At 33.7% G+C, this 144,179-nt stretch overlaps 38 non-coding genes across 38 annotated transcripts; all 38 read left to right on the top strand.

The window, feature by feature from the left end:
* The first annotated feature begins 7,285 nt into the window (after window positions 1-7,285).
* Window positions 7,286-7,368, top strand: TRNAL-CAG (transfer RNA leucine (anticodon CAG)). Its single transcript has one exon. It is a non-coding gene; the product is annotated as a tRNA-Leu (tRNA).
* A 1,829-nt stretch (window positions 7,369-9,197) lies between these two features.
* TRNAL-CAG (transfer RNA leucine (anticodon CAG)) lies at window positions 9,198-9,280 on the top strand. Its single transcript has one exon. It is a non-coding gene; the product is annotated as a tRNA-Leu (tRNA).
* Window positions 9,281-10,210: 930 nt separating this feature from the next.
* Window positions 10,211-10,293, top strand: TRNAL-CAG (transfer RNA leucine (anticodon CAG)). The gene has a single exon. It is a non-coding gene; the product is annotated as a tRNA-Leu (tRNA).
* A 4,751-nt stretch (window positions 10,294-15,044) lies between these two features.
* TRNAL-CAG (transfer RNA leucine (anticodon CAG)) lies at window positions 15,045-15,127 on the top strand. The gene has a single exon. It is a non-coding gene; the product is annotated as a tRNA-Leu (tRNA).
* Window positions 15,128-17,965: 2,838 nt separating this feature from the next.
* Window positions 17,966-18,048, top strand: TRNAL-CAG (transfer RNA leucine (anticodon CAG)). The gene has a single exon. It is a non-coding gene; the product is annotated as a tRNA-Leu (tRNA).
* A 2,829-nt stretch (window positions 18,049-20,877) lies between these two features.
* Window positions 20,878-20,960, top strand: TRNAL-CAG (transfer RNA leucine (anticodon CAG)). Its single transcript has one exon. It is a non-coding gene; the product is annotated as a tRNA-Leu (tRNA).
* A 1,936-nt stretch (window positions 20,961-22,896) lies between these two features.
* On the top strand, window positions 22,897-22,979 carry TRNAL-CAG (transfer RNA leucine (anticodon CAG)). The gene has a single exon. It is a non-coding gene; the product is annotated as a tRNA-Leu (tRNA).
* A 930-nt stretch (window positions 22,980-23,909) lies between these two features.
* TRNAL-CAG (transfer RNA leucine (anticodon CAG)) lies at window positions 23,910-23,992 on the top strand. The gene has a single exon. It is a non-coding gene; the product is annotated as a tRNA-Leu (tRNA).
* A 4,751-nt stretch (window positions 23,993-28,743) lies between these two features.
* TRNAL-CAG (transfer RNA leucine (anticodon CAG)) lies at window positions 28,744-28,826 on the top strand. The gene has a single exon. It is a non-coding gene; the product is annotated as a tRNA-Leu (tRNA).
* A 2,838-nt stretch (window positions 28,827-31,664) lies between these two features.
* On the top strand, window positions 31,665-31,747 carry TRNAL-CAG (transfer RNA leucine (anticodon CAG)). Its single transcript has one exon. It is a non-coding gene; the product is annotated as a tRNA-Leu (tRNA).
* A 2,829-nt stretch (window positions 31,748-34,576) lies between these two features.
* On the top strand, window positions 34,577-34,659 carry TRNAL-CAG (transfer RNA leucine (anticodon CAG)). The gene has a single exon. It is a non-coding gene; the product is annotated as a tRNA-Leu (tRNA).
* Window positions 34,660-37,488: 2,829 nt separating this feature from the next.
* TRNAL-CAG (transfer RNA leucine (anticodon CAG)) lies at window positions 37,489-37,571 on the top strand. Its single transcript has one exon. It is a non-coding gene; the product is annotated as a tRNA-Leu (tRNA).
* Window positions 37,572-40,400: 2,829 nt separating this feature from the next.
* TRNAL-CAG (transfer RNA leucine (anticodon CAG)) lies at window positions 40,401-40,483 on the top strand. Its single transcript has one exon. It is a non-coding gene; the product is annotated as a tRNA-Leu (tRNA).
* Window positions 40,484-44,323: 3,840 nt separating this feature from the next.
* TRNAL-CAG (transfer RNA leucine (anticodon CAG)) lies at window positions 44,324-44,406 on the top strand. The gene has a single exon. It is a non-coding gene; the product is annotated as a tRNA-Leu (tRNA).
* Window positions 44,407-46,337: 1,931 nt separating this feature from the next.
* Window positions 46,338-46,420, top strand: TRNAV-CAC (transfer RNA valine (anticodon CAC)). The gene has a single exon. It is a non-coding gene; the product is annotated as a tRNA-Val (tRNA).
* A 1,831-nt stretch (window positions 46,421-48,251) lies between these two features.
* TRNAL-CAG (transfer RNA leucine (anticodon CAG)) lies at window positions 48,252-48,334 on the top strand. The gene has a single exon. It is a non-coding gene; the product is annotated as a tRNA-Leu (tRNA).
* A 3,853-nt stretch (window positions 48,335-52,187) lies between these two features.
* On the top strand, window positions 52,188-52,270 carry TRNAL-CAG (transfer RNA leucine (anticodon CAG)). The gene has a single exon. It is a non-coding gene; the product is annotated as a tRNA-Leu (tRNA).
* Window positions 52,271-55,214: 2,944 nt separating this feature from the next.
* Window positions 55,215-55,297, top strand: TRNAL-CAG (transfer RNA leucine (anticodon CAG)). Its single transcript has one exon. It is a non-coding gene; the product is annotated as a tRNA-Leu (tRNA).
* Window positions 55,298-59,151: 3,854 nt separating this feature from the next.
* Window positions 59,152-59,234, top strand: TRNAL-CAG (transfer RNA leucine (anticodon CAG)). Its single transcript has one exon. It is a non-coding gene; the product is annotated as a tRNA-Leu (tRNA).
* A 2,806-nt stretch (window positions 59,235-62,040) lies between these two features.
* On the top strand, window positions 62,041-62,123 carry TRNAL-CAG (transfer RNA leucine (anticodon CAG)). Its single transcript has one exon. It is a non-coding gene; the product is annotated as a tRNA-Leu (tRNA).
* A 4,948-nt stretch (window positions 62,124-67,071) lies between these two features.
* On the top strand, window positions 67,072-67,154 carry TRNAL-CAG (transfer RNA leucine (anticodon CAG)). The gene has a single exon. It is a non-coding gene; the product is annotated as a tRNA-Leu (tRNA).
* A 929-nt stretch (window positions 67,155-68,083) lies between these two features.
* TRNAL-CAG (transfer RNA leucine (anticodon CAG)) lies at window positions 68,084-68,166 on the top strand. Its single transcript has one exon. It is a non-coding gene; the product is annotated as a tRNA-Leu (tRNA).
* A 1,943-nt stretch (window positions 68,167-70,109) lies between these two features.
* Window positions 70,110-70,192, top strand: TRNAL-CAG (transfer RNA leucine (anticodon CAG)). Its single transcript has one exon. It is a non-coding gene; the product is annotated as a tRNA-Leu (tRNA).
* Window positions 70,193-71,121: 929 nt separating this feature from the next.
* TRNAL-CAG (transfer RNA leucine (anticodon CAG)) lies at window positions 71,122-71,204 on the top strand. Its single transcript has one exon. It is a non-coding gene; the product is annotated as a tRNA-Leu (tRNA).
* Window positions 71,205-73,146: 1,942 nt separating this feature from the next.
* TRNAL-CAG (transfer RNA leucine (anticodon CAG)) lies at window positions 73,147-73,229 on the top strand. The gene has a single exon. It is a non-coding gene; the product is annotated as a tRNA-Leu (tRNA).
* Window positions 73,230-74,158: 929 nt separating this feature from the next.
* TRNAL-CAG (transfer RNA leucine (anticodon CAG)) lies at window positions 74,159-74,241 on the top strand. The gene has a single exon. It is a non-coding gene; the product is annotated as a tRNA-Leu (tRNA).
* Window positions 74,242-86,813: 12,572 nt separating this feature from the next.
* Window positions 86,814-86,896, top strand: TRNAL-CAG (transfer RNA leucine (anticodon CAG)). Its single transcript has one exon. It is a non-coding gene; the product is annotated as a tRNA-Leu (tRNA).
* Window positions 86,897-87,826: 930 nt separating this feature from the next.
* TRNAL-CAG (transfer RNA leucine (anticodon CAG)) lies at window positions 87,827-87,909 on the top strand. Its single transcript has one exon. It is a non-coding gene; the product is annotated as a tRNA-Leu (tRNA).
* A 928-nt stretch (window positions 87,910-88,837) lies between these two features.
* On the top strand, window positions 88,838-88,920 carry TRNAL-CAG (transfer RNA leucine (anticodon CAG)). Its single transcript has one exon. It is a non-coding gene; the product is annotated as a tRNA-Leu (tRNA).
* Window positions 88,921-90,744: 1,824 nt separating this feature from the next.
* TRNAL-CAA (transfer RNA leucine (anticodon CAA)) lies at window positions 90,745-90,827 on the top strand. Its single transcript has one exon. It is a non-coding gene; the product is annotated as a tRNA-Leu (tRNA).
* Window positions 90,828-111,595: 20,768 nt separating this feature from the next.
* TRNAL-CAG (transfer RNA leucine (anticodon CAG)) lies at window positions 111,596-111,678 on the top strand. The gene has a single exon. It is a non-coding gene; the product is annotated as a tRNA-Leu (tRNA).
* Window positions 111,679-116,517: 4,839 nt separating this feature from the next.
* TRNAL-CAG (transfer RNA leucine (anticodon CAG)) lies at window positions 116,518-116,600 on the top strand. The gene has a single exon. It is a non-coding gene; the product is annotated as a tRNA-Leu (tRNA).
* A 3,827-nt stretch (window positions 116,601-120,427) lies between these two features.
* Window positions 120,428-120,510, top strand: TRNAL-CAG (transfer RNA leucine (anticodon CAG)). The gene has a single exon. It is a non-coding gene; the product is annotated as a tRNA-Leu (tRNA).
* Window positions 120,511-124,336: 3,826 nt separating this feature from the next.
* TRNAL-CAG (transfer RNA leucine (anticodon CAG)) lies at window positions 124,337-124,419 on the top strand. The gene has a single exon. It is a non-coding gene; the product is annotated as a tRNA-Leu (tRNA).
* Window positions 124,420-130,259: 5,840 nt separating this feature from the next.
* Window positions 130,260-130,342, top strand: TRNAL-CAG (transfer RNA leucine (anticodon CAG)). The gene has a single exon. It is a non-coding gene; the product is annotated as a tRNA-Leu (tRNA).
* A 920-nt stretch (window positions 130,343-131,262) lies between these two features.
* TRNAL-CAG (transfer RNA leucine (anticodon CAG)) lies at window positions 131,263-131,345 on the top strand. The gene has a single exon. It is a non-coding gene; the product is annotated as a tRNA-Leu (tRNA).
* Window positions 131,346-135,295: 3,950 nt separating this feature from the next.
* Window positions 135,296-135,378, top strand: TRNAL-CAG (transfer RNA leucine (anticodon CAG)). The gene has a single exon. It is a non-coding gene; the product is annotated as a tRNA-Leu (tRNA).
* Window positions 135,379-141,195: 5,817 nt separating this feature from the next.
* TRNAL-CAG (transfer RNA leucine (anticodon CAG)) lies at window positions 141,196-141,278 on the top strand. Its single transcript has one exon. It is a non-coding gene; the product is annotated as a tRNA-Leu (tRNA).
* Window positions 141,279-144,179: the final 2,901 nt, after the last annotated feature.

The following is a 144,179-nucleotide window of genomic DNA, read 5'->3' as shown; positions in this document are numbered from 1 at the left end:
AGTAATGATTTTCTTTCAATGCAGCTCTCAATCAATCAATACAAAATTCAGGCATTAATTGTAGAGCATGTGAAGATGTTATTTGTGTCAAGCATTTTCTCAAATATTTGGAAAATCCTAAACTATAGGTAATTCCGTGTTAATGTTATTTTTACAATAACTTTTTGATTTATCCAACTTTAAGCATCTTTGAAAAATAATTGAAAAAGCAATTTATTACTAATATTTGAATCAATAGTTTCAACAGCAGCATGGACATTGCTCCTTTGAAAAAGTAATTTTGGTTAATTAGTTTTATCCAATTTTTAAGAAACTCAGTTTTTTATGTGTCAGAATGGCCGAGCGGTCTAAGGTGCTGCGTTCAGGTCGCAGTCTCCTCTGGAGGCGAGGGTTCAAATCCCACTTCTGACAGTGTTCTTCCTTTTCTTCTTTGTTCTACAATGTCTCTTCCTTGTTGCTTGTGAAGAGAAATACTTAAGATATTCACTGCAAATCTGTTTCACAAAAAACTTTGAAGAATAATCAACCTTCCATTATTTCTGCTTTATACCAATCAAAGAAAATGTTGCATTCTTCCCTAAAAATATGGACTTAAATACTACTCCAGACATCAATATTATATGAATTTTTTTCTTTGGTCAACATTTTTTCATATACTGAGTTTGCAAAATAAAATATCAACCAACTTCTGAATCAGGGCTCCATATCTCAGGAGTAAGAACACTGCTCTTTTAAGCCAGTGGTCATGAACACAAACCCTACTTGTACACTCCTTCATAGCATCCAGTCAAGCCCATAAGCCAAAATCATTAGCCAGTTCTTGGAAAGTTCATAAATGTCTTTTCTATGGTGAGTGAAAATCCACAAGACAACAAATTCTAGACACTTGGAATCCAATCCTGAATAAAGCAAAAAAATAATTACCGCATTTTTCCTTGGCATTCTATGAATTAGTAAAATAGATACTGCACTTCCCCTTTTCAATGTATTTTGGAAACTGCCACATTTGGAGTAATGATTTTCTTTCAATGCAGCTCTCAATCAATCAATACAAAATTCAGGCATTAATTGTAGAGCATGTGAAGATGTTATTTGTGTCAAGCATTTTCTCAAATATTTGGAAAATCCTAAACTATAGGTAATTCCGTGTTAATGTTATTTTTACAATATCTTTTTGATTTATCCAACTTTAAGCATCTTTGAAAAATAATTGAAAAAGCAATTTATTACTAATATTTGAATCAATAGTTTCAACAGCAGCATGGACATTGCTCCTTTGAAAAAGTAATTTTGGTTAATTAGTTTTATCCAATTTTTAAGAAACTCAGTTTTTTATGTGTCAGAATGGCCGAGCGGTCTAAGGTGCTGCGTTCAGGTCGCAGTCTCCTCTGGAGGCGAGGATTCAAATCCCACTTCTGACAGTGTTCTTCCTTTTCTTCTTTGTTCTACAATGTCTCTTCCTTGTTGCTTGTGAAGAGAAATACTTAAGATATTCACTGCAAATCTGTTTCACAAAAAACTTTGAAGAATAATCAACCTTCCATTATTTCTGCTTTATACCAATCAAAGAAAATGTTGCATTCTTCACTAAAAATATGGACTTAAATACTACTTCAGACATCAATATTATATGAATTTTTTTCTTTGGTCAACATTTTTTCATATACTGAGTTTGCAAAATAAAATATCCCCCAACTTCTGAATCAGGGCTCCATATCTCAGGAGTAAGAACACTGCTCTTTTAAGCCAGTGGTCATGAACACAAACCCTACTTGTACACTCCTTCATAGCATCCAGTCAAGCCCATAAGCCAAAATCATTAGCCAGTTCTTGGAAAGTTCATAAATGTCTTTTCTATGGTGAGTGAAAATCCACAAGACAACAAATTCTAGACACTTGGATTCCAATCCTGAATAGAGCAAAAAAAAATAATCACCGCATTTTTCCTTGGCATTCTATGAATTAGAAAAATAGATACTGCACTTCCCCTTTTCAATGTTTTTTGGAAACTGCCACATTTGGAGTAATGATTTTCTTTCAATGCAGCTCTCAATCAATCAATACAAAATTCAGGCATTAATTGTAGATCATGTGAAGATGTTATTTGTGTCAAGCATTTTCTCAAATATTTGGAAAATCCTAAACTATAGGTAATTCCGTGTTAATGTTATTTTTACAATATCTTTTTGATTTATCCAACTTTAAGCATCTTTGAAAACTAATTGAAAAAGCAATTTACTACTAATATTTGAATCAATAGTTTCAACAGCAGCATGGACAATTCACCTTTGAAAAAGTAATTTTGGTTAATTAGTTTTATCCAATTTTTATGAAACTCAGTTTTTTATGTGTAAAGATGGCTGAGCGGTCTAAGGCACTGCGTTCAGGTCGCAGTCTCCTCTGGAGGCGTGGGTTCAAATCCCGCTTCTGACAGTGTTCTTCCTTTTCTTCTTTGTTCTACAATGTCTCTTCCTTGTTGCTTGTGAAGAGAAATACTTAAGATATTCACTGCAAATCTGTTTCACAAACCACTTTGAAGAATAATCAACCTTCCATTATTTCTGCTTTATACCAATCAAAGAAAATGTTGCATTCTTCCCTAAAAATATGGACTTAAATACTACTTCAGACATCAATATTATATGTATTTTTTTCTTTGGTCAACATTTTTCATATACTGAGTTTGCAAAATAAAATATCCCCCAACGTCTGAATCAGGGCTCCATATCTCAGGAGTAAGAACACTGCTCTTTTAAGCCAGTGGTCATGAACACAAACCCTACTTGTACACTCCTTCATAGCATCCATTCAAGCCCATAAGCCAAAATCATTAGCCAGTTCTTGGAAAGTTCATAAATGTCTTTTCTATGGTGAGTGAAAATCCACAAGACAACAAATTCTAGACACTTGGAATCCAATCCTGAATAGAGCAAAAAAAATAATTACCGCATTTTTCCTTGGCATTCTATGAATTAGAAAAATAGATACTGCACATCCCCATTTCAATGTATTTTGGAAACTGCCAGATTTGGAGTAATGATTTTCTTTCAATGCAGCTCTCAATCAATCAATCAATACAAAATTCAGGCATTAATTGTAGATCATGTGAAGATGTTATTTGTGTCAAGCATTTTCTCAAATATTTGGAAAATCCTAAACTATAGGTAAATTCCGTGTTAATGTTATTTTTACAATATCTTTTTGATTTATCCAACTTTAAGCATCTTTGAAAAATAATTGAAAAAGTAATTTATTACTAATCGGGGTGGCCGAGCGGTCAAAGGTGCTGCATTCAGGTCGCAGTCTCCTCTGGAGGCATGGGTTCAAATCCCTCTTCTGACAGTGTTCTTCTTTGTTCTACAATGTCTCTTCCTTGTTGCTTGTGAAGAGAAATACTTAAGATATTCACTGCAAATCTGTTTCACAAAAAACTTTGAAGAATAATCAACCTTCCATTATTTCTGCTTTATACCAATCAAAGAAAATGTTGCATTCGTCCCTAAAAATATGGACTTAAATACTGCTTCAGACATCAATATTATATGTATTTTTTTCTTTGGTCAACATTTTTTCATATACTGAGTTTGCAAAATAAAATATCCCCCAACTTCTGAATCAGGGCTCCATATCTCAGGAGTAAGAACACTGCTCTTTTAAGCCAGTGGTCATGAACACAAACCCTACTTGTACACTCCTTCATAGCATCCAGTCAAGCCCATAAGCCAAAATCATTAGCCAGTTCTTGGAAAGTTCATAAATGTCTTTTCTATGGTGAGTGACAATCCACAAGACAACAAATTCTAGACACTTGGAATCCAATCCTGAATAGAGCAAAAAATAATAATTACCGCATTTTTCCTTGGCATTCTATGAATTAGAAAAATAGATACTGCACATCCCCTTTTCAATGTATTTTGGAAACTGCCACATTTGGAGTAATGATTTTCTTTCAATGCAGCTCTCAATCAATCAATACAAAATTCAGGCATTAATTGTAGATCATGTGAAGATGTTATTTGTGTCAAGCATTTTCTCAAATATTTGGAAAATCCTAAACTATAGGTAATTCCGTGTTAATGTTATTTTTACAATATCTTTTTGATTTATCCAACTTTAAGCATCTTTGAAAAATAATTGAAAAAGCAATTTATTACTAATATTTGAATCAATAGTTTCAACAGCAGCATGGACATTACTCCTTTGAAAAAGTAATTTTGGTTAATTAGTTTTATCCAATTTTTAAGAAACTCAGTTTTTTATTTGTCAGAATGGCCGAGCGGTCTAAGGTGCTGCGTTCAGGTCGCAGTCTCCTCTGGAGGCGAGGGTTCAAATCCCACTTCTGATAGTGTTCTTCCTTTTCTTCTTTGTTCTACAATGTCTCTTCCTTGTTGCTTGTGAAGAGAAATACTTAAGATATTCACTGCAAATCTGTTTCACAAAAAACTTTGAAGAATAATCAACCTTCCATTATTTCTGCTTTATACCAATCAAAGAAAATGTTGCATTCTTCCCTAAAAATATGGACTTAAATACTACTTCAGACATCAATATTATATGAATTTTTTTCTTTGGTCAACATTTTTTCATATACTGAGTTTGCAAAATAAAATATCCCCCAACTTCTGAATCAGGGCTCCATATCTCAGGAGTAAGAACACTGCTCTTTTAAGCCAGTGGTCAGGAACACAAACCCTACTTGTACACTCCTTCATAGCATCCAGTCAAGCCCATAAGCCAAAATCATTAGCCAGTTCTTGGAAAGTTCATAAATGTCTTTTCTATGGTGAGTGAAAATCCACAAGACAACAAATTCTAGACACTTGGATTCCAATCCTGAATAGAGCAAAAAAAAATAATTACCGCATTTTTCCTTGGCATTCTATGAATTAGAAAAATAGATACTGCACTTCCCCTTTTCAATGTTTTTTGGAAACTGCCACATTTGGAGTAATGATTTTCTTTCAATGCAGCTCTCAATCAATCAATACAAAATTCAGGCATTAATTGTAGATCATGTGAAGATGTTATTTGTGTCAAGCATTTTCTCAAATATTTGGAAAATCCTAAACTATAGGTAATTCCGTGTTAATGTTATTTTTACAATATCTTTTTGATTTATCCAACTTTAAGCATCTTTGAAAACTAATTGAAAAAGCAATTTACTACTAATATTTGAATCAATAGTTTCAACAGCAGCATGGACAATTCACCTTTGAAAAAGTAATTTTGGTTAATTAGTTTTATCCAATTTTTATGAAACTCAGTTTTTTATGTGTAGGGATGGTTGAGCGGTCTAAGGCACTGCGTTCAGGTCGCAGTCTCCTCTGGAGGCGTGGGTTCAAATCCCACTTCTGACAGTGTTCTTCTTTGTTCTACAATGTCTCTTTCTTGTTGCTTGTGAAGAGAAATACTTAAGATATTCACTGCAAATCTGTTTCACAAACCGCTTTGAAGAATAATCAACCTTCCATTATTTCTGCTTTATACCAATCAAAGAAAATGTTGCATTCTTCCCTAAAAATATGGACTTAAATACTACTTCAGACATCAATATTATATGTATTTTTTTCTTTGGTCAACATTTTTTCATATACTGAGTTTGCAAAATAAAATATCCCCCAACTTCTGAATAAGGGCTCCATATCTCAGGAGTAAGAACACTGCTCTTTTAAGCCAGTGGTCATGAACACAAACCCTACTTGTACACTCCTTCATAGCATCCAATCAAGCCCGTAAGCCAAAATCATTAGCCAATTCTTGGAAAGTTCATAAATGTCTTTTCTATGGTGAGTGAAAATCCACAAGACAACAAATTCTAGACACTTGGAATCCAATCCTGAATAAAGCAAAAAAATAATTACCGCATTTTTCCTTGGCATTCTATGAATTAGAAAAATAGATACTGCACATCCCCTTTTCAATGTATTTTGGAAACTGCCACATTTGGAGTAATGATTTTCTTTCAATGCAGCTCTCAATCAATCAATACAAAATTCAGGCATTAATTGTAGAGCATGTGAAGATGTTATTTGTGTCAAGCATTTTCTCAAATATTTGGAAAATCCTAAACTATAGGTAATTCCGTGTTAATGTTATTTTGACAATATCTTTTTGATTTGTCCAACTTTAAGCATCTTTGAAAAATAATTGAAAAAGCAATTTATTACTAATATTTGAATCAATAGTTTCAACAGCAGCATGGACATTACACCTTTGAAAAAGTAATTTTGGTTAATTAGTTTTATCCAATTTTTAAGAAACTTATTTTTCTATGTGTCAGGATGGCCGAGCGGTCTAAGGTGCTGCGTTCAGGTCGCAGACTCCTCTGGAGGCGAGGGTTCAAATCCCACTTCTGACAGTGTTCTTCCTTTTCTTCTTTGTTCTACAATGTCTCTTCCTTGTTGCTTGTGAAGAGAAATACTTAAGATATTCACTGCAAATCTGTTTCACAAACCACTTTGAAGAATAATCAACCTTCCATTATTTCTGCTTTATACCAATCAAAGAAAATGTTGCATTCTTCCCTAAAAATATGGACTTAAATACTACTTCAGACATCAATATTATATGTATTTTTTTCTTTGGTCAACATTTTTTCATATACTGAGTTTGCAAAATAAAATATCCCCCAACTTCTGAATCAGGGCTCCATATCTCAGGAGTAAGAACACTGCTCTTTTAAGCCAGTGGTCATGAACACAAACCCTACTTGTACACTCCTTCATAGCATCCAATCAAGCCCGTAAGCCAAAATCATTAGCCAATTCTTGGAAAGTTCATAAATGTCTTTTCTATGGTGAGTGAAAATCCACAAGACAACAAATTCTAGACACTTGGAATCCAATCCTGAATAAAGCAAAAAAATAATTACCGCATTTTTCCTTGGCATTCTATGAATTAGAAAAATAGATACTGCACATCCCCTTTTCAATGTATTTTGGAAACTGCCACATTTGGAGTAATGATTTTCTTTCAATGCAGCTCTCAATCAATCAATACAAAATTCAGGCATTAATTGTAGATCATGTGAAGATGTTATTTGTGTCAAGCATTTTCTCAAATATTTGGAAAATCCTACACTATAGGTAATTCCGTGTTAATGTTATTTTTACAATATCTTTTTGATTTATCCAACTTTAAGCATCTTTGAAAACTAATTGAAAAAGCAATTTACTACTAATATTTGAATCAATAGTTTCAACAGCAGCATGGACATTGCACCTTTGAAAAAGTAATTTTGGTTAATTAGTTTTATCCAATTTTTATGAAACTCAGTTTTTTATGTGTCAGGATGGCTGAGCGGTCTAAGGCACTGCGTTCAGGTCGCAGTCTCCTCTGGAGGCGTGGGTTCAAATCCCACTTCTGACAGTGTTCTTCCTTTTCTTCTTTGTTCTACAATGTCTCTTCCTTGTTGCTTGTGAAGAGAAATACTTAAGATATTCACTGCAAATCTGTTTCACAAACCACTTTGAAGAATAATCAACCTTCCATTATTTCTGCTTTATACCAATCAAAGAAAATGTTGCATTCTTCCCTAAAAATATGGACTTAAATACTACTTCAGACATCAATATTATATGTATTTTTTTCTTTGGTCAACATTTTTCATATACTGAGTTTGCAAAATAAAATATCCCCCAACGTCTGAATCAGGGCTCCATATCTCAGGAGTAAGAACACTGCTCTTTTAAGCCAGTGGTCATGAACACAAACCCTACTTGTACACTCCTTCATAGCATCCAGTCAAGCCCATAAGCCAAAATCATTAGCCAGTTCTTGGAAAGTTCATAAATGTCTTTTCTATGGTGAGTGAAAATCCACAAGACAACAAATTCTAGACACTTGGAATCCAATCCTGAATAGAGCAAAAAAAATAATTACCGCATTTTTCCTTGGCATTCTATGAATTAGAAAAATAGATACTGCACATCCCCATTTCAATGTATTTTGGAAACTGCCAGATTTGGAGTAATGATTTTCTTTCAATGCAGCTCTCAATCAATCAATCAATACAAAATTCAGGCATTAATTGTAGATCATGTGAAGATGTTATTTGTGTCAAGCATTTTCTCAAATATTTGGAAAATCCTAAACTATAGGTAAATTCCGTGTTAATGTTATTTTTACAATATCTTTTTGATTTATCCAACTTTAAGCATCTTTGAAAAATAATTGAAAAAGTAATTTATTACTAATCGGGGTGGCCGAGCGGTCAAAGGTGCTGCGTTCAGGTCGCAGTCTCCTCTGGAGGCATGGGTTCAAATCCCTCTTCTGACAGTGTTCTTCTTTGTTCTACAATGTCTCTTCCTTGTTGCTTGTGAAGAGAAATACTTAAGATATTCACTGCAAATCTGTTTCACAAAAAACTTTGAAGAATAATCAACCTTCCATTATTTCTGCTTTATGCCAATCAAAGAAAATGTTGCATTCGTCCCTAAAAATATGGACTTAAATACTGCTTCAGACATCAATATTATATGTATTTTTTTCTTTGGTCAACATTTTTTCATATACTGAGTTTGCAAAATAAAATATCCCCCAACTTCTGAATCAGGGCTCCATATCTCAGGAGTAAGAACACTGCTCTTTTAAGCCAGTGGTCATGAACACAAACCTACTTGTACACTCCTTCATAGCATCCAGTCAAGCCCATAAGCCAAAATCATTAGCCAGTTCTTGGAAAGTTCATAAATGTCTTTTCTATGGTGAGTGACAATCCACAAGACAACAAATTCTAGACACTTTGAATCCAATCCTGAATAGAGCAAAAAATAATAATTACCGCATTCTTCCTTGGCATTCTATGAATTAGAAAAATAGATACTGCACATCCCCTTTTCAATGTATTTTGGAAACTGCCACATTTGGAGTAATGATTTTCTTTCAATGCAGCTCTCAATCAATCAATACAAAATTCAGGCATTAATTGTAGATCATGTGAAGATGTTATTTGTGTCAAGCATTTTCTCAAATATTTGGAAAATCCTAAACTATAGGTAATTCCGTGTTAATGTTATTTTTACAATATCTTTTTGATTTATCCAACTTTAAGCATCTTTGAAAACTAATTGAAAAAGCAATTTACTACTAATATTTGAATCAATAGTTTCAACAGCAGCATGGACATTGCACCTTTGAAAAAGTAATTTTGGTTAATTAGTTTTATCCAATTTTTATGAAACTCAGTTTTTTCATGTGTCAGGATGGCTGAGCGGTCCAAGGCACTGCGTTCAGATCGCAGTCTCCTCTGGAGGCGTGGGTTCAAATCCCACTTCTGACAGTGTTCTTCCTTTTCTTCTTTGTTCTACAATGTCTCTTCCTTGTTGCTTGTGAAGAGAAATACTTAAGATATTCACTGCAAATCTGTTTCACAAACCACTTTGAAGAATAATCAACCTTCCATTATTTCTGCTTTATACCAATCAAAGAAAATGTTGCATTCTTCCCTAAAAATATGGACTTAAATACTACTTCAGACATCAATATTATATGTATTTTTTTCTTTGGTCAACATTTTTTCATATACTGAGTTTGCAAAATAAAATATCCCCCAACTTCTGAATCAGGGCTCCATATCTCAGGAGTAAGAACACTGCTCTTTTAAGCCAGTGGTCATGAACACAAACCCTACGTGTACACTCCTTCATAGCATCCAATCAAGCCCGTAATCCAAAATCATTAGCCAGTTCTTGGAAAGTTCATAAATGTCTTTTCTATGGTGAGTGAAAATCCACAAGATAACAAATTCTAGACACTTGGAATCCAATCCTGAATAGAGCAAAAAATAATAATTACCGCATTTTTCCTTGGCATTCTATGAATTAGAAAAATAGATACTGCACATCCCCTTTTCAATGTATTTTGGAAACTGCCACATTTGGAGTAATGATTTTCTTTCAATGCAGCTCTCAATCAATCACTACAAAATTCAGGCATTAATTGTAGATCATGTGAAGATGTTATTTGTGTCAAGCATTTTCTCAAATATTTGGAAAATCCTAAACTATAGGTAATTCCGTGTTAATGTTATTTTTACAATATCTTTTTGATTTATCCAACTTTAAGCATCTTTGAAAACTAATTGAAAAAGCAATTTACTACTAATATTTGAATCAATAGTTTCAACAGCAGCATGGACATTGCACCTTTGAAAAAGTAATTTTGGTTAATTAGTTTTATCCAATTTTTTTGAAACTCAGTTTTTTCATGTGTCAGGATGGCTGAGCGGTCCAAGGCACTGCGTTCAGGTCGCAGTCTCCTCTGGAGGCGTGGGTTCAAATCCCACTTCTGACAGTGTTCTTCCTTTTCTTCTTTGTTCTACAATGTCTCTTCCTTGTTGCTTGTGAAGAGAAATACTTAAGATATTCACTGCAAATCTGTTTCACAAACCACTTTGAAGAATAATCAACCTTCCATTATTTCTGCTTTATACCAATCAAAGAAAATGTTGCATTCTTCCCTAAAAATATGGACTTAAATACTACTTCAGACATCAATATTATATGTATTTTTTTCTTTGGTCAACATTTTTTCATATACTGAGTTTGCAAAATAAAATATCCCCCAACTTCTGAATCAGGGCTCCATATCTCAGGAGTAAGAACACTGCTCTTTTAAGCCAGTGGTCATGAACACAAACCCTATGTGTACACTCCTTCATAGCATCCAATCAAGCCCGTAAGCCAAAATCATTAGCCAGTTCTTGGAAAGTTCATAAATGTCTTTTCTATGGTGAGTGAAAATCCACAAGATAACAAATTCTAGACACTTGGAATCCAATCCTGAATAAAGCGAAAAAAAATAATTACCGCATTTTTCCTTGGCATTCTATGAATTAGAAAAATAGATACTGCACATCCCCTTTTCAATGTATTTTGGAAACTGCCACATTTGGAGTAATGATTTTCTTTCAATGCAGCTCTCAATCAATCAATACAAAATTCAGGCATTAATTGTAGAGCATGTGAAGATGTTATTTGTGTCAAGCATTTTCTCAAATATTTGGAAAATCCTAAACTATAGGTAATTCCGTGTTAATGTTATTTTTACAATATCTTTTTGATTTATCCAACTTTAAGCATCTTTGAAAACTAATTGAAAAAGCAATTTACTACTAATATTTGAATCAATAGTTTCAACAGCAGCATGGACATTGCACCTTTGAAAAAGTAATTTTGGTTAATTAGTTTTATCCAATTTTTATGAAACTCAATTTTTTATGTGACAGGATGGCTGAGCGGTCCAAGGCACTGCGTTCAGGTCGCAGTCTCCTCTGGAGGCATGGGTTCAAATCCAACTTCTGACAGTGTTCTTCCTTTTCTTCTTTGTTCTACAATGTCTCTTCCTTGTTGCTTGTGAAGAGAAATACTTAAGATATTCACTGCAAATCTGTTTCACAAACCACTTTGAAGAATAATCAACCTTCCATTATTTCTGCTTTATACCAATCAAAGAAAATGTTGCATTCTTCCCTAAAAATATGGACTTAAATACTACTTCAGACATCAATATTATATGTATTTTTTTCTTTGGTCAACATTTTTTCATATACTGAGTTTGCAAAATAAAATATCCCCCAACGTCTGAATCAGGGCTCCATATCTCAGGAGTAAGAACACTGCTCTTTTAAGCCAGTGGTCATGAACACAAACCCTACTTGTACACTCCTTCATAGCATCCAGTCAAGCCCATAAGCCAAAATCATTAGCCAGTTCTTGGAAAGTTCATAAATGTCTTTTCTATGGTGAGTGAAAATCCACAAGACAACAAATTCTAGACACTTGGAATCCAATCCTGAATAGAGCAAAAAAAATAATTACCGCATTTTTCCTTGGCATTCTATGAATTAGAAAAATAGATACTGCACATCCCCATTTCAATGTATTTTGGAAACTGCCACATTTGGAGTAATGATTTTCTTTCAATGCAGCTCTCAATCAATCAATACAAAATTCAGGCATTAATTGTAGATCATGTGAAGATGTTATTTTTGTCAAGCATTTTCTCAAATATTTGGAAAATCCTAAACTATAGGTAAATTCCGTGTTAATGTTATTTTTACAATATCTTTTTGATTTATCCAACTTTAAGCATCTTTGAAAAATAATTGAAAAAGTAATTTATTACTAATCGGGGTGGCCGAGCGGTCTAAGGTGCTGCGTTCAAGTCGCAGTCTCCTCTGGAGGCGTGGGTTCAAATCCTTCTTCTGACAGTGTTCTTCTTTGTTCTACAATGTCTCTTCCTTGTTGCTTGTGAAGAGAAATACTTAAGATATTCACTGCAAATCTGTTTCACAAAAAACTTTGAAGAATAATCAACCTTCCATTATTTCTGCTTTATACCAATCAAAGAAAATGTTGCATTCTTCCCTAAAAATATGGACTTAAATACTACTTCAAACATCAATATTATATGAATTTTTTTCTTTGGTCAACATTTTTTCATATACTGAGTTTGCAAAATAAAATATCCCCCAACTTCTGAATCAGGGCTCCATATCTCAGGAGTAAGAACACTGCTCTTTTAAGCCAGTGGTCATGAACACAAACCCTACTTGTACACTCCTTCATAGCATCCAGTCAAGCCCATAAGCCAAAATCATTAGCCAGTTCTTGGAAAGTTCATAAATGTCTTTTCTATGGTGAGTGAAAATCCACAAGACAACAAATTCTAGACACTTGGAATCCAATCCTGAATAGAGCAAAAAAAAATAATTACCGCATTTTTCCTTGGCATTCTATGAATTAGAAAAATAGATACTGCACTTCCCCTTTTCAATGTATTTTGGAAACTGCCACATTTGGAGTAATGATTTTCTTTCAATGCAGCTCTCAATCAATCAATACAAAATTCAGGCATTAATTGTAGATCATGTGAAGATGTTATTTGTGTCAAGCATTTTCTCAAATATTTGGAAAATCCTACACTATAGGTAATTCCGTGTTAATGTTATTTTTACAATATCTTTTTGATTTATCCAACTTTAAGCATCTTTGAAAACTAATTGAAAAAGCAATTTACTACTAATATTTGAATCAATAGTTTCAACAGCAGCATGGACATTGCACCTTTGAAAAAGTAATTTTGGTTAATTAGTTTTATCCAATTTTTATGAAACTCAGTTTTTTATGTGTCAGGATGGCTGAGCGGTCTAAGGCACTGCGTTCAGGTCGCAGTCTCCTCTGGAGGCATGGGTTCAAATCCCACTTCTGACAGTGTTCTTCCTTTTCTTCTTTGTTCTACAATGTCTCTTCCTTGTTGCTTGTGAAGAGAAATACTTAAGATATTCACTGCAAATCTGTTTCACAAACCACTTTGAAGAATAATCAACCTTCCATTATTTCTGCTTTATACCAATCAAAGAAAATGTTGCATTCTTCCCTAAAAATATGGACTTAAATACTACTTCAGACATCAATATTATATGTATTTTTTTCTTTGGTCAACATTTTTCATATACTGAGTTTGCAAAATAAAATATCCCCCAACGTCTGAATCAGGGCTCCATATCTCAGGAGTAAGAACACTGCTCTTTTAAGCCAGTGGTCATGAACACAAACCCTACTTGTACACTCCTTCATAGCATCCAGTCAAGCCCATAAGCCAAAATCATTAGCCAGTTCTTGGAAAGTTCATAAATGTCTTTTCTATGGTGAGTGAAAATCCACAAGACAACAAATTCTAGACACTTGGAATCCAATCCTGAATAGAGCAAAAAAAATAATTACCGCATTTTTCCTTGGCATTCCATGAATTAGAAAAATAGATACTGCACATCCCCATTTCAATGTATTTTGGAAACTGCCAGATTTGGAGTAATGATTTTCTTTCAATGCAGCTCTCAATCAATCAATCAATACAAAATTCAGGCATTAATTGTAGATCATGTGAAGATGTTATTTGTGTCAAGCATTTTCTCAAATATTTGGAAAATCCTAAACTATAGGTAAATTCCGTGTTAATGTTATTTTTACAATATCTTTTTGATTTATCCAACTTTAAGCATCTTTGAAAAATAATTGAAAAAGTAATTTATTACTAATCGGGGTGGCCGAGCGGTCTAAGGTGCTGCGTTCAGGTCGCAGTCTCCTCTGGAGGCATGGGTTCAAATCCCTCTTCTGACAGTGTTCTTCTTTGTTCTACAATGTCTCTTCCTTGTTGCTTGTGAAGAGAAATACTTAAGATATTCACTGCAAATCTGTTTCACAAAAAACTTTGAAGAATAATCAACCTTCCATTATTTCTGCTTTATACCAATCAAAGAAAATGTTGCATTCGTCCCTAAAAATATGGACTTAAATACTGCTTCAGACATCAATATTATATGTATTTTTTTCTTTGGTCAACATTTTTTCATATACTGAGTTTGCAAAATAAAATATCCCCCAACTTCTGAATCAGGGCTCCATATCTCAGGAGTAAGAACACTGCTCTTTTAAGCCAGTGGTCATGAACACAAACCCTACTTGTACACTCCTTCATAGCATCCAGTCAAGCCCATAAGCCAAAATCATTAGCCAGTTCTTGGAAAGTTCATAAATGTCTTTTCTATGGTGAGTGACAATCCACAAGATAACAAATTCTAGACACTTGGAATCCAATCCTGAATAGAGCAAAAAATAATAATTACCGCATTTTTCCTTGGCATTCTATGAATTAGAAAAATAGATACTGCACATCCCCTTTTCAATGTATTTTGGAAACTGCCACATTTGGAGTAATGATTTTCTTTCAATGCAGCTCTCAATCAATCACTACAAAATTCAGGCATTAATTGTAGATCATGTGAAGATGTTATTTGTGTCAAGCATTTTCTCAAATATTTGGAAAATCCTAAACTATAGGTAATTCCGTGTTAATGTTATTTTTACAATATCTTTTTGATTTATCCAACTTTAAGCATCTTTGAAAACTAATTGAAAAAGCAATTTACTACTAATATTTGAATCAATAGTTTCAACAGCAGCATGGACATTGCTCCTTTGAAAAAGTAATTTTGGTTAATTAGTTTTATCCAATTTTTTTGAAACTCAGTTTTTTCATGTGTCAGGATGGCTGAGCGGTCCAAGGCACTGCGTTCAGGTCGCAGTCTCCTCTGGAGGCGTGGGTTCAAATCCCACTTCTGACAGTGTTCTTCCTTTTCTTCTTTGTTCTACAATGTCTCTTCCTTGTTGCTTGTGAAGAGAAATACTTAAGATATTCACTGCAAATCTGTTTCACAAACCACTTTGAAGAATAATCAACCTTCCATTATTTCTGCTTTATACCAATCAAAGAAAATGTTGCATTCTTCCCTAAAAATATGGACTTAAATACTACTTCAGACATCAATATTATATGTATTTTTATCTTTGGTCAACATTTTTTCATATACTGAGTTTGCAAAATAAAATATCCCCCAACTTCTGAATCAGGGCTCCATATCTCAGGAGTAAGAACACTGCTCTTTTAAGCCAGTGGTCATGAACACAAACCCTATGTGTACACTCCTTCATAGCATCCAATCAAGCCCGTAAGCCAAAATCATTAGCCAGTTCTTGGAAAGTTCATAAATGTCTTTTCTATGGTGAGTGAAAATCCACAAGATAACAAATTCTAGACACTTGGAATCCAATCCTGAATAAAGCGAAAAAAAATAATTACCGCATTTTTCCTTGGCATTCTATGAATTAGAAAAATAGATACTGCACATCCCCTTTTCAATGTATTTTGGAAACTGCCACATTTGGAGTAATGATTTTCTTTCAATGCAGCTCTCAATCAATCAATACAAAATTCAGGCATTAATTGTAGAGCATGTGAAGATGTTATTTGTGTCAAGCATTTTCTCAAATATTTGGAAAATCCTAAACTATAGGTAATTCCGTGTTAATGTTATTTTTACAATATCTTTTTGATTTATCCAACTTTAAGCATCTTTGAAAACTAATTGAAAAAGCAATTTACTACTAATATTTGAATCAATAGTTTCAACAGCAGCATGGACATTGCACCTTTGAAAAAGTAATTTTGGTTAATTAGTTTTATCCAATTTTTATGAAACTCAATTTTTTATGTGTCAGGATGGCTGAGCGGTCCAAGGCACTGCGTTCAGGTCGCAGTCTCCTCTGGATGCATGGGTTCAAATCCAACTTCTGACAGTGTTCTTCCTTTTCTTCTTTGTTCTACAATGTCTCTTCCTTGTTGCTTGTGAAGAGAAATACTTAAGATATTCACTGCAAATCTGTTTCACAAACCACTTTGAAGAATAATCAACCTTCCATTATTTCTGCTTTATACCAATCAAAGAAAATGTTGCATTCTTCCCTAAAAATATGGACTTAAATACTACTTCAGACATCAATATTATATGTATTTTTTTCTTTGGTCAACATTTTTTCATATACTGAGTTTGCAAAATAAAATATCCCCCAACGTCTGAATCAGGGCTCCATATCTCAGGAGTAAGAACACTGCTCTTTTAAGCCAGTGGTCATGAACACAAACCCTACTTGTACACTCCTTCATAGCATCCAGTCAAGCCCATAAGCCAAAATCATTAGCCAGTTCTTGGAAAGTTCATAAATGTCTTTTCTATGGTGAGTGAAAATCCACAAGACAACAAATTCTAGACACTTGGAATCCAATCCTGAATAGAGCAAAAAAAATAATTACCGCATTTTTCCTTGGCATTCTATGAATTAGAAAAATAGATACTGCACATCCCCATTTCAATGTATTTTGGAAACTGCCACATTTGGAGTAATGATTTTCTTTCAATGCAGCTCTCAATCAATCAATACAAAATTCAGGCATTAATTGTAGATCATGTGAAGATGTTATTTTTGTCAAGCATTTTCTCAAATATTTGGAAAATCCTAAACTATAGGTAAATTCCGTGTTAATGTTATTTTTACAATATCTTTTTGATTTATCCAACTTTAAGCATCTTTGAAAAATAATTGAAAAAGTAATTTATTACTAATCGGGGTGGCCGAGCGGTCTAAGGTGCTGCGTTCAAGTCGCAGTCTCCTCTGGAGGCGTGGGTTCAAATCCCTCTTCTGACAGTGTTCTTCTTTGTTCTACAATGTCTCTTCCTTGTTGCTTGTGAAGAGAAATACTTAAGATATTCACTGCAAATCTGTTTCACAAAAAACTTTGAAGAATAATCAACCTTCCATTATTTCTGCTTTATACCAATCAAAGAAAATGTTGCATTCTTCCCTAAAAATATGGACTTAAATACTACTTCAGACATCAATATTATATGTATTTTTTTCTTCGGTCAACATTTATTCATATACTGAGTTTGCAAAATAAAATATCCCCCAACTTCTGAATCAGGGCTCCATATCTCAGGAGTAAGAACACTGCTCTTTTAAGCCAGTGGTCATGAACACAAACCCTACTTGTACACTCCTTCATAGCATCCAGTCAAGCCCATAAGCCAAAATCATTAGCCAGTTCTTGGAAAATTCATAAATGTCTTTTCTATGGTGAGTGAAAATCCACAAGACAACAAATTCTAGACACTTGGAATCCAATCCTGAATAGAGCAAAAAAAAATAATTACCGCATTTTTCCTTGGCATTCTATGAATTAGAAAAATAGATACTGCACATCCCCTTTTCAATGTATTTTGGAAACTGCCACATTTGGAGTAATGATTTTCTTTCAAGGCAGCTCTCAATCAATCAATACAAAATTCAGGCATTAATTGTAGATCATGTGAAGATGTTATTTGTGTCAAGCATTTTCTCAAATATTTGGAAAATCCTAAACTATAGGTAATTCCGTGTTAATGTTATTTTTACAATATCTTTTTGATTTATCCAACTTTAAGCATCTTTGAAAACTAATTGAAAAAGCAATTTACTACTAATATTTGAATCAATAGTTTCAACAGCAGCATGGACATTGCACCTTTGAAAAAGTAATTTTGGTTAATTAGTTTTATCCAATTTTTATGAAACTCAAATTTTTATGTGTCAGGATGGCTGAGCGGTCCAAGGCACTGCGTTCAGGTCGCAGTCTCCTCTGGAGGTGTGGGTTCAAATCCCACTTCTGACAGTGTTCTTCTTTGTTCTACAATGTCTCTTCCTTGTTGCTTGTGAGGAGAAATACTTAAGATATTCACTGCAAATCTGTTTCACAAACCACTTTGAAGAATAATCAACCTTCCATTATTTCTGCTTTATACCAATCAAAGAAAATGTTGCATTCTTCCCTAAAAATATGGACTTAAATACTACTTCAGACATCAATATTATATGTATTTTTTTCTTTGGTCAACATTTTTTCATATACTGAGTTTGCAAAATAAAATATCCCCCAACTTCTGAATCAGGGCTCCATATCTCAGGAGTAAGAACACTGCTCTTTTAAGCCAGTGGTCATGAACACAAACCCTACGTGTACACTCCTTCATAGCATCCAATCAAGCCCGTAAGCCAAAATCATTAGCCAGTTCTTGGAAAGTTCAGAAATGTCTTTTCTATGGTGAGTGAAAATCCACAAGATAACAAATTCTAGACACTTGGAATCCAATCCTGAATAAAGCGAAAAAAAATAATTACCGCATTTTTCCTTGGCATTCTATGAATTAGAAAAATAGATACTGCACATCCCCTTTTCAATGTATTTTGGAAACTGCCACATTTGGAGTAATGATTTTCTTTCAATGCAGCTCTCAATCAATCAATACAAAATTCAGGCATTAATTGTAGAGCATGTGAAGATGTTATTTGTGTCAAGCATTTTCTCAAATATTTGGAAAATCCTAAACTATAGGTAATTCCGTGTTAATGTTATTTTTACAATATCTTTTTGATTTATCCAACTTTAAGCATCTTTGAAAACTAATTGAAAAAGCAATTTACTACTAATATTTGAATCAATAGTTTCAACAGCAGCATGGACATTGCACCTTTGAAAAAGTAATTTTGGTTAATTAGTTTTATCCAATTTTTATGAAACTCAATTTTTTATGTGTCAGGATGGCTGAGCGGTCCAAGGCACTGCGTTCAGGTCGCAGTATCCTCTGGAGGCGTGGGTTCAAATCCAACTTCTGACAGTGTTCTTCCTTTTCTTCTTTGTTCTACAATGTCTCTTCCTTGTTGCTTGTGAAGAGAAATACTTAAGATATTCACTGCAAATCTGTTTCACAAACCACTTTGAAGAATAATCAACCTTCCATTATTTCTGCTTTATACCAATCAAAGAAAATGTTGCATTCTTCCCTAAAAATATGGACTTAAATACTACTTCAGACATCAATATTATATGTATTTTTTTCTTTGGTCAACATTTTTTCATATACTGAGTTTGCAAAATAAAATATCCCCCAACGTCTGAATCAGGGCTCCATATCTCAGGAGTAAGAACACTGCTCTTTTAAGCCAGTGGTCATGAACACAAACCCTACTTGTACACTCCTTCATAGCATCCAGTCAAGCCCATAAGCCAAAATCATTAGCCAGTTCTTGGAAAGTTCATAAATGTCTTTTCTATGGTGAGTGAAAATCCACAAGACAACAAATTCTAGACACTTGGAATCCAATCCTGAATAGAGCAAAAAAAATAATTACCGCATTTTTCCTTGGCATTCTATGAATTAGAAAAATAGATACTGCACATCCCCATTTCAATGTATTTTGGAAACTGCCACATTTGGAGTAATGATTTTCTTTCAATGCAGCTCTCAATCAATCAATACAAAATTCAGGCATTAATTGTAGATCATGTGAAGATGTTATTTTTGTCAAGCATTTTCTCAAATATTTGGAAAATCCTAAACTATAGGTAAATTCCGTGTTAATGTTATTTTTACAATATCTTTTTGATTTATCCAACTTTAAGCATCTTTGAAAAATAATTGAAAAAGTAATTTATTACTAATCGGGGTGGCCGAGCGGTCTAAGGTGCTGCGTTCAAGTCGCAGTCTCCTCTGGAGGCGTGGGTTCAAATCCCTCTTCTGACAGTGTTCTTCTTTGTTCTACAATGTCTCTTCCTTGTTGCTTGTGAAGAGAAATACTTAAGATATTCACTGCAAATCTGTTTCACAAAAAACTTTGAAGAATAATCAACCTTCCATTATTTCTGCTTTATACCAATCAAAGAAAATGTTGCATTCTTCCCTAAAAATATGGACTTAAATACTACTTCAGACATCAATATTATATGTATTTTTTTCTTCGGTCAACATTTATTCATATACTGAGTTTGCAAAATAAAATATCCCCCAACTTCTGAATCAGGGCTCCATATCTCAGGAGTAAGAACACTGCTCTTTTAAGCCAGTGGTCATGAACACAAACCCTACTTGTACACTCCTTCATAGCATCCAGTCAAGCCCATAAGCCAAAATCATTAGCCAGTTCTTGGAAAGTTCATAAATGTCTTTTCTATGGTGAGTGAAAATCCACAAGACAACAAATTCTAGACACTTGGAATCCAATCCTGAATAGAGCAAAAAAAAATAATTACCGCATTTTTCCTTGGCATTCTATGAATTAGAAAAATAGATACTGCACATCCCCTTTTCAATGTATTTTGGAAACTGCCACATTTGGAGTAATGATTTTCTTTCAATGCAGCTCTCAATCAATCAATACAAAATTCAGGCATTAATTGTAGATCATGTGAAGATGTTATTTGTGTCAAGCATTTTCTCAAATATTTGGAAAATCCTAAACTATAGGTAATTCCGTGTTAATGTTATTTTTACAATATCTTTTTGATTTATCCAACTTTAAGCATCTTTGAAAACTAATTGAAAAAGCAATTTACTACTAATATTTGAATCAATAGTTTCAACAGCAGCATGGACATTGCACCTTTGAAAAAGTAATTTTGGTTAATTAGTTTTATCCAATTTTTATGAAACTCAAATTTTTATGTGTCAGGATGGCTGAGCGGTCCAAGGCACTGCGTTCAGGTCGCAGTCTCCTCTGGAGGTGTGGGTTCAAATCCCACTTCTGACAGTGTTCTTCTTTGTTCTACAATGTCTCTTCCTTGTTGCTTGTGAGGAGAAATACTTAAGATATTCACTGCAAATCTGTTTCACAAACCACTTTGAAGAATAATCAACCTTCCATTATTTCTGCTTTATACCAATCAAAGAAAATGTTGCATTCTTCCCTAAAAATATGGACTTAAATACTACTTCAGACATCAATATTATATGTATTTTTTTCTTTGGTCAACATTTTTTCATATACTGAGTTTGCAAAATAAAATATCCCCCAACTTCTGAATCAGGGCTCCATATCTCAGGAGTAAGAACACTGCTCTTTTAAGCCAGTGGTCATGAACACAAACCCTACGTGTACACTCCTTCATAGCATCCAATCAAGCCCGTAAGCCAAAATCATTAGCCAGTTCTTGGAAAGTTCAGAAAAGTCTTTTCTATGGTGAGTGAAAATCCACAAGATAACAAATTCTAGACACTTGGAATCCAATCCTGAATAAAGCGAAAAAAAATAATTACCGCATTTTTCCTTGGCATTCTATGAATTAGAAAAATAGATACTGCACATCCCCTTTTCAATGTATTTTGGAAACTGCCACATTTGGAGTAATGATTTTCTTTCAATGCAGCTCTCAATCAATCAATACAAAATTCAGGCATTAATTGTAGAGCATGTGAAGATGTTATTTGTGTCAAGCATTTTCTCAAATATTTGGAAAATCCTAAACTATAGGTAATTCCGTGTTAATGTTATTTTTACAATATCTTTTTGATTTATCCAACTTTAAGCATCTTTGAAAACTAATTGAAAAAGCAATTTACTACTAATATTTGAATCAATAGTTTCAACAGCAGCATGGACATTGCACCTTTGAAAAAGTAATTTTGGTTAATTAGTTTTATCCAATTTTTATGAAACTCAATTTTTTATGTGTCAGGATGGCTGAGCGGTCCAAGGCACTGCGTTCAGGTCGCAGTATCCTCTGGAGGCGTGGGTTCAAATCCAACTTCTGACAGTGTTCTTCCTTTTCTTCTTTGTTCTACAATGTCTCTTCCTTGTTGCTTGTGAAGAGAAATACTTAAGATATTCACTGCAAATCTGTTTCACAAACCACTTTGAAGAATAATCAACCTTCCATTATTTCTGCTTTATACCAATCAAAGAAAATGTTGCATTCTTCCCTAAAAATATGGACTTAAATACTACTTCAGACATCAATATTATATGTATTTTTTTCTTTGGTCAACATTTTTCATATACTGAGTTTGCAAAATAAAATATCCCCCAACGTCTGAATCAGGGCTCCATATCTCAGGAGTAAGAACACTGCTCTTTTAAGCCAGTGGTCATGAACACAAACCCTACTTGTACACTCCTTCATAGCATCCAGTCAAGCCCATAAGCCAAAATCATTAGCCAGTTCTTGGAAAGTTCATAAATGTCTTTTCTATGGTGAGTGAAAATCCACAAGACAACAAATTCTAGACACTTGGAATCCAATCCTGAATAGAGCAAAAAAAATAATTACCGCATTTTTCCTTGGCATTCTATGAATTAGAAAAATAGATACTGCACATCCCCATTTCAATGTATTTTGGAAACTGCCAGATTTGGAGTAATGATTTTCTTTCAATGCAGCTCTCAATCAATCAATCAATACAAAATTCAGGCATTAATTGTAGATCATGTGAAGATGTTATTTGTGTCAAGCATTTTCTCAAATATTTGGAAAATCCTAAACTATAGGTAAATTCCGTGTTAATGTTATTTTTACAATATCTTTTTGATTTATCCAACTTTAAGCATCTTTGAAAACTAATTGAAAAAGCAATTTACTACTAATATTTGAATCAATAGTTTCAACAGCAGCATGGACATTGCACCTTTGAAAAAGTAATTTTGGTTAATTAGTTTTATCCAATTTTTATGAAACTCAGTTTTTTCATGTGTCAGGATGGCTGAGCGGTCCAAGGCACTGCGTTCAGATCGCAGTCTCCTCTGGAGGCGTGGGTTCAAATCCCACTTCTGACAGTGTTCTTCCTTTTCTTCTTTGTTCTACAATGTCTCTTCCTTGTTGCTTGTGAAGAGAAATACTTAAGATATTCACTGCAAATCTGTTTCACAAACCACTTTGAAGAATAATCAACCTTCCATTATTTCTGCTTTATACCAATCAAAGAAAATGTTGCATTCTTCCCTAAAAATATGGACTTAAATACTACTTCAGACATCAATATTATATGTATTTTTTTCTTTGGTCAACATTTTTTCATATACTGAGTTTGCAAAATAAAATATCCCCCAACTTCTGAATCAGGGCTCCATATCTCAGGAGTAAGAACACTGCTCTTTTAAGCCAGTGGTCATGAACACAAACCCTACGTGTACACTCCTTCATAGCATCCAATCAAGCCCGTAATCCAAAATCATTAGCCAGTTCTTGGAAAGTTCATAAATGTCTTTTCTATGGTGAGTGAAAATCCACAAGATAACAAATTCTAGACACTTGGAATCCAATCCTGAATAGAGCAAAAAATAATAATTACCGCATTTTTCCTTGGCATTCTATGAATTAGAAAAATAGATACTGCACATCCCCTTTTCAATGTATTTTGGAAACTGCCACATTTGGAGTAATGATTTTCTTTCAATGCAGCTCTCAATCAATCACTACAAAATTCAGGCATTAATTGTAGATCATGTGAAGATGTTATTTGTGTCAAGCATTTTCTCAAATATTTGGAAAATCCTAAACTATAGGTAATTCCGTGTTAATGTTATTTTTACAATATCTTTTTGATTTATCCAACTTTAAGCATCTTTGAAAACTAATTGAAAAAGCAATTTACTACTAATATTTGAATCAATAGTTTCAACAGCAGCATGGACATTGCACCTTTGAAAAAGTAATTTTGGTTAATTAGTTTTATCCAATTTTTTTGAAACTCAGTTTTTTCATGTGTCAGGATGGCTGAGCGGTCCAAGGCACTGCGTTCAGGTCGCAGTCTCCTCTGGAGGCGTGGGTTCAAATCCCACTTCTGACAGTGTTCTTCCTTTTCTTCTTTGTTCTACAATGTCTCTTCCTTGTTGCTTGTGAAGAGAAATACTTAAGATATTCACTGCAAATCTGTTTCACAAACCACTTTGAAGAATAATCAACCTTCCATTATTTCTGCTTTATACCAATCAAAGAAAATGTTGCATTCTTCCCTAAAAATATGGACTTAAATACTACTTCAGACATCAATATTATATGTATTTTTTTCTTTGGTCAACATTTTTTCATATACTGAGTTTGCAAAATAAAATATCCCCCAACTTCTGAATCAGGGCTCCATATCTCAGGAGTAAGAACACTGCTCTTTTAAGCCAGTGGTCATGAACACAAACCCTATGTGTACACTCCTTCATAGCATCCAATCAAGCCCGTAAGCCAAAATCATTAGCCAGTTCTTGGAAAGTTCATAAATGTCTTTTCTATGGTGAGTGAAAATCCACAAGATAACAAATTCTAGACACTTGGAATCCAATCCTGAATAAAGCGAAAAAAAATAATTACCGCATTTTTCCTTGGCATTCTATGAATTAGAAAAATAGATACTGCACATCCCCTTTTCAATGTATTTTGGAAACTGCCACATTTGGAGTAATGATTTTCTTTCAATGCAGCTCTCAATCAATCAATACAAAATTCAGGCATTAATTGTAGAGCATGTGAAGATGTTATTTGTGTCAAGCATTTTCTCAAATATTTGGAAAATCCTAAACTATAGGTAATTCCGTGTTAATGTTATTTTTACAATATCTTTTTGATTTATCCAACTTTAAGCATCTTTGAAAACTAATTGAAAAAGCAATTTACTACTAATATTTGAATCAATAGTTTCAACAGCAGCATGGACATTGCACCTTTGAAAAAGTAATTTTGGTTAATTAGTTTTATCCAATTTTTATGAAACTCAATTTTTTATGTGTCAGGATGGCTGAGCGGTCCAAGGCACTGCGTTCAGGTCGCAGTCTCCTCTGGAGGCATGGGTTCAAATCCAACTTCTGACAGTGTTCTTCCTTTTCTTCTTTGTTCTACAATGTCTCTTCCTTGTTGCTTGTGAAGAGAAATACTTAAGATATTCACTGCAAATCTGTTTCACAAACCACTTTGAAGAATAATCAACCTTCCATTATTTCTGCTTTATACCAATCAAAGAAAATGTTGCATTCTTCCCTAAAAATATGGACTTAAATACTACTTCAGACATCAATATTATATGTATTTTTTTCTTTGGTCAACATTTTTTCATATACTGAGTTTGCAAAATAAAATATCCCCCAACGTCTGAATCAGGGCTCCATATCTCAGGAGTAAGAACACTGCTCTTTTAAGCCAGTGGTCATGAACACAAACCCTACTTGTACACTCCTTCATAGCATCCAGTCAAGCCCATAAGCCAAAATCATTAGCCAGTTCTTGGAAAGTTCATAAATGTCTTTTCTATGGTGAGTGAAAATCCACAAGACAACAAATTCTAGACACTTGGAATCCAATCCTGAATAGAGCAAAAAAAATAATTACCGCATTTTTCCTTGGCATTCTATGAATTAGAAAAATAGATACTGCACATCCCCATTTCAATGTATTTTGGAAACTGCCACATTTGGAGTAATGATTTTCTTTCAATGCAGCTCTCAATCAATCAATACAAAATTCAGGCATTAATTGTAGATCATGTGAAGATGTTATTTTTGTCAAGCATTTTCTCAAATATTTGGAAAATCCTAAACTATAGGTAAATTCCGTGTTAATGTTATTTTTACAATATCTTTTTGATTTATCCAACTTTAAGCATCTTTGAAAAATAATTGAAAAAGTAATTTATTACTAATCGGGGTGGCCGAGCGGTCTAAGGTGCTGCGTTCAAGTCGCAGTCTCCTCTGGAGGCGTGGGTTCAAATCCTTCTTCTGACAGTGTTCTTCTTTGTTCTACAATGTCTCTTCCTTGTTGCTTGTGAAGAGAAATACTTAAGATATTCACTGCAAATCTGTTTCACAAAAAACTTTGAAGAATAATCAACCTTCCATTATTTCTGCTTTATACCAATCAAAGAAAATGTTGCATTCTTCCCTAAAAATATGGACTTAAATACTACTTCAAACATCAATATTATATGAATTTTTTTCTTTGGTCAACATTTTTTCATATACTGAGTTTGCAAAATAAAATATCCCCCAACTTCTGAATCAGGGCTCCATATCTCAGGAGTAAGAACACTGCTCTTTTAAGCCAGTGGTCATGAACACAAACCCTACTTGTACACTCCTTCATAGCATCCAGTCAAGCCCATAAGCCAAAATCATTAGCCAGTTCTTGGAAAGTTCATAAATGTCTTTTCTATGGTGAGTGAAAATCCACAAGACAACAAATTCTAGACACTTGGAATCCAATCCTGAATAGAGCAAAAAAAAATAATTACCGCATTTTTCCTTGGCATTCTATGAATTAGAAAAATAGATACTGCACTTCCCCTTTTCAATGTATTTTGGAAACTGCCACATTTGGAGTAATGATTTTCTTTCAATGCAGCTCTCAATCAATCAATACAAAATTCAGGCATTAATTGTAGATCATGTGAAGATGTTATTTGTGTCAAGCATTTTCTCAAATATTTGGAAAATCCTACACTATAGGTAATTCCGTGTTAATGTTATTTTTACAATATCTTTTTGATTTATCCAACTTTAAGCATCTTTGAAAACTAATTGAAAAAGCAATTTACTACTAATATTTGAATCAATAGTTTCAACAGCAGCATGGACATTGCACCTTTGAAAAAGTAATTTTGGTTAATTAGTTTTATCCAATTTTTATGAAACTCAGTTTTTTATGTGTCAGGATGGCTGAGCGGTCTAAGGCACTGCGTTCAGGTCGCAGTCTCCTCTGGAGGCATGGGTTCAAATCCCACTTCTGACAGTGTTCTTCCTTTTCTTCTTTGTTCTACAATGTCTCTTCCTTGTTGCTTGTGAAGAGAAATACTTAAGATATTCACTGCAAATCTGTTTCACAAACCACTTTGAAGAATAATCAACCTTCCATTATTTCTGCTTTATACCAATCAAAGAAAATGTTGCATTCTTCCCTAAAAATATGGACTTAAATACTACTTCAGACATCAATATTATATGTATTTTTTTCTTTGGTCAACATTTTTCATATACTGAGTTTGCAAAATAAAATATCCCCCAACGTCTGAATCAGGGCTCCATATCTCAGGAGTAAGAACACTGCTCTTTTAAGCCAGTGGTCATGAACACAAACCCTACTTGTACACTCCTTCATAGCATCCAGTCAAGCCCATAAGCCAAAATCATTAGCCAGTTCTTGGAAAGTTCATAAATGTCTTTTCTATGGTGAGTGAAAATCCACAAGACAACAAATTCTAGACACTTGGAATCCAATCCTGAATAGAGCAAAAAAAATAATTACCGCATTTTTCCTTGGCATTCCATGAATTAGAAAAATAGATACTGCACATCCCCATTTCAATGTATTTTGGAAACTGCCAGATTTGGAGTAATGATTTTCTGTCAATGCAGCTCTCAATCAATCAATCAATACAAAATTCAGGCATTAATTGTAGATCATGTGAAGATGTTATTTGTGTCAAGCATTTTCTCAAATATTTGGAAAATCCTAAACTATAGGTAAATTCCGTGTTAATGTTATTTTTACAATATCTTTTTGATTTATCCAACTTTAAGCATCTTTGAAAAATAATTGAAAAAGTAATTTATTACTAATCGGGGTGGCCGAGCGGTCTAAGGTGCTGCGTTCAGGTCGCAGTCTCCTCTGGAGGCATGGGTTCAAATCCCTCTTCTGACAGTGTTCTTCTTTGTTCTACAATGTCTCTTCCTTGTTGCTTGTGAAGAGAAATACTTAAGATATTCACTGCAAATCTGTTTCACAAAAAACTTTGAAGAATAATCAACCTTCCATTATTTCTGCTTTATACCAATCAAAGAAAATGTTGCATTCGTCCCTAAAAATATGGACTTAAATACTGCTTCAGACATCAATATTATATGTATTTTTTTCTTTGGTCAACATTTTTTCATATACTGAGTTTGCAAAATAAAATATCCCCCAACTTCTGAATCAGGGCTCCATATCTCAGGAGTAAGAACACTGCTCTTTTAAGCCAGTGGTCATGAACACAAACCCTACTTGTACACTCCTTCATAGCATCCAGTCAAGCCCATAAGCCAAAATCATTAGCCAGTTCTTGGAAAGTTCATAAATGTCTTTTCTATGGTGAGTGACAATCCACAAGATAACAAATTCTAGACACTTGGAATCCAATCCTGAATAGAGCAAAAAATAATAATTACCGCATTTTTCCTTGGCATTCTATGAATTAGAAAAATAGATACTGCACATCCCCTTTTCAATGTATTTTGGAAACTGCCACATTTGGAGTAATGATTTTCTTTCAATGCAGCTCTCAATCAATCACTACAAAATTCAGGCATTAATTGTAGATCATGTGAAGATGTTATTTGTGTCAAGCATTTTCTCAAATATTTGGAAAATCCTAAACTATAGGTAATTCCGTGTTAATGTTATTTTTACAATATCTTTTTGATTTATCCAACTTTAAGCATCTTTGAAAACTAATTGAAAAAGCAATTTACTACTAATATTTGAATCAATAGTTTCAACAGCAGCATGGACATTGCTCCTTTGAAAAAGTAATTTTGGTTAATTAGTTTTATCCAATTTTTTTGAAACTCAGTTTTTTCATGTGTCAGGATGGCTGAGCGGTCCAAGGCACTGCGTTCAGGTCGCAGTCTCCTCTGGAGGCGTGGGTTCAAATCCCACTTCTGACAGTGTTCTTCCTTTTCTTCTTTGTTCTACAATGTCTCTTCCTTGTTGCTTGTGAAGAGAAATACTCAAGATATTCACTGCAAATCTGTTTCACAAACCACTTTGAAGAATAATCAACCTTCCATTATTTCTGCTTTATACCAATCAAAGAAAATGTTGCATTCTTCCCTAAAAATATGGACTTAAATACTACTTCAGACATCAATATTATATGTATTTTTATCTTTGGTCAACATTTTTTCATATACTGAGTTTGCAAAATAAAATATCCCCCAACTTCTGAATCAGGGCTCCATATCTCAGGAGTAAGAACACTGCTCTTTTAAGCCAGTGGTCATGAACACAAACCCTATGTGTACACTCCTTCATAGCATCCAATCAAGCCCGTAAGCCAAAATCATTAGCCAGTTCTTGGAAAGTTCATAAATGTCTTTTCTATGGTGAGTGAAAATCCACAAGATAACAAATTCTAGACACTTGGAATCCAATCCTGAATAAAGCGAAAAAAAATAATTACCGCATTTTTCCTTGGCATTCTATGAATTAGAAAAATAGATACTGCACATCCCCTTTTCAATGTATTTTGGAAACTGCCACATTTGGAGTAATGATTTTCTTTCAATGCAGCTCTCAATCAATCAATACAAAATTCAGGCATTAATTGTAGAGCATGTGAAGATGTTATTTGTGTCAAGCATTTTCTCAAATATTTGGAAAATCCTAAACTATAGGTAATTCCGTGTTAATGTTATTTTTACAATATCTTTTTGATTTATCCAACTTTAAGCATCTTTGAAAACTAATTGAAAAAGCAATTTACTACTAATATTTGAATCAATAGTTTCAACAGCAGCATGGACATTGCACCTTTGAAAAAGTAATTTTGGTTAATTAGTTTTATCCAATTTTTATGAAACTCAATTTTTTATGTGTCAGGATGGCTGAGCGGTCCAAGGCACTGCGTTCAGGTCGCAGTCTCCTCTGGAGGCATGGGTTCAAATCCAACTTCTGACAGTGTTCTTCCTTTTCTTCTTTGTTCTACAATGTCTCTTCCTTGTTGCTTGTGAAGAGAAATACTTAAGATATTCACTGCAAATCTGTTTCACAAACCACTTTGAAGAATAATCAACCTTCCATTATTTCTGCTTTATACCAATCAAAGAAAATGTTGCATTCTTCCCTAAAAATATGGACTTAAATACTACTTCAGACATCAATATTATATGTATTTTTTTCTTTGGTCAACATTTTTTCATATACTGAGTTTGCAAAATAAAATATCCCCCAACGTCTGAATCAGGGCTCCATATCTCAGGAGTAAGAACACTGCTCTTTTAAGCCAGTGGTCATGAACACAAACCCTACTTGTACACTCCTTCATAGCATCCAGTCAAGCCCATAAGCCAAAATCATTAGCCAGTTCTTGGAAAGTTCATAAATGTCTTTTCTATGGTGAGTGAAAATCCACAAGACAACAAATTCTAGACACTTGGAATCCAATCCTGAATAGAGCAAAAAAAATAATTACCGCATTTTTCCTTGGCATTCTATGAATTAGAAAAATAGATACTGCACATCCCCATTTCAATGTATTTTGGAAACTGCCACATTTGGAGTAATGATTTTCTTTCAATGCAGCTCTCAATCAATCAATACAAAATTCAGGCATTAATTGTAGATCATGTGAAGATGTTATTTTTGTCAAGCATTTTCTCAAATATTTGGAAAATCCTAAACTATAGGTAAATTCCGTGTTAATGTTATTTTTACAATATCTTTTTGATTTATCCAACTTTAAGCATCTTTGAAAAATAATTGAAAAAGTAATTTATTACTAATCGGGGTGGCCGAGCGGTCTAAGGTGCTGCGTTCAAGTCGCAGTCTCCTCTGGAGGCGTGGGTTCAAATCCCTCTTCTGACAGTGTTCTTCTTTGTTCTACAATGTCTCTTCCTTGTTGCTTGTGAAGAGAAATACTTAAGATATTCACTGCAAATCTGTTTCACAAAAAACTTTGAAGAATAATCAACCTTCCATTATTTCTGCTTTATACCAATCAAAGAAAATGTTGCATTCTTCCCTAAAAATATGGACTTAAATACTACTTCAGACATCAATATTATATGTATTTTTTTCTTCGGTCAACATTTATTCATATACTGAGTTTGCAAAATAAAATATCCCCCAACTTCTGAATCAGGGCTCCATATCTCAGGAGTAAGAACACTGCTCTTTTAAGCCAGTGGTCATGAACACAAACCCTACTTGTACACTCCTTCATAGCATCCAGTCAAGCCCATAAGCCAAAATCATTAGCCAGTTCTTGGAAAGTTCATAAATGTCTTTTCTATGGTGAGTGAAAATCCACAAGACAACAAATTCTAGACACTTGGAATCCAATCCTGAATAGAGCAAAAAAAAATAATTACCGCATTTTTCCTTGGCATTCTATGAATTAGAAAAATAGATACTGCACATCCCCTTTTCAATGTATTTTGGAAACTGCCACATTTGGAGTAATGATTTTCTTTCAATGCAGCTCTCAATCAATCAATACAAAATTCAGGCATTAATTGTAGATCATGTGAAGATGTTATTTGTGTCAAGCATTTTCTCAAATATTTGGAAAATCCTAAACTATAGGTAATTCCGTGTTAATGTTATTTTTACAATATCTTTTTGATTTATCCAACTTTAAGCATCTTTGAAAACTAATTGAAAAAGCAATTTACTACTAATATTTGAATCAATAGTTTCAACAGCAGCATGGACATTGCACCTTTGAAAAAGTAATTTTGGTTAATTAGTTTTATCCAATTTTTATGAAACTCAAATTTTTATGTGTCAGGATGGCTGAGCGGTCCAAGGCACTGCGTTCAGGTCGCAGTCTCCTCTGGAGGTGTGGGTTCAAATCCCACTTCTGACAGTGTTCTTCTTTGTTCTACAATGTCTCTTCCTTGTTGCTTGTGAGGAGAAATACTTAAGATATTCACTGCAAATCTGTTTCACAAACCACTTTGAAGAATAATCAACCTTCCATTATTTCTGCTTTATACCAATCAAAGAAAATGTTGCATTCTTCCCTAAAAATATGGACTTAAATACTACTTCAGACATCAATATTATATGTATTTTTTTCTTTGGTCAACATTTTTTCATATACTGAGTTTGCAAAATAAAATATCCCCCAACTTCTGAATCAGGGCTCCATATCTCAGGAGTAAGAACACTGCTCTTTTAAGCCAGTGGTCATGAACACAAACCCTACGTGTACACTCCTTCATAGCATCCAATCAAGCCCGTAAGCCAAAATCATTAGCCAGTTCTTGGAAAGTTCAGAAATGTCTTTTCTATGGTGAGTGAAAATCCACAAGATAACAAATTCTAGACACTTGGAATCCAATCCTGAATAAAGCGAAAAAAAATAATTACCGCATTTTTCCTTGGCATTCTATGAATTAGAAAAATAGATACTGCACATCCCCTTTTCAATGTATTTTGGAAACTGCCACATTTGGAGTAATGATTTTCTTTCAATGCAGCTCTCAATCAATCAATACAAAATTCAGGCATTAATTGTAGAGCATGTGAAGATGTTATTTGTGTCAAGCATTTTCTCAAATATTTGGAAAATCCTAAACTATAGGTAATTCCGTGTTAATGTTATTTTTACAATATCTTTTTGATTTATCCAACTTTAAGCATCTTTGAAAACTAATTGAAAAAGCAATTTACTACTAATATTTGAATCAATAGTTTCAACAGCAGCATGGACATTGCACCTTTGAAAAAGTAATTTTGGTTAATTAGTTTTATCCAATTTTTATGAAACTCAATTTTTTATGTGTCAGGATGGCTGAGCGGTCCAAGGCACTGCGTTCAGGTCGCAGTATCCTCTGGAGGCGTGGGTTCAAATCCAACTTCTGACAGTGTTCTTCCTTTTCTTCTTTGTTCTACAATGTCTCTTCCTTGTTGCTTGTGAAGAGAAATACTTAAGATATTCACTGCAAATCTGTTTCACAAACCACTTTGAAGAATAATCAACCTTCCATTATTTCTGCTTTATACCAATCAAAGAAAATGTTGCATTCTTCCCTAAAAATATGGACTTAAATACTACTTCAGACATCAATATTATATGTATTTTTTTCTTTGGTCAACATTTTTTCATATACTGAGTTTGCAAAATAAAATATCCCCCAACGTCTGAATCAGGGCTCCATATCTCAGGAGTAAGAACACTGCTCTTTTAAGCCAGTGGTCATGAACACAAACCCTACTTGTACACTCCTTCATAGCATCCAGTCAAGCCCATAAGCCAAAATCATTAGCCAGTTCTTGGAAAGTTCATAAATGTCTTTTCTATGGTGAGTGAAAATCCACAAGACAACAAATTCTAGACACTTGGAATCCAATCCTGAATAGAGCAAAAAAAATAATTACCGCATTTTTCCTTGGCATTCTATGAATTAGAAAAATAGATACTGCACATCCCCATTTCAATGTATTTTGGAAACTGCCACATTTGGAGTAATGATTTTCTTTCAATGCAGCTCTCAATCAATCAATACAAAATTCAGGCATTAATTGTAGATCATGTGAAGATGTTATTTTTGTCAAGCATTTTCTCAAATATTTGGAAAATCCTAAACTATAGGTAAATTCCGTGTTAATGTTATTTTTACAATATCTTTTTGATTTATCCAACTTTAAGCATCTTTGAAAAATAATTGAAAAAGTAATTTATTACTAATCGGGGTGGCCGAGCGGTCTAAGGTGCTGCGTTCAAGTCGCAGTCTCCTCTGGAGGCGTGGGTTCAAATCCCTCTTCTGACAGTGTTCTTCTTTGTTCTACAATGTCTCTTCCTTGTTGCTTGTGAAGAGAAATACTTAAGATATTCACTGCAAATCTGTTTCACAAAAAACTTTGAAGAATAATCAACCTTCCATTATTTCTGCTTTATACCAATCAAAGAAAATGTTGCATTCTTCCCTAAAAATATGGACTTAAATACTACTTCAGACATCAATATTATATGTATTTTTTTCTTCGGTCAACATTTATTCATATACTGAGTTTGCAAAATAAAATATCCCCCAACTTCTGAATCAGGGCTCCATATCTCAGGAGTAAGAACACTGCTCTTTTAAGCCAGTGGTCATGAACACAAACCCTACTTGTACACTCCTTCATAGCATCCAGTCAAGCCCATAAGCCAAAATCATTAGCCAGTTCTTGGAAAGTTCATAAATGTCTTTTCTATGGTGAGTGAAAATCCACAAGACAACAAATTCTAGACACTTGGAATCCAATCCTGAATAGAGCAAAAAAAAATAATTACCGCATTTTTCCTTGGCATTCTATGAATTAGAAAAATAGATACTGCACATCCCCTTTTCAATGTATTTTGGAAACTGCCACATTTGGAGTAATGATTTTCTTTCAATGCAGCTCTCAATCAATCAATACAAAATTCAGGCATTAATTGTAGATCATGTGAAGATGTTATTTGTGTCAAGCATTTTCTCAAATATTTGGAAAATCCTAAACTATAGGTAATTCCGTGTTAATGTTATTTTTACAATATCTTTTTGATTTATCCAACTTTAAGCATCTTTGAAAACTAATTGAAAAAGCAATTTACTACTAATATTTGAATCAATAGTTTCAACAGCAGCATGGACATTGCACCTTTGAAAAAGTAATTTTGGTTAATTAGTTTTATCCAATTTTTATGAAACTCAAATTTTTATGTGTCAGGATGGCTGAGCGGTCCAAGGCGCTGCGTTCAGGTCGCAGTCTCCTCTGGAGGTGTGGGTTCAAATCCCACTTCTGACAGTGTTCTTCTTTGTTCTACAATGTCTCTTCCTTGTTGCTTGTGAGGAGAAATACTTAAGATATTCACTGCAAATCTGTTTCACAAACCACTTTGAAGAATAATCAACCTTCCATTATTTCTGCTTTATACCAATCAAAGAAAATGTTGCATTCTTCCCTAAAAATATGGACTTAAATACTACTTCAGACATCAATATTATATGTATTTTTTTCTTTGGTCAACATTTTTTCATATACTGAGTTTGCAAAATAAAATATCCCCCAACTTCTGAATCAGGGCTCCATATCTCAGGAGTAAGAACACTGCTCTTTTAAGCCAGTGGTCATGAACACAAACCCTACGTGTACACTCCTTCATAGCATCCAATCAAGCCCGTAAGCCAAAATCATTAGCCAGTTCTTGGAAAGTTCAGAAAAGTCTTTTCTATGGTGAGTGAAAATCCACAAGATAACAAATTCTAGACACTTGGAATCCAATCCTGAATAAAGCGAAAAAAAATAATTACCGCATTTTTCCTTGGCATTCTATGAATTAGAAAAATAGATACTGCACATCCCCTTTTCAATGTATTTTGGAAACTGCCACATTTGGAGTAATGATTTTCTTTCAATGCAGCTCTCAATCAATCAATACAAAATTCAGGCATTAATTGTAGAGCATGTGAAGATGTTATTTGTGTCAAGCATTTTCTCAAATATTTGGAAAATCCTAAACTATAGGTAATTCCGTGTTAATGTTATTTTTACAATATCTTTTTGATTTATCCAACTTTAAGCATCTTTGAAAACTAATTGAAAAAGCAATTTACTACTAATATTTGAATCAATAGTTTCAACAGCAGCATGGACATTGCACCTTTGAAAAAGTAATTTTGGTTAATTAGTTTTATCCAATTTTTATGAAACTCAATTTTTTATGTGTCAGGATGGCTGAGCGGTCCAAGGCACTGCGTTCAGGTCGCAGTATCCTCTGGAGGCGTGGGTTCAAATCCAACTTCTGACAGTGTTCTTCCTTTTCTTCTTTGTTCTACAATGTCTCTTCCTTGTTGCTTGTGAAGAGAAATACTTAAGATATTCACTGCAAATCTGTTTCACAAACCACTTTGAAGAATAATCAACCTTCCATTATTTCTGCTTTATACCAATCAAAGAAAATGTTGCATTCTTCCCTAAAAATATGGACTTAAATACTACTTCAGACATCAATATTATATGTATTTTTTTCTTTGGTCAACATTTTTTCATATACTGAGTTTGCAAAATAAAATATCCCCCAACGTCTGAATCAGGGCTCCATATCTCAGGAGTAAGAACACTGCTCTTTTAAGCCAGTGGTCATGAACACAAACCCTACTTGTACACTCCTTCATAGCATCCAGTCAAGCCCATAAGCCAAAATCATTAGCCAGTTCTTGGAAAGTTCATAAATGTCTTTTCTATGGTGAGTGAAAATCCACAAGACAACAAATTCTAGACACTTGGAATCCAATCCTGAATAGAGCAAAAAAAATAATTACCGCATTTTTCCTTGGCATTCTATGAATTAGAAAAATAGATACTGCACATCCCCATTTCAATGTATTTTGGAAACTGCCACATTTGGAGTAATGATTTTCTTTCAATGCAGCTCTCAATCAATCAATACAAAATTCAGGCATTAATTGTAGATCATGTGAAGATGTTATTTTTGTCAAGCATTTTCTCAAATATTTGGAAAATCCTAAACTATAGGTAAATTCCGTGTTAATGTTATTTTTACAATATCTTTTTGATTTATCCAACTTTAAGCATCTTTGAAAAATAATTGAAAAAGTAATTTATTACTAATCGGGGTGGCCGAGCGGTCTAAGGTGCTGCGTTCAAGTCGCAGTCTCCTCTGGAGGCGTGGGTTCAAATCCCTCTTCTGACAGTGTTCTTCTTTGTTCTACAATGTCTCTTCCTTGTTGCTTGTGAAGAGAAATACTTAAGATATTCACTGCAAATCTGTTTCACAAAAAACTTTGAAGAATAATCAACCTTCCATTATTTCTGCTTTATACCAATCAAAGAAAATGTTGCATTCTTCCCTAAAAATATGGACTTAAATACTACTTCAGACATCAATATTATATGTATTTTTTTCTTCGGTCAACATTTTTTCATATACTGAGTTTGCAAAATAAAATATCCCCCAACTTCTGAATCAGGGCTCCATATCTCAGGAGTAAGAACACTGCTCTTTTAAGCCAGTGGTCATGAACACAAACCCTACTTGTACACTCCTTCATAGCATCCAGTCAAGCCCATAAGCCAAAATCATTAGCCAGTTCTTGGAAAGTTCATAAATGTCTTTTCTATGGTGAGTGAAAATCCACAAGACAACAAATTCTAGACACTTGGAATCCAATCCTGAATAGAGCAAAAAAAAATAATTACCGCATTTTTCCTTGGCATTCTATGAATTAGAAAAATAGATACTGCACATCCCCTTTTCAATGTATTTTGGAAACTGCCACATTTGGAGTAATGATTTTCTTTCAATGCAGCTCTCAATCAATCAATACAAAATTCAGGCATTAATTGTAGATCATGTGAAGATGTTATTTGTGTCAAGCATTTTCTCAAATATTTGGAAAATCCTAAACTATAGGTAATTCCGTGTTAATGTTATTTTTACAATATCTTTTTGATTTATCCAACTTTAAGCATCTTTGAAAACTAATTGAAAAAGCAATTTACTACTAATATTTGAATCAATAGTTTCAACAGCAGCATGGACATTGCACCTTTGAAAAAGTAATTTTGGTTAATTAGTTTTATCCAATTTTTATGAAACTCAAATTTTTATGTGTCAGGATGGCTGAGCGGTCCAAGGCGCTGCGTTCAGGTCGCAGTCTCCTCTGGAGGTGTGGGTTCAAATCCCACTTCTGACAGTGTTCTTCTTTGTTCTACAATGTCTCTTCCTTGTTGCTTGTGAGGAGAAATACTTAAGATATTCACTGCAAATCTGTTTCACAAACCACTTTGAAGAATAATCAACCTTCCATTATTTCTGCTTTATACCAATCAAAGAAAATGTTGCATTCTTCCCTAAAAATATGGACTTAAATACTACTTCAGACATCAATATTATATGTATTTTTTTCTTTGGTCAACATTTTTTCATATACTGAGTTTGCAAAATAAAATATCCCCCAACTTCTGAATCAGGGCTCCATATCTCAGGAGTAAGAACACTGCTCTTTTAAGCCAGTGGTCATGAACACAAACCCTACGTGTACACTCCTTCATAGCATCCAATCAAGCCCGTAAGCCAAAATCATTAGCCAGTTCTTGGAAAGTTCAGAAAAGTCTTTTCTATGGTGAGTGAAAATCCACAAGATAACAAATTCTAGACACTTGGAATCCAATCCTGAATAAAGCGAAAAAAAATAATTACCGCATTTTTCCTTGGCATTCTATGAATTAGAAAAATAGATACTGCACATCCCCTTTTCAATGTATTTTGGAAACTGCCACATTTGGAGTAATGATTTTCTTTCAATGCAGCTCTCAATCAATCAATACAAAATTCAGGCATTAATTGTAGAGCATGTGAAGATGTTATTTGTGTCAAGCATTTTCTCAAATATTTGGAAAATCCTAAACTATAGGTAATTCCGTGTTAATGTTATTTTTACAATATCTTTTTGATTTATCCAACTTTAAGCATCTTTGAAAACTAATTGAAAAAGCAATTTACTACTAATATTTGAATCAATAGTTTCAACAGCAGCATGGACATTGCACCTTTGAAAAAGTAATTTTGGTTAATTAGTTTTATCCAATTTTTATGAAACTCAATTTTTTATGTGTCAGGATGGCTGAGCGGTCCAAGGCACTGCGTTCAGGTCGCAGTATCCTCTGGAGGCGTGGGTTCAAATCCAACTTCTGACAGTGTTCTTCCTTTTCTTCTTTGTTCTACAATGTCTCTTCCTTGTTGCTTGTGAAGAGAAATACTTAAGATATTCACTGCAAATCTGTTTCACAAACCACTTTGAAGAATAATCAACCTTCCATTATTTCTGCTTTATACCAATCAAAGAAAATGTTGCATTCTTCCCTAAAAATATGGACTTAAATACTACTTCAGACATCAATATTATATGTATTTTTTTCTTTGGTCAACATTTTTTCATATACTGAGTTTGCAAAATAAAATATCCCCCAACGTCTGAATCAGGGCTCCATATCTCAGGAGTAAGAACACTGCTCTTTTAAGCCAGTGGTCATGAACACAAACCCTACTTGTACACTCCTTCATAGCATCCAGTCAAGCCCATAAGCCAAAATCATTAGCCAGTTCTTGGAAAGTTCATAAATGTCTTTTCTATGGTGAGTGAAAATCCACAAGACAACAAATTCTAGACACTTGGAATCCAATCCTGAATAGAGCAAAAAAAATAATTACCGCATTTTTCCTTGGCATTCTATGAATTAGAAAAATAGATACTGCACATCCCCATTTCAATGTATTTTGGAAACTGCCACATTTGGAGTAATGATTTTCTTTCAATGCAGCTCTCAATCAATCAATACAAAATTCAGGCATTAATTGTAGATCATGTGAAGATGTTATTTTTGTCAAGCATTTTCTCAAATATTTGGAAAATCCTAAACTATAGGTAAATTCCGTGTTAATGTTATTTTTACAATATCTTTTTGATTTATCCAACTTTAAGCATCTTTGAAAAATAATTGAAAAAGTAATTTATTACTAATCGGGGTGGCCGAGCGGTCTAAGGTGCTGCGTTCAAGTCGCAGTCTCCTCTGGAGGCGTGGGTTCAAATCCCTCTTCTGACAGTGTTCTTCTTTGTTCTACAATGTCTCTTCCTTGTTGCTTGTGAAGAGAAATACTTAAGATATTCACTGCAAATCTGTTTCACAAAAAACTTTGAAGAATAATCAACCTTCCATTATTTCTGCTTTATACCAATCAAAGAAAATGTTGCATTCTTCCCTAAAAATATGGACTTAAATACTACTTCAGACATCAATATTATATGTATTTTTTTCTTCGGTCAACATTTTTTCATATACTGAGTTTGCAAAATAAAATATCCCCCAACTTCTGAATCAGGGCTCCATATCTCAGGAGTAAGAACACTGCTCTTTTAAGCCAGTGGTCATGAACACAAACCCTACTTGTACACTCCTTCATAGCATCCAGTCAAGCCCATAAGCCAAAATCATTAGCCAGTTCTTGGAAAGTTCATAAATGTCTTTTCTATGGTGAGTGAAAATCCACAAGACAACAAATTCTAGACACTTGGAATCCAATCCTGAATAGAGCAAAAAAAAATAATTACCGCATTTTTCCTTGGCATTCTATGAATTAGAAAAATAGATACTGCACATCCCCTTTTCAATGTATTTTGGAAACTGCCACATTTGGAGTAATGATTTTCTTTCAATGCAGCTCTCAATCAATCAATACAAAATTCAGGCATTAATTGTAGATCATGTGAAGATGTTATTTGTGTCAAGCATTTTCTCAAATATTTGGAAAATCCTAAACTATAGGTAATTCCGTGTTAATGTTATTTTTACAATATCTTTTTGATTTATCCAACTTTAAGCATCTTTGAAAACTAATTGAAAAAGCAATTTACTACTAATATTTGAATCAATAGTTTCAACAGCAGCATGGACATTGCACCTTTGAAAAATTAATTTTGGTTAATTAGTTTTATCCAATTTTTATGAAACTCAATTTTTTATGTGTCAGGATGGCTGAGCGGTCCAAGGCACTGCGTTCAGGTCGCAGTCTCCTCTGGAGGCGTGGGTTCAAATCCCACTTCTGACAGTGTTCTTCTTTGTTCTACAATGTCTCTTCCTTGTTGCTTGTGAAGAGTAATACTTAAGATATTCACTGCAAATCTGTTTCACAAACCACTTTGAAGAATAATCAACCTTCCATTATTTCTGCTTTATACCAATCAAAGAAAATGTTGCATTCTTCCCTAAAAATATGGACTTAAATACTACTTCAGACATCAATATTATATGTATTTTTTTCTTTGGTCAACATTTTTTCATATACTGAGTTTGCAAAATAAAATATCCCCCAACTTCTGAATCAGGGCTCCATATCTCAGGAGTAAGAACACTGCTCTTTTAAGCCAGTGGTCATGAACACAAACCCTACTTGTACACTCCTTTATAGCATCCAATCAAGCCCGTAAGCCAAAATCATTAGCCAGTTCTTGGAAAGTTCATAAATGTCTTTTCTATGGTGAGTGAAAATCCACAAGACAACAAATTCTAGACACTTGGAATCCAATCCTGAATAAAGCAAAAAAAATAATTACCGCATTTTTCCTTGGCATTCTATGAATTAGAAAAATAGATACTGCACATCCCCTTTTCAATGTATTTTGGAAACTGCCACATTTGGAGTAATGATTTTCTTTCAATGCAGCTCTCAATCAATCAATACAAAATTCAGGCATTAATTGTAGAGCATGTGAAGATGTTATTTGTGTCAAGCATTTTCTCAAATATTTGGAAAATCCTAAACTATAGGTAATTCCGTGTTAATGTTATTTTGACAATATCTTTTTGATTTATCCAACTTTAAGCATCTTTGAAAAATAATTGAAAAAGCAATTTATTACTAATATTTGAATCAATAGTTTCAACAGCAGCATGGACATTACACCTTTGAAAAAGTAATTTTGGTTAATTAGTTTTATCCAATTTTTAAGAAACTTATTTTTCTATGTGTCAGGATGGCCGAGCGGTCTAAGGTGCTGCGTTCAGGTCGCAGTCTCCTCTGGAGGCGAGGGTTCAAATCCCACTTCTGACAGTGTTCTTCCTTTTCTTCTTTGTTCTACAATGTCTCTTCCTTGTTGCTTGTGAAGAGAAATACTTAAGATATTCACTGCAAATCTGTTTCACAAAAAACTTTGAAGAATAATCAACCTTCCATTATTTCTGCTTTATACCAATCAAAGAAAATGTTGCATTCTTCCCTAAAAATATGGACTTAAATACTACTTCAGACATCAATATTATATGAATTTTTTTCTTTGGTCAACATTTTTTCATATACTGAGTTTGCAAAATAAAATATCCCCCAACTTCTGAATCAGGGCTCCATATCTCAGGAGTAAGAACACTGCTCTTTTAAGCCAGTGGTCATGAACACAAACCCTACTTGTACACTCCTTCATAGCATCCAGTCAAGCCCATAAGCCAAAATCATTAGCCAGTTCTTGGAAAGTTCATAAATGTCTTTTCTATGGTGAGTGAAAATCCACAAGACAACAAATTCTAGACACTTGGAATCCAATCCTGAATAGAGCAAAAAAAAATAATTACCGCATTTTTCCTTGGCATTCTATGAATTAGAAAAATAGATACTGCACTTCCCCTTTTCAATGTATTTTGGAAACTGCCACATTTGGAGTAATGATTTTCTTTCAATGCAGCTCTCAATCAATCAATACAAAATTCAGGCATTAATTGTAGATCATGTGAAGATGTTATTTGTGTCAAGCATTTTCTCAAATATTTGGAAAATCCTAAACTATAGGTAATTCCGTGTTAATATTATTTTTACAATATCTTTTTGATTTATCCAACTTTAAGCATCTTTGAAAACTAATTGATAAAGCAATTTACTACTAATATTTGAATCAATAGTTTCAACAGCAGCATGGACATTGCACCTTTGAAAAAGTAATTTTGGTTAATTAGTTTTATCCAATTTTTATGAAACTCAATTTTTTATGTGTCAGGATGGCTGAGCGGTCCAAGGCACTGCGTTCAGGTCGCAGTCTCCTCTGGAGGCGTGGGTTCAAATCCAACTTCTGACAGTGTTCTTCCTTTTCTTCTTTGTTCTACAATGTCTCTTCCTTGTTGCTTGTGAAGAGAAATACTTAAGATATTCACTGCAAATCTGTTTCACAAACCACTTTGAAGAATAATCAACCTTCCATTATTTCTGCTTTATACCAATCAAAGAAAATGTTGCATTCTTCCCTAAAAATATGGACTTAAATACTACTTCAGACATCAATATTATATGTATTTTTTTCTTTGGTCAACATTTTTTCATATACTGAGTTTGCAAAATAAAATATCCCCCAACGTCTGAATCAGGGCTCCATATCTCAGGAGTAAGAACACTGCTCTTTTAAGCCAGTGGTCATGAACAAAAACCATACTTGTACACTCCTTCATAGCATCCAGTCAAGCCCATAAGCCAAAATCATTAGCCAGTTCTTGGAAAGTTCATAAATGTCTTTTCTATGGTGAGTGAAAATCCACAAGACAACAAATTCTAGACACTTGGAATCCAATCCTGAATAGAGCAAAAAAAATAATTACCGCATTTTTCCTTGGCATTCTATGAATTAGAAAAATAGATACTGCACATCCCCATTTCAATGTATTTTGGAAACTGCCACATTTGGAGTAATGATTTTCTTTCAATGCAGCTCTCAATCAATCAATACAAAATTCAGGCATTAATTGTAGATCATGTGAAGATGTTATTTTTGTCAAGCATTTTCTCAAATATTTGGAAAATCCTACACTATAGGTAAATTCCGTGTTAATGTTATTTTTACAATATCTTTTTGATTTATCCAACTTTAAGCATCTTTGAAAAATAATTGAAAAAGTAATTTATTACTAATCGGGGTGGCCGAGCGGTCTAAGGTGCTGCGTTCAAGTCGCAGTCTCCTCTGGAGGCGTGGGTTCAAATCCCTCTTCTGACAGTGTTCTTCTTTGTTCTACAATGTCTCTTCCTTGTTGCTTGTGAAGAGAATTACTTAAGATATTCACTGCAAATCTGTTTCACAAAAAACTTTGAAGAATAATCAACCTTCCATTATTTCTGCTTTATACCAATCAAAGAAAATGTTGCATTCTTCCCTAAAAATATGGACTTAAATACTACTTCAGACATCAATATTATATGTATTTTTTTCTTCGGTCAACATTTTTTCATATACTGAGTTTGCAAAATAAAATATCCCCCAACTTCTGAATCAGGGCTCCATATCTCAGGAGTAAGAACACTGCTCTTTTAAGCCAGTGGTCATGAACACAAACCCTACTTGTACACTCCTTCATAGCATCCAGTCAAGCCCATAAGCCAAAATCATTAGCCAGTTCTTGGAAAGTTCATAAATGTCTTTTCTATGGTGAGTGAAAATCCACAAGACAACAAATTCTAGACACTTGGAATCCAATCCTGAATAGAGCAAAAAAAAATAATTACCGCATTTTTCCTTGGCATTCTATGAATTAGAAAAATAGATACTGCACATGCCCTTTTCAATGTATTTTGGAAACTGCCACATTTGGAGTAATGATTTTCTTTCAATGCAGCTCTCAATCAATCAATACAAAATTCAGGCATTAATTGTAGATCATGTGAAGATGTTATTTGTGTCAAGCATTTTCTCAAATATTTGGAAAATCCTAAACTATAGGTAATTCCGTGTTAATGTTATTTTTACAATATCTTTTTGATTTATCCAACTTTAAGCATCTTTGAAAACTAATTGAAAAAGCAATTTACTACTAATATTTGAATCAATAGTTTCAACAGCAGCATGGACATTGCACCTTTGAAAAAGTAATTTTGGTTAATTAGTTTTATCCAATTTTTATGAAACTCAATTTTTTATGTGTCAGGATGGCTGAGCGGTCCAAGGCACTGCGTTCAGGTCGCAGTCTCCTCTGGAGGCGTGGGTTCAAATCCCACTTCTGACAGTGTTCTTCTTTGTTCTACAATGTCTCTTCCTTGTTGCTTGTGAAGAGAAATACTTAAGATATTCACTGCAAATCTGTTTCACAAACCACTTTGAAGAATAATCAACCTTCCATTATTTCTGCTTTATACCAATCAAAGAAAATGTTGCATTCTTCCCTAAAAATATGGACTTAAATATTACTTCAGACATCAATATTATATGAATTTTTTTCTTTGGTCAACATTTTTTCATATACTGAGTTTGCAAAATAAAATATCCCCCAACTTCTGAATCAGGGCTCCATATCTCAGGAGTAAGAACACTGCTCTTTTAAGCCAGTGGTCATGAACACAAACCCTACTTGTACACTCCTTCATAGCATCCAGTCAAGCCCATAAGCCAAAATCATTAGCCAGTTCTTGGAAAGTTCATAAATGTCTTTTCTATGGTGAGTGAAAATCCACAAGACAACAAATTCTAGACACTTGGAATCCAATCCTGAATAGAGCAAAAAAAAATAATTACCGCATTTTTCCTTGGCATTCTATGAATTAGAAAAATAGATACTGCACTTCCCCTTTTCAATGTATTTTGGAAACTGCCACATTTGGAGTAATGATTTTCTTTCAATGCAGCTCTCAATCAATCAATACAAAATTCAGGCATTAATTGTAGATCATGTGAAGATGTTATTTGTGTCAAGCATTTTCTCAAATATTTGGAAAATCCTACACTATAGGTAATTCCGTGTTAATGTTATTTTTACAATATCTTTTTGATTTATCCAACTTTAAGCATCTTTGAAAACTAATTGAAAAAGCAATTTACTACTAATATTTGAATCAATAGTTTCAACAGCAGCATGGACATTGCACCTTTGAAAAAGTAATTTTGGTTAATTAGTTTTATCCACTTTTTATGAAACTCAGTTTTTTATGTGTCTGGATGGCTGAGCGGTCTAAGGCACTGCGTTCAGGTCGCAGTCTCCTCTGGAGGCGTGGGTTCAAATCCCACTTCTGACAGTGTTCTTCCTTTTCTTCTTTGTTCTACAATGTCTCTTCCTTGTTGCTTGTGAAGAGTAATACTTAAGATATTCACTGCAAATCTGTTTCACAAACCACTTTGAAGAATAATCAACCTTCCATTATTTCTGCTTTATACCAATCAAAGAAAATGTTGCATTCTTCCCTAAAAATATGGACTTAAATACTACTTCAGACATCAATATTATATGTATTTTTTTCTTTGGTCAACATTTTTTCATATACTGAGTTTGCAAAATAAAATATCCCCCAACTTCTGAATCAGGGCTCCATATCTCAGGAGTAAGAACACTGCTCTTTTAAGCCAGTGGTCATGAACACAAACCCTACTTGTACACTCCTTCATAGCATCCAATCAAGCCCGTAAGCCAAAATCATTAGCCAGTTCTTGGAAAGTTCATAAATGTCTTTTCTATGGTGAGTGAAAATCCACAAGACAACAAATTCTAGACACTTGGAATCCAATCCTGAATAAAGCAAAAAAAATAATTACCGCATTTTTCCTTGGCATTCTATGAATTAGAAAAATAGATACTGCACATCCCCTTTTCAATGTATTTTGGAAACTGCCACATTTGGAGTAATGATTTTCTTTCAATGCAGCTCTCAATCAATCAATACAAAATTCAGGCATTAATTGTAGAGCATGTGAAGATGTTATTTGTGTCAAGCATTTTCTCAAATATTTGGAAAATCCTAAACTATAGGTAATTCCGTGTTAATGTTATTTTGACAATATCTTTTTGATTTATCCAACATTAAGCATCTTTGAAAAATAATTGAAAAAGCAATTTATTACTAATATTTGAATCAATAGTTTCAACAGCAGCATGGACATTACACCTTTGAAAAAGTAATTTTGGTTAATTAGTTTTATCCAATTTTTAAGAAACTTTTTTTTCTATGTGTCAGGATGGCCGAGCGGTCTAAGGTGCTGCGTTCACGTCGCAGTCTCCTCTGGAGGCGAGGGTTCAAATCCCACTTCTGACAGTGTTCTTCCTTTTCTTCTTTGTTCTACAATGTCTCTTCCTTGTTGCTTGTGAAGAGAAATACTTAAGATATTCACTGCAAATCTGTTTCACAAAAAACTTTGAAGAATAATCAACCTTCCATTATTTCTGCTTTATACCAATCAAAGAAAATGTTGCATTCTTCCCTAAAAATATGGACTTAAATACTACTTCAGACATCAATATTATATGAATTTTTTGCTTTGGTCAACATTTTTTCATATACTGAGTTTGCAAAATAAAATATCCCCCAACTTCTGAATCAGGGCTCCATATCTCAGGAGTAAGAACACTGCTCTTTTAAGCCAGTGGTCATGAACACAAACCCTACTTGTACACTCCTTCATAGCATCCAGTCAAGCCCATAAGCCAAAATCATTAGCCAGTTCTTGGAAAGTTCATAAATGTCTTTTCTATGGTGAGTGAAAATCCACAAGACATCAAATTCTAGACACTTGGAATCCAATCCTGAATAGAGCAAAAAAAATAATTACCGCATTTTTCCTTGGCATTCTATGAATTAGAAAAATAGATACTGCACATCCCCATTTCAATGTATTTTGGAAACTGCCAGATTTGGAGTAATGATTTTCTTTCAATGCAGCTCTCAATCAATCAATCAATACAAAATTCAGGCATTAATTGTAGATCATGTGAAGATGTTATTTGTGTCAAGCATTTTCTCAAATATTTGGAAAATCCTAAACTATAGGTAAATTCCGTGTTAATGTTATTTTTACAATATCTTTTTGATTTATCCAACTTTAAGCATCTTTGAAAAATAATTGAAAAAGGAATTTATTACTAATCGGGGTGGCTGAGCGGTCTAAGGTGCTGCGTTCAGGTCGCAGTCTCCTCTGGAGGCATGGGTTCAAATCTCTCTTCTGACAGTGTTCTTCTTTGTTCTACAATGTCTCTTCCTTGTTGCTTGTGAAGAGAAATACTTAAGATATTCACTGCAAATCTGTTTCACAAAAAACTTTGAAGAATAATCAACCTTCCATTATTTCTGCTTTATACCAATCAAAGAAAATGTTGCATTCTTCCCTAAAAATATGGACTTAAATACTGCTTCAGACATCAATATTATATGTATTTTTTTCTTTGGTCAACATTTTTTCATATACTGAGTTTGCAAAATAAAATATCCCCCAACTTCTGAATCAGGGCTCCATATCTCAGGAGTAAGAACACTGCTCTTTTAAGCCAGTGGTCATGAACACAAACCCTACTTGTACACTCCTTCATAGCATCCAGTCAAGCCCATAAGCCAAAATCATTAGCCAGTTCTTGGAAAGTTCATAAATGTCTTTTCTATGGTGAGTGACAATCCACAAGACAACAAATTCTAGACACTTGGAATCCAATCCTGAATAGAGCAAAAAATAATAATTACCGCATTTTTCCTTGGCATTCTATGAATTAGAAAAATAGATACTGCACATCCCCTTTTCAATGTATTTTGGAAACTGCCACATTTGGAGTAATGATTTTCTTTCAATGCAGCTCTCAATCAATCAATACAAAATTCAGGCATTAATTGTAGATCATGTGAAGATGTTATTTGTGTCAAGCATTTTCTCAAATATTTGGAAAATCCTAAACTATAGGTAATTCCGTGTTAATGTTATTTTTACAATATCTTTTTGATTTATCCAACTTTAAGCATCTTTGAAAACTTATTGAAAAAGAAATTTACTACTAATATTTGAATCAATAGTTTCAACAGCAGCATGGACATTGCACCTTTGAAAAAGTAATTTTGGTTAATTAGTTTTATCCAATTTTTATGAAACTCAGTTTTTTCATGTGTCAGGATGGCTGAGCGGTCCAAGGCACTGCGTTCAGGTCGCAGTCTCCTCTGGAGGCGTGGGTTCAAATCCCACTTCTGACAGTGTTCTTCCTTTTCTTCTTTGTTCTACAATGTCTCTTCCTTGTTGCTTGTGAAGAGAAATACTTAAGATATTCACTGCAAATCTGTTTCACAAACCACTTTGAAGAATAATCAACCTTCCATTATTTCTGCTTTATACCAATCAAAGAAAATGTTGCATTCTTCCCTAAAAATATGGACTTAAATACTACTTCAGACATCAATATTATATGTATTTTTTTCTTTGGTCAACATTTTTTCATATACTGAGTTTGCAAAATAAAATATCCCCCAACTTCTGAATCAGGGCTCCATATCTCAGGAGTAAGAACACTGCTCTTTTAAGCCAGTGGTCATGAACACAAACCCTACGTGTACACTCCTTCATAGCATCCAATCAAGCCCGTAAGCCAAAATCATTAGCCAGTTCTTGGAAAGTTCATAAATGTCTTTTCTATGGTGAGTGAAAATCCACAAGACAACAAATTCTAGACACTTGGAATCCAATCCTGAATAAAGCGAAAAAAAATAATTACCGCATTTCTCCTTGGCATTCTATGAATTAGAAAAATAGATACTGCACATTGCCTTTTCAATGTATTTTGGAAACTGCCACATTTGGAGTAATGATTTTCTTTCAATGCAGCTCTCAATCAATCAATACAAAATTCAGGCATTAATTGTAGAGCATGTGAAGATGTTATTTGTGTCAAGCATTTTCTCAAATATTTGGAAAATCCTAAACTATAGGTAATTCCGTGTTAATGTTATTTTTACAATATCTTTTTGATTTATCCAACTTTAAGCATCTTTGAAAACTAATTGAAAAAGCAATTTACTACTAATATTTGAATCAATAGTTTCAACAGCAGCATGGACATTGCACCTTTGAAAAAGTAATTTTGGTTAATTAGTTTTATCCAATTTTTATGAAACTCAATTTTTTATGTGTCAGGATGGCTGAGCGGTCCAAGGCACTGCGTTCAGGTCGCAGTCTCCTCTGGAGGCGTGGGTTCAAATCCAACTTCTGACAGTGTTCTTCCTTTTCTTCTTTGTTCTACAATGTCTCTTCCTTGTTGCTTGTGAAGAGAAAAACTTAAGATATTCACTGCAAATCTGTTTCACAAACCACTTTGAAGAATAATCAACCTTCCATTATTTCTGCTTTATACCAATCAAAGAAAATGTTGCATTCTTCCCTAAAAATATGGACTTAAATACTGCTTCAGACATCAATATTATATGTATTTTTTTCTTTGGTCAACATTTTTTCATATACTGAGTTTGCAAAATAAAATATCCCCCAACTTCTGAATCAGGGCTCCATATCTCAGGAGTAAGAACACTGCTCTTTTAAGCCAGTGGTCATGAACACAAACCCTACTTGTACACTCCTTCATAGCATCCAGTCAAGCCCATAAGCCAAAATCATTAGCCAGTTCTTGGAAAGTTCATAAATGTCTTTTCTATGGTGAGTGACAATCCACAAGACAACAAATTCTAGACACTTGGAATCCAATCCTGAATAAAGCAAAAAAAATAATTACCGCATTTTTCCTTGGCATTCTATGAATTAGAAAAATAGATACTGCACATCCCCTTTTCAATGTATTTTGGAAACTGCCACATTTGGAGTAATGATTTTCTTTCAATGCAGCTCTCAATCAATCAATACAAAATTCAGGCATTAATTGTAGAGCATGTGAAGATGTTATTTGTGTCAAGCATTTTCTCAAATATTTGGAAAATCCTAAACTATAGGTAATTCCGTGTTAATGTTATTTTGACAATATCTTTTTGATTTATCCAACTTTAAGCATCTTTGAAAAATAATTGAAAAAGCAATTTATTACTAATATTTGAATCAATAGTTTCAACAGCAGCATGGACATTACACCTTTGAAAAAGTAATTTTGGTTAATTAGTTTTATCCAATTTTTATGAAACTTATTTTTCTATGTGTCAGGATGGCCGAGCGGTCTAAGGTGCTGCGTTCAGGTCGCAGTCTCCTCTGGAGGCGAGGGTTCAAATCCCACTTCTGACAGTGTTCTTCCTTTTCTTCTTTGTTCTACAATGTCTCTTCCTTGTTGCTTGTGAAGAGAAATACTTAAGATATTCACTGCAAATCTGTTTCACAAACCACTTTGAAGAATAATCAACCTTCCATTATTTCTGCTTTATACCAATCAAAGAAAATGTTGCATTCTTCCCTAAAAATATGGACTTAAATACTACTTCAGACATCAATATTATATGTATTTTTTTCTTTGGTCAACATTTTTCATATACTGAGTTTGCAAAATAAAATATCCCCCAACGTCTGAATCAGGGCTCCATATCTCAGGAGTAAGAACACTGCTCTTTTAAGCCAGTGGTCATGAACACAAACCCTACTTGTACACTCCTTCATAGCATCCAGTCAAGCCCATAAGCCAAAATCATTAGCCAGTTCTTGGAAAGTTCATAAATGTCTTTTCTATGGTGAGTGAAAATCCACAAGACATCAAATTCTAGACACTTGGAATCCAATCCTGAATAGAGCAAAAAAAATAATTACCGCATTTTTCCTTGGCATTCTATGAATTAGAAAAATAGATACTGCACATCCCCATTTCAATGTATTTTGGAAACTGCCAGATTTGGAGTAATGATTTTCTTTCAATGCAGCTCTCAATCAATCAATCAATACAAAATTCAGGCATTAATTGTAGATCATGTGAAGATGTTATTTGTGTCAAGCATTTTCTCAAATATTTGGAAAATCCTAAACTATAGGTAAATTCCGTGTTAATGTTATTTTTACAATATCTTTTTGATTTATCCAACTTTAAGCATCTTTGAAAAATAATTGAAAAAGGAATTTATTACTAATCGGGGTGGCTGAGCGGTCTAAGGTGCTGCGTTCAGGTCGCAGTCTCCTCTGGAGGCATGGGTTCAAATCTCTCTTCTGACAGTGTTCTTCTTTGTTCTACAATGTCTCTTCCTTGTTGCTTGTGAAGAGAAATACTTAAGATATTCACTGCAAATCTGTTTCACAAAAAACTTTGAAGAATAATCAACCTTCCATTATTTCTGCTTTATACCAATCAAAGAAAATGTTGCATTCTTCCCTAAAAATATGGACTTAAATACTGCTTCAGACATCAATATTATATGTATTTTTTTCTTTGGTCAACATTTTTTCATATACTGAGTTTGCAAAATAAAATATCCCCCAACTTCTGAATCAGGGCTCCATATCTCAGGAGTAAGAACACTGCTCTTTTAAGCCAGTGGTCATGAACACAAACCCTACTTGTACACTCCTTCATAGCATCCAGTCAAGCCCATAAGCCAAAATCATTAGCCAGTTCTTGGAAAGTTCATAAATGTCTTTTCTATGGTGAGTGACAATCCACAAGACAACAAATTCTAGACACTTGGAATCCAATCCTGAATAGAGCAAAAAATAATAATTACCGCATTTTTCCTTGGCATTCTATGAATTAGAAAAATAGATACTGCACATCCCCTTTTCAATGTATTTTGGAAACTGCCACATTTGGAGTAATGATTTTCTTTCAATGCAGCTCTCAATCAATCAATACAAAATTCAGGCATTAATTGTAGATCATGTGAAGATGTTATTTGTGTCAAGCATTTTCTCAAATATTTGGAAAATCCTAAACTATAGGTAATTCCGTGTTAATGTTATTTTTACAATATCTTTTTGATTTATCCAACTTTAAGCATCTTTGAAAACTTATTGAAAAAGAAATTTACTACTAATATTTGAATCAATAGTTTCAACAGCAGCATGGACATTGCACCTTTGAAAAAGTAATTTTGGTTAATTAGTTTTATCCAATTTTTATGAAACTCAGTTTTTTCATGTGTCAGGATGGCTGAGCGGTCCAAGGCACTGCGTTCAGGTCGCAGTCTCCTCTGGAGGCGTGGGTTCAAATCCCACTTCTGACAGTGTTCTTCCTTTTCTTCTTTGTTCTACAATGTCTCTTCCTTGTTGCTTGTGAAGAGAAATACTTAAGATATTCACTGCAAATCTGTTTCACAAACCACTTTGAAGAATAATCAACCTTCCATTATTTCTGCTTTATACCAATCAAAGAAAATGTTGCATTCTTCCCTAAAAATATGGACTTAAATACTACTTCAGACATCAATATTATATGTATTTTTTTCTTTGGTCAACATTTTTTCATATACTGAGTTTGCAAAATAAAATATCCCCCAACTTCTGAATCAGGGCTCCATATCTCAGGAGTAAGAACACTGCTCTTTTAAGCCAGTGGTCATGAACACAAACCCTACGTGTACACTCCTTCATAGCATCCAATCAAGCCCGTAAGCCAAAATCATTAGCCAGTTCTTGGAAAGTTCATAAATGTCTTTTCTATGGTGAGTGAAAATCCACAAGACAACAAATTCTAGACACTTGGAATCCAATCCTGAATAAAGCGAAAAAAAATAATTACCGCATTTCTCCTTGGCATTCTATGAATTAGAAAAATAGATACTGCACATTGCCTTTTCAATGTATTTTGGAAACTGCCACATTTGGAGTAATGATTTTCTTTCAATGCAGCTCTCAATCAATCAATACAAAATTCAGGCATTAATTGTAGAGCATGTGAAGATGTTATTTGTGTCAAGCATTTTCTCAAATATTTGGAAAATCCTAAACTATAGGTAATTCCGTGTTAATGTTATTTTTACAATATCTTTTTGATTTATCCAACTTTAAGCATCTTTGAAAACTAATTGAAAAAGCAATTTACTACTAATATTTGAATCAATAGTTTCAACAGCAGCATGGACATTGCACCTTTGAAAAAGTAATTTTGGTTAATTAGTTTTATCCAATTTTTATGAAACTCAATTTTTTATGTGTCAGGATGGCTGAGCGGTCCAAGGCACTGCGTTCAGGTCGCAGTCTCCTCTGGAGGCGTGGGTTCAAATCCAACTTCTGACAGTGTTCTTCCTTTTCTTCTTTGTTCTACAATGTCTCTTCCTTGTTGCTTGTGAAGAGAAATACTTAAGATATTCACTGCAAATCTGTTTCACAAACCACTTTGAAGAATAATCAACCTTCCATTATTTCTGCTTTATACCAATCAAAGAAAATGTTGCATTCTTCCCTAAAAATATGGACTTAAATACTGCTTCAGACATCAATATTATATGTATTTTTTTCTTTGGTCAACATTTTTTCATATACTGAGTTTGCAAAATAAAATATCCCCCAACTTCTGAATCAGGGCTCCATATCTCAGGAGTAAGAACACTGCTCTTTTAAGCCAGTGGTCATGAACACAAACCCTACTTGTACACTCCTTCATAGCATCCAGTCAAGCCCATAAGCCAAAATCATTAGCCAGTTCTTGGAAAGTTCATAAATGTCTTTTCTATGGTGAGTGACAATCCACAAGACAACAAATTCTAGACACTTGGAATCCAATCCTGAATAAAGCAAAAAAAATAATTACCGCATTTTTCCTTGGCATTCTATGAATTAGAAAAATAGATACTGCACATCCCCTTTTCAATGTATTTTGGAAACTGCCACATTTGGAGTAATGATTTTCTTTCAATGCAGCTCTCAATCAATCAATACAAAATTCAGGCATTAATTGTAGAGCATGTGAAGATGTTATTTGTGTCAAGCATTTTCTCAAATATTTGGAAAATCCTAAACTATAGGTAATTCCGTGTTAATGTTATTTTGACAATATCTTTTTGATTTATCCAACTTTAAGCATCTTTGAAAAATAATTGAAAAAGCAATTTATTACTAATATTTGAATCAATAGTTTCAACAGCAGCATGGACATTACACCTTTGAAAAAGTAATTTTGGTTAATTAGTTTTATCCAATTTTTATGAAACTTATTTTTCTATGTGTCAGGATGGCCGAGCGGTCTAAGGTGCTGCGTTCAGGTCGCAGTCTCCTCTGGAGGCATGGGTTCAAATCTCTCTTCTGACAGTGTTCTTCTTTGTTCTACAATGTCTCTTCCTTGTTGCTTGTGAAGAGAAATACTTAAGATATTCACTGCAAATCTGTTTCACAAAAAACTTTGAAGAATAATCAACCTTCCATTATTTCTGCTTTATACCAATCAAAGAAAATGTTGCATTCTTCCCTAAAAATATGGACTTAAATACTGCTTCAGACATCAATATTATATGTATTTTTTTCTTTGGTCAACATTTTTTCATATACTGAGTTTGCAAAATAAAATATCCCCCAACTTCTGAATCAGGGCTCCATATCTCAGGAGTAAGAACACTGCTCTTTTAAGCCAGTGGTCATGAACACAAACCCTACTTGTACACTCCTTCATAGCATCCAGTCAAGCCCATAAGCCAAAATCATTAGCCAGTTCTTGGAAAGTTCATAAATGTCTTTTCTATGGTGAGTGGCAATCCACAAGACAACAAATTCTAGACACTTGGAATCCAATCCTGAATAGAGCAAAAAATAATAATTACCGCATTTTTCCTTGGCATTCTATGAATTAGAAAAATAGATACTGCACATCCCCTTTTCAATGTATTTTGGAAACTGCCACATTTGGAGTAATGATTTTCTTTCAATGCAGCTCTCAATCAATCAATACAAAATTCAGGCATTAATTGTAGATCATGTGAAGATGTTATTTGTGTCAAGCATTTTCTCAAATATTTGGAAAATCCTAAACTATAGGTAATTCCGTGTTAATGTTATTTTTACAATATCTTTTTGATTTATCCAACTTTAAGCATCTTTGAAAACTTATTGAAAAAGAAATTTACTACTAATATTTGAATCAATAGTTTCAACAGCAGCATGGACATTGCACCTTTGAAAAAGTAATTTTGGTTAATTAGTTTTATCCAATTTTTATGAAACTCAGTTTTTTCATGTGTCAGGATGGCTGAGCGGTCCAAGGCACTGCGTTCAGGTCGCAGTCTCCTCTGGAGACGTGGGTTCAAATCCCACTTCTGACAGTGTTCTTCCTTTTCTTCTTTGTTCTACAATGTCTCTTCCTTGTTGCTTGTGAAGAGAAATACTTAAGATATTCACTGCAAATCTGTTTCACAAACCACTTTGAAGAATAATCAACCTTCCATTATTTCTGCTTTATACCAATCAAAGAAAATGTTGCATTCTTCCCTAAAAATATGGACTTAAATACTACTTCAGACATCAATATTATATGTATTTTTTTCTTTGGTCAACATTTTTTCATATACTGAGTTTGCAAAATAAAATATCCCCCAACTTCTGAATCAGGGCTCCATATCTCAGGAGTAAGAACACTGCTCTTTTAAGCCAGTGGTCATGAACACAAACCCTACGTGTACACTCCTTCATAGCATCCAATCAAGCCCGTAAGCCAAAATCATTAGCCAGTTCTTGGAAAGTTCATAAATGTCTTTTCTATGGTGAGTGAAAATCCACAAGACAACAAATTCTAGACACTTGGAATCCAATCCTGAATAAAGCGAAAAAAAATAATTACCGCATTTTTCCTTGGCATTCTATGAATTAGAAAAATAGATACTGCACATCGCCTTTTCAATGTATTTTGGAAACTGCCACATTTGGAGTAATGATTTTCTTTCAATGCAGCTCTCAATCAATCAATACAAAATTCAGGCATTAATTGTAGAGCATGTGAAGATGTTATTTGTGTCAAGCATTTTCTCAAATATTTGGAAAATCCTAAACTATAGGTAATTCCGTGTTAATGTTATTTTTACAATATCTTTTTGATTTATCCAACTTTAAGCATCTTTGAAAACTAATTGAAAAAGCAATTTACTACTAATATTTGAATCAATAGTTTCAACAGCAGCATTGACATTGCACCTTTGAAAAAGTAATTTTGGTTAATTAGTTTTATCCAATTTTTATGAAACTCAATTTTCTATGTGTCAGGATGGCCGAGCGGTCTAAGGTGCTGCGTTCAGGTCGCAGTCTCCTCTGGAGGCGAGGGTTCAAATCCCACTTCTGACAGTGTTCTTCCTTTTCTTCTTTGTTCTACAATGTCTCTTCCTTGTTGCTTGTGAAGAGAAATACTTAAGATATTCACTGCAAATCTGTTTCACAAACCACTTTGAAGAATAATCAACCTTCCATTATTTCTGCTTTATACCAATCAAAGAAAATGTTGCATTCTTCCCTAAAAATATGGATTTAAATACTACTTCAGACATCAATATTATATGAATTTTTTTCTTTGGTCAACATTTTTTCATATACTGAGTTTGCAAAATAAAATATCCCCCAACTTCTGAATCAGGGCTCCATATCTCAGGAGTAAGAACACTGCTCTTTTAAGCCAGTGGTCATGAACACAAACCCTACTTGTACACTCCTTCATAGCATCCAGTCAAGCCCATAAGCCAAAATCATTAGCCAGTTCTTGGAAAGTTCATAAATGTCTTTTCTATGGTGAGTGAAAATCCACAAGACAACAAATTCTAGACACTTGGAATCCAATCCTGAATAGAGCAAAAAAAAATAATTACCACATTTTTTCTTGGCATTCTATGAATTAGAAAAATAGATACTGCACTTCCCCTTTTCAATGTATTTTGGAAACTGCCACATTTGGAGTAATGATTTTCTTTCAATGCAGCTCTCAATCAATCAATACAAAATTCAGGCATTAATTGTAGATCATGTGAAGATGTTATTTGTGTCAAGCATTTTCTCAAATATTTGGAAAATCCTACACTATAGGTAATTCCGTGTTAATGTTATTTTTACAATATCTTTTTGATTTATCCAACTTTAAGCATCTTTGAAAACTAATTGAAAAAGCAATTTACTACTAAAATTTGAATCAATAGTTTCAACAGCAGCATGGACATTGCACCTTTGAAAAAGTAATTTTGGTTAATTAGTTTTATCCAATTTTTATGAAACTTTGTTTTTTATGTGTCAGGATGGCTGAGCGGTCTAAGGCACTGCGTTCAGGTCGCAGTCTCCTCTGGAGGCGTGTGTTCAAATCCCACTTCTGACAGTGTTCTTCCTTTTCTTCTTTGTTCTACAATGTCTCTTCCTTGTTGCTTGTGAAGAGAAATACTTAAGATATTCACTGCAAATCTGTTTCACAAACCACTTTGAAGAATAATCAACTTTCCATTATTTCTGCTTTATACCAATCAAAGAAAATGTTGCATTCTTCCCTAAAAATATGGACTTAAATACTACTTCAGACATCAATATTATATGTATTTTTTTCTTTGGTCAACATTTTTCATATACTGAGTTTGCAAAATAAAATATCCCCCAACGTCTGAATCAGGGCTCCATATCTCAGGAGTAAGAACACTGCTCTTTTAAGCCAGTGGTCATGAACACAAACCCTACTTGTACACTCCTTCATAGCATCCAGTCAAGCCCATAAGCCAAAATCATTAGCCAGTTCTTGGAAAGTTCATAAATGTCTTTTCTATGGTGAGTGAAAATCCACAAGACATCAAATTCTAGACACTTGGAATCCAATCCTGAATAGAGCAAAAAAAATAATTACCGCATTTTTCCTTGGCATTCTATGAATTAGAAAAATAGATACTGCACATCCCCATTTCAATGTATTTTGGAAACTGCCAGATTTGGAGTAATGATTTTCTTTCAATGCAGCTCTCAATCAATCAATCAATACAAAATTCAGGCATTAATTGTAGATCATGTGAAGATGTTATTTGTGTCAAGCATTTTCTCAAATATTTGGAAAATCCTAAACTATAGGTAAATTCCGTGTTAATGTTATTTTTACAATATCTTTTTGATTTATCCAACTTTAAGCATCTTTGAAAAATAATTGAAAAAGGAATTTATTACTAATCGGGGTGGCTGAGCGGTCTAAGGTGCTGCGTTCAGGTCGCAGTCTCCTCTGGAGGCATGGGTTCAAATCCCTCTTCTGACAGTGTTCTTCTTTGTTCTACAATGTCTCTTCCTTGTTGCTTGTGAAGAGAAATACTTAAGATATTCACTGCAAATCTGTTTCACAAAAAACTTTGAAGAATAATCAACCTTCCATTATTTCTGCTTTATACCAATCAAAGAAAATGTTGCATTCTTCCCTAAAAATATGGACTTAAATACTGCTTCAGACATCAATATTATATGTATTTTTTTCTTTGGTCAACATTTTTTCATATACTGAGTTTGCAAAATAAAATATCCCCCAACTTCTGAATCAGGGCTCCATATCTCAGGAGTAAGAACACTGCTCTTTTAAGCCAGTGGTCATGAACACAAACCCTACTTGTACACTCCTTCATAGCATCCAGTCAAGCCCATAAGCCAAAATCATTAGCCAGTTCTTGGAAAGTTCATAAATGTCTTTTCTATGGTGAGTGACAATCCACAAGACAACAAATTCTAGACACTTGGAATCCAATCCTGAATAGAGCAAAAAATAATAATTACCGCATTTTTCCTTGGCATTCTATGAATTAGAAAAATAGATACTGCACATCCCCTTTTCAATGTATTTTGGAAACTGCCACATTTGGAGTAATGATTTTCTTTCAATGCAGCTCTCAATCAATCAATACAAAATTCAGGCATTAATTGTAGATCATGTGAAGATGTTATTTGTGTCAAGCATTTTCTCAAATATTTGGAAAATCCTAAACTATAGGTAATTCCGTGTTAATGTTATTTTTACAATATCTTTTTGATTTATCCAACTTTAAGCATCTTTGAAAACTTATTGAAAAAGCAATTTACTACTAATATTTGAATCAATAGTTTCAACAGCAGCATGGACATTGCACCTTTGAAAAAGTAATTTTGGTTAATTAGTTTTATCCAATTTTTATGAAACTCAGTTTTTTCATGTGTCAGGATGGCTGAGCGGTCCAAGGCACTGCGTTCAGGTCGCAGTCTCCTCTGGAGGCGTGGGTTCAAATCCCACTTCTGACAGTGTTCTTCCTTTTCTTCTTTGTTCTACAATGTCTCTTGCTTGTGAAGAGAAATACTTAAGATATTCACTGCAAATCTGTTTCACAAACCACTTTGAAGAATAATCAACCTTCCATTATTTCTGCTTTATACCAATCAAAGAAAATGTTGCATTCTTCCCTAAAAATATGGACTTAAATACTACTTCAGACATCAATATTATATGTATTTTTTTCTTTGGTCAACATTTTTTCATATACTGAGTTTGCAAAATAAAATATCCCCCAACTTCTGAATCAGGGCTCCATATCTCAGGAGTAAGAACACTGCTCTTTTAAGCCAGTGGTCATGAACACAAACCCTACGTGTACACTCCTTCATAGCATCCAATCAAGCCCGTAAGCCAAAATCATTAGCCAGTTCGTGGAAAGTTCATAAATGTCTTTTCTATGGTGAGTGAAAATCCACAAGACAACAAATTCTAGACACTTGGAATCCAATCGCATTTTTCCTTGGCATTCTATGAATTAGAAAAATAGATACTGCACATCCCCTTTTCAATGTATTTTGGAAACTGCCACATTTGGAGTAATGATTTTCTTTCAATGCAGCTCTCAATCAATCAATACAAAATTCAGGCATTAATTGTAGAGCATGTGAAGATGTTATTTGTGTCAAGCATTTTCTCAAATATTTGGAAAATCCTAAACTATAGGTAATTCCGTGTTAATGTTATTTTTACAATATCTTTTTGATTTATCCAACTTTAAGCATCTTTGAAAACTAATTGAAAAAGCAATTTACTACTAATATTTGAATCAATAGTTTCAACAGCAGCATGGACATTGCACCTTTGAAAAAGTAATTTTGGTTAATTAGTTTTATCCAATTTTTATGAAACTCAATTTTTTATGTGTCAGGATGGCTGAGCGGTCCAAGGCACTGCGTTCAGGTCGCAGTCTCCTCTGGAGGCGTGGGTTCAAATCCAACTTCTGACAGTGTTCTTCCTTTTCTTCTTTGTTCTACAATGTCTCTTCCTTGTTGCTTGTGAAGAGAAATACTTAAGATATTCACTGCAAATCTGTTTCACAAACCACTTTGAAGAATAATCAACCTTCCATTATTTCTGCTTTATACCAATCAAAGAAAATGTTGCATTCTTCCCTAAAAATATGGACTTAAATACTACTTCAGACATCAATATTATATGTATTTTTTTCTTTGGTCAACATTTTTCATATACTGAGTTTGCAAAATAAAATATCCCCCAACGTCTGAATCAGGGCTCCATATCTCAGGAGTAAGAACACTGCTCTTTTAAGCCAGTGGTCATGAACACAAACCCTACTTGTACACTCCTTCATAGCATCCAGTCAAGCCCATAAGCCAAAATCATTAGCCAGTTCTTGGAAAGTTCATAAATGTCTTTTCTATGGTGAGTGAAAATCCACAAGACATCAAATTCTAGACACTTGGAATCCAATCCTGAATAGAGCAAAAAAAATAATTACCGCATTTTTCCTTGGCATTCTATGAATTAGAAAAATAGATACTGCACATCCCCATTTCAATGTATTTTGGAAACTGCCAGATTTGGAGTAATGATTTTCTTTCAATGCAGCTCTCAATCAATCAATCAATACAAAATTCAGGCATTAATTGTAGATCATGTGAAGATGTTATTTGTGTCAAGCATTTTCTCAAATATTTGGAAAATCCTAAACTATAGGTAAATTCCGTGTTAATGTTATTTTTACAATATCTTTTTGATTTATCCAACTTTAAGCATCTTTGAAAAATAATTGAAAAAGGAATTTATTACTAATCGGGGTGGCTGAGCGGTCTAAGGTGCTGCGTTCAGGTCGCAGTCTCCTCTGGAGGCATGGGTTCAAATCCCTCTTCTGACAGTGTTCTTCTTTGTTCTACAATGTCTCTTCCTTGTTGCTTGTGAAGAGAAATACTTAAGATATTCACTGCAAATCTGTTTCACAAAAAACTTTGAAGAATAATCAACCTTCCATTATTTCTGCTTTATACCAATCAAAGAAAATGTTGCATTCTTCCCTAAAAATATGGACTTAAATACTGCTTCAGACATCAATATTATATGTATTTTTTTCTTTGGTCAACATTTTTTCATATACTGAGTTTGCAAAATAAAATATCCCCCAACTTCTGAATCAGGGCTCCATATCTCAGGAGTAAGAACACTGCTCTTTTAAGCCAGTGGTCATGAACACAAACCCTACTTGTACACTCCTTCATAGCATCCAGTCAAGCCCATAAGCCAAAATCATTAGCCAGTTCTTGGAAAGTTCATAAATGTCTTTTCTATGGTGAGTGACAATCCACAAGACAACAAATTCTAGACACTTGGAATCCAATCCTGAATAGAGCAAAAATAATAATTACCGCATTTTTCCTTGGCATTCTATGAATTAGAAAAATAGATACTGCACATCCCCTTTTCAATGTATTTTGGAAACTGCCACATTTGGAGTAATGATTTTCTTTCAATGCAGCTCTCAATCAATCAATACAAAATTCAGGCATTAATTGTAGATCATGTGAAGATGTTATTTGTGTCAAGCATTTTCTCAAATATTTGGAAAATCCTAAACTATAGGTAATTCCGTGTTAATGTTATTTTTACAATATCTTTTTGATTTATCCAACTTTAAGCATCTTTGAAAACTTATTGAAAAAGCAATTTACTACTAATATTTGAATCAATAGTTTCAACAGCAGCATGGACATTGCACCTTTGAAAAAGTAATTTTGGTTAATTAGTTTTATCCAATTTTTATGAAACTCAGTTTTTTCATGTGTCAGGATGGCTGAGCGGTCCAAGGCACTGCGTTCAGGTCGCAGTCTCCTCTGGAGGCGTGGGTTCAAATCCCACTTCTGACAGTGTTCTTCCTTTTCTTCTTTGTTCTACAATGTCTCTTCCTTGTTGCTTGTGAAGAGAAATACTTAAGATATTCACTGCAAATCTGTTTCACAAACCACTTTGAAGAATAATCAACCTTCCATTATTTCTGCTTTATACCCATCAAAGAAAATGTTGCATTCTTCCCTAAAAATATGGACTTAAATACTACTTCAGACATCAATATTATATGTATTTTTTTCTTTGGTCAACATTTTTTCATATACTGAGTTTGCAAAATAAAATATCCCCCAACTTCTGAATCAGGGCTCCATATCTCAGGAGTAAGAACACTGCTCTTTTAAGCCAGTGGTCATGAACACAAACCCTACGTGTACACTCCTTCATAGCATCCAATCAAGCCCGTAAGCCAAAATCATTAGCCAGTTCTTGGAAAGTTCATAAATGTCTTTTCTATGGTGAGTGAAAATCCACAAGACAACAAATTCTAGACACTTGGAATCCAATCGCATTTTTCCTTGGCATTCTATGAATTAGAAAAATAGATACTGCACATCCCCTTTTCAATGTATTTTGGAAACTGCCACATTTGGAGTAATGATTTTCTTTCAATGCAGCTCTCAATCAATCAATACAAAATTCAGGCATTAATTGTAGAGCATGTGAAGATGTTATTTGTGTCAAGCATTTTCTCAAATATTTGGAAAATCCTAAACTATAGGTAATTCCGTGTTAATGTTATTTTTACAATATCTTTTTGATTTATCCAACTTTAAGCATCTTTGAAAACTAATTGAAAAAGCAATTTACTACTAATATTTGAATCAATAGTTTCAACAGCAGTATGGACATTGCACCTTTGAAAAAGTAATTTTGGTTAATTAGTTTTATCCAATTTTTATGAAACTCAATTTTTTATGTGTCAGGATGGCTGAGCGGTCCAAGGCACTGTGTTCAGGTCGCAGTCTCCTCTGGAGGCGTGGGTTCAAATCCAACTTCTGACAGTGTTCTTCCTTTTCTTCTTTGTTCTACAATGTCTCTTCCTTGTTGCTTGTGAAGAGAAATACTTAAGATATTCACTGCAAATCTGTTTCACAAACCACTTTGAAGAATAATCAACCTTCCATTATTTCTGCTTTATACCAATCAAAGAAAATGTTGCATTCTTCCCTAAAAATATGGACTTAAATACTGCTTCAGACATCAATATTATATGTATTTTTTTCTTTGGTCAACATTTTTTCATATACTGAGTTTGCAAAATAAAATATCCCCCAACTTCTGAATCAGGGCTCCATATCTCAGGAGTAAGAACACTGCTCTTTTAAGCCAGTGGTCATGAACACAAACCCTACTTGTACACTCCTTCATAGCATCCAGTCAAGCCCATAAGCCAAAATCATTAGCCAGTACTTGGAAAGTTCATAAATGTCTTTTCTATGGTGAGTGACAATCCACAAGACAACAAATTCTAGACACTTGGAATCCAATCCTGAATAAAGCAAAAAAAATAATTACCGCATTTTTCCTTGGCATTCTATGAATTAGAAAAATAGATACTGCACATCCCCTTTTCAATGTATTTTGGAAACTGCCACATTTGGAGTAATGATTTTCTTTCAATGCAGCTCTCAATCAATCAATACAAAATTCAGGCATTAATTGTAGAGCATGTGAAGATGTTATTTGTGTCAAGCATTTTCTCAAATATTTGGAAAATCCTAAACTATAGGTAATTCCGTGTTAATGTTATTTTTACAATATCTTTTTGATTTATCCAACTTTAAGCATCTTTGAAAACTAATTGAAAAAGCAATTTACTATTAATATTTGAATCAATAGTTTCAACAGCAGCATGGACATTGCACCTTTGAAAAAGTAATTTTGGTTAATTAGTTTTATCCAATTTTTATGAAACTCAATTTTTTATGTGTCAGGATGGCTGAATGGTCCAAGGCACTGCGTTCAGGTCGCAGTCTCCTCTGGAGGCGTGGGTTCAAATCCAACTTCTGACAGTGTTCTTCCTTTTCTTCTTTGTTCTACAATGTCTCTTCCTTGTTGCTTGTGAAGAGAAATACTTAAGATATTCACTGCAAATCTGTTTCACAAACCACTTTGAAGAATAATCAACCTTCCATTATTTCTGCTTTATACCAATCAAAGAAAATGTTGCATTCTTCCCTAAAAATATGGACTTAAATACTACTTCAGACATCAATATTATATGTATTTTTTTCTTTGGTCAACATTTTTTCATATACTGAGTTTGCAAAATAAAATATCCCCCAACTTCTGAATCAGGGCTCCATATCTCAGGAGTAAGAACACTGCTCTTTTAAGCCAGTGGTCATGAACACAAACCCTACTTGTACACTCCTTCATAGCATCCAGTCAAGCCCATAAGCCAAAATCATTAGCCAGTTCTTGGAAAGTTCATAAATGTCTTTTCTATGGTGAGTGACAATCCACAAGACAACAAATTCTAGACACTTGGAATCCAATCCTGAATAGAGCAAAAAAAAATAATTACCGCATTTTTCCTTGGCATTCTATGAATTAGAAAAATAGATACTGCACATCCCCTTTTCAATGTATTTTGGAAACTGCCACATTTGGAGTAATGATTTTCTTTCAATGCAGCTCTCAATCAATCAATACAAAATTCAGGCATTAATTGTAGAGCATGTGAAGATGTTATTTGTGTCAAGCATTTTCTCAAATATTTGGAAAATCCTAAACTATAGGTAATTCCGTGTTAATGTTATTTTTACAATATCTTTTTGATTTATCCAACTTTAAGCATCTTTGAAAACTAATTGAAAAAGCAATTTACTACTAATATTTGAATCAATAGTTTCAACAGCAGTATGGACATTGCACCTTTGAAAAAGTAATTTTGGTTAATTAGTTTTATCCAATTTTTATGAAACTCAATTTTTTATGTGTCAGGATGGCTGAGCGGTCCAAGGCACTGTGTTCAGGTCGCAGTCTCCTCTGGAGGCGTGGGTTCAAATCCAACTTCTGACAGTGTTCTTCCTTTTCTTCTTTGTTCTACAATGTCTCTTCCTTGTTGCTTGTGAAGAGAAATACTTAAGATATTCACTGCAAATCTGTTTCACAAACCACTTTGAAGAATAATCAACCTTCCATTATTTCTGCTTTATACCAATCAAAGAAAATGTTGCATTCTTCCCTAAAAATATGGACTTAAATACTGCTTCAGACATCAATATTATATGTATTTTTTTCTTTGGTCAACATTTTTTCATATACTGAGTTTGCAAAATAAAATATCCCCCAACTTCTGAATCAGGGCTCCATATCTCAGGAGTAAGAACACTGCTCTTTTAAGCCAGTGGTCATGAACACAAACCCTACTTGTACACTCCTTCATAGCATCCAGTCAAGCCCATAAGCCAAAATCATTAGCCAGTACTTGGAAAGTTCATAAATGTCTTTTCTATGGTGAGTGACAATCCACAAGACAACAAATTCTAGACACTTGGAATCCAATCCTGAATAAAGCAAAAAAAATAATTACCGCATTTTTCCTTGGCATTCTATGAATTAGAAAAATAGATACTGCACATCCCCTTTTCAATGTATTTTGGAAACTGCCACATTTGGAGTAATGATTTTCTTTCAATGCAGCTCTCAATCAATCAATACAAAATTCAGGCATTAATTGTAGAGCATGTGAAGATGTTATTTGTGTCAAGCATTTTCTCAAATATTTGGAAAATCCTAAACTATAGGTAATTCCGTGTTAATGTTATTTTTACAATATCTTTTTGATTTATCCAACTTTAAGCATCTTTGAAAACTAATTGAAAAAGCAATTTACTATTAATATTTGAATCAATAGTTTCAACAGCAGCATGGACATTGCACCTTTGAAAAAGTAATTTTGGTTAATTAGTTTTATCCAATTTTTATGAAACTCAATTTTTTATGTGTCAGGATGGCTGAATGGTCCAAGGCACTGCGTTCAGGTCGCAGTCTCCTCTGGAGGCGTGGGTTCAAATCCAACTTCTGACAGTGTTCTTCCTTTTCTTCTTTGTTCTACAATGTCTCTTCCTTGTTGCTTGTGAAGAGAAATACTTAAGATATTCACTGCAAATCTGTTTCACAAACCACTTTGAAGAATAATCAACCTTCCATTATTTCTGCTTTATACCAATCAAAGAAAATGTTGCATTCTTCCCTAAAAATATGGACTTAAATACTACTTCAGACATCAATATTATATGTATTTTTTTCTTTGGTCAACATTTTTTCATATACTGAGTTTGCAAAATAAAATATCCCCCAACTTCTGAATCAGGGCTCCATATCTCAGGAGTAAGAACACTGCTCTTTTAAGCCAGTGGTCATGAACACAAACCCTACTTGTACACTCCTTCATAGCATCCAGTCAAGCCCATAAGCCAAAATCATTAGCCAGTTCTTGGAAAGTTCATAAATGTCTTTTCTATGGTGAGTGACAATCCACAAGACAACAAATTCTAGACACTTGGAATCCAATCCTGAATAGAGCAAAAAAAAATAATTACCGCATTTTTCCTTGGCATTCTATGAATTAGAAAAATAGATACTGCACATCCCCTTTTCAATGTATTTTGGAAACTGCCACATTTGGAGTAATGATTTTCTTTCAATGCAGCTCTCAATCAATCAATACAAAATTCAGGCATTAATTGTAGATCATGTGAAGATGTTATTTGTGTCAAGCATTTTCTCAAATATTTGGAAAATCCTAAACTATAGGTAATTCCGTGTTAATGTTATTTTTACAATATCTTTTTGATTTATCCAACTTTAAGCATCTTTGAAAACTAATTGAAAAAGCAATTTACTTCTAATATTTGAATCAATAGTTTCAACAGCAGCATGGACATTGCACCTTTGAAAAAGTAATTTTGGTTAATTAGTTTTATCCAATTTTTATGAAACTCAGTTTTTTCATGTGTCAGGATGGCTGAGCGGTCCAAGGCACTGCGTTCAGGTCGCAGTCTCCTCTGGAGGCGTGGGTTCAAATCCCACTTCTGACAGTGTTCTTCCTTTTCTTCTTTGTTCTACAATGTCTCTTCCTTGTTGCTTGTGAAGAGAAATACTTAAGATATTCACTGCAAATCTGTTTCACAAACCACTTTGAAGAATAATCAACCTTCCATTATTTCTGCTTTATACCAATCAAAGAAAATGTTGCATTCTTCCCTAAAAATATGGACTTAAATACTACTTCAGACATCAATATTATATGTATTTTTTTCTTTGGTCAACATTTTTTCATATACTGAGTTTGCAAAATAAAATATCCCCCAACTTCTGAATCAGGGCTCCATATCTCAGGAGTAAGAACACTGCTCTTTTAAGCCAGTGGTCATGAACACAAACCCTACTTGTACACTCCTTCATAGCATCCAATCAAGCCCGTAAGCCAAAATCATTAGCCAGTTCTTGGAAAGTTCATAAATGTCTTTTCTATGGTGAGTGAAAATCCACAAGACAACAAATTCTAGACACTTGGAATCCAATCCTGAATAAAGCGAAAAAAAATAATTACCGCATTTTTCCTTGGCATTCTATGAATTAGAAAAATAGATACTGCACATCCCCTTTTCAATGTATTTTGGAAACTGCCACATTTGGAGTAATGATTTTCTTTCAATGCAGCTCTCAATCAATCTATACAAAATTCAGGCATTAATTGTAGAGCATGTGAAGATGTTATTTGTGTCAAGCATTTTCTCAAATATTTGGAAAATCCTAAACTATAGGTAATTCCGTGTTAATGTTATTTTTACTATATCTTTTTGATTTATCCAACTTTAAGCATCTTTGAAAACTAATTGAAAAAGCAATTTACTACTAATATTTGAATCAATAGTTTCAACAGCAGCATGGACATTGCACCTTTGAAAAAGTAATTTTGGTTAATTAGTTTTATCCAATTTTTATGAAACTCAATTTTTTATGTGTCAGGATGGCTGAGTGGTCCAAGGCACTGCGTTCAGGTCGCAGTCTCCTCTGGAGGCGTGGGTTCAAATCCCACTTCTGACAGTGTTCTTCCTTTTCTTCTTTGTTCTACAATGTCTCTTCCTTGTTGCTTGTGAAGAGAAATACTTAAGATATTCACTGCAAATCTGTTTCACAAACCACTTTGAAGAATAATCAACCTTCCATTATTTCTGCTTTATACCAATCAAAGAAAATGTTGCATTCTTCCCTAAAAATATGGACTTAAATGGTACTTCAGACATCAATATTATATGTATTTTTTTCTTTGGTCAACATTTTTTCATATACTGAGTTTGCAAAATAAAATATCCCCCAACTTCTGAATCAGGGCTCCATATCTCAGGAGTAAGAACACTGCTCTTTTAAGCCAGTGGTCATGAACACAAACCCTACTTGTACACTCCTTCATAGCATCCAGTCAAGCCCATAAGCCAAAATCATTAGCCAGTTCTTGGAAAGTTCATAAATGTCTTTTCTATGGTGAGTGACAATCCACAAGACAACAAATTCTAGACACTTAGAATCCAATCCTGAATAGAGCAAAAAAAAATAATTACCGCATTTTTCCTTGGCATTCTATGAATTAGAAAAATAGATACTGCACATCCCCTTTTCAATGTATTTTGGAAACTGCCACATTTGGAGTAATGATTTTCTTTCAATGCAGCTCTCAATCAATCAATACAAAATTCAGGCATTAATTGTAGATCATGTGAAGATGTTATTTGTGTCAAGCATTTTCTCAAATATTTGGAAAATCCTAAACTATAGGTAATTCCGTGTTAATGTTATTTTTACAATATCTTTTTGATTTATCCAACTTTAAGCATCTTTGAAAACTAATTGAAAAAGCAATTTACTACTAATATTTGAATCAATAGTTTCAACAGCAGCATGGACATTGCACCTTTGAAAAAGTAATTTTGGTTAATTAGTTTTATCCAATTTTTATGAAACTCAGTTTTTTCATGTGTCAGGATGGCTGAGCGGTCCAAGGCACTGCGTTCAGGTCGCGGTCTCCTCTGGAGGCGTAGGTTCAAATCCCACTTCTGACAGTGTTCTTCCTTTTCTTCTTTGTTCTACAATGTCTCTTCCTTGTTGCTTGTGAAGAGAAATACTTAAGATATTCACTGCAAATCTGTTTCACAAACCACTTTGAAGAATAATCAACCTTCCATTATTTCTGCTTTATACCAATCAAAGAAAATGTTGCATTCTTCCCTAAAAATATGGACTTAAATACTACTTCAGACATCAATATTATATGTATTTTTTTCTTTGGTCAACATTTTTTCATATACTGAGTTTGCAAAATAAAATATCCCCCAACTTCTGAATCAGGGCTCCATATCTCAGGAGTAAGAACACTGCTCTTTTAAGCCAGTGGTCATGAACACAAACCCTACTTGTACACTCCTTCATAGCATCCAATCAAGCCCGTAAGCCAAAATCATTAGCCAGTTCTTGGAAAGTTCATAAATGTCTTTTCTATGGTGAGTGAAAATCCACAAGACAACAAATTCTAGACACTTGGAATCCAATCCTGAATAAAGCGAAAAAAAATAATTACCGCATTTTTCCTTGGCATTCTATGAATTAGAAAAATAGATACTGCACATCCCCTTTTCAATGTATTTTGGAAACTGCCACATTTGGAGTAATGATTTTCTTTCAATGCAGCTCTCAATCAATCAATACAAAATTCAGGCATTAATTGTAGATCATGTGAAGATGTTATTTGTGTCAAGCATTTTCTCAAATATTTGGAAAATCCTAAACTATAGGTAATTCCGTGTTAATGTTATTTTTACAATATCTTTTTGATTTATCCAACTTTAAGCATCTTTGAAAACTAATTGAAAAAGCAATTTACTACTAATATTTGAATCAATAGTTTCAACAGCAGCATGGACATTGCAGCTTTGAAAAAGTAATTTTGGTTAATTAGTTTTATCCAATTTTTATGAAACTCAGTTTTTTCATGTGTCAGGATGGCTGAGCGGTCCAAGGCACTGCGTTCAGGTCGCAGTCTCCTCTGGAGGCGTGGGTTCAAATCCCACTTCTGACAGTGTTCTTCCTTTTCTTCTTTGTTCTACAATGTCTCTTCCTTGTTGCTTGTGAAGAGAAATACTTAAGATATTCACTGCAAATCTGTTTCACAAACCACTTTGAAGAATAATCAACCTTCCATTATTTCTGCTTTATACCAATCAAAGAAAATGTTGCATTCTTCCCTAAAAATATGGACTTAAATACTACTTCAGACATCAATATTATATGTATTTTTTTCTTTGGTCAACATTTTTTCATATACTGAGTTTGCAAAATAAAATATCCCCCAACTTCTGAATCAGGGCTCCATATCTCAGGAGTAAGAACACTGCTCTTTTAAGCCAGTGGTCATGAACACAAACCCTACTTGTACACTCCTTCATAGCATCCAATCAAGCCCGTAAGCCAAAATCATTAGCCAGTTCTTGGAAAGTTCATAAATGTCTTTTCTATGGTGAGTGAAAATCCACAAGACAACAAATTCTAGACACTTGGAATCCAATCCTGAATAAAGCGAAAAAAAATAATTACCGCATTTTTCCTTGGCATTCTATGAATTAGAAAAATAGATACTGCACATCCCCTTTTCAATGTATTTTGGAAACTGCCACATTTGGAGTAATGATTTTCTTTCAATGCAGCTCTCAATCAATCAATACAAAATTCAGGCATTAATTGTAGAGCATGTGAAGATGTTATTTGTGTCAAGCATTTTCTCAAATATTTGGAAAATCCTAAACTATAGGTAATTCCGTGTTAATGTTATTTTTACAATATCTTTTTGATTTATCCAACTTTAAGCATCTTTGAAAACTAATTGAAAAAGCAATTTACTACTAATATTTGAATCAATAGTTTCAACAGCAGCATGGACATTGCACCTTTGAAAAAGTAATTTTGGTTAATTAGTTTTATCCAATTTTTATGAAACTCAATTTTTTATGTGTCAGGATGGCTGAGCGGTCCAAGGCACTGCGTTCAGGTCGCAGTCTCCTCTGGAGGCGTGGGTTCAAATCCCACTTCTGACAGTGTTCTTCCTTTTCTTCTTTGTTCTACAATGTCTCTTCCTTGTTGCTTGTGAAGAGAAATACTTAAGATATTCACTGCAAATCTGTTTCACAAACCACTTTGAAGAATAATCAACCTTCCATTATTTCTGCTTTATACCAATCAAAGAAAATGTTGCATTCTTCCCTAAAAATATGGACTTAAATACTACTTCAGACATCAATATTATATGTATTTTTTTCTTTGGTCAACATTTTTTCATATACTGAGTTTGCAAAATAAAATATCCCCCAACGTCTGAATCAGGGCTCCATATCTCAGGAGTAAGAACACTGCTCTTTTAAGCCAGTGGTCATGAACACAAACCCTACTTGTACACTCCTTCATAGCATCCAATCAAGCCCGTAAGCCAAAATCATTAGCCAGTTCTTGGAAAGTTCATAAATGTCTTTTCTATGGTGAGTGAAAATCCACAAGACAACAAATTCTAGACACTTGGAATCCAATCCTGAATAAAGCGAAAAAAAATAATTACCGCATTTTTCCTTGGCATTCTATGAATTAGAAAAATAGATACTGCACATCCCCTTTTCAATGTATTTTGGAAACTGCCACATTTGGAGTAATGATTTTCTTTCAATGCAGCTCTCAATCAATCAATACAAAATTCAGGCATTAATTGTAGAGCATGTGAAGATGTTATTTGTGTCAAGCATTTTCTCAAATATTTGGAAAATCCTAAACTATAGGTAATTCCGTGTTAATGTTATTTTTACAATATCTTTTTGATTTATCCAACTTTAAGCATCTTTGAAAACTAATTGAAAAAGCAATTTACTACTAATATTTGAATCAATAGTTTCAACAGCAGCATGGACATTGCACCTTTGAAAAAGTAATTTTGGTTAATTAGTTTTATCCAATTTTTATGAAACTCAATTTTTTATGTGTCAGGATGGCTGAGTGGTCCAAGGCACTGCGTTCAGGTCGCAGTCTCCTCTGGAGGCGTGGGTTCAAATCCAACTTCTGACAGTGTTCTTCCTTTTCTTCTTTGTTCTACAATGTCTCTTCCTTGTTGCTTGTGAAGAGAAATACTTAAGATATTCACTGCAAATCTGTTTCACAAACCACTTTGAAGAATAATCAACCTTCCATTATTTCTGCTTTATACCAATCAAAGAAAATGTTGCATTCTTCCCTAAAAATATGGACTTAAATACTACTTCAGACATCAATATTATATGTATTTTTTTCTTTGGTCAACATTTTTTCATATACTGAGTTTGCAAAATAAAATATCCCCCAACTTCTGAATCAGGGCTCCATATCTCAGGAGTAAGAACACTGCTCTTTTAAGCCAGTGGTCATGAACACAAACCCTACTTGTACACTCCTTCATAGCATCCAGTCAAGCCCATAAGCCAAAATCATTAGCCAGTTCTTGGAAAGTTCATAAATGTCTTTTCTATGGTGAGTGACAATCCACAAGACAACAAATTCTAGACACTTGGAATCCAATCCTGAATAGAGCAAAAAAAAATAATTACCGCATTTTTCCTTGGCATTCTATGAATTAGAAAAATAGATACTGCACATCCCCTTTTCAATGTATTTTGGAAACTGCCACATTTGGAGTAATGATTTTCTTTCAATGCAGCTCTCAATCAATCAATACAAAATTCAGGCATTAATTGTAGATCATGTGAAGATGTTATTTGTGTCAAGCATTTTCTCAAATATTTGGAAAATCCTAAACTATAGGTAATTCCGTGTTAATGTTATTTTTACAATATCTTTTTGATTTATCCAACTTTAAGCATCTTTGAAAACTAATTGAAAAAGCAATTTACTACTAATATTTGAATCAATAGTTTCAACAGCAGCATGGACATTGCACCTTTGAAAAAGTAATTTTGGTTAATTAGTTTTATCCAATTTTTATGAAACTCGGTTTTTTCATGTGTCAGGATGGCTGAGCGGTCCAAGGCACTGCGTTCAGGTCGCAGTCTCCTCTGGAGGCGTGGGTTCAAATCCCACTTCTGACAGTGTTCTTCCTTTTCTTCTTTGTTCTACAATGTCTCTTCCTTGTTGCTTGTGAAGAGAAATACTTAAGATATTCACTGCAAATCTGTTTCACAAACCACTTTGAAGAATAATCAACCTTCCATTATTTCTGCTTTATACCAATCAAAGAAAATGTTGCATTCTTCCCTAAAAATATGGACTTAAATACTACTTCAGACATCAATATTATATGTATTTTTTTCTTTGGTCAACATTTTTTCATATACTGAGTTTGCAAAATAAAATATCCCCCAACTTCTGAATCAGGGCTCCATATCTCAGGAGTAAGAACACTGCTCTTTTAAGCCAGTGGTCATGAACACAAACCCTACTTGTACACTCCTTCATAGCATCCAATCAAGCCCGTAAGCCAAAATCATTAGCCAGTTCTTGGAAAGTTCATAAATGTCTTTTCTATGGTGAGTGAAAATCCACAAGACAACAAATTCTAGACACTTGGAATCCAATCCTGAATAAAGCGAAAAAAAATAATTACCGCATTTTTCCTTGGCATTCTATGAATTAGAAAAATAGATACTGCACATCCCCTTTTCAATGTATTTTGGAAACTGCCACATTTGGAGTAATGATTTTCTTTCAATGCAGCTCTCAATCAATCAATACAAAATTCAGGCATTAATTGTAGAGCATGTGAAGATGTTATTTGTGTCAAGCATTTTCTCAAATATTTGGAAAATCCTAAACTATAGGTAATTCCGTGTTAATGTTATTTTTACAATATCTTTTTGATTTATCCAACTTTAAGCATCTTTGAAAACCAATTGAAAAAGCAATTTACTACTAATATTTGAATCAATAGTTTCAACAGCAGCATGGACATTGCACCTTTGAAAAAGTAATTTTGGTTAATTAGTTTTATCCAATTTTTATGAAACTGAATTTTTTATGTGTCAGGATGGCTGAGCGGTCCAAGGCACTGCGTTCAGGTCGCAGTCTCCTCTGGAGGCGTGGGTTCGAATCCCACTTCTGACAGTGTTCTTCCTTTTCTTCTTTGTTCTACAATGTCTCTTCCTTGTTGCTTGTGAAGAGAAATACTTAAGATATTCACTGCAAATCTGTTTCACAAAAAACTTTGAAGAATAATCAACCTTCCATTATTTCTGCTTTATACCAATCAAAGAAAATGTTGCATTCTTCCCTAAAAATATGGACCTAAATACTACTTCAGACATCAATATTATATGTATTTTATTCTTTGGTCCACATTTTTTCATATACTGAGTTTGCAAAATAAAATATCCCCCAACTTCTGAATCAGGTCTCCATATCTCAGGAGTAAAAACACTGCTCTTTTAAGCCAGTGGTCATGAACACAAACCCTACTTGTACAGCATCCAATCAAGCCCATAAGCCAAAATCATTAGCCAGTTCTTGGAAAGTTCATAAATGTCTTTTCTATGGTGAGTGAAAATCCACAAGACAACAAATTCTAGACACTTGGAATCCAATCCTGAATAGAGCAAAAAAAAATAATTACCGCATTTTTCCTTGGCATTCTATGAATTAGAAAAATAGATACTGCACTTCCCCTTTTCAATGTATTTTGGAAACTGCCACATTTGGAGTAATGATTTTCTTTCAATGCAGCTCTCAATCAATCAATACAAAATTCAGGCATTAATTGTAGATCATGTGAAGATGTTATTTGTGTCAAGCATTTTCTCAAATATTTGGAAAATACTACACTATAGGTAAGTCCGTGTTAATGTTATTTTTACAATATCTTTTTGATTTATCCAACTTTAAGCATCTTTGAAAACTAATTGAAAAAGCAATTTACTACTAATATTTGAATCAATAGTTTCAACAGCAGCATGGACATTGCACCTTTGAAAAAGTAATTTTGGTTAATTAGTTTTATCAAATTTTTATGAAACTCAGTTTTTTATGTGTCAGGATGGCTGAGCGGTCTAAGGCACTGCATTAAGGTCACAGTCTCTTCTGGAGGCGTGGGTTCAAATCCCACTTCTGACAGTGTTCTTCCTTTTCTTCTTTGTTCTACAATGTCTCTTCCTTGTTGCTTGTGAAGAGAAATACTTAAGATATTCACTGCAAATCTGTTTCACAAACCACTTTGAAGAATAATCAACCTTCCATTATTTCTGCTTTTTACCAATCAAAGAAAATGTTGCATTCTTCCCTAAAAATATGGACTTAAATACTACTTCAGACATCAATATTATATGTATTTTTTTCTTTGGTCAACATTTTTTCATATACTGAGTTTGCAAAATAAAATATCCCCCAACGTCTGAATCAGGGCTCCATATCTCAGGAGTAAGAACACTGCTCTTTTAAGCCAGTGGTCATGAACACAAACCCTACTTGTACACTCCTTCATAGCATCCAGTCAAGCCCATAAGCCAAAATCATTAGCCAGTTCTTGGAAAGTTCATAAATGTCTTTTCTATGGTGAGTGAAAATCCACAAGACAACAAATTCTAGACACTTGGAATCCAATCCTGAATAGAGCAAAAAATAATAATTACTGCATTTTTCCTTGGCATTCTATGAATTAGAAAAATAGATACTGCACATCCCCTTTTCAATGTATTTTGGAAACTGCCACATTTGGAGTAATGATTTTCTTTCAATGCAGCTCTCAATCAATCAATACAAAATTCAGGTATTAATTGTAGATCATGTGAAGATGTTATTTGTGTCAAGCATTTTCTCAAATATTTGGAAAATCCTAAACTATAGGTAATTCCGTGTTAATGTTATTTTTACAACATCTTTTTGATTTATCCAACTTTAAGCATCTTTGAAAAATAATTGAAAAAGCAATGTATTACTAATATTTGAATCAATAGTTTCAACAGAAGCATGGACATTGCACCTTTGAAAAAGTAATTTTGGTTAATTAGTTTTATCCAATTTTTAAGAAACTTAGTTTTCTATGTGTCAGGATGGCCGAGCGGTCTAAGGTGCTGCGTTCAGGTCATAGTCTCCTCTGGAGGTGAGAGTTCAAATCCCACTTCTGACAGTGTTCTTCCTTTTTTTCTTTGTTCTACAATGTCTCTTCCTTGTTGCTTGTGAAGAGAAATACTTAAGATATTCACTGCAAATCTGTTTCACAAAAAACTTTGAAGAATAATCAACCTTCCATTATTTCTGCTTTATACCAATCAAAGAAAATGTTGCATTCTTCCCTAAAAATATGGACCTAAATACTACTTCAGACATCAATATTATATGTATTTTATTCTTTGGTCCACATTTTTTCATATACTGAGTTTGCAAAATAAAATATCCCCCAACTTCTGAATCAGGTCTCCATATCTCAGGAGTAAAAACACTGCTCTTTTAAGCCAGTGGTCATGAACACAAACCCTACTTGTACAGCATCCAATCAAGCCCATAAGCCAAAATCATTAGCCAGTTCTTGGAAAGTTCATAAATGTCTTTTCTATGGTGAGTGAAAATCCACAAGACAACAAATTCTAGACACTTGGAATCCAATCCTGAATAGAGCAAAAAAAAATTATTACCGCATTTTTCCTTGGCATTCTATGAATTAGAAAAATAGATACTGCACTTCCCCTTTTCAATGTATTTTGGAAACTGCCACATTTGGAGTAATGATTTTCTTTCAATGCAGCTCTCAATCAATCAATACAACATTCAGGCATTAATTGTAGATCATGTGAAGATGTTATTTGTGTCAAGCATTTTCTCAAATATTTGGAAAATACTACACTATAGGTAATTCCGTGTTAATGTTATTTTTACAATATCTTTTTGATTTATCCAACTTTAAGCATCTTTGAAAACTAATTGAAAAAGCAATTTACTACTAATATTTGAATCAATAGTTTCAACAGCAGCATGGACATTGCACCTTTGAAAAAGTAATTTTGGTTAATTAGTTTTATCAAATTTTTATGAAACTCAGTTTTTTATGTGTCAGGATGGCTGAGCGGTCTAAGGCACTGCATTCAGGTCGCAGTCTCCTCTAGAGGCGTGGGTTCAAATCCCACTTCTGACAGTGTTCTTCCTTTTCTTCTTTGTTCTACAATGTCTCTTCCTTGTTGCTTGTGAAGAGAAATACTTAAGATATTCACTGCAAATCTGTTTCACAAACCACTTTGAAGAATAATCAACCTTCCATTATTTCTGCTTTATACCAATCAAAGAAAATGTTGCATTCTTCCCTAAAAATATGGACTTAAATACTACTTCAGACATCAATATTATATGTATTTTTTTCTTTGGTCAACATTTTTTCATATACTGAGTTTGCAAAATAAAATATCCCCCAACTTCTGAATCAGGGCTCCATATCTCAGGAGTAAGAACACTGCTCTTTTAAGCCAGTGGTCATGAACACAAACCCTACTTGTACACTCCTTCATAGCATCCAATCAAGGCCATAAGCCAATATCATTAGCCAGTTCTTGGAAAGTTCATAAATGTCTTTTCTATGGTGAGTGAAAATCCACAAGACAACAAATTCTAGACACTTGGAATCCAATCCTGAATAGAGCAAAAAAAATAATTACCGCATTTTTCCTTGGCATTCTATGAATTAGAAAAATAGATACTGCACATCCCCATTTCAATGTATTTTGGAAACTGCCACATTTGGAGTAATGATTTTCTTTCAATGCAGCTCTCAATCAATCAATACAAAATTCAGGCATTAATTGTAGATCATGTGAAGATGTTATTTGTGTCAAGCATTTTCTCAAATATTTGGAAAATCCTAAACTGTAGGTAAATTCCATGTTAATGTTATTTTTACAATATCTTTTTGATTTATCCAACTTTAAGCATCTTTGAAAAATAATTGAAAAAGTAGTTTATTACTAATCGGGGTGGCCGAGCGGTCTAAGGTGCTGCGTTCAGGTCGCAGACTCCTCTGGAGGCATGGGTTCAAATCCCTCTTCTGACAGTGTTCTTCTTTGTTCTACAATGTCTCTTCCTTGTTGCTTGTGAAGAGAAATACTTAAGATATTCACTGCAAATCTGTTTCACAAAAAACTTTGAAGAATAATCAAGCTTCCATTATTTCTGCTTTATACCAATCAAAGAAAATGTTGCATTCTTCCCTAAAAATATGGACTTAAATACTACTTCAGACATCAATATTATATGAATTTTTTTCTTTGGTCAACATTTTTTCATATACTGAGTTTGCAAAATAAAATATCCCCCAACTTCTGAATCAGGGCTCCATATCTCAGGAGTAAGAACACTGCTCTTTTAAGCCAGTGGTCATGAACACAAACCCTACTTGTACACTCCTTCATAGCATCCAGTCAAGCCCATAAGCCAAAATCATTAGCCAGTTCTTGGAAAGTTCATAAATGTCTTTTCTATGGTGAGTGACAATCCACAAGACAACAAATTCTAGACACTTGGAATCCAATCCTGAATAAAGCAAAAAAAATAATTACCGCATTTTTCCTTGGCATTCTATGAATTAGAAAAATAGATACTGCACATCCCCTTTTCAATGTATTTTGGAAACTGCCACATTTGGAGTAATGATTTTCTTTCAATGCAGCTCTCAATCAATCAATACAAAATTCAGGCATTAATTGTAGAGCATGTGAAGATGTTATTTGTGTCAAGCATTTTCTCAAATATTTGGAAAATCCTAAACTATAGGTAATTCCGTGTTAATGTTATTTTGACAATATCTTTTTGATTTATCCAACTTTAAGCATCTTTGAAAAATAATTGAAAAAGCAATTTATTACTAATATTTGAATCAATAGTTTCAACAGCAGCATGGACATTACACCTTTGAAAAAGTAATTTTGGTTAATTAGTTTTATCCAATTTTTAAGAAACTTATTTTTCTATGTGTCAGGATGGCCGAGCGGTCTAAGGTGCTGCGTTCAGGTCGCAGTCTCCTCTGGAGGCGAGGGTTCAAATCCCACTTCTGACAGTGTTCTTCCTTTTCTTCTTTGTTCTACAATGTCTCTTCCTTGTTGCTTGTGAAGAGAAATACTTAAGATATTCACTGCAAATCTGTTTCACAAAAAACTTTGAAGAATAATCAACCTTCCATTATTTCTGCTTTATACCAATCAAAGAAAATGTTGCATTCTTCCCTAAAAATATGGACCTAAATACTACTTCAGACATCAATATTATATGTATTTTATTCTTTGGTCCACATTTTTTCATATACTGAGTTTGCAAAATAAAATATCCCCCAACTTCTGAATCAGGTCTCCATATCTCAGGAGTAAAAACACTGCTCTTTTAAGCCAGTGGTCATGAACACAAACCCTACTTGTACAGCATCCAATCAAGCCCATAAGCCAAAATCATTAGCCAGTTCTTGGAAAGTTCATAAATGTCTTTTCTATGGTGAGTGAAAATCCACAAGACAACAAATTCTAGACACTTGGAATCCAATCCTGAATAGAGCAAAAAAAAATAATTACCGCATTTTTCCTTGGCATTCTATGAATTAGAAAAATAGATACTGCACTTCCCCTTTTCAATGTATTTTGGAAACTGCCACATTTGGAGTAATGATTTTCTTTCAATGCAGCTCTCAATCAATCAATACAACATTCAGGCATTAATTGTAGATCATGTGAAGATGTTATTTGTGTCAAGCATTTTCTCAAATATTTGGAAAATACTACACTATAGGTAATTCCGTGTTAATGTTATTTTTACAATATCTTTTTGATTTATCCAACTTTAAGCATCTTTGAAAACTAATTGAAAAAGCAATTTACTACTAATATTTGAATCAATAGTTTCAACAGCAGCATGGACATTGCACCTTTGAAAAAGTAATTTTGGTTAATTAGTTTTATCAAATTTTTATGAAACTCAGTTTTTTATGTGTCAGGATGGCTGAGCGGTCTAAGGCACTGCATTCAGGTCGCAGTCTCCTCTAGAGGCGTGGGTTCAAATCCCACTTCTGACAGTGTTCTTCCTTTTCTTCTTTGTTCTACAATGTCTCTTCCTTGTTGCTTGTGAAGAGAAATACTTAAGATATTCACTGCAAATCTGTTTCACAAACCACTTTGAAGAATAATCAACCTTCCATTATTTCTGCTTTATACCAATCAAAGAAAATGTTGCATTCTTCCCTAAAAATATGGACTTAAATACTACTTCAGACATCAATATTATATGTATTTTTTTCTTTGGTCAACATTTTTTCATATACTGAGTTTGCAAAATAAAATATCCCCCAACTTCTGAATCAGGGCTCCATATCTCAGGAGTAAGAACACTGCTCTTTTAAGCCAGTGGTCATGAACACAAACCCTACTTGTACACTCCTTCATAGCATCCAATCAAGGCCATAAGCCAATATCATTAGCCAGTTCTTGGAAAGTTCATAAATGTCTTTTCTATGGTGAGTGAAAATCCACAAGACAACAAATTCTAGACACTTGGAATCCAATCCTGAATAGAGCAAAAAAAATAATTACCGCATTTTTCCTTGGCATTCTATGAATTAGAAAAATAGATACTGCACATCCCCATTTCAATGTATTTTGGAAACTGCCACATTTGGAGTAATGATTTTCTTTCAATGCAGCTCTCAATCAATCAATACAAAATTCAGGCATTAATTGTAGATCATGTGAAGATGTTATTTGTGTCAAGCATTTTCTCAAATATTTGGAAAATCCTAAACTGTAGGTAAATTCCATGTTAATGTTATTTTTACAATATCTTTTTGATTTATCCAACTTTAAGCATCTTTGAAAAATAATTGAAAAAGTAATTTATTACTAATCGGGGTGGCCGAGCGGTCTAAGGTGCTGCGTTCAGGTCGCAGACTCCTCTGGAGGCATGGGTTCAAATCCCTCTTCTGACAGTGTTCTTCTTTGTTCTACAATGTCTCTTCCTTGTTGCTTGTGAAGAGAAATACTTAAGATATTCACTGCAAATCTGTTTCACAAAAAACTTTGAAGAATAATCAAGCTTCCATTATTTCTGCTTTATACCAATCAAAGAAAATGTTGCATTCTTCCCTAAAAATATGGACTTAAATACTACTTCAGACATCAATATTATATGAATTTTTTTCTTTGGTCAACATTTTTTCATATACTGAGTTTGCAAAATAAAATATCCCCCAACTTCTGAATCAGGGCTCCATATCTCAGGAGTAAGAACACTGCTCTTTTAAGCCAGTGGTCATGAACACAAACCCTACTTGTACACTCCTTCATAGCATCCAGTCAAGCCCATAAGCCAAAATCATTAGCCAGTTCTTGGAAAGTTCATAAATGTCTTTTCTATGGTGAGTGACAATCCACAAGACAACAAATTCTAGACACTTGGAATCCAATCCTGAATAAAGCAAAAAAAATAATTACCGCATTTTTCCTTGGCATTCTATGAATTAGAAAAATAGATACTGCACATCCCCTTTTCAATGTATTTTGGAAACTGCCACATTTGGAGTAATGATTTTCTTTCAATGCAGCTCTCAATCAATCAATACAAAATTCAGGCATTAATTGTAGAGCATGTGAAGATGTTATTTGTGTCAAGCATTTTCTCAAATATTTGGAAAATCCTAAACTATAGGTAATTCCGTGTTAATGTTATTTTGACAATATCTTTTTGATTTATCCAACTTTAAGCATCTTTGAAAAATAATTGAAAAAGCAATTTATTACTAATATTTGAATCAATAGTTTCAACAGCAGCATGGACATTACACCTTTGAAAAAGTAATTTTGGTTAATTAGTTTTATCCAATTTTTAAGAAACTTATTTTTCTATGTGTCAGGATGGCCGAGCGGTCTAAGGTGCTGCGTTCAGGTCGCAGTCTCCTCTGGAGGCGAGGGTTCAAATCCCACTTCTGACAGTGTTCTTCCTTTTCTTCTTAGTTCTACAATGTCTCTTCCTTGTTGCTTGTGAAGAGAAATACTTAAGATATTCACTGCAAATCTGTTTCACAAAAAACTTTGAAGAATAATCAACCTTCCATTATTTCTGCTTTATACCAATCAAAGAAAATGTTGCATTCTTCCCTAAAAATATGGACTTAAATACTACTTCAGACATCAATATTATATGAATTTTTTTCTTTGGTCAACATTTTTTCATATACTGAGTTTGCAAAATAAAATATCCCCCAACTTCTGAATCAGGGCTCCATATCTCAGGAGTAAGAACACTGCTCTTTTAAGCCAGTGGTCATGAACACAAACCCTACGTGTACACTCCTTCATAGCATCCAATCAAGCCCGTAAGCCAAAATCATTAGCCAGTTCTTGGAAAGTTCATAAATGTCTTTTCTATGGTGAGTGAAAATCCACAAGACAACAAATTCTAGACACTTGGAATCCAATCCTGAATAAAGCGAAAAAAAATAATTACCGCATTTTTCCTTGGCATTCTATGAATTAGAAAAATAGATACTGCACATCCCCTTTTCAATGTATTTTGGAAACTGCCACATTTGGAGTAATGATTTTCTTTCAATGCAGCTCTCAATCAATCAATACAAAATTCAGGCATTAATTGTAGAGCATGTGAAGATGTTATTTGTGTCAAGCATTTTCTCAAATATTTGGAAAATCCTAAACTATAGGTAAATTCCATGTTAATGTTATTTTTACAATATCTTTTTGATTTATCCAACTTTAAGCATCTTTGAAAAATAATTGAAAAAGTAATTTATTACTAATCGGGGTGGCCGAGCGGTCTAAGGTGCTGCGTTCAGGTCACAGACTCCTCTGGAGGCATGGGTTCAAATCTGTCTTCTGACAGTGTTCTACAATGTCTCTTCCTTGTTGCTTGTGAAGAGAAATACTTAAGATATTCACTAGAAATCTGTTTCACAAAAAACTTTGAAGAATAATCAACCTTCCATTATTTCTGCTTTATACCAATCAAAGAAAATGTTGCATTCTTCCCTAAAAATATGGACTTAAATACTACTTCAGACATCAATATTATATGTATTTTTTTCTTTGGTCAACATTTTTTCATATACTGAGTTTGCAAAATAAAATATCCCCCAACGTCTGAATCAGGGCTCCATATCTCAGGAGTAAGAACACTGCTCTTTTAAGCCAGTGGTCATGAACACAAACCCTACTTGTACACTCCTTCATAGCATCCAATCAAGGCCATAAGCCAATATCATTAGCCAGTTCTTGGAAAGTTCATAAATGTCTTTTCTATGGTGAGTGAAAATCCACAAGACAACAAATTCTAGACACGTGGAATCCAATCCTGAATAGAGCAAAAAAAATAATTACCGCATTTTTCCTTGGCATTCTATGAATTAGAAAAATAGATACTGCACATCCCCATTTCAATGTATTTTGGAAACTGCCACATTTGGAGTAATGATTTTCTTTCAATGCAGCTCTCAATCAATCAATACAAAATTCAGGCATTAATTGTAGATCATGTGAAGATGTTATTTGTGTCAAGCATTTTCTCAAATATTTGGAAAATCCTAAACTGTAGGTAAATTCCATGTTAATGTTATTTTTACAATATCTTTTTGATTTATCCAACTTTAAGCATCTTTGAAAAATAATTGAAAAAGTAATTTATTACTAATCGGGGTGGCCGAGCGGTCTAAGGTGCTGCGTTCAGGTCGCAGACTCCTCTGGAGGCATGGGTTCAAATCCCTCTTCTGACAGTGTTCTTCTTTGTTCTACAATGTCTCTTCCTTGTTGCTTGTGAAGATAAATACTTAAGATATTCACTGCAAATCTGTTTCACAAAAAACTTTGAAGAAAAATCAACCTTCCATTATTTCTGCTTTATACCAATCAAAGAAAATGTTGCATTCTTCCCTAAAAATATGGACTTAAATACTACTTCAGACATCAATATTATATGAATTTTTTTCTTTGGTCAACATTTTTTCATATACTGAGTTTGCAAAATAAAATATCCCCCAACTTCTGAATCAGGGCTCCATATCTCAGGAGTAAGAACACTGCTCTTTTAAGCCAGTGGTCATGAACACAAACCCTACTTGTACACTCCTTCATAGCATCCAGTCAAGCCCATAAGCCAAAATCATTAGCCAGTTCTTGGAAAGTTCATAAATGTCTTTTCTATGGTGAGTGACAATCCACAAGACAACAAATTCTAGACACTTGGAATCCAATCCTGAATAAAGCAAAAAAAATAATTACCGCATTTTTCCTTGGCATTCTATGAATTAGAAAAATAGATACTGCACATCCCCTTTTCAATGTATTTTGGAAACTGCCACATTTGGAGTAATGATTTTCTTTCAATGCAGCTCTCAATCAATCAATACAAAATTCAGGCATTAATTGTAGAGCATGTGAAGATGTTATTTGTGTCAAGCATTTTCTCAAATATTTGGAAAATCCTAAACTATAGGTAATTCCGTGTTAATGTTATTTTGACAATATCTTTTTGATTTATCCAACTTTAAGCATCTTTGAAAAATAATTGAAAAAGCAATTTATTACTAATATTTGAATCAATAGTTTCAACAGCAGCATGGACATTACACCTTTGAAAAAGTAATTTTGGTTAATTAGTTTTATCCAATTTTTAAGAAACTTATTTTTCTATGTGTCAGGATGGCCGAGCGGTCTAAGGTGCTGCGTTCAGGTCGCAGTCTCCTCTGGAGGCGAGGGTTCAAATCCCACTTCTGACAGTGTTCTTCCTTTTCTTCTTTGTTCTACAATGTCTCTTCCTTGTTGCTTGTGAAGAGAAATACTTAAGATATTCACTGGAAATCTGTTTCACAAAAAACTTTGAAGAATAATCAACCTTCCATTATTTCTGCTTTATACCAATCAAAGAAAATGTTGCATTCTTCCCTAAAAATATGGACTTAAATACTACTTCAGACATCAATATTATATGTATTTTTTTCTTTGGTCAACATTTTTTCATATACTGAGTTTGCAAAATAAAATATCCCCCAACGTCTGAATCAGGGCTCCATATCTCAGGAGTAAGAACACTGCTCTTTTAAGCCAGTGGTCATGAACACAAACCCTACTTGTACACTCCTTCATAGCATCCAGTCAAGCCCATAAGCCAAAATCATTAGCCAGTTCTTGGAAAGTTCATAAATGTCTTTTCTATGGTGAGTGAAAATCCACAAGACAACAAATTCTAGACACTTGGAATCCAATCCTGAATAGAGCAAAAAATAATAATTACCGCATTTTTCCTTGGCATTCTATGAATTAGAAAAATAGATACTGCACATCCCCTTTTCAATGTATTTTGGAAACTGCCACATTTGGAGTAATGATTTTCTTTCAATGCAGCTCTCAATCAATCAATACAAAATTCAGGCATTAATTGTAGATCATGTGAAGATGTTATTTGTGTCAAGCATTTTCTCAAATATTTGGAAAATCCTACACTATAGGTAATTCCGTGTTAATGTTATTTTTACAATATCTTTTTGATTTATCCAACTTTAAGCATCTTTGAAAACTAATTGAAAAAGCAATTTACTACTAATATTTGAATCAATAGTTTCAACAGCAGCATGGACATTGCACCTTTGAAAAAGTAATTTTGGTTAATTAGTTTTATCCAATTTTTATGAAACTCAGTTTTTTATGTGTCAGGATGGCTGAGCGGTCTAAGGCACTGCATTCAGGTCACAGTCTCTTCTGGAGGCGTGGGTTCAAATCCCACTTCTGACAGTGTTCTTCCTTTTCTTCTTTGTTCTACAATGTCTCTTCCTTGTTGCTTGTGAAGAGAAATACTTAAGATATTCACTGCAAATCTGTTTCACAAACCACTTTGAAGAATAATCAACCTTCCATTATTTCTGCTTTATACCAATCAAAGAAAATGTTGCATTCTTCCCTAAAAATATGGACTTAAATACTACTTCAGACATCAATATTATATGTATTTTTTTCTTTGGTCAACATTTTTTCATATACTGAGTTTGCAAAATAAAATATCCCCCAACTTCTGAATCAGGGCTCCATATCTCAGGAGTAAGAACACTGCTCTTTTAAGCCAGTGGTCATGAACACAAACCCTACGTGTACACTCCTTCATAGCATCCAATCAAGCCCGTAAGCCAAAATCATTAGCCAGTTCTTGGAAAGTTCATAAATGTCTTTTCTATGGTGAGTGACAATCCACAAGACAACAAATTCTAGACACTTGGAATCCAATCAAGAATAGAGCAAAAAAAAATAATTACCGCATTTTTCCTTGGCATTCTATGAATTAGAAAAATAGATACTGCACATCCCCTTTTCAATGTATTTTGGAAACTGCCACATTTGGAGTAATGATTTTCTTTCAATGCAGCTCTCAATCAATCAATACAAAATTCAGGCATTAATTGTAGATCATGTGAAGATGTTATTTGTGTCAAGCATTTTCTCAAATATTTGGAAAATCCTAAACTATAGGTAATTCCGTGTTAATGTTATTTTTACAATATCTTTTTGATTTATCCAACTTTAAGCATCTTTGAAAACTAATTGAAAAAGCAATTTACTACTAATATTTGAATCAATAGTTTCAACAGCAGCATGGACATTGCACCTTTGAAAAAGTAATTTTGGTTAATTAGTTTTATCCAATTTTTATGAAACTCAGTTTTTTCATGTGTCAGGATGGCTGAGCGGTCCAAGGCACTGCGTTCAGGTCGCAGTCTCCTCTGGAGGCGTGGGTTCAAATCCCACTTCTGACAGTGTTCTTCCTTTTCTTCTTTGTTCTACAATGTCTCTTCCTTGTTGCTTGTGAAGAGAAATACTTAAGATATTCACTGCAAATCTGTTTCACAAACCACTTTGAAGAATAATCAACCTTCCATTATTTCTGCTTTATACCAATCAAAGAAAATGTTGCATTCTTCCCTAAAAATATGGACTTAAATACTACTTCAGACATCAATATTATATGTATTTTTTTCTTTGGTCAACATTTTTTCATATACTGAGTTTGCAAAATAAAATATCCCCCAACTTCTGAATCAGGGCTCCATATCTCAGGAGTAAGAACACTGCTCTTTTAAGCCAGTGGTCATGAACACAAACCCTACTTGTACACTCCTTCATAGCATCCAATCAAGCCCGTAAGCCAAAATCATTAGCCAGTTCTTGGAAAGTTCATAAATGTCTTTTCTATGGTGAGTGAAAATCCACAAGACAACAAATTCTAGACACTTGGAATCCAATCCTGAATAAAGCGAAAAAAAATAATTACCGCATTTTTCCTTGGCATTCTATGAATTAGAAAAATAGATACTGCACATCCCCTTTTCAATGTATTTTGGAAACTGCCACATTTGGAGTAATGATTTTCTTTCAATGCAGCTCTCAATCAATCAATACAAAATTCAGGCATTAATTGTAGAGCATGTGAAGATGTTATTTGTGTCAAGCATTTTCTCAAATATTTGGAAAATCCTAAACTATAGGTAATTCCGTGTTAATGTTATTTTTACAATATCTTTTTGATTTATCCAACTTTAAGCATCTTTGAAAAATAATTGAAAAAGCAATTTATTACTAATATTTGAATCAATAGTTTCAACAGCAGCATGGACATTGCACCTTTGAAAAAGTAATTTTGGTTAATTAGTTTTATCCAATTTTTATGAAACTCAGTTTTTTCATGTGTCAGGATGGCTGAGCGGTCTAAGGCACTGCGTTCAGGTCGCAGTCTCCTCTGGAGGCGTGGGTTCAAATCCCACTTCTGACAGTGTTCTTCCTTTTCTTCTTTGTTCTACAATGTCTCTTCCTTGTTGCTTGTGAAGAGAAATACTTAAGATATTGACTGCAAATCTGTTTCACAAACCACTTTGAAGAATAATCAACCTTCCATTATTTCTGCTTTATTTCAATCAAAGAAAATGTTGCATTCTTCCCTAAAAATATGCACTTAAATACTACTTCAGACATCAATATTATATGTATTTTTTTCTTTGGTCAACATTTTTTCATATACTGAGTTTGCAAAATAAAATATCCACCAACTTCTGAATCAGGGCTCCATATCTCAGGAGTAAGAACACTGCTCTTTTAAGCCAGTGGTCATGAACACAAACCCTACTTGTACACTCCTTCATAGCATCCAATCAAGCCCATAAGCCAAAATCATTAGCCAGTTCTTGGAAAGTTCATAAATGTCTTTTCTATGGTGAGTGAAAATCCACAAGACAACAAATTCTAGACACTTGGAATCCAATCCTGAATAAAGCAAAAAAAATAATTACCGCATTTTTCCTTGGCATTCTATGAATTAGAAAAATAGATACTGCACATCCCCTTTTCAATGTATTTTGGAAACTGCCACATTTGGAGTAATGATTTTCTTTCAATGCAGCTCTCAATCAATCAATACAAAATTCAGGCATTAATTGTAGAGCATGTGAAGATGTTATTTGTGTCAAGCATTTTCTCAAATATTTGGAAAATCCTAAACTATAGGTAATTCCGTGTTAATGTTATTTTGACAATATCTTTTTGATTTATCCAACTTTAAGCATCTTTGAAAAATAATTGAAAAAGCAACTTATTACTAATATTTGAATCAATAGTTTCAACAGCAGCATGGACATTGCACCTTTGAAAAAGTAATTTTGGTTAATTAGTTTTATCCAATTTTTAAGAAACTTAGTTTTCTATGTGTCAGGATGGCCGAGCGGTCTAAGGTGCTGCGTTCAGGTCACAGTCTCCTCTGGAGGCGTGGGTTCAAATCCCACTTCTGACAGTGTTCTTCCTTTTCTTCTTTGTTCTACAATGTCTCTTCCTTGTTGCTTGTGAAGAGAAATACTTAAGATATTCACTGCAAATCTGTTTCACAAAAAACTTTGAAGAATAATCAACCTTCCATTATTTCTGCTTTATACCAATCAAAGAAAATGTTGCATTCTTCCCTAAAAATATGGACTTAAATACTACTTCAGACATCAATATTATATGTATTTTATTCTTTGGTCCACATTTTTTCATATACTGAGTTTGCAAAATAAAATATCCCCCAACTTCTGAATCAGGGCTCCATATCTCAGGAGTAAAAACACTGCTCTTTTAAGCCAGTGGTCATGAACACAAACCCTACTTGTACAGCATCCAATCAAGCCCATAAGCCAAAATCATTAGCCAGTTCTTGGAAAGTTCATAAATGTCTTTTCTATGGTGAGTGAAAATCCACAAGACAACAAATTCTAGACACTTGGAATCCAATCCTGAATAGAGCAAAAAAAATAATTACCGCATTTTTCCTTGGCATTCTATGAATTACAAAACTAGATACTACACATCCCCTTTTCAATGTATTTTGAAAACTGCCACATTTGGAGTAATGATTTTCTTTCAATGCAGCTCTCAATCAATCAATACAAAATTCAGGCATTAATTGTAGATCATGTGAAGATGTTATTTGTGTCAAGCATTTTCTCAAATATTTGGAAAATCCTAAACTATAGGTAATTCCGTGTTAATGTTATTTTTACAATATCTTTTTGATTTATCCAACTTTAAGCATCTTTGAAAAATAATTGAAAAAGCTATTTATTACTAATCAGGGTGGCCGAGCGGTCTAAGGTGCTGCGTTCAGGTCGCAGTCTCCTCTGGAGGTGTTGGTTCAAATCCCACTTCTGACAGTGTTCTTCCTTTTCTTCTTTGTTCTACAATGTCTCTTCCTTGTTGCTTGTGAAGAGAAATACTTAAGATATTCACTGCAAATCTGTTTCACAAACCACTTTGAAGAATAATCAACCTTCCATTATTTCTGCTTTATACCAATCAAAGAAAATGTTGCATTCTTCCCTAAAAATATGGACTTAAATACTACTTCAGACATCAATATTATATGAATTTTTTTCTTTGGTCAACATTTTTTCATATACTGAGTTTGCAAAATAAAATATTCCCCAACTTCTGAATCAGGGCTCCATATCTCAGGAGTAAGAACACTGCTCTTTTAAGCCAGTGGTCATGAACACAAACCCTACTTGTACACTCCTTCATAGCATCCAGTCAAGCCCATAAGCCAAAATCATTAGCCAGTTCTTGGAAAGTTCATAAATGTCTTTTCTATGGTGAGTGAAAATCCACAAGACAACAAATTCTAGACACTTGGAATCCAATCCTGAATAGAGCAAAAAAAATAATTACCGCATTTTTCCTTGGCATTCTATGAATTACAAAACTAGATACTACACATCCCCTTTTCAATGTATTTTGAAAACTGCCACATTTGGAGTAATGATTTTCTTTCAATGCAGCTCTCAATCAATCAATACAAAATTCAGGCATTAATTGTAGATCATGTGAAGATGTTATTTGTGTCAAGCATTTTCTCAAATATTTGGAAAATCCTAAACTATAGGTAATTCCGTGTTAATGTTATTTTTACAATATCTTTTTGATTTATCCAACTTTAAGCATCTTTGAAAACTAATTGAAAAAGCAATTTACTACTAATATTTGAATCAATAGTTTCAACAGCAGCATGGACATTGCACCTTTGAAAAAGTAATTTTGGTTAATTAGTTTTATCCAATTTTTATGAAACTCAGTTTTTTCATGTGTCAGGATGGCTGAGCGGTCTAAGGCACTGCGTTCAAGTCGCAGTCTCCTCTGGAGGCGTGGGTTCAAATCCCACTTCTGACAGTGTTCTTCCTTTTCTTCTTTGTTCTACAATGTCTCTTCCTTGTTGCTTGTGAAGAGAAATACTTAAGATATTGACTGCAAATCTGTTTCACAAACCACTTTGAAGAATAATCAACCTTCCATTATTTCTGCTTTATACCAATCAAAGAAAATGTTGCATTCTTCCCTAAAAATATGCACTTAAATACTACTTCAGACATCAATATTATATGTATTTTTTTCTTTGGTCAACATTTTTTCATATACTGAGTTTGCAAAATAAAATATCCCCCAACTTCTGAATCAGGGCTCCATATCTCAGGAGTAAGAACACTGCTCTTTTAAGCCAGTGGTCATGAACACAAACCCTACTTGTACACTGCTTCATAGCATCCAATCAAGCCCATAAGCCAAAATCATTAGCCAGTTCTTGGAAAGTTCATAAATGTCTTTTCTATGGTGAGTGAAAATCCACAAGACAACAAATTCTAGACACTTGGAATCCAATCCTGAATAAAGCAAAAAAAATAATTACCGCATTTTTCCTTGGCATTCTATGAATTAGAAAAATAGATACTGCACATCCCCTTTTCAATGTATTTTGGAAACTGCCACATTTGGAGTAATGATTTTCTTTCAATGCAGCTCTCAATCAATCAATACAAAATTCAGGCATTAATTGTAGAGCATGTGAAGATGTTATTTGTGTCAAGCATTTTCTCAAATATTTGGAAAATCCTAAACTATAGGTAATTCCGTGTTAATGTTATTTTGACAATATCTTTTTGATTTATCCAACTTTAAGCATCTTTGAAAAATAATTGAAAAAGCAACTTATTACTAATATTTGAATCAATAGTTTCAACAGCAGCATGGACATTGCACCTTTGAAAAAGTAATTTTGGTTAATTAGTTTTATCCAATTTTTAAGAAACTTAGTTTTCTATGTGTCAGGATGGCCGAGCGGTCTAAGGTGCTGCGTTCAGGTCACAGTCTCCTCTGGAGGTGAGGGTTCAAATCCCACTTCTGACAGTGTTCTTCCTTTTCTTCTTTGTTCTACAATGTCTCTTCCTTGTTGCTTGTGAAGAGAAATACTTAAGATATTCACTGCAAATCTGTTTCACAAAAAACTTTGAAGAATAATCAACCTTCCATTATTTCTGCTTTATACCAATCAAAGAAAATGTTGCATTCTTCCCTAAAAATATGGACTTAAATACTACTTCAGACATCAATATTATATGTATTTTATTCTTTGGTCCACATTTTTTCATATACTGAGTTTGCAAAATAAAATATCCCCCAACTTCTGAATCAGGGCTCCATATCTCAGGAGTAAAAACACTGCTCTTTTAAGCCAGTGGTCATGAACACAAACCCTACTTGTACAGCATCCAATCAAGCCCATAAGCCAAAATCATTAGCCAGTTCTTGGAAAGTTCATAAATGTCTTTTCTATGGTGAGTGAAAATCCACAAGACAACAAATTCTAGACACTTGGAATCCAATCCTGAATAGAGCAAAAAAAATAATTACTGCATTTTTCCTTGGCATTCTATGAATTACAAAACTAGATACTACACATCCCCTTTTCAATGTATTTTGAAAACTGCCACATTTGGAGTAATGATTTTCTTTCAATGCAGCTCTCAATCAATCAATACAAAATTCAGGCATTAATTGTAGATCATGTGAAGATGTTATTTGTGTCAAGCATTTTCTCAAATATTTGGAAAATCCTAAACTATAGGTAATTCCGTGTTAATGTTATTTTTACAATATCTTTTTGATTTATCCAACTTTAAGCATCTTTGAAAAATAATTGAAAAAGCAATTTATTACTAATCAGGGTGGCCGAGCGGTCTAAGGTGCTGCGTTCAGGTCGCAGTCTCCTCTGGAGGTGTAGGTTCAAATCCCACTTCTGACAGTGTTCTTCCTTTTCTTCTTTGTTCTACAATGTCTCTTCCTTGTTGCTTGTGAAGAGAAATACTTAAGATATTCACTGCAAATCTGTTTCACAAACCACTTTGAAGAATAATCAACCTTCCATTATTTCTGCTTTATACCAATCAAAGAAAATGTTGCATTCTTCCCTAAAAATATGGACTTAAATACTACTTCAGACATCAATATTATATGAATTTTTTTCTTTGGTCAACATTTTTTCATATACTGAGTTTGCAAAATAAAATATTCCCCAACTTCTGAATCAGGGCTCCATATCTCAGGAGTAAGAACACTGCTCTTTTAAGCCAGTGGTCATGAACACAAACCCTACTTGTACACTCCTTCATAGCATCCAGTCAAGCCCATAAGCCAAAATCATTAGCCAGTTCTTGGAAAGTTCATAAATGTCTTTTCTATGGTGAGTGAAAATCCACAAGACAACAAATTCTAGACACTTGGAATCCAATCCTGAATAGAGCAAAAAAAATAATTACCGCATTTTTCCTTGGCATTCTATGAATTACAAAACTAGATACTACACATCCCCTTTTCAATGTATTTTGAAAACTGCCACATTTGGAGTAATGATTTTCTTTCAATGCAGCTCTCAATCAATCAATACAAAATTCAGGCATTAATTGTAGATCATGTGAAGATGTTACTTGTGTCAAGCATTTTCTCAAATATTTGGAAAATCCTAAACTATAGGTAATTCCGTGTTAATGTTATTTTTACAATATCTTTTTGATTTATCCAACTTTAAGCATCTTTGAAAACTAATTGAAAAAGCAATTTACTACTAATATTTGAATCAATAGTTTCAACAGCAGCATGGACATTGCACCTTTGAAAAAGTAATTTTGGTTAATTAGTTTTATCCAATTTTTATGAAACTCAGTTTTTTCATGTGTCAGGATGGCTGAGCGGTCTAAGGCACTGCATTCAGGTCGCAGTCTCCTCTGGAGGCGTGGGTTCAAATCCCACTTCTGACAGTGTTCTTCCTTTTCTTCTTTGTTCTACAATGTCTCTTCCTTGTTGCTTGTGAAGAGAAATACTTAAGATATTGACTGCAAATCTGTTTCACAAACCACTTTGAAGAATAATCAACCTTCCATTATTTCTGCTTTATACCAATCAAAGAAAATGTTGCATTCTTCCCTAAAAATATGCACTTAAATACTACTTCAGACATCAATATTATATGTATTTTTTTCTTTGGTCAACATTTTTTCATATACTGAGTTTGCAAAATAAAATATCCCCCAACTTCTGAATCAGGGCTCCATATCTCAGGAGTAAGAACACTGCTCTTTTAAGCCAGTGGTCATGAACACAAACCCTACTTGTACACTGCTTCATAGCATCCAATCAAGCCCATAAGCCAAAATCATTAGCCAGTTCTTGGAAAGTTCATAAATGTCTTTTCTATGGTGAGTGAAAATCCACAAGACAACAAATTCTAGACACTTGGAATCCAATCCTGAATAAAGCAAAAAAAATAATTACCGCATTTTTCCTTGGCATTCTATGAATTAGAAAAATAGATACTGCACATCCCCTTTTCAATGTATTTTGGAAACTGCCACATTTGGAGTAATGATTTTCTTTCAATGCAGCTCTCAATCAATCAATACAAAATTCAGGCATTAATTGTAGAGCATGTGAAGATGTTATTTGTGTCAAGCATTTTCTCAAATATTTGGAAAATCCTAAACTATAGGTAATTCCGTGTTAATGTTATTTTGACAATATCTTTTTGATTTATCCAACTTTAAGCATCTTTGAAAAATAATTGAAAAAGCAACTTATTACTAATATTTGAATCAATAGTTTCAACAGCAGCATGGACATTGCACCTTTGAAAAAGTAATTTTGGTTAATTAGTTTTATCCAATTTTTAAGAAACTTAGTTTTCTATGTGTCAGGATGGCCGAGCGGTCTAAGGTGCTGCGTTCAGGTCACAGTCTCCTCTGGAGGTGAGGGTTCAAATCCCACTTCTGACAGTGTTCTTCCTTTTCTTCTTTGTTCTACAATGTCTCTTCCTTGTTGCTTGTGAAGAGAAATACTTAAGATATTCACTGCAAATCTGTTTCACAAAAAACTTTGAAGAATAATCAACCTTCCATTATTTCTGCTTTATACCAATCAAAGAAAATGTTGCATTCTTCCCTAAAAATATGGACTTAAATACTACTTCAGACATCAATATTATATGTATTTTATTCTTTGGTCCACATTTTTTCATATACTGAGTTTGCAAAATAAAATATCCCCCAACTTCTGAATCAGGGCTCCATATCTCAGGAGTAAAAACACTGCTCTTTTAAGCCAGTGGTCATGAACACAAACCCTACTTGTACAGCATCCAATCAAGCCCATAAGCCAAAATCATTAGCCAGTTCTTGGAAAGTTCATAAATGTCTTTTCTATGGTGAGTGAAAATCCACAAGACAACAAATTCTAGACACTTGGAATCCAATCCTGAATAGAGCAAAAAAAATAATTACTGCATTTTTCCTTGGCATTCTATGAATTACAAAACTAGATACTACACATCCCCTTTTCAATGTATTTTGAAAACTGCCACATTTGGAGTAATGATTTTCTTTCAATGCAGCTCTCAATCAATCAATACAAAATTCAGGCATTAATTGTAGATCATGTGAAGATGTTATTTGTGTCAAGCATTTTCTCAAATATTTGGAAAATCCTAAACTATAGGTAATTCCGTGTTAATGTTATTTTTACAATATCTTTTTGATTTATCCAACTTTAAGCATCTTTGAAAAATAATTGAAAAAGCAATTTATTACTAATCAGGGTGGCCGAGCGGTCTAAGGTGCTGCGTTCAGGTCGCAGTCTCCTCTGGAGGTGTAGGTTCAAATCCCACTTCTGACAGTGTTCTTCCTTTTCTTCTTTGTTCTACAATGTCTCTTCCTTGTTGCTTGTGAAGAGAAATACTTAAGATATTCACTGCAAATCTGTTTCACAAACCACTTTGAAGAATAATCAACCTTCCATTATTTCTGCTTTATACCAATCAAAGAAAATGTTGCATTCTTCCCTAAAAATATGGACTTAAATACTACTTCAGACATCAATATTATATGAATTTTTTTCTTTGGTCAACATTTTTTCATATACTGAGTTTGCAAAATAAAATATTCCCCAACTTCTGAATCAGGGCTCCATATCTCAGGAGTAAGAACACTGCTCTTTTAAGCCAGTGGTCATGAACACAAACCCTACTTGTACACTCCTTCATAGCATCCAGTCAAGCCCATAAGCCAAAATCATTAGCCAGTTCTTGGAAAGTTCATAAATGTCTTTTCTATGGTGAGTGAAAATCCACAAGACAACAAATTCTAGACACTTGGAATCCAATCCTGAATAGAGCAAAAAAAATAATTACCGCATTTTTCCTTGGCATTCTATGAATTACAAAACTAGATACTACACATCCCCTTTTCAATGTATTTTGAAAACTGCCACATTTGGAGTAATGATTTTCTTTCAATGCAGCTCTCAATCAATCAATACAAAATTCAGGCATTAATTGTAGATCATGTGAAGATGTTACTTGTGTCAAGCATTTTCTCAAATATTTGGAAAATCCTAAACTATAGGTAATTCCGTGTTAATGTTATTTTTACAATATCTTTTTGATTTATCCAACTTTAAGCATCTTTGAAAACTAATTGAAAAAGCAATTTACTACTAATATTTGAATCAATAGTTTCAACAGCAGCATGGACATTGCACCTTTGAAAAAGTAATTTTGGTTAATTAGTTTTATCCAATTTTTATGAAACTCAGTTTTTTCATGTGTCAGGATGGCTGAGCGGTCTAAGGCACTGCATTCAGGTCGCAGTCTCCTCTGGAGGCGTGGGTTCAAATCCCACTTCTGACAGTGTTCTTCCTTTTCTTCTTTGTTCTACAATGTCTCTTCCTTGTTGCTTGTGAAGAGAAATACTTAAGATATTGACTGCAAATCTGTTTCACAAACCACTTTGAAGAATAATCAACCTTCCATTATTTCTGCTTTATACCAATCAAAGAAAATGTTGCATTCTTCCCTAAAAATATGCACTTAAATACTACTTCAGACATCAATATTATATGTATTTTTTTCTTTGGTCAACATTTTTTCATATACTGAGTTTGCAAAATAAAATATCCCCCAACTTCTGAATCAGGGCTCCATATCTCAGGAGTAAGAACACTGCTCTTTTAAGCCAGTGGTCATGAACACAAACCCTACTTGTACACTGCTTCATAGCATCCAATCAAGCCCATAAGCCAAAATCATTAGCCAGTTCTTGGAAAGTTCATAAATGTCTTTTCTATGGTGAGTGAAAATCCACAAGACAACAAATTCTAGACACTTGGAATCCAATCCTGAATAAAGCAAAAAAAATAATTACCGCATTTTTCCTTGGCATTCTATGAATTAGAAAAATAGATACTGCACATCCCCTTTTCAATGTATTTTGGAAACTGCCACATTTGGAGTAATGATTTTCTTTCAATGCAGCTCTCAATCAATCAATACAAAATTCAGGCATTAATTGTAGAGCATGTGAAGATGTTATTTGTGTCAAGCATTTTCTCAAATATTTGGAAAATCCTAAACTATAGGTAATTCCGTGTTAATGTTATTTTGACAATATCTTTTTGATTTATCCAACTTTAAGCATCTTTGAAAAATAATTGAAAAAGCAACTTATTACTAATATTTGAATCAATAGTTTCAACAGCAGCATGGACATTGCACCTTTGAAAAAGTAATTTTGGTTAATTAGTTTTATCCAATTTTTAAGAAACTTAGTTTTTTATGTGTCAGGATGGCCGAGCGGTCTAAGGTGCTGCGTTCAGGTCACAGTCTCCTCTGGAGGTGAGGGTTCAAATCCCACTTCTGACAGTGTTCTTCCTTTTCTTCTTTGTTCTACAATGTCTCTTCCTTGTTGCTTGTGAAGAGAAATACTTAAGATATTCACTGCAAATCTGTTTCACAAAAAACTTTGAAGAATAATCAACCTTCCATTATTTCTGCTTTATACCAATCAAAGAAAATGTTGCATTCTTCCCTAAAAATATGGACTTAAATACTACTTCAGACATCAATATTATATGTATTTTATTCTTTGGTCCACATTTTTTCATATACTGAGTTTGCAAAATAAAATATCCCCCAACTTCTGAATCAGGGCTCCATATCTCAGGAGTAAAAACACTGCTCTTTTAAGCCAGTGGTCATGAACACAAACCCTACTTGTACAGCATCCAATCAAGCCCATAAGCCAAAATCATTAGCCAGTTCTTGGAAAGTTCATAAATGTCTTTTCTATGGTGAGTGAAAATCCACAAGACAACAAATTCTAGACACTTGGAATCCAATCCTGAATAGAGCAAAAAAAATAATTACCGCATTTTTCCTTGGCATTCTATGAATTACAAAACTAGATACTACACATCCCCTTTTCAATGTATTTTGAAAACTGCCACATTTGGAGTAATGATTTTCTTTCAATGCAGGTCTCAATCAATCAATACAAAATTCAGGCATTAATTGTAGATCATGTGAAGATGTTATTTGTGTCAAGCATTTTCTCAAATATTTGGAAAATCCTAAACTATAGGTAATTCCGTGTTAATGTTATTTTTACAATATCTTTTTCATTTATCCAACTTTAAGCATCTTTGAAAAATAATTGAAAAAGCAATTTATTACTAATCAGGGTGGCCGAGCGGTCTAAGGTGCTGCGTTCAGGTCGCAGTCTCCTCTGGAGGTGTAGGTTCAAATCCCACTTCTGACAGTGTTCTTCCTTTTCTTCTTTGTTCTACAATGTCTCTTCCTTGTTGCTTGTGAAGAGAAATACTTAAGATATTCACTGCAAATCTGTTTCACAAACCACTTTGAAGAATAATCAACCTTCCATTATTTCTGCTTTATACCAATCAAAGAAAATGTTGCATTCTTCCCTAAAAATATGGACTTAAATACTACTTCAGACATCAATATTATATGATTTTTTTTCTTTGGTCAACATTTTTTCATATACTGAGTTTGCAAAATAAAATATTCCCCAACTTCTGAATCAGGGCTCCATATCTCAGGAGTAAGAACACTGCTCTTTTAAGCCAGTGGTCATGAACACAAACCCTACTTGTACACTCCTTCATAGCATCCAGTCAAGCCCATAAGCCAAAATCATTAGCCAGTTCTTGGAAAGTTCATAAATGTCTTTTCTATGGTGAGTGAAAATCCACAAGACAACAAATTCTAGACACTTGGAATCCAATCCTGAATAGAGCAAAAAAAATAATTACTGCATTTTTCCTTGGCATTCTATGAATTAGAAAAATAGATACTACACATCCCCTTTTCAATGTATTTTGAAAACTGCCACATTTGGAGTAATGATTTTCTTTCAATGCAGCTCTCAATCAATCAATACAAAATTCAGGCATTAATTGTAGATCATGTGAAGATGTTATTTGTGTCAAGCATTTTCTCAAATATTTGGAAAATCCTAAACTATAGGTAATTCCGTGTTAATGTTATTTTTACAATATCTTTTTGATTTATCCAACTTTAAGCATCTTTGAAAAATAATTGAAAAAGCAATTTATTACTAATCAGTGTGGCCGAGCGGTCTAAGGTGCTGCGTTCAGGTCGCAGTCTCCTCTGGAGGTGTAGGTTCAAATCCCACTTCTGACAGTGTTCTTCCTTTTCTTCTTTGTTCTACAATGTCTCTTCCTTGTTGCTTGTGAAGAGAAATACTTAAGATATTCACTGCAAATCTGTTTCACAAACCACTTTGAAGAATAATCAACCTTCCATTATTTCTGCTTTATACCAATCAAAGAAAATGTTGCATTCTTCCCTAAGAATATGGACTTAAATACTACTTCAGACATCTATATTATATGAATTTTTTTCTTTGGTCAACATTTTTTCATATACTGAGTTTGCAAAATAAAATATTCCCCAACTTCTGAATCAGGGCTCCATATCTCAGGAGTAAGAACACTGCTCTTTTAAGCCAGTGGTCATGAACACAAACCCTACTTGTACACTCCTTCATAGCATCCAGTCAAGCCCATAAGCCAAAATCATTAGCCAGTTATTGGAAAGTTCATAAATGTCTTTTCTATGGTGAGTGAAAATCCACAAGACAACAAATTCTAGACACTTGGAATCCAATCCTGAATAGAGCAAAAAAAATAATTACCGCATTTTTCCTTGGCATTCTATGAATTAGAAAAATAGATACTGCACATCCCCATTTCAATGTATTTTGGAAACTGCCAGATTTGGAGTAATGATTTTCTTTCAATGCAGCTCTCAATCAATCAATACAAAATTCAGGCATTAATTGTAGATCATGTGAAGATGTTATTTGTGTCAAGCATTTTCTCAAATATTTGGAAAATCCTAAACTATAGGTAAATTCCATGTTAATGTTATTTTTACAATATCTTTTTGATTTATCCAACTTTAAGCATCTTTGAAAAATAATTGAAAAAGTAATTTATTACTAATCGGGGTGGCCGAGCGGTCTAAGGTGCTGCGTTCAGGTCGCAGACTCCTCTGGAGGCATGGGTTCAAATCCGTCTTCTGACAGTGTTCTACAATGTCTCTTCCTTGTTGCTTGTGAAGAGAAATACTTAAGATATTCACTGGAAATCTGTTTCACAAAAAACTTTGAAGAATAATCAACCTTCCATTATTTCTGCTTTATACCAATCAAAGAAAATGTTGCATTCTTCCCTAAAAATATGGACTTAAATACTACTTCAGACATCAATATTATATGTATTTTTTTCTTTGGTCAACATTTTTTCATATACTGAGTTTGCAAAATAAAATATCCCCCAACTTCTGAATCAGGGCTCCATATCTCAGGAGTAAGAACACTGCTCTTTTAAGCCAGTGGTCATGAACACAAACCCTACTTGTACACTCCTTCATAGCATCCAGTCAAGCCCATAAGCCAAAATCATTAGCCAGTTCTTGGAAAGTTCATAAATGTCTTTTCTATGGTGAGTGACAATCCACAAGACAACAAATTCTAGACACTTGGAATCCAATCCTGAATAAAGCGAAAAAAAATAATTACTGCATTTTTCCTTGGCATTCTATGAATTAGAAAAATAGATACTGCACATCCCCTTTTCAATGTATTTTGGAAACTGCCACATTTGGAGTAATGATTTTCTTTCAATGCAGCTCTCAATCAATCAATACAAAATTCAGGCATTAATTATAGAGCATGTGAAGATGTTATTTGTGTCAAGCATTTTCTCAAATATTTGGAAAATCCTAAACTATAGGTAATTCCGTGTTAATGTTATTTTTACAATATCTTTTTGATTTATCCAACTTTAAGCATCTTTGAAAACTAATTGAAAAAGCAATTTACTACTAATATTTGAATCAATAGTTTCAACAGCAGCATGGACATTGCACCTTTGAAAAAGTAATTTTGGTTAATTAGTTTTATCCAATTTTTATGAAACTCAATTTTTTATGTGTCAGGATGGCTGAGCGGTCCAAGGCACTGCGTTCAGGTCGCAGTCTCCTCTGGAGGCGTGGGTTCAAATCCAACTTCTGACAGTGTTCTTCCTTTTCTTCTTTGTTCTACAATGTCTCTTCCTTGTTGCTTGTGAAGAGAAATACTTAAGATATTCACTGCAAATCTGTTTCACAAAAAACTTTGAAGAATAATCAACCTTCCATTATTTCTGCTTTATACCAATCAAAGAAAATGTTGCATTCTTCCCTAAAAATATGGACTTAAATACTACTTCAGACATCAATATTATATGTATTTTATTCTTTGGTCCACATTTTTTCATATACTGAGTTTGCAAAATAAAATATCCCCCAACTTCTGAATCAGGGCTCCATATCTCAGGAGTAAAAACACTGCTCTTTTAAGCCAGTGGTCATGAACACAAACCCTACTTGTACAGCATCCAATCAAGCCCATAAGCCAAAATCATTAGCCAGTTCTTGGAAAGTTCATAAATGTCTTTTCTATGGTGAGTGAAAATCCACAAGACAACAAATTCTAGACACTTGGAATCCAATCCTGAATAGAGCAAAAAAAATAATTACCGCATTTTTCCTTGGCATTCTATGAATTACAAAACTAGATACTACACATCCCCTTTTCAATGTATTTTGAAAACTGCCACATTTGGAGTAATGATTTTCTTTCAATGCAGCTCTCAATCAATCAATACAAAATTCAGGCATTAATTGTAGATCATGTGAAGATGTTATTTGTGTCAAGCATTTTCTCAAATATTTGGAAAATCCTAAACTATAGGTAATTCCGTGTTAATGTTATTTTTACAATATCTTTTTGATTTATCCAACTTTAAGCATCTTTGAAAAATAATTGAAAAAGCAATTTATTACTAATCAGGGTGGCCGAGCGGTCTAAGGTGCTGCGTTCAGGTCGCAGTCTCCTCTGGAGGTGTAGGTTCAAATCCCACTTCTGACAGTGTTCTTCCTTTTCTTCTTTGTTCTACAATGTCTCTTCCTTGTTGCTTGTGAAGAGAAATACTTAAGATATTCACTGCAAATCTGTTTCACAAACCACTTTGAAGAATAATCAACCTTCCATTATTTCTGCTTTATACCAATCAAAGAAAATGTTGCATTCTTCCCTAAAAATATGGACTTAAATACTACTTCAGACATCAATATTATATGATTTTTTTTCTTTGGTCAACATTTTTTCATATACTGAGTTTGCAAAATAAAATATTCCCCAACTTCTGAATCAGGGCTCCATATCTCAGGAGTAAGAACACTGCTCTTTTAAGCCAGTGGTCATGAACACAAACCCTACTTGTACACTCCTTCATAGCATCCAGTCAAGCCCATAAGCCAAAATCATTAGCCAGTTCTTGGAAAGTTCATAAATGTCTTTTCTATGGTGAGTGAAAATCCACAAGACAACAAATTCTAGACACTTGGAATCCAATCCTGAATAGAGCAAAAAAAATAATTACTGCATTTTTCCTTGGCATTCTATGAATTAGAAAAATAGATACTACACATCCCCTTTTCAATGTATTTTGAAAACTGCCACATTTGGAGTAATGATTTTCTTTCAATGCAGCTCTCAATCAATCAATACAAAATTCAGGCATTAATTGTAGATCATGTGAAGATGTTATTTGTGTCAAGCATTTTCTCAAATATTTGGAAAATCCTAAACTATAGGTAATTCCGTGTTAATGTTATTTTTACAATATCTTTTTGATTTATCCAACTTTAAGCATCTTTGAAAAATAATTGAAAAAGCAATTTATTACTAATCAGTGTGGCCGAGCGGTCTAAGGTGCTGCGTTCAGGTCACAGTCTCCTCTGGAGGTGTACGTTCAAATCCCACTTCTGACAGTGTTCTTCCTTTTCTTCTTTGTTCTACAATGTCTCTTCCTTGTTGCTTGTGAAGAGAAATACTTAAGATATTCACTGCAAATCTGTTTCACAAACCACTTTGAAGAATAATCAACCTTCCATTATTTCTGCTTTATACCAATCAAAGAAAATGTTGCATTCTTCCCTAAAAATATGGACTTAAATACTACTTCAGACATCAATATTATATGAATTTTTTTCTTTGGTCAACATTTTTTCATATACTGAGTTTGCAAAATAAAATATTCCCCAACTTCTGAATCAGGGCTCCATATCTCAGGAGTAAGAACACTGCTCTTTTAAGCCAGTGGTCATGAACACAAACCCTACTTGTACACTCCTTCATAGCATCCAGTCAAGCCCATAAGCCAAAATCATTAGCCAGTTCTTGGAAAGTTCATAAATGTCTTTTCTATGGTGAGTGAAAATCCACAAGACAACAAATTCTAGACACTTGGAATCCAATCCTGAATAGAGCAAAAAAAATAATTACCGCATTTTTCCTTGGCATTCTATGAATTAGAAAAATAGATACTGCACATCCCCATTTCAATGTATTTTGGAAACTGCCAGATTTGGAGTAATGATTTTCTTTCAATGCAGCTCTCAATCAATCAATACAAAATTCAGGCATTAATTGTAGATCATGTGAAGATGTTATTTGTGTCAAGCATTTTCTCAAATATTTGGAAAATCCTAAACTATAGGTAAATTCCATGTTAATGTTATTTTTACAATATCTTTTTGATTTATCCAACTTTAAGCATCTTTGAAAAATAATTGAAAAAGTAATTTATTACTAATCAGGGTGGCCGAGCGGTCTAAGGTGCTGCGTTCAGGTCGCAGACTCCTCTGGAGGCATGGGTTCAAATCCGTCTTCTGACAGTGTTCTACAATGTCTCTTCCTTGTTGCTTGTGAAGAGAAATACTTAAGATATTCACTGCAAATCTGTTTCACAAAAAACTTTGAAGAATAATCAACCTTCCATTATTTCTGCTTTATACCAATCAAAGAAAATGTTGCATTCTTCCCTAAAAATATGGACTTAAATACTACTTCAGACATCAATATTATATGTATTTTTTTCTTTGGTCAACATTTTTTCATATACTGAGTTTGCAAAATAAAATATCCCCCAACTTCTGAATCAGGGCTCCATATCTCAGGAGTAAGAACACTGCTCTTTTAAGCCAGTGGTCATGAACACAAACCCTACTTGTACAGCATCCAATCAAGCCCATAAGCCAAAATCATTAGCCAGTTCTTGGAAAGTTCATGAATGTCTTTTCTATGGTGAGTGAAAATCCACAAGACAACAAATTCTAGACACTTGGAATCCAATCCTGAATAGAGCAAAAAAAATAATTACCGCATTTTTCCTTGGCATTCTATGAATTACAAAACTAGATACTACACATCCCCTTTTCAATGTATTTTGAAAACTGCCACATTTGGAGTAATGATTTTCTTTCAATGCAGCTCTCAATCAATCAATACAAAATTCAGGCATTAATTGTAGATCATGTGAAGATGTTATTTGTGTCAAGCATTTTCTCAAATATTTGGAAAATCCTAAACTATAGGTAATTCCGTGTTAATGTTATTTTTACAATATCTTTTTGATTTATCCAACTTTAAGCATCTTTGAAAAATAATTGAAAGAGCAATTTATAACTAATCAGGGTGGCCGAGCGGTCTAAGGTGCTGCGTTCAGGTCGCAGTCTCTTCTGGAGGTGTAGGCTCAAATCCCACTTCTGACAGTGTTCTTCCTTTTCTTCTTTGTTCTACAATGTCTCTTCCTTGTTGCTTGTGAAGAGAAATACATAAGATATTCACTGCAAATCTGTTTCACAAACCACTTTGAAGAATAACCAACCTTCCATTATTTCTGCTTTATACCAATCAAAGAAAATGTTGCATTCTTCCCTAAAAATATGGACTTAAATACTACTTCAGACATCAATATTATATGATTTTTTTTCTTTGGTCAACATTTTTTCATATACTGAGTTTGCAAAATAAAATATTCCCCAACTTCTGAATCAGGGCTCCATATCTCAGGAGTAAGAACACTGCTCTTTTAAGCCAGTGGTCATGAACACAAACCCTACTTGTACACTCCTTCATAGCATCCAGTCAAGCCCATAAGCCAAAATCATTAGCCAGTTCTTGGAAAGTTCATAAATGTCTTTTCTATGGTGAGTGAAAATCCACAAGACAACAAATTCTAGACACTTGGAATCCAATCCTGAATAGAGCAAAAAAAATAATTACTGCATTTTTCCTTGGCATTCTATGAATTAGAAAAATAGATACTACACATCCCCTTTTCAATGTATTTTGAAAACTGCCACATTTGGAGTAATGATTTTCTTTCAATGCAGCTCTCAATCAATCAATACAAAATTCAGGCATTAATTGTAGATCATGTGAAGATGTTATTTGTGTCAAGCATTTTCTCAAATATTTGGAAAATCCTAAACTATAGGTAATTCCGTGTTAATGTTATTTTTACAATATCTTTTTGATTTATCCAACTTTAAGCATCTTTGAAAAATAATTGAAAAAGCAATTTATTACTAATCAGTGTGGCCGAGCGGTCTAAGGTGCTGCGTTCAGGTCGCAGTCTCCTCTGGAGGTGTAGGTTCAAATCCCACTTCTGACAGTGTTCTTCCTTTTCTTCTTTGTTCTACAATGTCTCTTCCTTGTTGCTTGTGAAGAGAAATACTTAAGATATTCACTGCAAATCTGTTTCACAAACCACTTTGAAGAATAATCAACCTTCCATTATTTCTGCTTTATACCAATCAAAGAAAATGTTGCATTCTTCCCTAAAAATATGGACTTAAATACTACTTCAGACATCAATATTATATGAATTTTTTTCTTTGGTCAACATTTTTTCATATACTGAGTTTGCAAAATAAAATATTCCCCAACTTCTGAATCAGGGCTCCATATCTCAGGAGTAAGAACACTGCTCTTTTAAGCCAGTGGTCATGAACACAAACCCTACTTGTACACTCCTTCATAGCATCCAGTCAAGCCCATAAGCCAAAATCATTAGCCAGTTCTTGGAAAGTTCATAAATGTCTTTTCTATGGTGAGTGAAAATCCACAAGACAACAAATTCTAGACACTTGGAATCCAATCCTGAATAGAGCAAAAAAAATAATTACCGCATTTTTCCTTGGCATTCTATGAATTAGAAAAATAGATACTGCACATCCCCATTTCAATGTATTTTGGAAACTGCCAGATTTGGAGTAATGATTTTCTTTCAATGCAGCTCTCAATCAATCAATACAAAATTCAGGCATTAATTGTAGATCATGTGAAGATGTTATTTGTGTCAAGCATTTTCTCAAATATTTGGAAAATCCTAAACTATAGGTAAATTCCATGTTAATGTTATTTTTACAATATCTTTTTGATTTATCCAACTTTAAGCATCTTTGAAAAATAATTGAAAAAGTAATTTATTACTAATCGGGGTGGCCGAGCGGTCTAAGGTGCTGCGTTCAGGTCGCAGACTCCTCTGGAGGCATGGGTTCAAATCCGTCTTCTGACAGTGTTCTACAATGTCTCTTCCTTGTTGCTTGTGAAGAGAAATACTTAAGATATTCACTGGAAATCTGTTTCACAAAAAACTTTGAAGAATAATCAACCTTCCATTATTTCTGCTTTATACCAATCAAAGAAAATGTTGCATTCTTCCCTAAAAATATGGACTTAAATACTACTTCAGACATCAATATTATATGTATTTTTTTCTTTGGTCAACATTTTTTCATATACTGAGTTTGCAAAATAAAATATCCCCCAACTTCTGAATCAGGGCTCCATATCTCAGGAGTAAGAACACTGCTCTTTTAAGCCAGTGGTCATGAACACAAACCCTACTTGTACACTCCTTCATAGCATCCAGTCAAGCCCATAAGCCAAAATCATTAGCCAGTTCTTGGAAAGTTCATAAATGTCTTTTCTATGGTGAGTGACAATCCACAAGACAACAAATTCTAGACACTTGGAATCCAATCCTGAATAAAGCGAAAAAAAATAATTACTGCATTTTTCCTTGGCATTCTATGAATTAGAAAAATAGATACTGCACATCCCCTTTTCAATGTATTTTGGAAACTGCCACATTTGGAGTAATGATTTTCTTTCAATGCAGCTCTCAATCAATCAATACAAAATTCAGGCATTAATTATAGAGCATGTGAAGATGGTATTTGTGTCAAGCATTTTCTCAAATATTTGGAAAATCCTAAACTATAGGTAATTCCGTGTTAATGTTATTTTTACAATATCTTTTTGATTTATCCAACTTTAAGCATCTTTGAAAACTAATTGAAAAAGCAATTTACTACTAATATTTGAATCAATAGTTTCAACAGCAGCATGGACATTGCACCTTTGAAAAAGTAATTTTGGTTAATTAGTTTTATCCAATTTTTATGAAACTCAATTTTTTATGTGTCAGGATGGCTGAGCGGTCCAAGGCACTGCGTTCAGGTCGCAGTCTCCTCTGGAGGCGTGGGTTCAAATCCAACTTCTGACAGTGTTCTTCCTTTTCTTCTTTGTTCTACAATGTCTCTTCCTTGTTGCTTGTGAAGAGAAATACTTAAGATATTCACTGCAAATCTGTTTCACAAAAAACTTTGAAGAATAATCAACCTTCCATTATTTCTGCTTTATACCAATCAAAGAAAATGTTGCATTCTTCCCTAAAAATATGGACTTAAATACTACTTCAGACATCAATATTATATGTATTTTATTCTTTGGTCCACATTTTTTCATATACTGAGTTTGCAAAATAAAATATCCCCCAACTTCTGAATCAGGGCTCCATATCTCAGGAGTAAAAACACTGCTCTTTTAAGCCAGTGGTCATGAACACAAACCCTACTTGTACAGCATCCAATCAAGCCCATAAGCCAAAATCATTAGCCAGTTCTTGGAAAGTTCATGAATGTCTTTTCTATGGTGAGTGAAAATCCACAAGATAACAAATTCTAGACACTTGGAATCCAATCCTGAATAGAGCAAAAAAAATAATTACCGCATTTTTCCTTGGCATTCTATGAATTACAAAACTAGATACTACACATCCCCTTTTCAATGTATTTTGAAAACTGCCACATTTGGAGTAATGATTTTCTTTCAATGCAGCTCTCAATCAATCAATACAAAATTCAGGCATTAATTGTAGATCATGTGAAGATGTTATTTGTGTCAAGCATTTTCTCAAATATTTGGAAAATCCTAAACTATAGGTAATTCCGTGTTAATGTTATTTTTACAATATCTTTTTGATTTATCCAACTTTAAGCATCTTTGAAAAATAATTGAAAGAGCAATTAATTACTAATCAGGGTGGCCGAGCGGTCTAAGGTGCTGCGTTCAGGTCGCAGTCTCCTCTGGAGGTGTAGGCTCAAATCCCACTTCTGACAGTGTTCTTCCTTTTCTTCTTTGTTCTACAATGTCTCTTCCTTGTTGCTTGTGAAGAGAAATACATAAGATATTCACTGCAAATCTGTTTCACAAACCACTTTGAAGAATAACCAACCTTCCATTATTTCTGCTTTATACCAATCAAAGAAAATGTTGCATTCTTCCCTAAAAATATGGACTTAAATACTACTTCAGACATCAATATTATATGAATTTTTTTCTTTGGTCAACATTTTTTCATATACTGAGTTTGCAAAATAAAATATCCCCCAACTTCTGAATCAGGGCTCCATATCTCAGGAGTAAGAACACTGCTCTTTTAAGCCAGTGGTCATGAACACAAACCCTACTTGTACACTCCTTCATAGCATCCAGTCAAGCCCATAAGCCAAAATCATTAGCCAGTTCTTGGAAAGTTCATAAATGTCTTTTCTATGGTGAGTGAAAATCCACAAGACAACAAATTCTAGACACTTGGAATCCAATCCTGAATAGAGCAAAAAAAAATAATTACCGCATTTTTCCTTGGCATTCTATGAATTAGAAAAATAGATACTGCACTTCCCCTTTTCAATGTATTTTGGAAACTGCCACATTTGGAGTAATGATTTTCTTTCAATGCAGCTCTCAATCAATCAATACAAAATTCAGGCATTAATTGTAGATCATGTGAAGATGTTATTTGTGTCAAGCATTTTCTCAAATATTTGGAAAATCCTACACTATAGGTAATTCCGTGTTAATGTTATTTTTACAATATCTTTTTGATTTATCCAACTTTAAGCATCTTTGAAAACTAATTGAAAAAGCAATTTACTACTAATATTTGAATCAATAGTTTCAACAGCAGCATGGACATTGCACCTTTGAAAAAGTAATTTTGGTTAATTAGTTTTATCCAATTTTTATGAAAATTAGTTTTTTATGTGTCAGGATGGCCGAGCGGTCCAAGGCACTGCGTTCAGGTCGCAGTCTCCTCTGGAGGCGTGGGTTCAAATCCAACTTCTGACAGTGTTCTTCCTTTTCTTCTTTGTTCTACAATGTCTCTTCCTTGTTGCTTGTGAAGAGAAATACTTAAGATATTCACTGCAAATCTGTTTCACAAACCACTTTGAAGAATAATCAACCTTCCATTATTTCTGCTTTATACCAATCAAAGAAAATGTTGCATTCTTCCCTAAAAATATGCACTTAAATACTACTTCAGACATCAATATTATATGTATTTTTTTCTTTGGTCAACATTTTTTCATATACTGAGTTTGCAAAATAAAATATCCCCCAACTTCTGAATCAGGGCTCCATATCTCAGGAGTAAGAACACTGCTCTTTTAAGCCAGTGGTCATGAACACAAACCCTACTTGTACACTCCTTCATAGCATCCAATCAAGCCCATAAGCCAAAATCATTAGCCAGTTCTTGGAAAGTTCATAAATGTCTTTTCTATGGTGAGTGAAAATCCACAAGACAACAAATTCTAGACACTTGGAATCCAATCCTGAATAAAGCAAAAAAAATAATTACCGCATTTTTCCTTGGCATTCTATGAATTAGAAAAATAGATACTGCACATCCCCTTTTCAATGTATTTTGGAAACTGCCACATTTGGAGTAATGATTTTCTTTCAATGCAGCTCTCAATCAATCAATACAAAATTCAGGCATTAATTGTAGAGCATGTGAAGATGTTATTTGTGTCAAGCATTTTCTCAAATATTTGGAAAATCCTAAACTATAGGTAATTCCGTGTTAATGTTATTTTGACAATATCTTTTTGATTTATCCAACTTTAAGCATCTTTGAAAAATAATTGAAAAAGCAACTTATTACTAATATTTGAATCAATAGTTTCAACAGCAGCATGGACATTGCACCTTTGAAAAAGTAATTTTGGTTAATTAGTTTTATCCAATTTTTAAGAAACTTAGTTTTCTATGTGTCAGGATGGCCGAGCGGTCTAAGGTGCTGCGTTCAGGTCACAGTCTCCTCTGGAGGCGAGGGTTCAAATCCCACTTCTGACAGTGTTCTTCCTTTTCTTCTTTGTTCTACAATGTCTCTTCCTTGTTGCTTGTGAAGAGAAATACTTAAGATATTCACTGGAAATCTGTTTCACAAAAAACTTTGAAGAATAATCAACCTTCCATTATTTCTGCTTTATACCAATCAAAGAAAATGTTGCATTCTTCCCTAAAAATATGGACTTAAATACTACTTCAGACATCAATATTATATGTATTTTATTCTTTGGTCCACATTTTTTCATATACTGAGTTTGCAAAATAAAATATCCCCCAACTTCTGAATCAGGGCTCCATATCTCAGGAGTAAAAACACTGCTCTTTTAAGCCAGTGGTCATGAACACAAACCCTACTTGTACAGCATCCAATCAAGCCCATAAGCCAAAATCATTAGCCAGTTCTTGGAAAGTTCATAAATGTCTTTTCTATGGTGAGTGAAAATCCACAAGACAACAAATTCTAGACACTTGGAATCCAATCCTGAATAGAGCAAAAAAAATAATTACCGCATTTTTCCTTGGCATTCTATGAATTACAAAACTAGATACTACACATCCCCTTTTCAATGTATTTTGAAAACTGCCACATTTGGAGTAATGATTTTCTTTCAATGCAGCTCTCAATCAATCAATACAAAATTCAGGCATTAATTGTAGATCATGTGAAGATGTTATTTGTGTCAAGCATTTTCTCAAATATTTGGAAAATCCTAAACTATAGGTAATTCCGTGTTAATGTTATTTTTACAATATCTTTTTGATTTATCCAACTTTAAGCATCTTTGAAAAATAATTGAAAAAGCAATTTATTACTAATATTTGAATCAATAGTTTCAACAGCAGCATGGACATTGCACCTTTGAAAAAGTAATTTTGGTTAATTAGTTTTATCCACTTTTTAAGAAATGTAGTTTTCTATGTGTCAGGATGGCCGAGCGGTCTAAGGTGCTGCGTTCAGGTCGCAGTCTCCTCTGGAGGCGAGGGTTCAAATCCCTCTTCTGACAGTGTTCTTCTTTGTTCCACAATGTCTCTTCCTTGTTGCTTGTGAAGAGAAATACTTAAGATAATCACTGAAAATCTGTTTCACAAAAAACTTTGAAGAATAATCAACCTTCCATTATTTCTGCTTTATACCAATCAAAGAAAATGTTGCATTCTTCCCTAAAAATATGGACTTAAATACTACTTCAGACATCAATATTATATGTATTTTTTTCTTTGGTCAACATTTTTTCATATACTGAGTTTGCAAAATAAAATATCCCCCAACTTCTGAATCAGGGCTCCATATCTCAGGAGTAAGAACACTGCTCTTTTAAGCCAGTGGTCATGAACACAAACCCTACTTGTACACTCCTTCATAGCATCCAGTCAAGCCCATAAGCCAAAATCATTAGCCAGTTCTTGGAAAGTTCATAAATGTCTTTTCTATGGTGAGTGACAATCCACAAGACAACAAAATCTAGACACTTGGAATCCAATCCTGAATAAAGCGAAAAAAAATAATTACTGCATTTTTCCTTGGCATTCTATGAATTAGAAAAATAGATACTGCACATCCCCTTTTCAATGTATTTTGGAAACTGCCACATTTGGAGTAATGATTTTCTTTCAATGCAGCTCTCAGTCAATCAATACAAAATTCAGGCATTAATTATAGAGCATGTGAAGATGTTATTTGTGTCAAGCATTTTCTCAAATATTTGGAAAATCCTAAACTATAGGTAATTCCGTGTTAATGTTATTTTTACAATATCTTTTTGATTTATCCAACTTTAAGCATCTTTGAAAACTAATTGAAAAAGCAATTTACTACTAATATTTGAATCAATAGTTTCAACAGCAGCATGGACATTGCACCTTTGAAAAAGTAATTTTGGTTAATTAGTTTTATCCAATTTTTATGAAACTCAATTTTTTATGTGTCAGGATGGCTGAGCGGTCCAAGGCACTGCGTTCAGGTCGCAGTCTCCTCTGGAGGCATGGGTTCAAATCCAACTTCTGACAGTGTTCTTCCTTTTCTTCTTTGTTCTACAATGTCTCTTCCTTGTTGCTTGTGAAGAGAAATACTTAAGATATTCACCGCAAATCTGTTTCACAAAAAACTTTGAGGAATAATCAACCTTCCATTATTTCTGCTTTATACCAATCAAAGAAAATGTTGCATTCTTCCCTAAAAATATGGACTTAAATACTACTTCAGACATCAATATTATATGTATTTTATTCTTTGGTCCACATTTTTTCATATACTGAGTTTGCAAAATAAAATATCCCCCAACTTCTGAATCAGGGCTCCATATCTCAGGAGTAAAAACACTGCTCTTTTAAGCCAGTGGTCATGAACACAAACCCTACTTGTACAGCATCCAATCAAGCCCATAAGCCAAAATCATTAGCCAGTTCTTGGAAAGTTCATGAATGTCTTTTCTATGGTGAGTGAAAATCCACAAGACAACAAATTCTAGACACTTGGAATCCAATCCTGAATAGAGCAAAAAAAATAATTACCGCATTTTTCCTTGGCATTCTATGAATTACAAAACTAGATACTACACATCCCCTTTTCAATGTATTTTGAAAACTGCCACATTTGGAGTAATGATTTTCTTTCAATGCAGCTCTCAATCAATCAATACAAAATTCAGGCATTAATTGTAGATCATGTGAAGATGTTATTTGTGTCAAGCATTTTCTCAAATATTTGGAAAATCCTAAACTATAGGTAATTCCGTGTTAATGTTATTTTTACAATATCTTTTTGATTTATCCAACTTTAAGCATCTTTGAAAAATAATTGAAAAAGCAATTTATTACTAATCAGGGTGGCCGAGCGGTCTAAGGTGCTGCGTTCAGGTCGCAGTCTCCTCTGGAGGTGTAGGTTCAAATCCCACTTCTGACAGTGTTCTTCCTTTTCTTCTTTGTTCTACAATGTCTCTTCCTTGTTGCTTGTGAAGAGAAATACTTAAGATATTCACTGCAAATCTGTTTCACAAACCACTTTGAAGAATAATCAACCTTCCATTATTTCTGCTTTATACCAATCAAAGAAAATGTTGCATTCTTCCCTAAAAATATGGACTTAAATACTACTTCAGACATCAATATTATATGAATTTTTTTCTTTGGTCAACGTTTTTTCATATACTGAGTTTGCAAAATAAAATATCCCCCAACTTCTGAATCAGGGCTCCATATCTCAGGAGTAAGAACACTGCTCTTTTAAGCCAGTGGTCATGAACACAAACCCTACTTGTACACTCCTTCATAGCATCCAGTCAAGCCCATAAGCCAAAATCATTAGCCAGTTCTTGGAAAGTTCATAAATGTCTTTTCTATGGTGAGTGACAATCCACAAGACAACAAATTCTAGACACTTGGAATCCAATCCTGAATAGAGCAAAAAAAAATAATTACCGCATTTTTCCTTGGCATTCTATGAATTAGAAAAATAGATACTGCACTTCCCCTTTTCAATGTATTTTGGAAACTGCCACATTTGGAGTAATGATTTTCTTTCAATGCAGCTCTCAATCAATCAATACAAAATTCAGGCATTAATTGTAGATCATGTGAAGATGTTATTTGTGTCAAGCATTTTCTCAAATATTTGGAAAATCCTACACTATAGGTAATTCCGTGTTAATGTTATTTTTACAATATCTTTTTGATTTATCCAACTTTAAGCATCTTTGAAAACTAATTGAAAAAGCAATTTACTACTAATATTTGAATCAATAGTTTCAACAGCAGCATGGACATTGCACCTTTGAAAAAGTAATTTTGGTTAATTAGTTTTATCCAATTTTTATGAAACTCAGTTTTTTATGTGTCAGGATGGCTGAGCGGTCCAAGGCACTGCGTTCAGGTCGCAGTCTCCTCTGGAGGCGTGGGTTCAAATCCAACTTCTGACAGTGTTCTTCCTTTTCTTCTTTGTTCTACAATGTCTCTTCCTTGTTGCTTGTGAAGAGAAATACTTAAGATATTCACTGCAAATCTGTTTCACAAACCACTTTGAAGAATAATCAACCTTCCATTATTTCTGCTTTATACCAATCAAAGAAAATGTTGCATTCTTCCCTAAAAATATGCACTTAAATACTACTTCAGACATCAATATTATATGTATTTTTTTCTTTGGTCAACATTTTTTCATATACTGAGTTTGCAAAATAAAATATCCCCCAACTTCTGAATCAGGGCTCCATATCTCAGGAGTAAGAACACTGCTCTTTTAAGCCAGTGGTCATGAACACAAACCCTACTTGTACACTCCTTCATAGCATCCAATCAAGCCCATAAGCCAAAATCATTAGCCAGTTCTTGGAAAGTTCATAAATGTCTTTTCTATGGTGAGTGAAAATCCACAAGACAACAAATTCTAGACACTTGGAATCCAATCCTGAATAAAGCAAAAAAAATAATTACCGCATTTTTCCTTGGCATTCTATGAATTAGAAAATTAGATACTGCACATCCCCTTTTCAATGTATTTTGGAAACTGCCACATTTGGAGTAATGATTTTCTTTCAATGCAGCTCTCAATCAATCAATACAAAATTCAGGCATTAATTGTAGAGCATGTGAAGATGTTATTTGTGTCAAGCATTTTCTCAAATATTTGGAAAATCCTAAACTATAGGTAATTCCGTGTTAATGTTATTTTTACAATATCTTTTTGATTTATCCAACTTTAAGCATCTTTGAAAAATAATTGAAAAAGCAACTTATTACTAATATTTGAATCAATAGTTTCAACAGCAGCATGGACATTGCACCTTTGAAAAAGTAATTTTGGTTAATTAGTTTTATCCAATTTTTAAGAAACTTAGTTTTCTATGTGTCAGGATGGCCGAGCGGTCTAAGGTGCTGCGTTCAGGTCACAGTCTCCTCTGGAGGCGAGGGTTCAAATCCCACTTCTGACAGTGTTCTTCCTTTTCTTCTTTGTTCTACAATGTCTCTTCCCTGTTGCTTGTGAAGAGAAATACTTAAGATATTCACTGGAAATCTGTTTCACAAAAAACTTTGAAGAATAATCAACCTTCCATTATTTCTGCTTTATACCAATCAAAGAAAATGTTGCATTCTTCCCTAAAAATATGGACTTAAATACTACTTCAGACATCAATATTATATGTATTTTATTCTTTGGTCCACATTTTTTCATATACTGAGTTTGCAAAATAAAATATCCCCCAACTTCTGAATCAGGGCTCCATATCTCAGGAGTAAAAACACTGCTCTTTTAAGCCAGTGGTCATGAACACAAACCCTACTTGTACAGCATCCAATCAAGCCCATAAGCCAAAATCATTAGCCAGTTCTTGGAAAGTTCATAAATGTCTTTTCTATGGTGAGTGAAAATCCACAAGACAACAAATTCTAGACACTTGGAATCCAATCCTGAATAGAGCAAAAAAAATAATTACCTCATTTTTCCTTGGCATTCTATGAATTACAAAACTAGATACTACACATCCCCTTTTCAATGTATTTTGAAAACTGCCACATTTGGAGTAATGATTTTCTTTCAATGCAGCTCTCAATCAATCAATACAAAATTCAGGCATTAATTGTAGATCATGTGAAGATGTTATTTGTGTCAAGCATTTTCTCAAATATTTGGAAAATCCTAAACTATAGGTAATTCCGTGTTAATGTTATTTTTACAATATCTTTTTGATTTATCCAACTTTAAGCATCTTTGAAAAATAATTGAAAAAGCAATTTATTACTAATATTTGAATCAATAGTTTCAACAGCAGCATGGACATTGCACCTTTGAAAAAGTAATTTTGGTTAATTAGTTTTATCCACTTTTTAAGAAACGTAGTTTTCTATGTGTCAGGATGGCCGAGCGGTCTAAGGTGCTGTGTTCAGGTCGCAGTCTCCTCTGGAGGCGAGGGTTCAAATCCCTCTTCTGACAGTGTTCTTCTTTGTTCCACAATGTCTCTTCCTTGTTGCTTGTGAAGAGAAATACTTAAGATATTCACTGCAAATCTGTTTCACAAAAAACTTTGAAGAATAATCAACCTTCCATTATTTCTGCTTTATACCAATCAAAGAAAATGTTCCATTCTTCCCTAAAAATATGGACTTAAATACTACTTCAGACATCAATATTATATGTATTTTTTTCTTTGGTCAACATTTTTTCATATACTGAGTTTGCAAAATAAAATATCCCCCAACTTCTGAATCAGGGCTCCATATCTCAGGAGTAAAAACACTGCTCTTTTAAGCCAGTGGTCATGAACACAAACCCTACTTGTACAGCATCCAATCAAGCCCATAAGCCAAAATCATTAGCCAGTTCTTGGAAAGTTCATGAATGTCTTTTCTATGGTGAGTGAAAATCCACAAGACAACAAATTCTAGACACTTGGAATCCAATCCTGAATAGAGCAAAAAAAATAATTACCGCATTTTTCCTTGGCATTCTATGAATTACAAAACTAGATACTACACATCCCCTTTTCAATGTATTTTGAAAACTGCCACATTTGGAGTAATGATTTTCTTTCAATGCAGCTCTCAATCAATCAATACAAAATTCAGGCATTAATTGTAGATCATGTGAAGATGTTATTTGTGTCAAGCATTTTCTCAAATATTTGGAAAATCCTAAACTATAGGTAATTCCGTGTTAATGTTATTTTTACAATATCTTTTTGATTTATCCAACTTTAAGCATCTTTGAAAAATAATTGAAAAAGCAATTTATTACTAATCAGGGTGGCCGAGCGGTCTAAGGTGCTGCGTTCAGGTCGCAGTCTCCTCTGGAGGTGTAGGTTCAAATCCCACTTCTGACAGTGTTCTTCCTTTTCTTCTTTGTTCTACAATGTCTCTTCCTTGTTGCTTGTGAAGAGAAATACTTAAGATATTCACTGCAAATCTGTTTCACAAACCACTTTGAAGAATAACCAACCTTCCATTATTTCTGCTTTATACCAATCAAAGAAAATGTTGCATTCTTCCCTAAAAATATGGACTTAAATACTACTTCAGACATCAATATTATATGAATTTTTTTCTTTGGTCAACATTTTTTCATATACTGAGTTTGCAAAATAAAATATCCCCCAACTTCTGAATCAGGGCTCCATATCTCAGGAGTAAGAACACTGCTCTTTTAAGCCAGTGGTCATGAACACAAACCCTACTTGTACACTCCTTCATAGCATCCAGTCAAGCCCATAAGCCAAAATCATTAGCCAGTTCTTGGAAAGTTCATAAATGTCTTTTCTATGGTGAGTGACAATCCACAAGACAACAAATTCTAGACACTTGGAATCCAATCCTGAATAGAGCAAAAAAAAATAATTACCGCATTTTTCCTTGGCATTCTATGAATTAGAAAAATAGATACTGCACTTCCCCTTTTCAATGTATTTTGGAAACTGCCACATTTGGAGTAATGATTTTCTTTCAATGCAGCTCTCAATCAATCAATACAAAATTCAGGCATTAATTGTAGATCATGTGAAGATGTTATTTGTGTCAAGCATTTTCTCAAATATTTGGAAAATCCTACACTATAGGTAATTCCGTGTTAATGTTATTTTTACAATATCTTTTTGATTTATCCAACTTTAAGCATCTTTGAAAACTAATTGAAAAAGCAATTTACTACTAATATTTGAATCAATAGTTTCAACAGCAGCATGGACATTGCACCTTTGAAAAAGTAATTTTGGTTAATTAGTTTTATCCAATTTTTATGAAACTCAGTTTTTTATGTGTCAGGATGGCTGAGCGGTCCAAGGCACTGCGTTCAGGTCGCAGTCTCCTCTGGAGGCGTGGGTTCAAATCCAACTTCTGACAGTGTTCTTCCTTTTCTTCTTTGTTCTACAATGTCTCTTCCTTGTTGCTTGTGAAGAGAAATACTTAAGATATTCACTGCAAATCTGTTTCACAAACCACTTTGAAGAATAATCAACCTTCCATTATTTCTGCTTTATACCAATCAAAGAAAATGTTGCATTCTTCCCTAAAAATATGCACTTAAATACTACTTCAGACATCAATATTATATGTATTTTTTTCTTTGGTCAACATTTTTTCATATACTGAGTTTGCAAAATAAAATATCCCCCAACTTCTGAATCAGGGCTCCATATCTCAGGAGTAAGAACACTGCTCTTTTAAGCCAGTGGTCATGAACACAAACCCTACTTGTACACTCCTTCATAGCATCCAATCAAGCCCATAAGCCAAAATCATTAGCCAGTTCTTGGAAAGTTCATAAATGTCTTTTCTATGGTGAGTGAAAATCCACAAGACAACAAATTCTAGACACTTGGAATCCAATCCTGAATAAAGCAAAAAAAATAATTACCGCATTTTTCCTTGGCATTCTATGAATTAGAAAATTAGATACTGCACATCCCCTTTTCAATGTATTTTGGAAACTGCCACATTTGGAGTAATGATTTTCTTTCAATGCAGCTCTCAATCAATCAATACAAAATTCAGGCATTAATTGTAGAGCATGTGAAGATGTTATTTGTGTCAAGCATTTTCTCAAATATTTGGAAAATCCTAAACTATAGGTAATTCCGTGTTAATGTTATTTTTACAATATCTTTTTGATTTATCCAACTTTAAGCATCTTTGAAAAATAATTGAAAAAGCAACTTATTACTAATATTTGAATCAATAGTTTCAACAGCAGCATGGACATTGCACCTTTGAAAAAGTAATTTTGGTTAATTAGTTTTATCCAATTTTTAAGAAACTTAGTTTTCTATGTGTCAGGATGGCCGAGCGGTCTAAGGTGCTGCGTTCAGGTCACAGTCTCCTCTGGAGGCGAGGGTTCAAATCCCACTTCTGACAGTGTTCTTCCTTTTCTTCTTTGTTCTACAATGTCTCTTCCCTGTTGCTTGTGAAGAGAAATACTTAAGATATTCACTGGAAATCTGTTTCACAAAAAACTTTGAAGAATAATCAACCTTCCATTATTTCTGCTTTATACCAATCAAAGAAAATGTTGCATTCTTCCCTAAAAATATGGACTTAAATACTACTTCAGACATCAATATTATATGTATTTTATTCTTTGGTCCACATTTTTTCATATACTGAGTTTGCAAAATAAAATATCCCCCAACTTCTGAATCAGGGCTCCATATCTCAGGAGTAAAAACACTGCTCTTTTAAGCCAGTGGTCATGAACACAAACCCTACTTGTACAGCATCCAATCAAGCCCATAAGCCAAAATCATTAGCCAGTTCTTGGAAAGTTCATAAATGTCTTTTCTATGGTGAGTGAAAATCCACAAGACAACAAATTCTAGACACTTGGAATCCAATCCTGAATAGAGCAAAAAAAATAATTACCGCATTTTTCCTTGGCATTCTATGAATTACAAAACTAGATACTACACATCCCCTTTTCAATGTATTTTGAAAACTGCCACATTTGGAGTAATGATTTTCTTTCAATGCAGCTCTCAATCAATCAATACAAAATTCAGGCATTAATTGTAGATCATGTGAAGATGTTATTTGTGTCAAGCATTTTCTCAAATATTTGGAAAATCCTAAACTATAGGTAATTCCGTGTTAATGTTATTTTTACAATATCTTTTTGATTTATCCAACTTTAAGCATCTTTGAAAAATAATTGAAAAAGCAATTTATTACTAATATTTGAATCAATAGTTTCAACAGCAGCATGGACATTGCACCTTTGAAAAAGTAATTTTGGTTAATTAGTTTTATCCACTTTTTAAGAAACGTAGTTTTCTATGTGTCAGGATGGCCGAGCGGTCTAAGGTGCTGTGTTCAGGTCGCAGTCTCCTCTGGAGGCGAGGGTTCAAATCCCTCTTCTGACAGTGTTCTTCTTTGTTCCACAATGTCTCTTCCTTGTTGCTTGTGAAGAGAAATACTTAAGATATTCACTGCAAATCTGTTTCACAAAAAACTTTGAAGAATAATCAACCTTCCATTATTTCTGCTTTATACCAATCAAAGAAAATGTTCCATTCTTCCCTAAAAATATGGACTTAAATACTACTTCAGACATCAATATTATATGTATTTTTTTCTTTGGTTAACATTTTTTCATATACTGAGTTTGCAAAATAAAATATCCCCCAACTTCTGAATCAGGGCTCCATATCTCAGGAGTAAAAACACTGCTCTTTTAAGCCAGTGGTCATGAACACAAACCCTACTTGTACAGCATCCAATCAAGCCCATAAGCCAAAATCATTAGCCAGTTCTTGGAAAGTTCATGAATGTCTTTTCTATGGTGAGTGAAAATCCACAAGACAACAAATTCTAGACACTTGGAATCCAATCCTGAATAGAGCAAAAAAAATAATTACCGCATTTTTCCTTGGCATTCTATGAATTACAAAACTAGATACTACACATCCCCTTTTCAATGTATTTTGAAAACTGCCACATTTGGAGTAATGATTTTCTTTCAATGCAGCTCTCAATCAATCAATACAAAATTCAGGCATTAATTGTAGATCATGTGAAGATGTTATTTGTGTCAAGCATTTTCTCAAATATTTGGAAAATCCTAAACTATAGGTAATTCCGTGTTAATGTTATTTTTACAATATCTTTTTGATTTATCCAACTTTAAGCATCTTTGAAAAATAATTGAAAAAGCAATTTATTACTAATCAGGGTGGCCGAGCGGTCTAAGGTGCTGCGTTCAGGTCGCAGTCTCCTCTGGAGGTGTAGGTTCAAATCCCACTTCTGACAGTGTTCTTCCTTTTCTTCTTTGTTCTACAATGTCTCTTCCTTGTTGCTTGTGAAGAGAAATACTTAAGATATTCACTGCAAATCTGTTTCACAAACCACTTTGAAGAATAACCAACCTTCCATTATTTCTGCTTTATACCAATCAAAGAAAATGTTGCATTCTTCCCTAAAAATATGGACTTAAATACTACTTCAGACATCAATATTATATGAATTTTTTTCTTTGGTCAACATTTTTTCATATACTGAGTTTGCAAAATAAAATATCCCCCAACTTCTGAATCAGGGCTCCATATCTCAGGAGTAAGAACACTGCTCTTTTAAGCCAGTGGTCATGAACACAAACCCTACTTGTACACTCCTTCATAGCATCCAGTCAAGCCCATAAACCAAAATCATTAGCCAGTTCTTGGAAAGTTCATAAATGTCTTTTCTATGGTGAGTGAAAATCCACAAGACAACAAATTCTAGACACTTGGAATCCAATCCTGAATAGAGCAAAAAAAAATAATTACCGCATTTTTCCTTGGCATTCTATGAATTAGAAAAATAGATACTGCACTTCCCCTTTTCAATGTATTTTGGAAACTGCCACATTTGGAGTAATGATTTTCTTTCAATGCAGCTCTCAATCAATCAATACAAAATTCAGGCATTAATTGTAGATCATGTGAAGATGTTATTTGTGTCAAGCATTTTCTCAAATATTTGGAAAATCTTACACTATAGGTAATTCCGTGTTAATGTTATTTTTACAATATCTTTTTGATTTATCCAACTTTAAGCATCTTTGAAAACTAATTGAAAAAGCAATTTACTACTAATATTTGAATCAATAGTTTCAACAGCAGCATGGACATTGCACCTTTGAAAAAGTAATTTTGGTTAATTAGTTTTATCCAATTTTTATGAAACTCTGTTTTTTATGTGTCAGGATGGCTGAGCGGTCCAAGGCACTGCGTTCAGGTCGCAGTCTCCTCTGGAGGCGTGGGTTCAAATCCAACTTCTGACAGTGTTCTTCCTTTTCTTCTTTGTTCTACAATGTCTCTTCCTTGTTGCTTGTGAAGAGAAATACTTAAGATATTCACTGCAAATCTGTTTCACAAACCACTTTGAAGAATAATCAACCTTCCATTATTTCTGCTTTATACCAATCAAAGAAAATGTTGCATTCTTCCCTAAAAATATGCACTTAAATACTACTTCAGACATCAATATTATATGTATTTTTTTCTTTGGTCAACATTTTTTCATATACTGAGTTTGCAAAATAAAATATCCCCCAACTTCTGAATCAGGGCTCCATATCTCAGGAGTAAGAACACTGCTCTTTTAAGCCAGTGGTCATGAACACAAACCCTACTTGTACACTCCTTCATAGCATCCAATCAAGCCCATAAGCCAAAATCATTAGCCAGTTCTTGGAAAGTTCATAAATGTCTTTTCTATGGTGAGTGAAAATCCACAAGACAACAAATTCTAGACACTTGGAATCCAATCCTGAATAAAGCAAAAAAAATAATTACCGCATTTTTCCTTGGCATTCTATGAATTAGAAAAATAGATACTGCACATCCCCTTTTCAATGTATTTTGGAAACTGCCACATTTGGAGTAATGATTTTCTTTCAATGCAGCTCTCAATCAATCAATACAAAATTCAGGCATTAATTGTAGAGCATGTGAAGATGTTATTTGTGTCAAGCATTTTCTCAAATATTTGGAAAATCCTAAACTATAGGTAATTCCGTGTTAATGTTATTTTGACAATATCTTTTTGATTTATCCAACTTTAAGCATCTTTGAAAAATAATTGAAAAAGCAACTTATTACTAATATTTGAATCAATAGTTTCAACAGCAGCATGGACATTGCACCTTTGAAAAAGTAATTTTGGTTAATTAGTTTTATCCAATTTTTAAGAAACTTAGTTTCTATGTGTCAGGATGGCCGAGCGGTCTAAGGTGCTGCGTTCAGGTCACAGTCTCCTCTGGAGGCGAGGGTTCAAATCCCACTTCTGACAGTGTTCTTCCTTTTCTTCTTTGTTCTACAATGTCTCTTCCTTGTTGCTTGTGAAGAGAAATACTTAAGATATTCACTGGAAATCTGTTTCACAAAAAACTTTGAAGAATAATCAACCTTCCATTATTTCTGCTTTATACCAATCAAAGAAAATGTTGCATTCTTCCCTAAAAATATGGACTTAAATACTACTTCAGACATCAATATTATATGTATTTTATTCTTTGGTCCACATTTTTTCATATACTGAGTTTGCAAAATAAAATATCCCCCAACTTCTGAATCAGGGCTCCATATCTCAGGAGTAAAAACACTGCTCTTTTAAGCCAGTGGTCATGAACACAAACCCTACTTGTACAGCATCCAATCAAGCCCATAAGCCAAAATCATTAGCCAGTTCTTGGAAAGTTCATAAATGTCTTTTCTATGGTGAGTGAAAATCCACAAGACAACAAATTCTAGACACTTGGAATCCAATCCTGAATAGAGCAAAAAAAATAATTACCGCATTTTTCCTTGGCATTCTATGAATTACAAAACTAGATACTACACATCCCCTTTTCAATGTATTTTGAAAACTGCCACATTTGGAGTAATGATTTTCTTTCAATGCAGCTCTCAATCAATCAATACAAAATTCAGGCATTAATTGTAGATCATGTGAAGATGTTATTTGTGTCAAGCATTTTCTCAAATATTTGGAAAATCCTAAACTATAGGTAATTCCGTGTTAATGTTATTTTTACAATATCTTTTTGATTTATCCAACTTTAAGCATCTTTGAAAAATAATTGAAAAAGCAATTTATTACTAATATTTGAATCAATAGTTTCAACAGCAGCATGGACATTGCACCTTTGAAAAAGTAATTTTGGTTAATTAGTTTTATCCACTTTTTAAGAAACGTAGTTTTCTATGTGTCAGGATGGCCGAGCGGTCTAAGGTGCTGCGTTCAGGTCGCAGTCTCCTCTGGAGGCGAGGGTTCAAATCCCTCTTCTGACAGTGTTCTTCTTTGTTCCACAATGTCTCTTCCTTGTTGCATGTGAAGAGAAATACTTAAGATATTCACTGCAAATCTGTTTCACAAAAAACTTTGAAGAATAATCAACCTTCCATTATTTCTGCTTTATACCAATCAAAGAAAATGTTGCATTCTTCCCTAAAAATATGGACTTAAATACTACTTCAGACATCAATATTATATGTATTTTTTTCTTTGGTCAACATTTTTTCATATACTGAGTTTGCAAAATAAAATATCCCCCAACTTCTGAATCAGGGCTCCATATCTCAGGAGTAAGAACACTGCTCTTTTAAGCCAGTGGTCATGAACACAAACCCTACTTGTACACTCCTTCATAGCATCCAGTCAAGCCCATAAGCCAAAATCATTAGCCAGTTCTTGGAAAGTTCATAAATGTCTTTTCTATGGTGAGTGAAAATCCACAAGACAACAAATTCTAGACACTTGGAATCCAATCCTGAATAGAGCAAAAAAAAATAATTACCGCATGTTTCCTTGGCATTCTATGAATTAGAAAAATAGATACTGCACATCCCCTTTTCAATGTATTTTGGAAACTGCCACATTTGGAGTAATGATTTTCTTTCAATGCAGCTCTCAATCAATCAATACAAAATTCAGGCATTAATTGTAGAGCATGTGAAGATGTTATTTGTGTCAAGCATTTTCTCAAATATTTGGAAAATCCTAAACTATAGGTAATTCCGTGTTAATGTTATTTTTACAATATCTTTTTGATTTATCCAACTTTAAGCATCTTTGAAAAATAATTGAAAAAGCAATTTATTACTAATATTTGAATCAATAGTTTCAACAGCAGCATGGACATTGCACCTTTGAAAAAGTAATTTTGGTTAATTAGTTTTATCCAATTTTTAAGAAAGTTAGTTTTCTATGTGTCAGGATGGCCGAGCGGTCTAAGGTGCTGCGTTCAGGTCGCAGTCTCCTCTGGAGGCGTGGGTTCAAATCCAACTTCTGACAGTGTTCTTCTTTGTTCTACAATGTCTCTTCCTTGTTGCTTGTGAAGAGAAATACTTAAGATATTCACTGCAAATCTGTTTCACAAACCACTTTGAAGAATAATCAACCTTCCATTATTTCTGCTTTATACCAATCAAAGAAAATGTTGCATTCTTCCCTAAAAATATGGACTTAAATACTACTTCAGACATCAATATTATATGTATTTTTTTCTTTGGTCAACATTTTTTCATATACTGAGTTTGCAAAATAAAATATCCCCCAACTTCTGAATCAGGGCTCCATATCTCAGGAGTAAGAACACTGCTCTTTTAAGCCAGTGGTCATGAACACAAACCCTACTTGTACACTCCTTCATAGCATCCAATCAAGCCCGTAAGCCAAAATCATTAGCCAATTCTTGCAAAGTTCATAAATGTCTTTTCTATGGTGAGTGAAAATCCACAAGACAACAAATTCTAGACACTTGGAATCCAATCCTGAATAAAGCAAAAAAATAATTACCGCATTTTTCCTTGGCATTCTATGAATTAGAAAAATAGATACTGCACATCCCCTTTTCAATGTATTTTGGAAACTGCCACATTTGGAGTAATGATTTTCTTTCAATGCAGCTCTCAATCAATCAATACAAAATTCAGGCATTAATTGTAGAGCATGTGAAGATGTTATTTGTGTCAAGCATTTTCTCAAATATTTGGAAAATCCTAAACTATAGGTAATTCCGTGTTAATGTTATTTTGACAATATCTTTTTGATTTATCCAACTTTAAGCATCTTTGAAAAATAATTGAAAAAGCAATTTATTACTAATATTTGAATCAATAGTTTCAACAGCAGCATGGACATTACACCTTTGAAAAAGTAATTTTGGTTAATTAGTTTTATCCAATTTTTAAGAAACTTATTTTTCTATGTGTCAGGATGGCCGAGCGGTCTAAGGTGCTGCGTTCAGGTCGCAGTCTCCTCTGGAGGCGAGGGTTCAAATCCCACTTCTGACAGTGTTCTTCCTTTTCTTCTTTGTTCTACAATGTCTCTTCCTTGTTGCTTGTGAAGAGAAATACTTAAGATATTCACTGCAAATCTGTTTCACAAAAAACTTTGAAGAATAATCAACCTTCCATTATTTCTGCTTTATACCAATCAAAGAAAATGTTGCATTCTTCCCTGAAAATATGGACTTAAATACTACTTCAGACATCAATATTATATGTATTTTATTCTTTGGTCCACATTTTTTCATATACTGAGTTTGCAAAATAAAATATCCCCCAACTTCTGAATCAGGGCTCCATATCTCAGGAGTAAAAACACTGCTCTTTTAAGCCAGTGATCATGAACACAAACCCTACTTGTACAGCATCCAATCAAGCCCATAAGCCAAAATCATTAGCCAGTTCTTGGAAAGTTCATGAATGTCTTTTCTATGGTGAGTGAAAATCCACAAGACAACAAATTCTAGACACTTGGAATCCAATCCTGAATAGAGCAAAAAAAATAATTACCGCATTTTTCCTTGGCATTCTATGAATTACAAAACTAGATACTACACATCCCCTTTTCAATGTATTTTGAAAACTGCCACATTTGGAGTAATGATTTTCTTTCAATGCAGCTCTCAATCAATCAATACAAAATTCAGGCATTAATTGTAGATCATGTGAAGATGTTATTTGTGTCAAGCATTTTCTCAAATATTTGGAAAATCCTAAACTATAGGTAATTCCGTGTTAATGTTATTTTTACAATATCTTTTTGATTTATCCAACTTTAAGCATCTTTGAAAAATAATTGAAAAAGCAATTTATTACTAATCAGGGTGGCCGAGCGGTCTAAGGTGCTGCGTTCAGGTCGCAGTCTCCTCTGGAGGTGTAGGTTCAAATCCCACTTCTGACAGTGTTCTTCCTTTTCTTCTTTGTTCTACAATGTCTCTTCCTTGTTGCTTGTGAAGAGAAATACTTAAGATATTCACTGCAAATCTGTTTCACAAACCACTTTGAAGAATAACCAACCTTCCATTATTTCTGCTTTATACCAATCAAAGAAAATGTTGCATTCTTCCCTAAAAATATGGACTTAAATACTACTTCAGACATCAATATTATATGAATTTTTTTCTTTGGTCAACATTTTTTCATATACTGAGTTTGCAAAATAAAATATCCCCCAACTTCTGAATCAGGGCTCCATATCTCAGGAGTAAGAACACTGCTCTTTTAAGCCAGTGGTCATGAACACAAACCCTACTTGTACACTCCTTCATAGCATCCAGTCAAGCCCATAAGCCAAAATCATTAGCCAGTTCTTGGAAAGTTCATAAATGTCTTTTCTATGGTGAGTGAAAATCCACAAGACAACAAATTCTAGACACTTGGAATCCAATCCTGAATAGAGCAAAAAAAAATAATTACCGCATTTTTCCTTGGCATTCTATGAATTAGAAAAATAGATACTGCACTTCCCCTTTTCAATGTATTTTGGAAACTGCCACATTTGGAGTAATGATTTTCTTTCAATGCAGCTCTCAATCAATCAATACAAAATTCAGGCATTAATTGTAGATCATGTGAAGATGTTATTTGTGTCAAGCATTTTCTCAAATATTTGGAAAATCCTACACTATAGGTAATTCCGTGTTAATGTTATTTTTACAATATCTTTTTGATTTATCCAACTTTAAGCATCTTTGAAAACTAATTGAAAAAGCAATTTACTACTAATATTTGAATCAATAGTTTCAACAGCAGCATGGACATTGCACCTTTGAAAAAGTAATTTTGGTTAATTAGTTTTATCCAATTTTTATGAAACTCAGTTTTTTATGTGTCAGGACGGCTGAGCGGTCCAAGGCACTGCGTTCAGGTCGCAGTCTCCTCTGGAGGCGTGGGTTCAAATCCAACTTCTGACAGTGTTCTTCCTTTTCTTCTTTGTTCTACAATGTCTCTTCCTTGTTGCTTGTGAAGAGAAATACTTAAGATATTCACTGCAAATCTGTTTCACAAACCACTTTGAAGAATAATCAACCTTCCATTATTTCTGCTTTATACCAATCAAAGAAAATGTTGCATTCTTCCCTAAAAATATGCACTTAAATACTACTTCAGACATCAATATTATATGTATTTTTTTCTTTGGTCAACATTTTTTCATATACTGAGTTTGCAAAATAAAATATCCCCCAACTTCTGAATCAGGGCTCCATATCTCAGGAGTAAGAACACTGCTCTTTTAAGCCAGTGGTCATGAACACAAACCCTACTTGTACACTCCTTCATAGCATCCAATCAAGCCCATAAGCCAAAATCATTAGCCAGTTCTTGGAAAGTTCATAAATGTCTTTTCTATGGTGAGTGAAAATCCACAAGACAACAAATTCTAGACACTTGGAATCCAATCCTGAATAAAGCAAAAAAAATAATTACCGCATTTTTCCTTGGCATTCTATGAATTAGAAAAATAGATACTGCACATCCCCTTTTCAATGTATTTTGGAAACTGCCACATTTGGAGTAATGATTTTCTTTCAATGCAGCTCTCAATCAATCAATACAAAATTCAGGCATTAATTGTAGAGCATGTGAAGATGTTATTTGTGTCAAGCATTTTCTCAAATATTTGGAAAATCCTAAACTATAGGTAATTCCGTGTTAATGTTATTTTGACAATATCTTTTTGATTTATCCAACTTTAAGCATCTTTGAAAAATAATTGAAAAAGCAACTTATTACTAATATTTGAATCAATAGTTTCAACAGCAGCATGGACATTGCACCTTTGAAAAAGTAATTTTGGTTAATTAGTTTTATCCATTTTTTAAGAAACTTAGTTTTCTATGTGTCAGGATGGCCGAGCGGTCTAAGGTGCTGCGTTCAGGTCACAGTCTCCTCTGGAGGCGAGGGTTCAAATCCCACTTCTGACAGTGTTCTTCCTTTTCTTCTTTGTTCTACAATGTCTCTTCCTTGTTGCTTGTGAAGAGAAATACTTAAGATATTCACTGGAAATCTGTTTCACAAAAAACTTTGAAGAATAATCAACCTTCCATTATTTCTGCTTTATACCAATCAAAGAAAATGTTGCATTCTTCCCTAAAAATATGGACTTAAATACTACTTCAGACATCAATATTATATGTATTTTATTCTTTGGTCCACATTTTTTCATATACTGAGTTTGCAAAATAAAATATCCCCCAACTTCTGAATCAGGGCTCCATATCTCAGGAGTAAAAACACTGCTCTTTTAAGCCAGTGGTCATGAACACAAACCCTACTTGTACAGCATCCAATCAAGCCCATAAGCCAAAATCATTAGCCAGTTCTTGGAAAGTTCATAAATGTCTTTTCTATGGTGAGTGAAAATCCACAAGACAACAAATTCTAGACACTTGGAATCCAATCCTGAATAGAGCAAAAAAAATAATTACCGCATTTTTCCTTGGCATTCTATGAATTACAAAACTAGATACTACACATCCCCTTTTCAATGTATTTTGAAAACTGCCACATTTGGAGTAATGATTTTCTTTCAATGCAGCTCTCAATCAATCAATACAAAATTCAGGCATTAATTGTAGATCATGTGAAGATGTTATTTGTGTCAAGCATTTTCTCAAATATTTGGAAAATCCTAAACTATAGGTAATTCCGTGTTAATGTTATTTTTACAATATCTTTTTGATTTATCCAACTTTAAGCATCTTTGAAAAATAATTGAAAAAGCAATTTATTACTAATATTTGAATCAATAGTTTCAACAGCAGCATGGACATTGCACCTTTGAAAAAGTAATTTTGGTTAATTAGTTTTATCCACTTTTTAAGAAACGTAGTTTTCTATGTGTCAGGATGGCCGAGCGGTCTAAGGTGCTGCGTTCAGGTCGCAGTCTCCTCTGGAGGCGAGGGTTCAAATCCCTCTTCTGACAGTGTTCTTCTTTGTTCCACAATGTCTCTTCCTTGTTGCTTGTGAAGAGAAATACTTAAGATATTCACTGCAAATCTGTTTCACAAAAAACTTTGAAGAATAATCAACCTTCCATTATTTCTGCTTTATACCAATCAAAGAAAATGTTGCATTCTTCCCTAAAAATATGGACTTAAATACTACTTCAGACATCAATATTATATGTATTTTTTTCTTTGGTCAACATTTTTTCATATACTGAGTTTGCAAAATAAAATATCCCCCAACTTCTGAATCAGGGCTCCATATCTCAGGAGTAAGAACACTGCTCTTTTAAGCCAGTGGTCATGAACACAAACCCTACTTGTACACTCCTTCATAGCATCCAGTCAAGCCCATAAGCCAAAATCATTAGCCAGTTCTTGGAAAGTTCATAAATGTCTTTTCTATGGTGAGTGAAAATCCACAAGACAACAAATTCTAGACACTTGGAATCCAATCCTGAATAGAGCAAAAAAAAATAATTACCGCATGTTTCCTTGGCATTCTATGAATTAGAAAAATAGATACTGCACATCCCCTTTTCAATGTATTTTGGAAACTGCCACATTTGGAGTAATGATTTTCTTTCAATGCAGCTCTCAATCAATCAATACAAAATTCAGGCATTAATTGTAGAGCATGTGAAGATGTTATTTGTGTCAAGCATTTTCTCAAATATTTGGAAAATCCTAAACTATAGGTAATTCCGTGTTAATGTTATTTTTACAATATCTTTTTGATTTATCCAACTTTAAGCATCTTTGAAAAATAATTGAAAAAGCAATTTATTACTAATATTTGAATCAATAGTTTCAACAGCAGCATGGACATTGCACCTTTGAAAAAGTAATTTTGGTTAATTAGTTTTATCCAATTTTTAAGAAAGTTAGTTTTCTATGTGTCAGGATGGCCGAGCGGTCTAAGGTGCTGCGTTCAGGTCGCAGTCTCCTCTGGAGGCGTGGGTTCAAATCCCACTTCTGACAGTGTTCTTCTTTGTTCTACAATGTCTCTTCCTTGTTGCTTGTGAAGAGAAATACTTAAGATATTCACTGCAAATCTGTTTCACAAACCACTTTGAAGAATAATCAACCTTCCATTATTTCTGCTTTATACCAATCAAAGAAAATGTTGCATTCTTCCCTAAAAATATGGACTTAAATACTACTTCAGACATCAATATTATATGTATTTTTTTCTTTGGTCAACATTTTTTCATATACTGAGTTTGCAAAATAAAATATCCCCCAACTTCTGAATCAGGGCTCCATATCTCAGGAGTAAGAACACTGCTCTTTTAAGCCAGTGGTCATGAACACAAACCCTACTTGTACACTCCTTCATAGCATCCAATCAAGCCCGTAAGCCAAAATCATTAGCCAATTCTTGGAAAGTTCATAAATGTCTTTTCTATGGTGAGTGAAAATCCACAAGACAACAAATTCTAGACACTTGGAATCCAATCCTGAATAAAGCAAAAAAATAATTACCGCATTTTTCCTTGGCATTCTATGAATTAGAAAAATAGATACTGCACATCCCCTTTTCAATGTATTTTGGAAACTGCCACATTTGGAGTAATGATTTTCTTTCAATGCAGCTCTCAATCAATCAATACAAAATTCAGGCATTAATTGTAGAGCATGTGAAGATGTTATTTGTGTCAAGCATTTTCTCAAATATTTGGAAAATCCTAAACTATAGGTAATTCCGTGTTAATGTTATTTTGACAATATCTTTTTGATTTATCCAACTTTAAGCATCTTTGAAAAATAATTGAAAAAGCAATTTATTACTAATATTTGAATCAATAGTTTCAACAGCAGCATGGACATTACACCTTTGAAAAAGTAATTTTGGTTAATTAGTTTTATCCAATTTTTAAGAAACTTATTTTTCTATGTGTCAGGATGGCCGAGCGGTCTAAGGTGCTGCGTTCAGGTCGCAGTCTCCTCTGGAGGCGAGGGTTCAAATCCCACTTCTGACAGTGTTCTTCCTTTTCTTCTTTGTTCTACAATGTCTCTTCCTTGTTGCTTGTGAAGAGAAATACTTAAGATATTCACTGCAAATCTGTTTCACAAAAAACTTTGAAGAATAATCAACCTTCCATTATTTCTGCTTTATACCAATCAAAGAAAATGTTGCATTCTTCCCTGAAAATATGGACTTAAATACTACTTCAGACATCAATATTATATGTATTTTTTTCTTTGGTCAACATTTTTTCATATACTGAGTTTGCAAAATAAAATATCCCCCAACTTCTGAATCAGGGCTCCATATCTCAGGAGTAAGAACACTGCTCTTTTAAGCCAGTGGTCATGAACACAAACCCTACTTGTACACTCCTTCATAGCATCCAATCAAGCCCGTAAGCCAAATCATTAGCCAGTTCTTGGAAAGTTCATAAATGTCTTTTCTATGGTCAGTGAAAATCCACAAGACAACAAATTCTAGACACTTGGAATCCAATCCTGAATAAAGCAAAAAAAATAATTACCGCATTTTTCCTTGGCATTCTATGAATTAGAAAAATAGATACTGCACATCCCCTTTTCAATGTATTTTGGAAACTGCCACATTTGGAGTAATGATTTTCTTTCAATGCAGCTCTCATTCAATCAATACAAAATTCAGGCATTAATTGTAGAGCATGTGAAGATGTTATTTGTGTCAAGCATTTTCTCAAATATTTGGAAAATCCTAAACTATAGGTAATTCCGTGTTAATGTTATTTTTACAATATCTTTTTGATTTATCCAACTTTAAGCATCTTTGAAAAATAATTGAAAAAGCAATTTATTACTAATATTTGAATCAATAGTTTCAACAGCAGCATGGACATTGCACCTTTGAAAAAGTAATTTTGGTTAATTAGTTTTATCCAATTTTTAAGAAACTTAGTTTTCTATGTGTCAGGATGGCCGAGCGGTCTAAGGTGCTGCGTTCAGGTCGCAGTCTCCTCTGGAGGCAAGGGTTCAAATCCCACTTCTGACAGTGTTGTTCCTTTTCTTCTTTGTTCTACAATGTCTCTTCCTTGTTGCTTGTGAAGAGAAATACTTAAGATATTCACTGCAAATCTGTTTCACAAACCACTTTGAAGAATAATCAACCTTCCATTATTTCTGCTTTATACCAATCAAAGAAAATGTTCCATTCTTCCCTAAAAATATGGACTTAAATACTACTTCAGACATCAATATTATATGTATTTTTTTCTTTGGTCAACATTTTTTCATATACTGAGTTTGCAAAATAAAATATCCCCCAACTTCTGAATCAGGGCTCCATATCTCAGGAGTAAGAACACTGCTCTTTTAAGCCAGTGGTCATGAACACAAACCCTACTTGTACACTCCTTCATAGCATCCAATCAAGCCCGTAAGCCAAATCATTAGCCAGTTCTTGGAAAGTTCATAAATGTCTTTTCTATGGTCAGTGAAAATCCACAAGACAACAAATTCTAGACACTTGGAATCCAATCCTGAATAAAGCAAAAAAAATAATTACCGCATTTTTCCTTGGCATTCTATGAATTAGAAAAATAGATACTGCACATCCCCTTTTCAATGTATTTTGGAAACTGCCACATTTGGAGTAATGATTTTCTTTCAATGCAGCTCTCATTCAATCAATACAAAATTCAGGCATTAATTGTAGAGCATGTGAAGATGTTATTTGTGTCAAGCATTTTCTCAAATATTTGGAAAATCCTAAACTATAGGTAATTCCGTGTTAATGTTATTTTTACAATATCTTTTTGATTTATCCAACTTTAAGCATCTTTGAAAAATAATTGAAAAAGCAATTTATTACTAATATTTGAATCAATAGTTTCAACAGCAGCATGGACATTGCACCTTTGAAAAAGTAATTTTGGTTAATTAGTTTTATCCAATTTTTAAGAAACTTAGTTTTCTATGTGTCAGGATGGCCGAGCGGTCTAAGGTGCTGCGTTCAGGTCGCAGTCTCCTCTGGAGGCAAGGGTTCAAATCCCACTTCTGACAGTGTTGTTCCTTTTCTTCTTTGTTCTACAATGTCTCTTCCTTGGTGCTTGTGAAGAGAAATACTTAAGATATTCACTGCAAATCTGTTTCACAAACCACTTTGAAGAATAATCAACCTTCCATTATTTCTGCTTTATACCAATCAAAGAAAATGTTCCATTCTTCCCTAAAAATATGGACTTAAATACTACTTCAGACATCAATATTATATGTATTTTTTTCTTTGGTCAACATTTTTTCATATACTGAGTTTGCAAAATAAAATATCCCCCAACTTCTGAATCAGGGCTCCATATCTCAGGAGTAAGAACACTGCTCTTTTAAGCCAGTGGTCATGAACACAAACCCTACTTGTACACTCCTTCATAGCATCCAGTCAAGCCCATAAGCCAAAATCATTAGCCAGTTCTTGGAAAGTTCATAAATGTCTTTTCTATGGTGAGTGACAATCCACAAGACAACAAATTCTAGACACTTGGAATCCAATCCTGAATAGAGCAAAAAATAATAATTACCGCATTTTTCCTTGGCATTCTATGAATTAGAAAAATAGATACTGCACATCCCCTTTTCATTGTATTTTGGAAACTGCCACATTTGGAGTAATGATTTTCTTTCAATGCAGCTCTCAATCAATCAATACAAAATTCAGGCATTAATTGTAGATCATGTGAAGATGTTATTTGTGTCAAGCATTTTCTCAAATATTTGGAAAATCCTAAACTATAGGTAATTCCTTGTTAATGTTATTTTTACAATATCTTTTTGATTTATCCAACTTTAAGCATCTTTGAAAACTAATTGAAAAAGCAATTTACTACTAATATTTGAATCAATAGTTTCAACAGCAGCATGGACATTGCACCTTTGAAAAAGTAATTTTGGTTAATTAGTTTTATCCAATTTTTATGAAACTCAATTTTTTATGTGTCAGGATGGCTGAGCGGTCCAAGGCACTGCGTTCAGGTCGCAGTCTCCTCTGGAGGCGTGGGTTCAAATCCCACTTCTGACAGTGTTCTTCCTTTTCTTCTTTGTTCTACAATGTCTCTTCCTTGTTGCTTGTGAAGAGAAATACTTAAGATATTCACTGCAAATCTGTTTCACAAACCACTTTGAAGAATAATCAACCTTCCATTATTTCTGCTTTATACCAATCAAAGAAAATGTTGCATTCTTCCAAAAAACTTTGAAGAATTATCAACCTTCCATTATTTCTGCTTTATACCAATCAAAGAAAATGTTGCATTCTTCCCTAAAAATATGGACTTAAATACTACTTCAGACATCAATATTATATGTATTTTTTTCTTTGGTCCACATTTTTTCATATACTGAGTTTGCAAAATAAAATATCCCCCAACTTCAGAATCAGGGCTCCATATCTCAGGAGTAAGAACACTGCTCTTTTAAGCCAGTGGTCATGAACACAAACCCTACTTGTACACTCCTTCATAGCATCCAGTCAAGCCCATAAGCCAAAATCATTAGCCAGTTCTTGGAAAGTTCATAAATGTCTTTTCTATGGTGAGTGAAAATCCACAAGACAACAAATTCTAGACACTTGGAATCCAATCCTGAATAGAGCAAAAAAAAATAATTACCGCATTTTTCCTTGGCATTCTATGAATTAGAAAAATAGATACTGCACATCCCCTTTTCAATGTATTTTGGAAACTTCCACATTTGGAGTAATGATTTTCTTTCAATGCAGCTCTCAATCAATCAATACAAAATTCAGGCATTAATTGTAGAGCATGTGAAGATGTTATTTGTGTCAAGCATTTTCTCAAATATTTGGAAAATCCTAAACTATAGGTAATTCCGTGTTAATGTTATTTTTACAATATCTTTTTGATTTATCCAACTTTAAGCATCTTTGAAAAATAATTGAAAAAGCAATTTATTACTAATATTTGAATCAATAGTTTCAACAGCAGCATGGACATTGCACCTTTGAAAAAGTAATTTTGGTTAATTAGTTTTATCCAATTTTTAAGAAATTTAGTTTTCTATGTGTCAGGATGGCCGAGCGGTCTAAGGTGCTGCGTTCAGGTCGCAGCCTCCTCTGGAGGCGAGGGTTCCAATCCCACTTCTGACAGTTTTCTTCTTTGTTCTACAATGTCTCTTCCTTGTTGCTTGTGAAGAGAAATACTTAAGATATTCACTGCAAATCTGTTTCACAAAAAACTTTGAAGAATAATCAACCTTCCATTATTTCTGCTTTATACCAATCAAAGAAAATGTTGCATTCTTCCCTAAAAATATGGACTTAAATACTACTTCAGACATCAATATTATATGTATTTTATTCTTTGGTCCACATTTTTTCATATACTGAGTTTGCAAAATAAAATATCCCCCAACTTCTGAATCAGGGCTCCATATCTCAGGAGTAAAAACACTGCTCTTTTAAGCCAGTGGTCATGAACACAAACCCTACTTGTACAGCATCCAATCAAGCCCATAAGCCAAAATCATTAGCCAGTTCTTGGAAAGTTCATAAATGTCTTTTCTATGGTGAGTGAAAATCCACAAGACAACAAATTCTAGACACTTGGAATCCAATCCTGAATAGAGCAAAAAAAATAATTACCGCATTTTTCCTTGGCATTCTATGAATTACAAAACTAGATACTACACATCCCCTTTTCAATGTATTTTGAAAACTGCCACATTTGGAGTAATGATTTTCTTTCAATGCAGCTCTCAATCAATCAATACAAAATTCAGGCATTATTTGTAGAGCATGTGAAGATGTTATTTGTGTCAAGCATTTTCTCAAATATTTGGAAAATCTTAAACTATAGGTAATTCCGTGTTAATGTTATTTTTACAATATCTTTTTGATTTATCCAACTTTAAGCATCTTTGAAAAATAATTGAAAAAGCAATTTATTACTAATCAGGGTGGCCGGGCGGTCTAAGGTGCTGCGTTCAGGTCGCAGTCTCCTCTGGAGGCGTGGGTTCAAATCCCACTTCTGACAGTGTTCTTCCTTTTCTTCTTTGTTCTACAATGTCTCTTCCTTGTTGCTTGTGAAGAGAAATACTTAAGATATTCACTACAAATCTGTTTCACAAACCACTTTGAAGAATAATCAACCTTCCATTATTTCTGCTTTATACCAATCAAAGAAAATGTTGCATTCTTCCCTAAAAATATGGACTTAAATACTACTTCAGACATCAATATTATATGTATTTTTTTCTTTGGTCAACATTTTTTCATATACTGAGTTTGCAAAATAAAATATCCCCCTACTTCTGAATCAGGGCTCCATATCTCAGGAGTAAGAACACTGCTCTTTTAAGCCAGTGGTCATGAACACAAACCCTACTTGTACACTCCTTCATAGCATCCAATCAAGCCCATAAGCCAAAATCATTAGCCAGTTCTTGGAAAGTTCATAAATGTCTTTTCTATGGTGAGTGAAAATCCACAAGACAACAAATTCTAGACACTTGGAATCCAATCCTGAATAGAGCAAAAAAAATAATTATCGCATTTTTCCTTGGCATTCTATGAATTAGAAAAATAGATACTGCACATCCCCTTTTCAATGTATTTTGGAAACTGCCACATTTGGAGTAATGATTTTCTTTCAATGCAGCTCTCAATCAATCAATACAAAATTCAGGCATTAATTGTAGAGCATGTGAAGATGTTATTTGTGTCAAGCATTTTCTCAAATATTTGGAAAATCCTAAACTATAGGTAATTCCGTGTTAATGTTATTTTTACAATATCTTTTTGATTTATCCAACTTTAAGCATCTTTGAAAAATAATTGAAAAAGCAATTTATTACTAATATTTGAATCAATAGTTTCAACAGCAGCATGGACATTGCACCTTTGAAAAAGTAATTTTGGTTAATTAGTTTTATCCAATTTTTAAGAAACTTAGTTTTCTATGTGTCAGGATGGCCGAGCGGTCTAAGGTGCTGCGTTCAGGTCGCAGTCTCCTCTGGAGGCGAGGGTTCAAATCCCACTTCTGACAGTGTTCTTCCTTTTCTTCTTTGTTCTACAATGTCTCTTCCTTGTTGCTTGTGAAGAGAAATACTTAAGATATTCACTGCAAATCTGTTTCACAAAAAACTTTGAAGAATAATCAACCTTCCATTATTTCTGCTTTATACCAATCAAAGAAAATGTTGCATTCTTCCCTAAAAATATGGACTTAAATACTACTTCAGACATCAATATTATATGTATTTTTTTCTTTGGTCAACATTTTTTCATATACTGAGTTTGCAAAATAAAATATCCCCCAACTTCTGAATCAGGGCTCCATATCTCAGGAGTAAGAACACTGCTCTTTTAAGCCAGTGGTCATGAACACAAACCCTACTTGTACACTCCTTCATAGCATCCAATCAAGCCCGTAAGCCAAAATCATTAGCCAGTTCTTGGAAAGTTCATAAATGTCTTTTCTATGGTGAGTGAAAATCCACAAGACAACAAATTCTAGACACTTGGAATCCAATCCTGAATAAAGCAAAAAAAATAATTACCGCATTTTTCCTTGGCATTCTATGAATTAGAAAAATAGATACTGCACATCCCCTTTTCAATGTATTTTGGAAACTGCCACATTTGGAGTAATGATTCTCTTTCAATGCAGCTCTCAATCAATCAATACAAAATTCAGGCATTAATTGTAGAGCATGTGAAGATGTTATTTGTGTCAAGCATTTTCTCAAATATTTGGAAAATCCTAAACTATAGGTAATTCCGTGTTAATGTTATTTTTACAATATCTTTTTGATTTATCCAACTTTAAGCATCTTTGAAAAATAATTGAAAAAGCAATTTATTACTAATATTTGAATCAATAGTTTCAACAGCAGCATGGACATTGCACCTTTGAAAAAGTAATTTTGGTTAATTAGTTTTATCCAATTTTTAAGAAACTTAGTTTTCTATGTGTCAGGATGGCCGAGCGGTCTAAGGTGCTGCGTTCATGTCGCAGTCTCCTCTGGAGGCGAGGGTTCAAATCCCACTTCTGACAGTGTTCTTCCTTTTCTTCTTTGTTCTACAATGTCTCTTCCTTTTTGCTTGTGAAGAGAAATACTTAAGATATTCACTGCAAATCTGTTTCACAAAAAACTTTGAAGAATAATCAACTTTCCATTATTTCTGCTTTATACCAATCAAAGAAAATGTTGCATTCTTCCCTAAAAATATGGACTTAAATACTACTTCAGACATCAATATTATATGTATTTTATTCTTTGGTCCACATTTTTTCATATACTGAGTTTGCAAAATAAAATATCCCCCAACTTCTGAATCAGGGCTCCATATCTCAGGAGTAAAAACACTGCTCTTTTAAGCCAGTGGTCATGAACACAAACCCTACTTGTACAGCATCCAATCAAGCCCATAAGCCAAAATCATTAGCCAGTTCTTGGAAAGTTCATAAATGTCTTTTCTATGGTGAGTGAAAATCCACAAGACAACAAATTCTAGACACTTGGAATCCAATCCTGAATAGAGCAAAAAAAATAATTACCGCATTTTTCCTTGGCATTCTATGAATTACAAAACTAGATACTACACATCCCCTTTTCAATGTATTTTGAAAACTGCCACATTTGGAGTAATGATTTTCTTTCAATGCAGCTCTCAATCAATCAATACAAAATTCAGGCATTATTTGTAGAGCATGTGAAGATGTTATTTGTGTCAAGCATTTTCTCAAATATTTGGAAAATCCTAAACTATAGGTAATTCCTTGTTAATGTTATTTTTACAATATCTTTTTGATTTATCCAACTTTAAGCATCTTTGAAAAATAATTGAAAAAGCAATTTATTACTAATCAGGGTGGCCGAGCGGTCTAAGGTGCTGCGTTCAGGTCGCAGTCTCCTCTGGAGGCGTGGGTTCAAATCCCACTTCTGACAGTGTTCTTCCTTTTCTTCTTTGTTCTACAATGTCTCTTCCTTGTTGCTTGTGAAGAGAAATACTTAAGATATTCACTACAAATCTGTTTCACAAACCACTTTGAAGAATAATCAACCTTCCATTATTTCTGCTTTATACCAATCAAAGAAAATGTTGCATTCTTCCCTAAAAATATGGACTTAAATACTACTTCAGACATCAATATTATATGTATTTTTTTCTTTGGTCAACATTTTTTCATATACTGAGTTTGCAAAATAAAATATCCCCCTACTTCTGAATCAGGGCTCCATATCTCAGGAGTAAGAACACTGCTCTTTTAAGCCAGTGGTCATGAACACAAACCCTACTTGTACACTCCTTCATAGCATCCAATCAAGCCCATAAGCCAAAATCATTAGCCAGTTCTTGGAAAGTTCATAAATGTCTTTTCTATGGTGAGTGAAAATCCACAAGACAACAAATTCTAGACACTTGGAATCCAATCCTGAAAAGAGCAAAAAAAATAATTATCGCATTTTTCCTTGGCATTCTATGAATTAGAAAAATAGATACTGCACATCCCCTTATCAATGTATTTTGGAAACTGCCACATTTGGAGTAATGATTTTCTTTCAATGCAGCTCTCAATCAATCAATACAAAATTCAGTCATTAATTGTAGAGCATGTGAAGATGTTATTTGTGTCAAGCATTTTCTCAAATATTTGGAAAATCCTAAACTATAGGTAATTCCGTGTTAATGTTATTTTTACAATATCGTTTTGATTTATCCAACTTTAAGCATCTTTGAAAAATAATTGAAAAAGCAATTTATTACTAATATTTGAATCAATAGTTTCAACAGCAGCATGGACATTGCACCTTTGAAAAAGTAATTTTGGTTAATTAGTTTTATCCAATTTTTAAGAAACTTAGTTTTCTATGTGTCAGGATGGCCGAGCGGTCTAAGGCACTGCGTTCAGGTCGCAGTCTCCTCTGGAGGCGTGGGTTCAAATCCCACTTCTGACAGTGTTCTTCCTTTTCTTCTTTGTTCTACAATGTCTCTTCCTTGTTGCTTGTGAAGAGAAATACTTAAGATATTCACTGCAAATCTGTTTCACAAACCACTTTGAAGAATAATCAACCTTCCATTATTTCTGCTTTATACCAATCAAAGAAAATGTTGCATTCTTCCAAAAAACTTTGAAGAATTATCAACCTTCCATTATTTCTGCTTTATACCAATCAAAGAAAATGTTGCATTCTTCCCTAAAAATATGGACTTAAATACTACTTCAGACATCAATATTATATGTATTTTTTTCTTTGGTCAACATTTTTTCATATACTGAGTTTGCAAAATAAAATATCCCCCAACTTCAGAATCAGGGCTCCATATCTCAGGAGTAAGAACACTGCTCTTTTAAGCCAGTGGTCATGAACACAAACCCTACTTGTACACTCCTTCATAGCATCCAGTCAAGCCCATAAGCCAAAATCATTAGCCAGTTCTTGGAAAGTTCATAAATGTCTTTTCTATGGTGAGTGAAAATCCACAAGACAACAAATTCTAGACACTTGGAATCCAATCCTGAATAGAGCAAAAAAAAATAATTACCGCATTTTTCCTTGGCATTCTATGAATTAGAAAAATAGATACTGCACATCCCCTTTTCAATGTATTTTGGAAACTGCCACATTTGGAGTAATGATTTTCTTTCAATGCAGCTCTCAATCAATCAATACAAAATTCAGGCATTAATTGTAGAGCATGTGAAGATGTTATTTGTGTCAAGCATTTTCTCAAATATTTGGAAAATCCTAAACTATAGGTAATTCCGTGTTAATGTTATTTTTACAATATCTTTTTGATTTATCCAACTTTAAGCATCTTTGAAAAATAATTGAAAAAGCAATTTATTACTAATATTTGAATCAATAGTTTCAACAGCAGCATGGACATTGCACCTTTGAAAAAGTAATTTTGGTTAATTAGTTTTATCCAATTTTTAAGAAAGTTAGTTTTCTATGTGTCAGGATGGCCGAGCGGTCTAAGGTGCTGCGTTCAGGTCGCAGCCTCCTCTGGAGGCGAGGGTTCAAATCCCACTTCTGACAGTGTTCTTCCTTTTCTTCTTTGTTCTACAATGTCTCTTCCTTGTTGCTTGTGAAGAGAAATACTTAAGATATTCACTGCAAATCTGTTTCACAAAAAACTTTGAAGAATAATCAACCTTCCATTATTTCTGCTTTATACCAATCAAAGAAAATGTTGCATTCTTCCCTAAAAATATGGACTTAAATACTACTTCAGACATCAATATTATATGTATTTTATTCTTTGGTCCACATTTTTTCATATACTGAGTTTGCAAAATAAAATATCCCCCAACTTCTGAATCAGGGCTCCATATCTCAGGAGTAAAAACACTGCTCTTTTAAGCCAGTGGTCATGAACACAAACCCTACTTGTACAGCATCCAATCAAGCCCATAAGCCAAAATCATTAGCCAGTTCTTGGAAAGTTCATAAATGTCTTTTCTATGGTGAGTGAAAATCCACAAGACAACAAATTCTAGACACTTGGAATCCAATCCTGAATAGAGCAAAAAAAATAATTACCGCATTTTTCCTTGGCATTCTATGAATTACAAAACTAGATACTACACATCCCCTTTTCAATGTATTTTGAAAACTGCCACATTTGGAGTAATGATTTTCTTTCAATGCAGCTCTCAATCAATCAATACAAAATTCAGGGATTATTTGTAGAGCATGTGAAGATGTTATTTGTGTCAAGCATTTTCTCAAATATTTGGAAAATCCTAAACTATAGGTAATTCCGTGTTAATGTTATTTTTACAATATCTTTTTGATTTATCCAACTTTAAGCATCTTTGAAAAATAATTGAAAAAGCAATTTATTACTAATCAGGGTGGCCGGGCGGTCTAAGGTGCTGCGTTCAGGTCGCAGTCTCCTCTGGAGGCGTGGGTTCAAATCCCACTTCTGACAGTGTTCTTCCTTTTCTTCTTTGTTCTACAATGTCTCTTCCTTGTTGCTTGTGAAGAGAAATACTTAAGATATTCACTACAAATCTGTTTCACAAACCACTTTGAAGAATAATCAACCTTCCATTATTTCTGCTTTATACCAATCAAAGAAAATGTTGCATTCTTCCCTAAAAATATGGACTTAAATACTACTTCAGACATCAATATTATATGTATTTTTTTCTTTGGTCAACATTTTTTCATATACTGAGTTTGCAAAATAAAATATCCCCCTACTTCTGAATCAGGGCTCCATATCTCAGGAGTAAGAACACTGCTCTTTTAAGCCAGTGGTCATGAACACAAACCCTACTTGTACACTCCTTCATAGCATCCAATCAAGCCCATAAGCCAAAATCATTAGCCAGTTCTTGGAAAGTTCATAAATGTCTTTTCTATGGTGAGTGAAAATCCACAAGACAACAAATTCTAGACACTTGGAATCCAATCCTGAATAGAGCAAAAAAAATAATTATCGCATTTTTCCTTGGCATTCTATGAATTAGAAAAATAGATACTGCACATCCCCTTTTCAATGTATTTTGGAAACTGCCACATTTGGAGTAATGATTTTCTTTCAATGCAGCTCTCAATCAATCAATACAAAATTCAGGCATTAATTGTAGAGCATGTGAAGATGTTATTTGTGTCAAGCATTTTCTCAAATATTTGGAAAATCCTAAACTATAGGTAATTCCGTGTTAATGTTATTTTTACAATATCTTTTTGATTTATCCAACTTTAAGCATCTTTGAAAAATAATTGAAAAAGCAATTTATTACTAATATTTGAATCAATAGTTTCAACAGCAGCATGGACATTGCACCTTTGAAAAAGTAATTTTGGTTAATTAGTTTTATCCAATTTTTAAGAAACTTAGTT

The sequence above is a fragment of the Taudactylus pleione genome, unplaced genomic scaffold (assembly GCF_031769625.1).
Source record: "Taudactylus pleione unplaced genomic scaffold, aTauple2 ptg000177l, whole genome shotgun sequence".
Taxonomy (NCBI): Eukaryota; Metazoa; Chordata; class Amphibia; order Anura; family Myobatrachidae; genus Taudactylus; species Taudactylus pleione.
The sequence above is the reverse complement of the archived record's forward strand: the minus strand, read 5'-3'. Positions and strand labels throughout refer to the sequence as shown.